At 45.9% G+C, this 144,179-nt stretch overlaps 3 protein-coding genes across 5 annotated transcripts; all 3 read right to left on the reverse strand.

Annotated features, from left to right (window-relative positions):
* Window positions 1-6,763: 6,763 nt before the first annotated feature.
* LOC135273113 (obscurin-like) lies at window positions 6,764-63,015 on the reverse strand. The gene is given in 64 exon segments (XM_064372039.1): window positions 6,764-7,058; window positions 7,312-7,388; window positions 7,808-7,868; window positions 8,529-8,708; window positions 8,710-8,727; window positions 8,802-8,883; window positions 9,107-9,275; window positions 9,477-9,589; window positions 9,870-9,875; window positions 10,055-10,173; window positions 10,529-10,625; window positions 13,697-13,873; window positions 19,128-19,239; window positions 20,961-21,097; window positions 21,360-21,482; window positions 21,868-22,035; window positions 26,077-26,190; window positions 26,712-26,889; window positions 27,043-27,201; window positions 27,371-27,535; window positions 27,622-27,738; window positions 28,075-28,231; window positions 29,015-29,188; window positions 29,652-29,734; window positions 29,931-30,131; window positions 30,666-30,802; window positions 30,923-30,955; window positions 30,958-31,041; window positions 31,795-31,865; window positions 32,195-32,255; window positions 32,755-32,973; window positions 33,136-33,234; window positions 33,476-33,508; window positions 34,217-34,344; window positions 34,346-34,412; window positions 35,563-35,687; window positions 35,931-36,009; window positions 37,730-38,008; window positions 39,114-39,514; window positions 39,516-39,982; window positions 42,433-42,806; window positions 43,514-43,624; window positions 43,627-43,794; window positions 43,932-44,219; window positions 44,762-45,037; window positions 46,263-46,535; window positions 46,820-46,904; window positions 47,016-47,212; window positions 47,937-48,209; window positions 48,772-49,044; window positions 49,135-49,401; window positions 49,666-49,788; window positions 49,791-50,090; window positions 50,192-50,289; window positions 50,872-50,935; window positions 50,938-51,165; window positions 51,270-51,558; window positions 51,874-51,887; window positions 52,507-52,728; window positions 53,189-53,461; window positions 56,071-56,337; window positions 56,554-56,820; window positions 57,606-57,878; window positions 62,922-63,015. Coding segments are annotated over 64 exon segments (10,662 nt in total).
* A 7,235-nt stretch (window positions 63,016-70,250) lies between these two features.
* LOC135273109 (fibrous sheath-interacting protein 2-like) lies at window positions 70,251-118,545 on the reverse strand. 3 transcript variants are annotated; one of them, XR_010340970.1, is made up of 12 exons: window positions 118,442-118,545; window positions 118,206-118,357; window positions 116,616-116,715; window positions 107,436-107,632; window positions 105,899-105,998; window positions 100,955-101,012; window positions 85,927-86,421; window positions 84,631-84,731; window positions 75,178-75,224; window positions 72,853-72,896; window positions 71,637-71,697; window positions 70,251-70,451 (listed from the first exon to the last, which is right to left on the reverse strand). XR_010340970.1 is itself a non-coding variant. In XM_064372035.1 (11 exons), the coding sequence occupies exons 5-11, from the start codon at window positions 105,902-105,904 to the stop codon at window positions 70,423-70,425; spliced, it is 783 nt and encodes a 260-aa protein (XP_064228105.1). In that variant the 5' UTR covers window positions 105,905-105,998; window positions 107,436-107,632; window positions 116,616-116,715; window positions 118,206-118,357; window positions 118,442-118,486; the 3' UTR covers window positions 70,251-70,422. The 3 variants fall into 3 exon arrangements, 1 of the variants encoding a protein (XP_064228105.1); XR_010340971.1 differs by lacking the exon at window positions 71,637-71,697 and having other exon boundaries at window positions 118,442-118,494; XM_064372035.1 differs by lacking the exon at window positions 100,955-101,012 and having other exon boundaries at window positions 118,442-118,486.
* On the reverse strand, window positions 87,659-94,239 carry LOC135273111 (fibrous sheath-interacting protein 2-like). Its single transcript, XM_064372037.1, has 2 exons — window positions 90,480-94,239; window positions 87,659-87,666 (listed from the first exon to the last, which is right to left on the reverse strand). Exons 1-2 carry the CDS (start codon window positions 94,237-94,239, stop codon window positions 87,659-87,661), a joined length of 3,768 nt encoding a protein of 1,255 aa, XP_064228107.1.
* Window positions 118,546-144,179: the final 25,634 nt, after the last annotated feature.

A 144,179-nucleotide genomic window follows, 5' to 3' on the forward strand; every position in this document is an offset into this window, starting at 1 on the left:
CAGCCTGGGCAACTGATACAGTTTGGCTCTGTGTCCTCACCCAAATCTCATCTTGCAGCTCCCATTAATTCCCACACGTTATGGGAGGGACCTGGTGGGAGATGATTGAATCATGGGGGGTGGGTCTTTCCCATGCTGTTCTCAAGATAATGAACGGGTCTCACCAGATCTGATGGTTTTAAAAATGAGAGTTTCCCTGCACAAGCTCTCTTCTCTTGTCTGCCGCCATGTGAGACATGCCTTTCGCCTTCCTTCATGATTGTGAGGCCTCCCTGAACATGTGGAACTGTGAATCCAGTAAAACTCTTGCTTTTGTAAATTGCCAAGTCTCAGGTATGTCTTTATCAGCAATGTGAAAACAGACTAATATTGTTACAACTGAGTGAGTTACAAGGAAAGAGCCACACTCTGAGTTCCAACTGAGGGTCCTTTATTGCCCTGCACTGAGAGTCAGCTCCTGCTCAAAATCTCTTGGCCCCGAGGAAGGGGCTTGATTCCTTTTTATTCCTTGCTTAAGAAAGGGGAGGGGGAGCATAGCTGAAGCAGAATTTACAAAAGCAGAACAAGCAAGTTAGATAAAGAGGCTGGTAACTAGGAGGCAGGAGGTTCCCATGATTGCTGGTTACCAAGGGGGGTATTCAGTACTTGCATAGAATCAATCAAGGGGGTATTCACAATAGCAAGTGGGCTTGCCAAACAGGATATGGTTACAATGGTTATATGTCTCTATAGTTCTAAGCACAGCGTGACTCAGGTATGCACTCAAGGGAGAAATGGTGTGAGCAGTCAGTTGGAGGTTAAGATGGAGTCTGTCTGGCTCTCAACAAGATGGAGTCTGTCAGCCTAACACAGGGTAGGTTAGCACAATATGATGACAGAGTAAGAGCCTGTCTTAAAAATAAAATCATCTGGGCATGGTGGCTTGAGCCTGTAATCCAGCACTTTAGGAGGCTGAGGCAGGTGGATCACCTGAGGCCAGGAGTTCAAGACCAACCTAGCCAACGTGGTGAAACCTCATCTCTACTAAAAATACAAAAGTAGCCAGGTGTGGTGGTGGGTGCCTGTAGCCCCAGATACTCAGGAGGCTGAGGCAGGAGAATCACTTGAACCCAGGAGGCAGAGGTTGCAGTAAGCCCAGATCATACACTGCACTCCAGCCTGGGCAATAGAGTAAGACTCCATCCCAAAAAAATAAAATAAAATAAGATAAAATGAAATAAAATACATCAAAAAGGAGAACACCAAGGGCTGAACCCTCTCCCAGGGAATGTCCCATTCAGGCAACAAGAAGGTGGTGAGAAAACAGCAAAGAACACTGAGGAGACGCCAATGATCGGGGAAGAAAGTCAGGTGGGCTGACGTTCTGGAAGCCAAATGAAGAAAGTGTTTGAAGGGGCCAGGCGCAGTGGCCAATTTTCAATTCTTGTTCTACATCTGCATCTTATTTGATACAGTTGACCATTTACTCTGAGGTGACTTTCCTCAAAATCACCTGAGGCCAGGAATTCAAGACCAGCCTGACCAACCTGACCAACATGGTGAAACCCTGTCTCTACTAAAAATACAAAAAAAAAAAAAAAAAAAAAAAATAGCTGGGTATGGTAGTGCGAGCCTGTAATCCCAGCTACTAGGGAGGCTGAGGCAGGAGAATTGCTTGAACCCAGGAGGCAAAGGTTGCAGTGAGCCGAGAGTGAGCCAGTACACTCCAGCCTGGGCAACAGGAGTGAAACTCTGTCTCAATATATATATTTAAATATTTACATGAAATATATATTATATATATTAAGTGTTTGAAGGAAGAGGAAATGGTCAACTGTGTCAAATAAGATGCAGATGTAAAACAAGAACTGAAAATTGGCCATTCCTCTTGGTGACCTTAAAGTTATTTCTGCATGGGCGTGGTGGCTCCCGCCTGTAATCCCAGCATTTTGGAAGCGTGAGGTGGGCAGATCACCTGAAGTCAGGAGTTCGAGACCAGCCTCACCAACGTGGCAAAACCCCGTCTCTACTAAAAATACAAAAATTAGTCCGGTGTGGTGGTGTGCACCTGTAATCCCAGCTACTCAGGAGGCTGAGGCACAAGAATCGCTTGAATCTGGGAGGCAGAGGTTGCAGTGAGCTGAGATTACACCATTGCACTTCAGGCCGGGCAACAGAGCGAGACTCTGACAGAAAAAAATAATAAACTAAACAAAGAAAGTTATTTCAAAGGATTGTCTGAGAGGTAAAAACCTAACTGCAGTGAGTTCAAGAGAGAATGGGAGGAGAGGGGAGTTGGAGACTGTGAGAAGGCAGCACTTTTGCTGTAAAGGGGAGTAGGGAAGCAGTGAGGGATCTAGAGAGGGTCGGTTTTTGTTTGCCTTTGAGATGGGAGAAATAGCAGTACAGATGATGATGGGATAATGCAGTCATCAGAGGGGAAAGAGATGAAGGGGGGATTACTAAATCTATGTCCTTAAGCAAACAAGAGGTGATGCCACACGGGTGGAGGGGTTGACCTTAGCTAAGGTGCAAAGTATGTGGACTGTGGAACCTCTCTTCCAAACGCAGTGGAACTCAATCCAGGCTGTCTCTGGATTTCCCCAGACCACCTCCAGCTAGTGTTGTTCTGAGCTTGGCCACCAAAAGTTAAGATTACTGAATGTGCATCTGTCTTCCATTAAGCCAGCAGCCCTCGATAGGCTGTGTCAAAGTCGCCTCTAAATTCTTCATTCCTGCAAACTCTGGGCCAGAGTATGGGCTTATTGAATTAGTCCGAAGAGACACAAAGCAGCTGCTGTGCAGCTGGTTTCACAAAGGGGGGCGGTCCTAACCCTGCGTTCTGGGTGTGGTGGCTCACACCTGTAATCCTAGCACTTTGGGAGGCTGGGGCAGGCAGATTACCTGAGGTCAGGAGTTCAAGACCTGGCCAATATAGTGAAACTAATATAGTGACCAGACTGGCCAATATAGTACAGTAGTTTTGTAAAATACAAAAAGTAGCTGAGTGTGATGGCGCACACCTGTAGTCCCTCCCAGCTACTCAGAAGCCTGAGGCATGAGAATCATTTAAACTCAGTAGGCACAGTGAGCTGAGATCACGCCACTGCACTCCAACCTGGGCGACAGAGTGAGACTTCATCTTTTTTTTTTTTTTTTTTTTGAGACAGAGTCTCACTCTGTTGCCAGGCACCAGGCTGGAGTGCAGTGGCACAATCTCGGCTCACTGCAACCTCCACCTCCCGGGTTCAAGCAATTCTCCTGCCTCAGCCTCCTGAGTAGCTGGGACTACAGGCACATACCACCACGCCTAGCTAATTTTTGTATTTTTAGTAGAAACAGGGTTTCAACATGTTGGCCAGGATGGTCTCGATCTCTTGACCTCATAATCCACCCGCCTCGGCCTCTCAAAGTGCTGGAATTACAGGCTTTTTCCTTTTTTTTTTGGAGACAAGGTCTTGCTCTGTTGCCTGGACTGGAGTGCAGTGGCACAATTGCAGCTCACTGCAGTCTTCACCTCCTGGGCTCAAGTGATCCTCAGGCCTCAGCCTCCTGAGGAGCTAGGATTACAGGCATTCATCACCATGCCTGGCTAATTTTTTAAATTTTTTGTAGAGATGGTGTCTCCCTATGTTGCCCAGGCTGGTCTGAAACTCCTGGCCTCAAGTGTCCTCCTACCTCAGCACTCAGATCTAGAGTGCTGGGATCACTGGTGAGCAACCATGCCAGCTTCGAATATTTCTAAGAGAAGTCAGAAACGTGACCTCATATGTAAAACTCTCTAGTTCTCAACACTGGCCACAATTTGAGATAAATAGTAGATGAGTGTTCCCCAAAAAATCAACATAGAGTTACTAATGACCCAGCATTCCCACTCCTAGACAGATTCAGAGAAATGAAAACAAGTGTTTAAGCAAACCCTTGGACAGACACATTCACAACAGCACGATTCACAACCTCCATAAGTGGAAACAGGATGGCTGTGGTGGCTCCCGCTGTAATCCCAGTGCTTTGGGAGGCTGAGGCAGGAGGACTGCTTGAGGACAGAAATTTGAGAACAGCCTAGGCAACATGGAAAAACCCCATCTCTACTAAAAATACAAAAGAATTAGCCAGGTGTGGTGGTGTGTACCTGTAATTCCAGCCTGGAGAGGCTGAAGCACAAGAATCATTTGAACCCGGGAGGTGGAGTTTGCAGTGAGCCAAGATTGCACCACTGCACTCCAGCCTGGCCAACAGAGTAAGACTCTGTCTTGAAAAAAAAAAAAAAGGCCAGGTGTGGTGGCTCACACCTGTAATCCCAGCACTTTGGGAGGCAGAGGTGGGTGGATCACCAGAAGTCAGGAGTTCGAAACCAGCCTGGCCAACATGGTGAAACCCGATCTCCATAAAAATACAACAATCAGCCAGATGTTCTGACGTGCACCTGTAATCCCAGGTACTTGGGAGGCTGAGGCAAGAGAATCACTGGGACCTGGGAGGTGGAGGTTGCAGTGAGCTGAGATTGTGCCATTGCACTCCAGACTGGGCAGCAAGAGCAAGACTCTGTCTCAGGAAAAAAAAAATAATAAATAAATAAAAAGAAAAAAAGAAAGAAAAGAAAACTTATGTAGAGATGGGGTCTCGCTCTGTTGCCCAGGCTGGTTTCGAACTCCTGGGCTCCAGCAATCCTCCCACCTCGGCCTCCCGAAGTGCTGGGATTCCAGGTGTGCACACTCGGCCCTTCACTGTACTTTTCTCTTCCTTCTGAACATATGTGTAACTCCTAAGTATCAAGTTTTTTCCTTTTCATGTGTCATTTTAAAAATAAGAAGCAATAGAGTCATTGTAAAATAAGAAAAAGAAAAAAAATCACTTCCTTAAAATGTGGTGGCCTTGCGTTCTAGGGGCCTCGTCTGCTCACACATCCACAGAGCGCAAAGCGTTGACATAAAGGACACCCTGCAGTGCCACTGCTACACCCCAACCCTGGGGGCCTCGATGTGGGGGCCCTGACCATGTCCAGGGTCAGGTCTGGGGGAGGTGAGCAGAACGCCAAGATACATAACATCTGTCAGTACCGAGCCGGGACCAATCATATTGGAGCTGGAGGCAAAGGTAACATCAGGAATGCGTCCACACCCCCTCTCCCCACCCCCATGCCCCACCCTTTTTTATGAGACCTGATGTTGCTCTGGTAGGATCACAGGTTACTGAGGCCTCAAACTCCTTCCTTTTTTTTTTTCTTTAGAGGAGGGGTCTTGCTATGTTGCTGCCTGCACTGCCTCTGGGTTTTGTTTGTTTTGTTTTTTGAGATGGAGTTTCATTCTGCCCTCAGGCTGGTGGCCCCAATCATGGCTTGCTGCAGAGCCTTGACCTCCCTGGGCTCAGGTGATCCTCCTGCTTCATGCTCCCAAGTAGCTGGAACTACAGATGTGTACCAACAGGGCTGGCCAATTTTTTAAAACATTTTTGTGTAGAGACAGAGTTTCACCATGCTGCCCAGGCTGATCTTGAACTCAGGCTCAAGTGATCCTTCTGCCTCAGCCTTCCAAAGTATTGGGATTACAGGTGTGAGCCACTGGATTCAGCCTGAATTACACTGAAAAAAAAAAAAAAAAGCTGAGTCTGTGGCTCACACCTATAATCCCAACACTTTGGGAGGCCAAGGCAGGAGGATCACTGGAGCCCAGGAGTTTTCTTTATATATAAAAAAAATGGTTTTAAATTTAGCTGGGCATGGTGGTCTGTGCCTGTGGTCCCAGCTATGTGGAAGACTGAGGCAAAAGGATTGCTTGATCCCAGGAGGTGGAAGCTGCAGTGAGCTCTGACTGCACCATTGTACTCCAGCCTGGGTAACAGAGCGAGATACTGTACTTAAAAAGAGAAACAGGCCGGGTACGGTGGCTCATGCCTGTAATCCCAGCACTTTGAGAGGCTGAGGTGGGTGGATCACTTGAGGTCAGGAGTTTGAGACAAGCCTGGTCAACATGGTGAAACCCTGTCTCTACAAAAAATACAAGAATTAGCTGGGTGTGGTAGCAGGAGCCTGTAATCCCAGCTACTGGGGAGGCTGAGGGACAATCACTTGAACCTGGGAGGTGAGGGTTGCAGTTAGCTGAGATTGTGCCACTGTACTCTAGCCTGGATGACAGAGTGAGACTCCATCGAAAAAAATCAAGCAAAAACCCACAAGTGTGTGTATATATATATATATATATATATATATACACACACACACACACACACACATATATGTGAAATTCACATGGCTAGGCACAGTGGCTCACACCAGTAATCCCAGTACTTTGGGAGGTCAAGGCAGTAGATCATGAAGTCAGGAGTTTGAGACCAGCCTGGCCAACATGGCAAAACCCTATCTCTACTAACAACACAAAAATTAAATTAGCCAGGCATAGCAGTGCATGCCTATAATCCCAGCCATTCAGGAGGCAGAGGCAGGAGAATCGCTTGAACCTGGGAAGTGGAGGTTGCGGTGAGCCGAGATCTTGCCATTGAACTACAGCCTGGGCAATAGAGCAAGGCTCCATCTCAAAAAACAAAAAAAGAAATTCACAAACCCTACAATTCTCCCATTTAAAGTGCACAATTCAGTGGCATTTAGTACATTCAGTGTGTGCAGCCACCACTTCCATTTAATTTCAAAACACTTCCATCACCCGAAAAGGAAGCCCTGTCCCCATTAGCAGTTGGCCCTGCAAGACAGAACCACACACTGTCACCCCAGGCCCGCAGCCACACACACAGGGAAGGGGAGCGCCCAGGGCTGGAGGAGGAGACGGGTTCAGGGAGGACCCCCTGGCTGACCAGTAGACTGCCTGCTGCCTCCCCGGGGTGGAGGGGAGGGCCCAGCTGGCCATGGGAACTGGCTTCCCGGAGAAGCTGCAGCCACGCTCCCAACTCACCAGATGTTGGAGGCCTCGCTCACAGGGGTCTGCTGGATGATCTTGGGGGAGACGAACTCAGGGGAGCCATACTGGCTGAACTGTGGCTCTGCTGGGGTGATGCTCTGTGTGAAGCCGAAGTCGCAGATTTTAATGTCTTCCCGGGCAGGATGCAGCATCAGGATGTTGGGGGGCGGCGGGAGAGTTGGGCATGGGTGAGGGCTGTGCCCTAAAGGGGTGACTCCTGGGGCTGCTGGGCCTGGTGGGGACACTCGGAGGCCTGGGGGGCAGGGTGGGGTGCACCCAGCGCAGCCATTTGAGGACAGCCTCTGCTCCACAAGAGCCATGCCCCACTTGAAAGGGCTGCCAGGAGGTGGTGAGCTCCCCATCTGTGGAGACAAGCAAGCCCTCAGTGAGGCTGGGAGTGCAGGGGTGGGGACACACGAGCCTTATGTCCAGGTGGAGGACGCCATGGCTGTGCAGGTAGTGCAGCCCCTCTGCCAGCTGCTGGATGAAGATCTTGACCTGTGACAGATTTTAAAGTCTTCATGTGGGGCTGCTTTTCAGGTGGGAGCCCCGCCCCAGCCTCCCTTTCCACTTCACGCCCAGCTGCCTCCTGGCTTCGGCGGCTGATGTGCAAAGCCTTCCTGGGCCCTGTGTGCCCCTAAGCAAGGGGATCCCTCAAAGGCAGGGAGGATACGGTGGACTCATGACCCTCAGCAGGGGAGGGGAGGGCCGGGCTGGTCAGCTGGCCAGGTGAGGTGGGGTCATGGGGCCCGTTGAGTCCAACCGAGGGGTAAAGAGCCCCGGAGACCCTAGGGAGCCCCAGAAGCCTCTAAGCCGGGGAAGGCTATGGCTGGGGCTGTGTCTGCAAGGACTGCTGTCTGAGCAGGGGCTGGGGCAAGGTGTGTGGCTGGGGCAGTGGTGGGTGGCTGCCCAGTCACCTCGGCTTCTGTCACCATGCCCTTCCTGAACAGGTGGTCCAGCAGCTCCTCGGATGAGCACCTGGGATCCCGTCAAGGAAAAGCACACCTGTGGGGCTGAAACCTGCCTGCCCCTGGACACCCACACTCACAATGAGGAGGCCAAGACTGCGGGCACGTCTGATCTCTGGGGGCAGTGTGGTGATACTCAGGGTTGAGGAGGGTGTGGCAGGACCCCTCTGAGCACCAGATGACACCCAGTCCTGAGGAGGGGGGGCTGCAGGCTGACCCTGGGGACAGAGGCCACTCACTACAGTGGCACGGTGGAGGGGACATCCTGTCTATTCTGCACAGAGCCCATCAGCACCCTCTCCCCTTGAAGAGGATGCCAACTCGGGGCAGGGGGGATGTGTCTAGCTGACAGCCTGTCAAGAGCACCAGAGGTGACCCCAAGACCAGGCTCCGTGGGTGGCAGGGTGAACCCCAGAGTGGCCTAGACAGGTGGCTCCTTTCTCTGTAAGAGGCCATCTGCAGAGTGGGAGAGAGCCCCCGGCATCCCTGCTGGGGGTGTCATGTTATCAGGGCCAGATGCCACCAGCACCCCCAGGGGACTTCAGTCACTGCCCCATGGAACAGAAGACTCCCCCCAAATTCCCAGCCAGGCAGGGGATGCCGTGCACATGGCTCCTCCGAGCCCCGGCCTGCCCTGCTCAAGCCCTCCCAGGGGCTGAGGGCAGGATACAGCTCCAGAACGAGGATGAGGGTCTTGTGGGTCTCAAACTGGTCCAGCAGCCCTGTGACCAGAGGGTGGCTCAGCATGGCCAGGATGTCTCGCTCCCTGTACACCTGGGCCTGAGTTCTGCTCCGCAGGGGGATGAACTTGGCAGCACAGGAGACCTTGTTTCCTTTGTGCTGCACTCTTCATGAAGCCAAACATGCCCCTAGGAAGGAGGGAGTGAGGGAACCCAGCGGCCCAGGCCATCAGCAGTCCAGGGGAAAGGGGGCCGGGCACTACCTTCCGACCTCCTCCTTGACCTCATAGAAGGAGTGCAGCCTCCTCCGCAGGCTTTGCTTCTCTCAGTCCGGCTTACTGTCCCCTAAGGAGTGAGAAGTGGCTGGGATGGGCAAAGATGACCACCCGGATCCCCATGGAGCCCAGTGCTGTGGTGTTGATGGGAGGGGCTCCCTGGGCCCAAGACTGTGGGACCACCCCCACCCAGGAACCACCCATGGGAAGGGAGGTTGCCCTGTGGAGCAGAGTCCTGTACCTGGCCAGCCCAGCTACAAAGCTTGGGGTGCGGGAGGGGTCGGCCAACTCACCCCTGAGCACCAACAGCTCTGCCTTGCAGAGCACCTGGCCGCTGGTGTTTTGGGCCAGGCACGTGTAGATGCCAGCGTCCTTCGAGGCCACATCCCTCAGCACCAGGGAGTATATGGTGCCTCCCTGCTGCTGGCTAAGCCAGGTGCTGTCCACCAGCTGGACACTGTCCTGGAGGCACAGGACCGGCAGGGCTGCCATCAGCCCAACCTGGGGGACACCGCCCCCCACTCTTCACTGAGAATGCTTCCAATGCATGTCCACTCTGGACGGGATGTCGGGGAAGTGCACAGTGTGGACTGCAATCCCTCCCACGGGCTCTCCAGCTCCCAGGACCATCCCCAAATCTCACCCACCCGGAGCTGCTCTTACCTTGTACCAGATCACTGTGGGCTGTGGGTCGCCCTCAATGACAGCCTGGAATTGGGCCATGCTGCCTATCTGCACCTGCACATCCTCAATGGTCACCTGCATGGATGGGGGCCCTGGAAGGGCAGGGAGGGAACCGTGGAGACCCCTGGGTGCCAGCCACAGCTCACCATGCCTGGGTGGTCAGTGGCCCTGAGATACACTGTGGGCAGCAGCACCCCATTCTGACCGCCCAGGCTTCTGACAGTCAGGGTGCTGCTTCCATGGAACCACTGCCTCTCCCACTCCGGCCTCGGTGAGCCAGGTGATCAGGAGGAGCTGGCAGGGCCGGCAGAGCTCACTGACTCTGCTGCATGCTCAGGGACAGGGGCCTAAGGACACCAAGTTCACCACCACTTGCCTCTCCCTGGCAGAGGGTCCCGGCCCCTCTGAGGGAACACAGTGAGGTGGAATGTGGGGCTCCCAGGCTGGGGCAGGCCAGGACATGCTGGGTGGCCTCCATAGATGTGCAAATGCCCCCAGCACTGGGCAGAGTCACAGGAATCACACTCATAACCCTCTGGGCCCGACCCCATACGTGCAGTGCGTGTCCATGGCCCGGTACGTGTAGGTCCTCTGCATGGTCTCTGTGACCACATGGCTGTGGACATCCCAGAGCAGCTCCCCTGTGCCTGCCCCGGGCCAGGCTGCGCCCTCCATCCTGGGGTTAGGAAATGGAGTGAGGCTCTGCCAGGCCCTCACCTGTTCTGAGCAGCCAGGCCTTCCGATGGGATGGGGGTTTCCCTGCTCACCACCAACACTCGGAGGGGCTGCAGCAGAGCCTCTCTGGGATGAGACATACAGACGGGGGCCCAGCCCCCACACCTCTCACCTCTTGTTCCCAGCATGGCCTCTCCTCCTTGCCCTGCCCTGCATGGTGTGGCTGCTGGCAGGGAGTGTGGTGAGGGCCGGGAGGCCACTCCGGTACCTCATGCTCACGTGCCCACCCTGCCTGCCCTAGGATGTCCCCTGGGGGTTGGCCCCTGCTGCAGGACCCAGCACTCTGGGGAGGTTACTGAATGGGCACAGTCTGCTCCTGGGCTCTGGCTCGGGCCTCCAGCTCCTGCTCTGGGGCTTCATGGAGGAGGAGCTGTGGCATCCTCAGGGGCCCGGCTGCTGGGAGACAAGGCCTCATGAGAGGGAGCCCGGGTGGTGCCTGTAGCAGCTCCTCACGATCCCAGGCTCAGTGAGCCCAGGCAGAGGGTTGGGCTCCAGGAGCCCTGAGCCCCAACCCCAGTCCCCAGCCCACAGCTCAAGCACATGCAGTTGCCACCCTGCAGAGCCCACGTGCCAGGCACCCTCCACTTCTGGGCTGGCACCACCAGCCCCAAGGCCCCTGCCCACCCACCGGGCTGACAGCCGGATGCCGTGGTCTCTGTCCTCCAGAACACTCCCTGACAGCCAGGCAGGGCAGGCGGCTGTCTCTCAGCACCATGGGTGCAGGGGCATTCAACAGTTCCTAGTGAACAAGAGATGGTGGGCAGGACCCAGAGGGTCAGGGCATCGCCCCATGGGGCTGCCCAGAGGCCACAGGTAGGGCCCTCAATGCCACTCCACCCAGCCACCAGGGAGAGGTCAGGAGGCCCCCAGGGCAGACTGGGTAGAGGACTGGGGCTGGGGATAGCCCCGGGCGGTGGCGCAGGCAGAGCAGGAGGCTATAGGAGTTGGGTACACGTGAGCTTTGAGCAGGCCGGCAAGTGGGAAGGGTGCCTGCCATGGGCAGGGCAGGTGGGGTTGTGGGTGGAGCAGGCCAACTCATGCCGACTCTTCAGTGGCATTGGGCAGAGTGAACGAGCGGCAGGCCTGGGAGGGAGCCTGCAATCTGCTGGAACAGTCCAAGCAGCACCCGGGTGGGGTTGTCTGCTCAGCCCCTGTGCCCCTGGCACCCAAGCAGCAGAGGGAGAGTGAGGACCAGAGCCGGTCCTCCCAGACCCCCTCCCCAGCCTTGGCCTGCCTGTCTCTCCCCTGCAGACACCAGCCCTCAGTCTTTGTCGGGGGAAGGATGACAGGCCAGGAGAATGAGAAGTGACCACTTCCCAGGGTGAGAGGGATGCCATGCCCCTTCTCCTGGGCCAGGCCCTGCGTCTGGCCAGGCCCTGTGTCCATCCAGCCCCATGATGAGCACACTGAGCAAATGTTCACCAAGGTGGGACCTAGCAGGACACCCCGCAGTGCCCAGGCAGCTGGAGGGAGGGGCCTGTGCCTGCTGAATGCCTGGGGGCTTCCGTGCCTGCTGGGGGGAAGCAGACCCAAGGGGCCGGCCCTCTCATCTCACTGGGGGAAGGTGGCCTGCTTGCACCAAACCCTGTGCCCCTGGCCCTGGGGAGGTCACAGTGGCAGCGTGTGGACTGTGAGACTGTTGGAAGCGCTGAGTGGAGTGTGCTCAGGGCATGAAGCATGAGACCATGGCAGGGGCTGCCCCGTGCAGTCCTGGGGGAGGGCACTGCACCCTGGAGGTGTCACCCTGCTTGGCTCTAGCCAGATGGCCTTTCTCCAAGGTGATGGGACCAGGTAGGTTTGGCCAGGGAGGGTGCATGAGGTAAGGCCCTGCAAGATGGGTGGGGTGACCAGAGCGGGTGGGACACGGTACACAGGGCTGGGATGGTCCTTTGTGTGAAGGTGACCAAGGCAGGGGCTGGACCAGATGGGGAGGAGAAGGGTATGGACCGAGAAGCACACACAGGCAGGATGCAGAGACGCTGGATGGGGTGGGGTTGGGGAGGAGCCTAACCACCATCCTGCCTCTGGCCTCATGGCTCCCTGCCTGGCTGCGCCCATGCTGGCACAGACCTCCAGCTGGGAGAGCTGGGTGCTCCTGTAGGCAGGGTTGGAACACCTGGCTCCACTTGCAGTGAGCAGCAGGGCCTGGGATGAGCTCCCACAACCCAGGCCTCAGTTTCCCCAGATGCATCATCTGTCCCTTTAAGAAAAGGTCCTTGATCGGGGACCCAAGGACCAGGCTGGAGCGAGGCCAGGGCTGGGCCAGGCTCACACCTGTAATCCCAGTACTTTGGGAAGCTGAGGAGGAGAATGGCTTGAGCCCAGGAGTTTGAGAGCAGCCTGGGCAACACAGCAAGACCCCATCTCTACCCCAAAATAAAAAAACTAGCCAGGCATGGGGGCACACACTTGTCGTCCCAGCTACTTGGGAGGCTGAGGTGACAGAATCACTTAAACCCAGGAGGTTGAAGCTGCAGTGAGCTGTGGTCGCAACCCTGCACACTGCACTCCAGCCTGGGTGACAGAACGAGACTCCATCCCAAAGACAAAAAAAAGCAGCAGCCATTAAAGTGCTCCATAACAGAGACCTGAGACACCTGGGGGAAGGGGCGTGGGTGATAACAGAGACCCCAGATACCTGGGGGAAGGGGCGTGGGTGATAACAGACTCCAGACACCTGGGGGAAGGGGCGTGGGTGATAAGAGACCCCAGACACCTGGGGGAAGGGGCGTGGGTGATAAGAGACCCCAGACACCTGGGGGAAGGGGCGTGGGTGATAACAGAGACCCCAGACAGCTGGGGGAAGGGGTGTGGGTGATAACAGAGACCCCAGACAGCTGGGGAAAGGGGCGTGGGTGATAAGAGACCCCAGACAGCTGGGGAAAGGGGTGTGGGTGATAACAGAGACCCCAGACACCTGGGGGAAGGGGCGAGGGTGATAACAGGCTCCAGACACCTGGGGGAAATGGCTTGGGTGACACACAGAGCAGGCTCTCTAGCAGCCAGTCTGGTCTGGTCTGTCTGGGGCACTGGCTGCTTCTGACACCCCTCCTCCATCTGCTCCTTTGACCCTCTGTTCCACCCTCCTCTCCCTCTTACTTCTCCCCTCTCTCCTCCTCTCCTTTCTCATACCCCTCCCCCTCCTCCTGTCCACTGAGGAGCCCGGGGCACCTGAATTGGCTACCACAGGCCAACCATGGGAAGCCTCTGGCTTCTGGAACAGACTAAGAGCAGGAGGAACCTTCCAGAACCGATTCTGTGCATTGATTCAGATGGGTAAACTGAGGCCAAGCAAGAAGTAGGCTTTTCCCAGGAACCCCCAGTGCATGGAGCCACTGGGGTTCCAAGTCGGGGTCACTGGGGCCTGGCAACTCATGCCCATGGGATGGGCAGCCCTTGTGGTGTAGTCAGGGTTGGGGTCAGCCCCTGGGGGTCTTTGCGGTTGGCATCCATCTGGGCCTCACCGGGTGCCTCTGAAGTTCCGGTGACTGGGGGCTGGGAGCCAGCTTCCTGGAGTGCAGGTGCCATCCCGGGGCAGGTGCTGGGGCCAGTGAGGTCCCCTGTGGAAGGCCCTGGCACCTTGGAGCCCAGCAGTCTCTCCAGGATGGATGTGACCTGGTCCACATTCTCCAGGGTGGTGTCTGTAGAAGTGGCAGATGAGTGCAGAGGGGCTGAGGCCCAGGGGTCCGGGATGGCTGTAGCCTGCAGAGGGGGCTCCAGGAGCCTCATCCCCATCCTCAAGACTGCCCAGCTGGACCGACACTGGACTCCACCCCCAACCCACACCCCTCAGGAGGCTCCTGGAGGTGGAGGCCTGGGACAGACAGGGGAAGGAACTGCAGACCCACACTGCAGCAGGTACTTCCTCTTCCTAGAGCTCCTGCAAGCTCAGGCCCATCCTCCCCAGGTGCCTTCGGGAGAGTGTCACCACCTCCGGGAAGTCACCGGGCCTGGATACTTGCCCCCGGCCCTGGCTCTGCCACTGATCACAACTCCCCGACCAGAGCTGGCCTCTCCTTGAACCTGGGCACAGTCTGATGCCAAGCCGAGACTAGAGGAAGCTTGGGTTCGGTGGGTGTCCCGGCAGCATGGCACAGCCCTCTCTCTGGGGATGGTCCCTCCCTCCCAGGGCAGCCTCTGCCAGCACTCACCTGTCAGACAGCTTTCTGTCCTCCACCTGTCACCCAAATCTGCCCTCCTCTCTGCCTACCACCCTGCCCCGGCCACCCAACCTGGCCCCTTGCTGGCAGCCAGAGAGTCCTCCGGAGCCCTGCTGGGCATGACCCCACTGGCAGCTCCCCCTCAGCAGCCTCCCCCGACCTGACCTGGCCACCAGCCCCCAGGCACCTTGCACGTGGGTCCAGCAGGTAACCTGCCCAAACCCTCCCTCCTCATTTGTGTACTCAAGCCCCTGCTGCACCCCCAGTCAACAGCCTGGAGAGGAGACGTGGGCTGCTTTCTACAGGACCAGGGCACCCTCCTCCCCACCCTCCCCACTCCAAGGCGGTCGGCAGGACCCCTTGGCCAGCCCCAGGGCTGGAGGGCTTGGGGTCGTCCTCTATTCGTGCTGGAATTGTCCAGCCAGAGACAACGAAGTTGACCCCTGATGCTGAGAGCCCAAATCCCATGGGGTCACCGCATCCCTGTGTCTGCCATGACAACTGCCCTGGCTGCCCAGGCCTGGGGAAGGCCTGCCTGGTGCCCAGCATGCCAGGAAGGACTGTGATTAGCTGTTCTGACCATGCCTCATGTCCCTGTGGGTGGCTGCATGGCCCCTGATGGGAAGCAGCTGCCGCAGGTCCACTTGGGGACCCTAGAATGGGCGGGGACCCCACAGGCAGTGGCCAGCCAGGGACCTTACAGTCAAGGGCTGGTGAGGGTAGGGGCTCCCTCTAGGGCTGCAAGTGGAGGGGACTCAGGACCGTGCAGTGGAGAGGCAAGGAGAGTCGGAGAGGTATGCAGGAAGCCGCTTTATTCTTGCCAAGAGACAAGGGCTGCTGCCCACACACAGACCCCGTGTCCACCCTGCAGAGAAGGCCAGGAGGCCCACAGAGCTGGAAGGTGCCCACCCAAGGGTCTCAGTGGCCAAGACTGCAGGAGAGGTGGGACCATGGAGGGCGCTAAGGGCCTGGGAAAGGCGGTGAAGTGTGGAGTGTCTGTGGGTACCTGAACGGTGCTGGCATAGGGTGCTGAGGGCCTGAGGACAGGGCGGTGATGTGTGGAGTGTCTGTGGGTACCTGGACGGTGCTGGCAGAGGGTGCTGAGGGCCTGGGGAGACGGCAGTGATGTGTGGAGTGACTGTGGATACCTGCACGGTGCTGGTAGTCAGAGGGTGAGGACCACAGAGGGCGCTGAGGGCCTGGGGAGAGGGTGGTGATGTGTGGAGTGACTGTGGATACCTGCACGGTGCTGGCAGTCAGAGGGTGAGGACCACAGAGGGCGCTGAGGGCCTGGGGACAGGGCGGTGATGTGTGGAGTGTCTGTGGGTACCTGCACGGTGCTGGCAGTCAGAGGATGAATGTTATGTGAGCAAGCAGGCGGCAAGCAGGTGGCTGGGCCACACGGGCATGACGCAGGCAGGTCAGTGGCATGCAGGAGGCATAGCGGTCAGGAAGGCTAGAAACATGCCTTCACTTACATGATGACGGTTTTCTTGGGGACTTTAGTCTCTTGCTCAGTGACTATAAAGAAGGCAGTCGGAATGGCGAGGGTTACAGACCAGCCAGGGCTGGGGGCTGAGCTATCTGAGTGGCACAACAGTGGAGTCACCGGCTAAGCTGTCCCTGGCCAGGCTGTCTGCTCAGAGCCCCAGTTCCCTGGTCTCTGATGTGGAGGTGACAATGCCTGCTCTGAGTGGCTGCAGAATGAGGACTGAGGACAGTGCCTCCCCTCATGAAGGCAGGACTCTCTGTCCCTCATGAGGGTTTTGCAGGGGCTGTGGGGAGAATGAGGGCCCTACCTATGCTCCCTGCACAGAAATCCCAGCTTCTCCTTCGACCCATGTCCCGAGGTAGCCCTGTGAAATTGTCAGACCTACAATCCCACTTCTCAGACATAGAAGCTGAGTCCTGGAAGGGAAAGCAATGGCCTGTGGCTGCACAGGGAGCCAGCAGCCACACTGAGGCTGAGACATTCAGGGCCTCTGTTACAAAAAATCCTCAGGGGGAGGGACTCTGGAGTCTTGAAAGTGGCACATCTGAGCTCTGTGGCACGAGGCCACACAAGTCCTGCCAAGAACAGCCCCAGGAATGCTGCACAGAGTCCTGAGCTCCAAGTGGGCGGGCAGCCCAATCTCCCTACAGGAGCAACCTTGCTCCACACACCCCAGTCTCTCCTGCTTTTCCTGGCTGCTTCCCTCCCCAGAGCCAGCAGGATGGGGCTTGCGGTTCCGGTGATGGGATGGGACCCATCTGGGATCAGGCAGCTCCTCCTCCCAGTCACCTCAAAAACTCTTCCCCTGCAGCTCCCGGGCAGAATCATCTGGGCACAAAGATGGCACCTCCCAGCCCTGGCCAGCTGGCTAGTGGGCAGGCCATGGGCCACCACCAGCCTTGCATCTCCGTGACCCTCCTCACCACCCCTAGCAGGAGGCCCAGAAAAGTCAAGTGACGTGGCCTGGAGCTCACAGCCTCACAGCTCTGGGGCAGGGTGGGGCACTGTATGCTTTGCTAGACTGCCATGCGGAGAAAGGCTTTACGCCCATCTCAGAGGAGGGGCACATGTATGCCAGGGACTACCCACATCTGGTGGGAGCCACAGGTGCTGTGCATTTCTGTGTGTGCGTGCACGTGTATACATATGTGTAGGTGTGTATTTCACAGGAAGAGAAAGCGCTCATGGGAGGAGAGAATGCGATCCAACCAAAACGATGCGTGTGGTTTTTTTTGAGACGGAGTCTCACTCTTGTCACCCAGGCTGGAGTGTAATGATATGATCTCGGCTCACTGTAACCTCCGCCTGCCGAGTTCAAGAGATTCTCCTGCCTCAGCCTCCTGAGTAGGTGGGATCACAGGCGTGCACCACCACACCTGGCTAATTTTTGTATTTTTAGTAGAGACGGGGTTTCACCATGTCGTCAGGCTGGTATCAAACTCCCGACCTTGTGATCTGCTCGCCCTGGTCTCCCAAAGTGCTGGGATTACAGGCGTGAGCCCCTGTGCTTAGCCAAGGCTCTGTGTGCCTGGACTAACCTGACCCCAGAGAAAGCTGGTGTGTCCGCCACCTGCTGGCCAGTGATGGGAACTGCACAGAGTGATGGAAAACCCAGGGCCTCCCCCATCATCCTCCCTGCACTTGGGGCTGAAGCCTGGCGCTTCTGGGCCCATACACTCCGGGCACCATCACTCATGGACCTAAACTGCCACCTGATCGGCTGTGGACCTGGGTATTTGCAACTATGGGAGGGGTGCAGCTGTGCGCAGCGTGGTTCATGAGCGAGGGGGCAGCGCCCGCCCCACAGGCCTGGCAGGGCCCGTTCAGGCTGCAGAGCTGCCAGGTTAAAAAGGAAGCAGCAGGCAGGGGTTAGAAGCGGGGAGGCATTGGCACCAGCTCCAGGTTCTTCGCGCTGAGGTGCCGCCGCTCTGTCCAGCACGGGTGGCCTCTCTCCCTGCCACCCCTTCTCCAGACCCAGAGAGAGACTTGTTACGACTGCAAAGGACACTCCTGTCACCAGCAAGAGGCAGCCCCACACGTCCCTGCTGGCACTTCCGTGGCCGCAAGACACGGGACTTGTGAGAGGCTGGAGTGCGGTGGCTGCAGAAGCGGTTCTGTGAGGTGCTGTGGCCGCCAGGTTGTGGGGCTGATGGAGGTCACAGGGCCCCAGAGACACGTCAGACGTGGGGCACTCGCAGTGGGGGCTGAGGAACAAGGACCCCTGCCCGGCAAGGGAGGGTCTCCCTGAGGGTCATGGAGGGTATCAAAGATGGCCAAACTCTGTGGGACCCAGATGGGCACCTGGCTTTCAGACACTGTGCCCTGAGAGACAGTTGAGCTGGGATGGAGTAGTCAGTGTTTACGACTTGGAGGACACGCGTTGCAACCCATCCACAGTGGGAGCTGTGGCTCTGCCAGGTGTCCCCCCGCTTGCATTTCCCCAGGGATGGGAGGCTCATCACCTGTCTAGAGGGGCAGCTCCAACTGGGAGCCCATGACAGATGCCCAATGACCCCCTTCCCACCCTGGCTGCCCCTGCCCTGAACAAAGCATCCGGGAGGAGTGAAGTGAAGCGCCCCACCTCTCCCCCCCACTCCATCCCTGCTGATCCCCCACACCTTCCATCCCTCACCTTCCATCCCTGGTGAGGTCATTCTGCAGCCCAAGGCCCTCCCAGGACCCTGGAGCAGCCCCAGACCAGGCCAGGTGCCTCCACAGCCAGCCCTACCCTGAGCTGGAGGGGTCAGGCCCCTGATACCTGCCCCTTCTCCTGGGAGCCAAGCTGGGGCCCAGCTGCCCGGCCTCCACAGAGACGTCCTTCCTACTGTTCCTGCTGCAATCTGCCCACTGCTGGTGAGCTGCCCTGGGTGTAGGCCTGGCCTCCATGCACACGCTTCCCCTCCCCAGGATGGCAGCAGGGCTTTGGGAATGACGTCCACCCAGAGTGGCCTGTCTACCTCCACCAGGGCTCTGGGCTCAGGACCCACCCTCCAACAGCCCACAGGTGCTGCCTCCAGCCAGAGGCTGGGACCTGGGACCTGCACCTGGCCCACAGCAGCCTCCTCATCTCCCATCTGTGGCTCTCCCTACCCCAAGATGCCAGCCCAGCTCCTCCTCCAGAGTCCTCCAGGTAGCAGATCCTGACTGGGAAGGGTGAGAATCTCATGCCCCAGGACACGGCCTGGCCCGTGAGGGTCCAGCCTGGCTCTGAGCCATGGTAGTGAAGGCAGGGGTGGGACTTACCTTCCACAGCAGCCACGAGCTGCTCCCGGTGGTGCTGCTCCCTGGCCTACAGTGCAGGGCTCTGAATGCTCAGCTCCGCCCTGGCCCTTGCAGAGCCCAGCTGGTTTACCAGCTGCAAGGACAGAGGGCCGGCTCAGAGCCCAGGGCTCCCCACGGGCAGGGCCCTCTCCCTGGGGCCATGCTGGGAGCATGGGCAGCCCCCACCCTGGTGTGTCTCCCCCAAGGGGAAGGGCCCTGGCCAGCCACAGCATCCCTGGGGGACTCACATGTCCCCAGGGCCTCTGCAGTGATGAGGATGCTCTCCGTCTGCCCTGGGATGCAGACTGGGGCACAGACTCTTTAACTTAATTCTATGCAGTTTTTAGAGATGGGTCTCGTTCTGTGGCCTAGGCTGGAGTGCAGTGGGATGATGTCAGCTCCCTGCAGCCTTCATCTCCTGGGCTCAAGGGATCCTCCCACCTCAACTTCCGAGTAGCTGGGACCACAGGTGTGCACCACTGTGCTTGGCTCATTTTTTAATGTTTTTTTTTTTTTAAGAGACAGGGTTTCAATATGTTGCCCAGGCTGGTCTCAAACTCCTGGGCTCAAGTGATTCTCCTGCCTTGGCCGCCCAAATTGTTGGGATTGCTGGCGTGAGCCACAGCACCCAGCTTTGGATTTAACTTGAGCTGATTTAAATTTAAATGTAAATCCCCATATATGGCCAGTAGTGATGGTACTAGGCAGTGCAAGTCAAGAGCCAGGTCTCTGCTTCAAGAGCGAGAGCACCACACGGGAGGGTGGTGGCCAGACAAGTGCTCCGGGAAGAGTCTGGAGCCCAGGGCACCCGCAGTTGGCACACAGCCACCCTGACCACCACAGGCCTTGACGGACTGGAGGACTGGGCCCTGCAGAAACAGGGGCTGGAGCAGAAGGCAGCTCTGTCCACCCACAGGCTGGACGTCTCCACAGGGAAAAGGCACCTAAGCAGGGCCAGGCTGCATGGGATTACTGACACTCCATTTGACACGAACGACAAAATTCATGAGGCCACACCAGGCCCCCTAAAGGCAAAAACCAAGTGGCATACTTGAAATGGCCAGGGAAGCAGGGAACAAGGCATCCAGATTGACATGGGAGCAGAGGAGAGGCTTCAGGGCAGAGGAAGAATAAGGCCAGGGCATGGAGCAGTGGTGTGGCCAGGGATGACAGTGACAGTGGCCTGGTGGCCCCCAGACTGTGATGGGGTGACAGTGGCCTGGTGACCTCTGGCCTGTGATGGGGGGTGACAGTGGCCTGGTGGTCTCTGGCCCGTGATGGAAGGTGACAGTGGCCTGGTGGTCTCTGGCCTGTGATGGGGGGTGACAGTGGCCTGGTTGCCCTCTGCTTGTGATGGTGGTGACAGTGGTCTAGTAGCCTCTGCTTGTGATGGGGTGACAGTGGCCTGGTGGCTTTCTACCTGTGATGGGTGACAGTGGCCTGGTGGCCTCTGGCCTGTGATGGGGGTTGATAGTGGCCTGGTGGCCTCTGGCCTGTGATGTGGAGTGACAGTGGTCTGGTGGTCTCTGGCCTATGACTGGGGGATGACAGTGGCCTGGTGGCCAGCAGCCTGTGATGGTGCTGACAGTGGCCTCATGGCCTCCCACCTGTGATAAGGGGATGACAAAGGGCCTGGTGGCCTCTGGCCTATCATCAGTGTGTAGCAGTGGATATGGTGTTCCGTGGCCTCTGCTGAGAGGCCCTCACCTTAAGGACAGTTCCTGGGTTCTTCAGCCCCTCCACGATGAGGCCCCAGAGGATGGCCGGAAAGGAGAGCCTGGGCCCCAGGGCAGGGCCCCTTGCTGCACCACTCACCTCACACTCATAGAGCCCCAGGTCCTCCTCGCTGGCTGCCCGGATCACCAGCACCAGCAGGCTGCTGCGGGGATCACTGAGCATCTGGATCTTGCTGCCAGGGGTCAGCTGGGCCCCGTCCTTGTACCACCTGGAATCTGCCCAGAGGGCACATGAGGCAGGGCTCCGGTCACCCTCTGCCTATGTCCTGTCTGAAGGCCACCCCCGGCTGTGCTCCCTGTGCTCAGGACCACACTGTGCTGCCCCCAGACCCCCAGGGTCCTTAGCCCACCCTTCCAGAAGCCAAGACCCAGCCTGGCCATGTCCTCCTGGCTGAGGGGCCCACATCCAGAATGATCCAGAGTCCCCAAAGACCATTCTCAGCTGAAGACTGGTGGCCATGTCCAGCCCACCCCTGACCTGGGAACACAATGTCCATGCCCCATGCCCCAGGCAGCACGCCTTCAATGGTGCAGGTGAACTGGGCGTCCTCTCCCTCCACAAAGGGTGAGGCCCGGACCTTGTTCATGAACCATGGTGGGACTGTGGGGTTATGGAGGGGAGAGACAGAGACAGAAAGACATACAGAGAGACAGAGAGAGAGGTGGAGAAACAGACACAGAGATAAAGATACAGAGATGGAGAGACAGAGAAATACAGAGATAGAGACAGATAAAGACAGAGATGGAGAAACAGAAAATGACGTACAGACACAGAGATCAAAGGACAGAGACACACAGACAGGGAGATACAGACACAGTCACACACAGAGAGCTGCCCTGATGACACTGAGGGTGATGCCAGCAAAAGGCTGCAGGTCCCCACCTGCCAATACCCTCTATGAGCCCCCGGCAATCCTCGCTGCAGCAGGGCCTGCCATGGTGGGCAGTCAGTGCGGCTCCTCCCCTGGGCAGGCCTCCGGGCTCACCCTGCACCAGGATCTTGCCCAGGCTACTGCCGGTGCCAGCGGCACTGGCCGCGAAGCACATGTACTGGCTGGAGTCCACACCAGTCAAGCTGTCCAGGATGAGGGCACATGAGCCATCGGGGTCCTCAGTGAGGATGTGGTGGGGGTCCACCTCCACTGGCTTCCCATCTCAGAAGGATGAGCAGGAGCCATCACCCAGGTGGGGACCCCGAGGACCCCATCAGGGCCAAGACGCTGGGCCTGGCCTGGGGGCTGCAATCATGGGTGGGGAGGGGATGGTGGACCCACAGCTGTGTCTCAGGGCCAGGCTTCTGGCCAGGTCCAGCCTCCAGGCTGACCTGCAATCCCGGATGCAGAGGCTGACTCGAGCTCCCCTTAGCACTGCGTTTCTGTCTCAATTTTTCTTTGTGTCTCCATCTCGGGCTCAACCTCTCTTTGCCTCTGTCTCTATTCCTACTTTCTGTCTGTCTCCTTGTTCTGTCTCCCTTTCTCTCTTTCTGTCTGTGCATTTTGCCTTTCTGTCTCTGTCTCTTACTCTCTCTTTCTGTCCACCTTGGCCACTAGCTCAAGGCAGGGGCCAGGCTGAGGGACCTGAGCACCACAGAGGCCATCCCTTAGGGGCAGCTGAGCCCTTGGTCACCCCAGCTCATGCACTTGACCCCTCTTCACTCCTTCCTGCCCAGCCTAGGGGCTTCAGCCCCTTCTCAGAATAACTGCCCACACCCCCTCCACGCTTCCTCTCCCTGCACCTGCCCCTGCAGGGAACACAGTGGCCCACAGTCTCCCCAGGGCAGCAGGGGCCTAAGCCTCACACCCACTCCACTAGCCTCATCCTTGTGCCTCCAAGTGCATGGCCTTCTAATACAAATATCTGAAGAATGTGAGGTAAATCACCCTGCTGTGAACACGCACTGACCACACCTCTCCGGCCAACGCATGCTTCCTTCCCGGGCGAGGGACGGGAAGGCAAGGCCTCTCAGTGCGGAGAACTCCTTCCCACATGTAATGTCCAAATAGATAAAACGGCATCAATTCACATTCCAATAGGGCCGGGTGTGTGCCACAGATTGCTTAAATCACAAAGGGCATGACCAGCACTGACTTCTGATTTGTAGAGAACTTTAACATATATGTTCTTAGAGATGGGGTCTTGCTCTGTTGTCCAGGCTGGAGTGCAGTGGGGCAATCATGGCTCACTGCAGCCTCAGGTGCACTGCCACGCCCGGCTAAGTTTTTAATGTTTTTTAGAGACAGGGTCTCACTATGCTGTCCATGCTGATCTTAAACTGGGCTAAGTGGTCATCCGACCTCAGCCTCCTACATAGCTGGGACTACAGGCGTGAGCCACACTGCCTGGCTCAGAAATAACTTTAATTTTTTTTCAAAAACCCTGTAGCCACCACCTCAGATCTCCACACCCCTTGATGGCAACTCCAGGAAGCAGCTGTGCTGACCGCCCTCAGCGCATCTCGTCCCATCCCCGCTGAGCCCATCCCACGGGCCGAGCCCATCCCATGGGCTCCACTGGCAGCTCTGTCCTCATCTTGCTTCAAGAAAACACTTCTGCCTGGAATTCAGATTGCACATTCAACCTCTGAGCAAACGCACAGCCAGGTTTAGAATGGAGCACAACGCCAACAGTGGAGGGGAAAGAGGAAGGAGCGTGGAGCTGGAGATGCCTGGCTCCCTGGCTGCCTTGCAGCGCACAGGGCAACAGAGGGAAAGCCTTCCACTCCTTTCCCAGGAGACGTCGTTTCTGCATCCCAGGTAGGAAGTCTTCTGCTGTCTCCAGAGCACAGCATGGGCTGACGTACCAGCAGCCCCATCAAAAGTGCTCTGTGCCTCCTAAGAGTCAGGGTTTCTCTCCCATGGGGCACCCCCTGCATGTGGCTAACACCCAGCTCCAACACCTCCTCATGGAAACCGGGGTGTGGGTAATGATGTGAGACCCTAAGGCAGTGCTGGTAACAAGTCTTGGTCCCCCCAGCCAGCCAGGTTTGAGTGGGCTGAGAGCAGACAGGCTGCAGCACACGCTCTGCCTTCGGGCTCCACACCACGACTCCCACGCACTCTGAGTTTCTGAGAGTCGCCATTCTGCCCACTGGGGTCTCTGGCAATGGGAGGCACCCCTTGGGGTTTTGGACTTGTTCTGTCCCCAACATGGCCACCAGACACACCATTTTTAAAAATCAGCCCTCAGCATGCCACAGGACTTTGGTGGAAACCACACACCTGACCCTGCAAGGGCTGGTGACTATTTTGGGGTGGGCCAAGTGTATAGTGTTTATGAACATGCATGTGTGTTATGGTGTGTGGCTGTGTACATATGTATATGCGTGCACTATCCATGTGTGCACAGATGTGGTCTCTAATATGTATACTTATATGTGTGCAGTGTGTGTACATGTGTAGCTGTGTGTGAAGTGTGTACATATGTAATGTACTTGTGTGTAGTGTGCCTGTAGCCATGTATGTGCACAGTGATGTTTGCATGTATCTATGTATATATCTGTTGTGTAGGTGCAGGTAGTGTGCACCATACATGATGCACGTGTACATGGCATGTACATATGTGTACCTGCATACATATTCATGTGTGTGGTATTTGCATATATGTATTATATACCATGCATGTATGTGTAGTATCTGTGTGATGTGTATCTATGTATAGTACATGTATAGTGTTAATATACATGCATGTGTAATGTGTGTGGCATGTATGTACATATGCATGAGATGTACCATGTGTCTCTGTGTGTCTCTAAGTGTGTGCACAAGTGTGTGTAATGTGTACATGTGTAAATCGTGACAGGCCAACCTGCACATGCATGAGGGGTAGAATGGGAGATTCCACAGTTCCAGGGACCCCGGCAGCCCTGGGCACCCCTACCCACTCCCTGGCTGGCTTCCTGGGCCCCCACCTCCCTGGCCGCTCCTCTCCCTGGGCTCGCCTCTTCTCGCCTCTGCAGACTCAAGTGGGAGCTCTCAAGCCTGGGTGCTAGGGCCTCACCCCTCCACACGCACTCTGCATCAGCTGGCAGGTCAGATGATCTGCGAGTCTGACCATTTGTGGTCTCCAGCCACACCCTCTCCAGCCACACCCTCTCCTGAGCCTTACTTGCACTTCTCCAACTGCCCTTCGGCCCCTCCGCCTGCATCCCCACAGGCATTGACTCTGCAGGGTCCTCCCAGACCTGGCGCTTCCTCCTCCCACCCAGCCCGTCTGCATGCCACCCTTTGTCAATGGAACCCCCACACCGGCAGATGTCTGGACTCAACGGTGCGCACATCTGGACACCAAGCTCTCTCCACATGGCCAGCCACCCCATCGACAAATGGGCCATCTCGGCCTTCAACACACCCCTAGAGTCCACAGCCACCCCTGAGCCCAGTCCCCCAGCTCCCAGGGCGGCTCCCAGGCTGGCATCCCAGGTCCCCTCTCGGCCCTCCCCAGCAGGTTCCTGACATTACAGCCAAGGTGATAGATAACAGAGCCAAACTGTGTCCCTCCGCTGCTCAAACCCGACACAGCTCCAGCCCAGGGGAGGATGGATGCTGCCCAGAGAGAGGCCCCCACTCCTGGGAGGTAACCTCGGGCTCTTGGGATGTCCTGGCTGGTAAAAACGGCTGTTCCCACATGGGACCATCTATGCTGACCATGGATTTCTGAGATTCCCGGGGTCCCTGGCCCATGCAGCACTAGCTTGGCCTCCCAAAGGGTTGGAGCCCAAGGCCCGCTACAGAGCAGGGAGCCACGATTCCATGGCTGAGTCTGCAAAACCCTGGACACCAGGGCTGGGGAAACCACTGGTTGGCTCCACCCCATGTGTGTCATGTGCTGTCGCTGAGAGAGATGACGCCCTTGGAAGGGACACCCCGAAGCCCATGTGTAGTGCCTCCCGGATCTTTCCCAGCCGCTACTTTAATTGGGCCCTCTGGCCACAGTCAGACCTGACCGTGCGACTAACAGCTTTGCAGAGCCGAGTCCTCCTCGAGGTCCCCTGACTCCCTCCTCTCCATGCCTCTGCATCTCTGGGTCCCTGCCATGCTGGAAAGTGGGTGGCAAGTGGATGTATGAGGCCTGTCCTTCATGCCCCAGACACCTGGCCAAACCCCACACTGGGCCCCTAGCCCTCACAGCCCATTTCTTTCGGCTGGCAGGGCCAGCATCTGGGACAGGAAGGCTGTGGCCCCCGGCTCTGGGTTTACCTTTGTACCAGCTGACGATGGGCTTGGGTGTGCCTGTGACGCTGCAGGCCAGCTTGACCGTCTCGCCCAGCTCGGCGGTGCAGTCGGCCAGCTCCTCTTCAAAGTCTGGGGGCCCTGAGGGCACACACAGCCCTCAGTGCTCTGTGGGGGGATGTAGGGCTGTGGCACCCCCAGGTGCACCTGGCAGGTCACCTGCCCTGTGCCACAAGCCCCACATCCAACAGTGTGGCCACTATGGGAACGGTCCCTTGTCATCCCTCATCCAAGGTCCCCATCTGGAGTCAGGTGCATGAGGCAGGTGTGTGTTTAACAGAGACTAGGGCGGGCCTGGGGAAAAATTCTGTTCACACCCTGGCTGCCAGACCCTTCACGGCCCCTGACACAATCTGGGTGGGTGTCCTGTGCTTGGGGCTCCCAGTGTCCCCCACCTCGGGTCAGGGCCGACTCAACACCCAGCCCCAGGGCTCCCTGTGAGGCTGTAGCTGTTACACGCCACAAACTGGCTGAGCTGTCTGTCCGGGGACCGAGCCCACCCCTCACACCCACCTGGGCAAGGACCTGTGTGGCTGCAGGAACAGGCTCGGGTGCCTCATCCCAGCTAAGTCCCCCGCCCCCCCAGGGACGTGCATGCTCACACTGCACAGGCAGGGCCAGACGCTGCTGGATGCCACAGATCTCCTTCACCCACGAGTTCTTGATAATGGCCGTCCGGGCCTGCAGCAGGTACTTGGGCACGGAGTCCTCCCGCTCCTGCCACACCTCGAAGGCGCAGTCATCCCCCTCCACCTGGTCGTTCAGGTCGATGCTGCTCAGCTGCGGGTTGGGGAGGGCATCAGCACACGGAGGGGACATGGCTGGACAGTCCCCGACAGATGTGGGCCCTGGCAAGGAAACACTCAAGCCACCCCAGACCAGTGGTGTCACCGCAGAGCCGAGGGATGGGGACCCCACCCGGCACCTGGAGACCTTCATCATGTTCCAGAACACATAGCTGAGGGTGTCGGTGCGGGAGTCCCGCCGGGGCTTGCAGATCACCAGGTGGTTGCGGAAGAGGAACACGTGGCAGTTGTGGCCCTTCCAGGGCATGCGCCCCCCCGGCGCACCCTCCCACACAATGAAGTGGCCCTGGGGAGGGTGTGGGCTGCGGTCAGCCTGTGGCCAGCCAGGACACCCAGCGTGCAGACCCCACAGCCACCCAAGGGCCCAGTGCCCTGCCCGACTCATGCACGTGCCCCCACCTCCTGGCAGCACCCCACACCCACCAACATCGCCTGCGCCCCAGCCCCTCCCCGACCTGGCAGACGGGCTCGCCCAGGGCCTCCAGGGTGCCGGGGTAGTTCTCCATGAGGGACACGTGCAGCTTGTGCTTGGCGCGCTGCGGCAAGGCGGACACCACGGCGTAGGCCTGCTCCAACAGCGCACGGTTCTGTCTGTTTCGCGCCTTGCTTCGGATCAGCTCCTGGGGCTGGGACGGAGGTCGGGGCTCAGGCTGCCCCACAGCTGGACCTCAAGAGACCCAGCCTGGGCAGGGGAGGCGGGGCCCACCTTCAGCAAGGCCTGGTAGCACTGCACGAGTTCCACCAGCTGCTCCAGGTAGTGCTGCAGGGGCGGCGGCGGGGGCCGAGAGGGGTCTCCTGCCGACAGGGTCTCCTCTGCATATTTCTGTGGGAATCGGGAATGGGATTTTAGGGCAGGAATGGGAGGCTCCCTGATGGCTGAGTCCCTGAGAGCTGGAGGGTGGGTCATAGCCCTGCACCCTGAGTGACAGCTGTCATCACCTCTTGACAGGTGACAAGCACAGGACGCCGCTGCTGAAGCGGCCTGCCCAGGAGCACAGGGCTGCAGATGCAGCTCTGCCCCCATTTCAGAACGGAGGCCCAAGGGGGCCACAGGGAGGCTGTGGGCAGAGGCTCTGATGCACGCAGGCCAGGATGAGCCTTGGAGGATGGCTGGGCTTACTGAGCCTTCAGAGGGAGCCCATGAGCTCAGGCAGGGCACCTTGTAGAACTCCTGGATGGCTGTGCTGACGACCACCGACTCAGCCTGCATGCGCCCTACCAGGAACTCCAGGTACTGCTCAAAGGCTGCCTGGTTCTTAATGAAGCACATGGCCACGTCGTCGTCCGTGTCGCACTGCCACAGCTCCTGCAGGAAGCTGCCGTGGAGGGGGATGGCATCAGGACTCAGCCCGTGCCCCATTGCCCAGCCCTGAGCCCTCACCTCTGGGACGAAGCTGGCCCCTGCACAAGGGCTGTGGCCCTGTGGCTCCTGGGACCTGAGAGTGTGTGTGCAGACAGGTGTGGGCATGCAAGGAAGTGCTTGTGTGCCATGTACAAAAGCACACATGAATATCATATGCACACATTTGTGGAGGCATGCACATGTGTATGAACATGCATGTGGCTGCACACACAGGCAGGTGGTGGGGGAAGGAGGCACTGTGTGCTTTGTGCATGTATACACAAGTGTGCAGATGAAAGGGTGTGCAAAAGTGCATGTGCATAGGTGTGCATAAAGCATGGAGATGTACACAAGTCCATGTGTATAATGTACACAGGCATGCCCGTGTGCACATAGGTGATGTGCACGTGTATGTGGTTGTGTGCATGTGTGTGCATCTACAGATATGCATGTGTCATGCACATGGGTGTGTGCTCTTAAAGACGGTACATGTACACATGTATGTGTTCATGTGTGTACACGTGTGAGGGTATGCATGCACATATCAGCAGTGGGTAAGCCACAGGCCTTCCCATGAGTAAGCCAGGTACACACGTCTGGCTTTCGAGGGAAGGTGCGCCAAGGGGTAAATCAAGTCAGCACAGGTTCTCTCCCTCTTTGGCTCCAACCCACCTGCAGGAGGCCTGGCCCCAAAGAGCATCTGCGCATGGACGCTGTGTGTCTGTGTGTGTCTGTGTGTCTGTGTGCCCCCACCCACCTGCTGTGGAAGCGGCTGATGTCCTGTACGTTGCAGAAGATGACTGCTTTCTGGCTGGCCACAGCCGTGGGCACATGGGGGTGGCACTCCAGGTGCTACAGGTGGTGACTCTGCAGGAACTGAAGCTCCTCCACAAAGGCCTGTTCGGAGCTCAGCAGCTCCTGGATCACAGAGCTGGGCGGGAGGGGGCCACTGTGAGGGACCCTGGAGCTCCTGCCTCCTGCACAGGGACTGCGGGCCATGAGGCCCGGCTCCCTCAGCTGCTAGATTGGAGCGCCTCCTGCCACCCGCAGTCTGTCGCCTGCTCGCAGAAAGTGGGAGAGCAGGTGCAGAGAGGCTCCCTCTCTAACAAGGCAGGCCCCAACACCAGGAAGCCACTCAGCTGGGTGCCACCAGCGAGAGGCCGGGAGGGCAGCTGTGGGAACCCAGGCAGCTCTGGGCCTGCTCCACTGTCCTCAGCCCCCACCCATCCCCAACAGGCTCACACAGGAGCAGTGTTTCAGAGGCCCCCGCAGAGGAATCAGCGTGACCATGACCCCGAGACCTCCAGTGCTGGGGCCTGAACCAGAGCTGCTTTGGGAGATGGTCCAGCTGGTGGGAAGCCAGCGCCGCCGCCTCGGGCCCGGCAGCCGCTCACCTCAGCCTCGTCTTGTACTCGCCTTCAGACACTGCCTCCCCAGGGAACTTGGGGGCCTCGGTGGCCCCCGACTCAGGCAACAGCTGGTAAGGGAGAGGAGTTTGTGGTTGGGGTGCTGAGCTCTGGCCTTGCCTTGTGGGGACTGGCTCTTGCCTCTCAAATTGGGATGACCCTCCCAGGGCCTCCGGGACCCCCGAGGACCCTCCTGCCTGGGCATTTGGACGACCCTCCCAGGACCCCCGAGACCCCTGAGGACCCTTCTGCCTGGGCATCCAGTACCTTGAGCCTCTTATCCAGGTAGGCTGGTGACACCCAGCCCTGCCGCAAGGGGCTGGACTTGGTGGGCTTGGTGCAGACCAGCCAGCGCAGCGGGTGGGTGGCATCCAGGACCTCCACATACTGGCCTTCCCGCAGCACAGTGGCATCCTGCTTGGCCCCCAGGGGCAGGTAGTCATCAGTGACCATGTAGATATCAAAGATCTGAGGGGAGTGGGGGTGCTGAGGTGGTAGGACCCCAGAAGTGCCAGCCAGGCCTGCCAAGATCCCCAGCCCCAGGGCCAGGCTCCCCAGAGTCACTGTGCACAAGCAGAACAGCAGGGGTGTGGGAGGCCTCCCCTGTCTGACCCCGACCCCACAGGTCACCACAGCCCCGGGGGCTCCATGCCTGGGCTGCCTACATTCCATTACCTGTTCACCATCTCCCCACTCTCAGCCCATCCCTAGCCCTAACAGAATGCCTGGGACACTGGAGGCCTGACACACACTCTCCACTGAAGGAATGAAGGAGAGAATGAATGAACCAAACAAACAACCCTCCCAGAAGGCAAGTCTCTGCTGGGGCCTGTGCAGAGAAGGCCCTGTTCTTACCAGTTCCTGCCTCCTGTGCACCCTGTGGGTCCCCCTCCCTGGAGTCTGATGGGAGTCCTGCCTCCTGAGCACCCTCCACCCTGCACCTCTCTTCAGGAGGGTCAGAACCTCTCCCTGCCCTGCTCCCAAAGGGTTCCAGCCACCTACCTCACCTCAGGCATCCCCGTCCTCTGACTCCGAGGAAGACCCCTGGACGCCTGAGGACGGCCATGATCGGCCGTGCCGGGGGAACGTAGATGGCATCTTGGACTCGTCGCTGTCACCTCTGGGCACCTGTAGCTTGGCTGGGGGTGCAAGGATTATGTCATCCTGGCCTGCTTCTGGGTCTCCAGGGCTCAGGGGCAGGCCAAACACCCACCATGGACACACCCCAGAGACCTGGCACGCGGGCCGCTGCCCCTCACCCTGCGTGATCTTGGCTGATACCATCTTGGTGGGGAGATCTGTTTCTGCAGGAACTCCTCTGTGCCCACCTTGGTGAGGGAGAGGTGGCCCAGGGCCTCCTTGGCAACCAGAGGCTCTTCTGGGGGTAAAAATGCTCTGCTCAGGCGGCTGCATGCCCCTCAGATGTGCAACAAGGCACCCCATGCTGCAGGCCGGTCCTGGGCCCTGGGAGCCAATGGTGAACAAAGGACCGAGGCCTCCCTGGCATGGTGCTGATGTCCAGCAGGGAGATGATGAGATTGTGGCTGGCAGGGCAGGGGCCGGTGGGAACCCACCAGGATGAGGAGTCACTCTGGCTCATGAGCATCAAGCCAAGGCATGACCAAGGGGCTGACAACGTCCAGAGACAGGGCACAGCAGGAAACACCAGGGGACAGTGGATGAGGGGTGCCGGGGACAGAGCTGGCAGAGGCTAGACCGGCGCATGAGGCTGCAGGAGGAGCTGTGGGGCCAAAGCGGGGCTGTGCTGCTCTGTTCTCAGTGCCTGGCACCCATGTGTCTATACAACCCTCTGGATGTGAGCTCGTGTCCAGGGCTGGCCCAGGGACCCCACAGGCTCCCGGATCCACAGGGATCAGACGTGGCTCCAACACTAACCACGCCTCAAGTCTAGGCCACAAGAACATGGGTCGGTCGTGGCTAAATGAGCAGGTGTCCTGGAGCTACACCGCCCAGGAGGGGCCTCTGAGGCCAGGAGCCACCCCCATGCAGCCTCCTCCCTGCCCCTCAGCATGAGGGGCTCAGCCACCCCTGGGCAGCCTCCTCCCTGTCCCTAGCATCAGGGGCTCAGCCACCCTGGCCCCTCGCAGGCACGCACCCACCCTGATCATACCTTTCCTCTGCCCCGCAAGGTCAGCCAAACCCGCAGGTTCCAACCCCTGTGCTGAGATGGCTTGTGTGGTCCTAAATGGGTGAAAGGAGTGTCCTGAGGGGCCTGAGCTGGACCCCACCACCCTCCGTCCTTTGAGCTCCTGACAAAAAGAGGGTCTGGAGGCTGCAGGGAAAGGGGCTCCATGCCAGAGAGTCCCCAGGGAAGCCCTCATTTTGCAAGGGAGAAACTGAGGCACAGAGAAGGAAGAGCACTAGCCAAGCCACATGGCCTGCATGGAGCAGAGCCAGGACATGCTTGGGGACAGGTGGTCTCCCCAGGGACAGCGCTGTCCTGTCCCCCACTCCTACAGTGGCCTCCCTGACCCAGACTGGACTAGCCTCCAGGGACAGCCCTCACTCACCCCTGCAGGAAAGTGGAAATCAGCGCTTCCTTCACTTTCTCCTGCTCCTCTGCCTTAGGCACTGTCAGGAGGACCGGGTGAGCCATCGGGATGGGGCTTCTGACCCCAGCACCTCTGATTCTGGGTTTGAACTGGGTCCCTCCAAAGCCCTGAGCAGGGGCTGTGCCCGAGCCCACCTCCCCAACCCACCTCCCCAACCCACTCTTGGCCTGAGGTCACCCCAACAGTGAATGGGAGGGGAATGGGTTCTCCTGTCCTCCGAGGGGCTGAGCAAGGAACAGGACACGGGGGCTTCAGGAAAAGTCCCTGAACCTGGTGGTGCGGAACCCACAGGGGCCTGGGCCCAGAGAGGACTCTGAGGCTGAAACCCACCAGCACCACCAGGGCTTGACCCATCTTAGGGTCTCTGTGGTGCTATAGGAGAATGAGAAGAGGAAAAAGGGGGTCCCACAGGGTCCTGGCCCAGATGGTGGTGATGAGCCATGTGCCCGAGGAGACCCCAAAGCCACCCAGGGCCTTCCTCCCATGCCCCAGCCCTCCGCCCCCCACTCCCCACTCATGACCAGAGATGTGCAGGCTGGTGGAGCAGACGGCCTGGCCGGCAGCATTGCTGGCAATGCACATGTAGGTGCCCTGGTGCTCCCGGCCCATGTCCAGCAGGACCAGGCTGTGCTGCTGTGCCGAGCTGGCCACGGTGTAACCCAGAGTGTTGGGAACGATCCACAGCATGCCCCTCTCAGCTGCTTCCCTGAGCCAGTGCACGGTGGGTGCCGGGCATCCTGAGGGCGGGTGAAAGGGTGGGAGGTGTACCCCATCAGGAGCGGGGCCTCTGGAGGTGGAGCCCTTCCTGTGGCCCCCTGGGGGAGATGTGAGTGGAAGGGGGCACTTCTGTCCCATCCCAGGGGTGATCTTCCCACGGCCGAGGGTGGGAAGTGCCCTACCTTCTACCTTCACAGAGAACGTGATGCTGGAGCCTTTCTTTACTTTCTTGAGGGTGAACCTCTCCAGGATTTGGGGTGACACCAGCTGCTCACACACATCTGGAGGGCACAGGGCAGCTGCTGGAGACTTGGCACAGCCCCCACCGCCTGCCTCCTGGCCCCCAACAGTGCCTGCAGGCCCCCAGGTGGCTCTCCACAGACAGCACCTGGACAGCACCATGCTGCTCTCTCCCTGAGCCAGCCCGTGGTCACTCACATCTCCATTTCAGCCAGCACTGGGCTCAGGCCCTCAGCACCCACAGCCACCTGGATGCTCCCTGCCTGCCTGGGGCTGCCTTACCTGATGCAGGCTTCTCTTCTGGTTCATTGGGGCCTGAAAGAGACACTGGAGTCAGACACCCGGCACCCAGGGGCCCCACCGTGGCTCCTACCCAGCACTGTGTGGATGCCCAGCAGTTGCACCCACCGTGGTGAGGGAATGTGAGGGCAACACTGCCCCCAGGCAAACATCTTAACCCCCGCCTGAATGCCAGGCCATGGAGCTCTGGAACCCCACGCTCAGGTGACAAAGGCAACAAGCCATGTGGACCACCACCCACCCTCACCCTGCCATGGACTCTGGCCCCACGCCGCACCCAGCACACAACAGAATGCCACTGCTCAGAGCAGCAGGGGACTCCCACCTGGGGCCACAGGGGAAAGACACAGCAATGGCAGGACGGGTTTGGGTGAACCTTGGAATGATCTCTCAGTGCTTACAACTTTTTGAACGATAAGGAAGTAGGGATCTCTAGTCCCACGCTACCACTGGCTCTGGCTGTGTGCGGGTCTACCTAGAGCCACAGGGCTGACTCACTTTTCTGGGTCAGTTTCAACCTCCAGCCTGCCCATCGGTCAGGACAGAGGGCTGCACACCCGCTCCTTGCAGGGCCGACTTGTGGCCACCCATGCCACTCTGTACGAAGGGGTGATGGCCACTGACCCCCACTGAGGGCCTGAGGTGGCAGGGTTGCAGGGTGTCAGCCCTGGCCAGGATGCTGGCCAGTGCCCAAGGCTCTGCCTGGGACCCAGGAGCACCCACATTGGACCAGCAGCCATGCAGACGAGTAGGTGGCACCCGTGGCATTGCCGATGTAGGCTGCGTACTGGCCAACATCCTTCCAGGTGACCGAGATGACCTCCAGGGTGTGCAGAGTCTTCTTGTCAGTCGTGGATGTGGTCGGATGCTGTCAGGGGCTGGCCGTCTTTGAACCAGTATAACCTGGGAGCTGGGTAGCCTGGGCCACTGGAGGGGGAGTGGTCAGCCTGGGCTACCACCCATGGGCACTGTGCCCTCCAGATGGGAGACAGACCCAACACCAGTGACGCAGCATTGGCCTCCCGCACCCAGGCAGCATGTGGTGGGGGGGACCCTGCAAGTACCATCGTAAAGGTCTGAAGTCACAGCCTGTTCCCAAATAAATATTAATTTAGAAATGTAGGCACACAGTTATTCCTTTACATAATCATATATAATTTTATAGTTACTTATAAAGATATATACTCAATATAACCTTTAATTTTACTAATGACTATCGGGTTACGAGGCATGGAACTGAGGTGACATTGTGAACAAAGTGACCCTTAGGCAAGGTGCTCTAAGCCGTCTGTCATGCCCTCATAAGGGCTGCTGGAGGGTGCCTCGGCTGTACGGCAGTGCCAGCACTGGGAAAGCGTCTGCTGTTTAGTCAGCTAGGGGAGGAGATGTCCAAATGGCCAAGACGTCTCCTTCCTGGGGAAGTGAGGAGAAAACTCCGCTCCTCCATGCTCTTGTGGCAAGGGCTGGTGACTGTCAGGAGCCCACAGACCTCCAGGGGCTCAACTGTCTCTATGTGAGGCTGTGCTTCAGCAGTCACGTTCCCTGTCCACTCTCACGCCCCACTTCTGCACCTGGTTTCTCTTTTTCTCAGAAGACAAGGATTAATGTCGTTGACATTTCTGACAAATATGTGAAGAGCGCTGACGCATGAGGTTTTCTCGCCTTGGCTACGTGAAAGTCCTGGGCCCCCCATCTCCAAGACACGTGATTTACCTGACCCCATCACCGACCACCATTACCTCACACTGCCTATCTGCCCCCTGCTTTGTACTCAATAAAAGAGCATCCAGACACTCGGGGCCACTGCAGGTCTCTGTGCTTTGGTTGGCAGTGGACCCTGGGCCCAAACTGCCTTTATCTCTGTGTCTGTGTCTTTTATTTCCACAGTTTCTTGTCTCTGCACCAACAGGGAGGAGCTCACAGAACCCTCCAGGGCTGGACCCTATACAGCAGGGATGAGTGACCGCCTGACCCCACTGCCCGTGTCTCCTTTCACTTGTGGCTGACGGGGGACAGCTCCTTGACCTTCATCCCGCCATGGCCGTGTCCCCACTGCCTTTCCCTCTCACCATTCACCTTGAGCTGGAACTTGGCCAGGCGTGTGCCAGGGGCCACCCGGAGGTCTCTCAGCTCCTCTAGCACCTGGGGCAGCTGGCCTTTGTCACTGGTGGACTCTGTCCCCTCCTGCTCCCGGCTGGCATGAGGACAGAAAAGGCGGCAGCCGTGAAGCAGGGCAGGAGGGGAGTGGAGGAGATCCGGCATGGATGACATTGGAAGCCCTTGTTTGCTGACTCAGTGGACAGAGACCACCGGGGCGTGGAGGAAGGCTCCAGGTGTGCATCCTATCAGCCCAAGCCCGGCCCTCACCCAGCACCGTCACTCCCTGAGAGGCCCTGCAAGGTCAGTCTGGGGCACAGCCCACCTCTGCAGCCCCTACCTGGACAGGTAGCCCTGGGCACTGAAGTAGGACGAGGTCTCCGTGGCATCCACTGCAGTTTTGTAGTCTGTGCTTGTCACTGGAGGAGGAAAGGGGCTAGAGCAGCGCCTGCCACCCCACCTGCCCCAGCACGAGCTCTGGCACCAGGACAGCGTCAGCCCTCAGAGGTCCTGACTACACAGCCCTGCCTGGGAGCCACTTAGACTTGGGAGCTAGGAAGTCACGGGGGGAACAGCGGCATTGCTGCCTCTCCACCCCGGGCTGTTACCAGCCACATTCCTCAAGGCCTCTAACCAACTACAAGCCTCTTTGACACAGCAAACTAAATACTGGATGATCCAGAGGCCTCAGAAGAAACAGTGATAGTGGTAGAACCTTCCAGTTCCATCCTACTAGGGAACAAGGGGATGAAGAGATACAGGCCTCAAACCATTCTCAGCAAACTAACACAGGAACGGAAAACCAAACCCCACATGTGGGAGCTGAACAATGAGAACACATGGACGGACACAGGGAGGGGAACATCACACACCAGGGCCTGTCGGGGGTGGGGGCTAGAGGGGACAGACCATTAGGAGAAATACCTAATGTAGGTGATGGGTCGATGGGTGCAGTAAACCACCATGGCACGTGTATACCTATGTAACAAACCTGCATGTTCTGCACGTGTACCCCAGAACTTATAATAAAAGAGACACAGTCCTCAAAATCAGCAGCTGGGACTTGTGTTTCTAGTCAAGATGGAGTGACTGGGGCTGGACTTACCCTCACTTATGGAATAAATGTTTGGGTAGCCCCCAAAGACCATATGCTGAAATATCAGCCCCCCGTGGATGAAGAGGTGGGCCCTTGGGAGGTGGATAGGGGTGGGGAGCCCATCAGTGGGGTTACTGCTCTTATAGAAGGGACCCCAGAGAGCGCCTGCTCCCACCTTCCCTCATGTCCTTGCATGATATAGTTTTTCTTCTATAATAAATTTCTAATCTTCTTCTCTAACCTGCTATGAATCCTATCCATTGGAAATTCTATCATCTCTAGAGAAAAACCAAGTTCTACTTGGGTTTTTAAAATATATTCTATGTCTCAACGTCACTAATCATCAGGGAAATGCAAAGCAAAATCACAATGTGATACCACCTCACTCCTGCAAGGATGGCCATCATCAAAAACCAGTGATGTCGGTATGGATCAGTGATCAGGGAACACGTCTGCACTGCTGGTGGGAATGTAAACCGGTGCAGCCACTATGGAACGGTGTGGAGATTCCTTAAAGAACTAAAGGTAGAACTACGATTTGTTCCAGCAATCCCACTACTGAGAATCTACCCAGAGGAACACCAGTCATTACTCAAAAAAGTTACCTGCACACGAACGTTTATAGCAGCACAGTTCACAACTGCAAAATTGTGGAACCAGCCCAAATGTCCATCAAGCAACGAGTGGATAAAGAAACTGTGGTGTGTATCCACACGATGGAATACTACACAACCATACCAAGGAAGGAATGAACAGCATTTGCAGTGACCTGGATGAGACTGACAACTATTATTCCAAGTGAGGTAACCCAGGAATGGAAAAACCAACATCGCATATTGTCATTCATATGTGGGAGCTCAGCTATGCGGAGGCAAAGGCATAATGATGCCTGAGCTCCCAGAGAGCTTTCCAACAGCCACAAGACACTGAGGCCCCAAATCCTGCCTGGCCTGAGATGAATGCTCTCTCAACCATCCTCAAGCCGAACTCAGGAGCCCCTACACCACCAACCTGGAGACACCAAATCAGACAGTAGCACTCACAGTCCACACAGAGCTCGGCCTTGGTGGAGGAGACCCCCACGCTGTTCTCAGCCAGGCAGCGGTAGACGCCCACGTCTGCTGGCACCACAGCTGTGATGATGAGCTGAGGGCCACCCTGTTGGTCTTCATTAATCGTGTAGTGGTCATTCTCCTCCAACAACTTCCCATCCTTGAACCAGTGCACACTGGGCATGGGTTGACCTGTCACCATGCAGTCAAAGCTCACAGGATACCCATCCTGCACTTCTTGGTTCTGCAACTTGGTCAGGAACACTGGGGCTGGGAAAGATGGGTGAGTTAGCCCCAGGGAACAATGATCATGTCCGGCTGCCACATACAAGTGAGTCACCACCAGAGGAAAGGTTTGACACACAGGACGTACAGAGCAATCATTCACACGGGAGCATTTGAAGACCCTGACAGCTAAACAGAATGGTGTCTTTGCCTGCTCAGCCTCTCTCTCTTCCTTGTTCTCTAAGAATTCTGTTTGCCAGCTTGCTTCCCAAGTTACTTTGAGGCAAAAGGGAGAAGGGGCTGGAAACAGGGAGGAAAAGGGAGGTAAAGCAAAGATAAAGACTGTGTGGTCTGTAAGTCCAGGAGGAGCAGGTGAGGAATTCAAAGCAAGGGGGAGGCTCAAAATTGGAGAGAAGTTTCAAGAAATAACACTGTGGGATATTCATCATACCCTCTTTAACATTCCTAGAGAGATACAAGTAAATAGGGAAATGGCTTTTCAATTACTCCTAGATGCTTGAATGGGAAATGGTATGCAGACTGGAGCATGAGGAATGCAGCATTTTATACAGGTTACATTTCAGTCTCATTTAAAAAATAAAATTCTAGAGTGAGTACACATGACCTTTGAACAACAGGCCCTTGAACTGCTTGGGTCCACTTATATATGGATTTTTTTCAACCAAATGTGGATTAAAAAATACAGCACTTTTGGGATGCAAAACCCTGTAAAGGGAGGGCTGATTTTCATGTATACAGGTTCTGCAGGGCTCATCTGGGGACTCGAATATGTGTGGATTTGGGTACCCATGAGGGTTCTGAAATCCATCCTCTGTGTATACCAAGGAACAACTGTCATTTCACACATGTGAAAGCTGAGGCACAGAGATGCTAAGCAGCTTCTCCCAAAGCACACAGCTAATAAGAGACGGGGTTGGAGTTCAAATAGATTTTAACCTCTATTTAACCTCAAAGTCAGAGCTGTTCACACCCCAGTGAGCTGCACCTGCAAAGAGCCCAATGGTGGGCACAGGTAACCCCTTGAGCTTGCAGCAGACTCTGCCACGACTAGCCTGGCTCCTTCTCCCCTGCCTCCCCCTGCCTCCTCACCCTGGCTCTGGACCCCAGACTGAAGCTCGTGCAGACTCACCGGCATCAGAAGTCAGCAGGCTGGGTGATGGCTCTGGAGGCACCCCAGGTGCAGGGGCCTCTTTGCTGATGTGCATCTCCACCCTCCGGGGCCTCTGCTCCACAAGGTTGATCTCCACTCTGATGCCCAGCATGGCAAACATCTCCTGAAAGCACGTTACCACCTGGCAGGCCTCGGTGAGTACCTAAAAACGGATGCGGATGAAATGCTCATCTTTGTGGTATGTCTGCCGGTCTGCAGGCTCCTCTGGCTCTGCAAGGCCCTTGTCTGCACTCAGGAAGAGCTCCTCATCTGAAACCTTGGCCGAGCTCTTGGCGCGGAAGAGCCGGTGCAGCCGCCGGGCAGCCCGGCAGAAGTTATTGTCCAGCTCACCCCCAGAGGAGCTCTCGGCCTCACTCTGTCCCACTGACGGCCACGCAGGCACTGTGGGCTACCTGGCCAAACTTGTTGCTCACCTGGCAGGTGTAGTGGCCAGCATCATCACGGCCTAGGCCAGTAATCAGCAGAGAGCAGGTACCATCCCCAAACTGGTGGATGTGATGGTGCCGCCCATCAGTCAGCTCCACGCCGTCCTTCAGCCAGCGGGCTCGCACATCTGCCTTGCTGGCCATGACACACTCCAGCCGCAGGGCATCCCCCACCTGTGCCTCAGTGTCCCCAGATGTGTGGGAGAACACGGGCCCTTCCTGCTGCTTCATCTCTTGCCAAACCTTGTAGCCCTTAAAGGTGGCCTGGATCTTCACAGCTGCCTTGTCCATTGAGGGATCACCCAGATCTTTGGTGCTCAGGTCTCCCAGTGGTGGGCGCACAGCAGCCAGTGGTTCCTGCTGCTCCTGTAGCTTCGCAGAGGGGGCTCCTGGGGCCCTGACCTGTGGGCACAGAGCCTGATGTCATGGATAGGGAAACTGAGGCCAGAAACAGGGCAGGACTAGCACGAGACACATGGTGGGGACAGCTCCAGTTCTCGCTCCAGTATGCCCTTTTTCCTCCTACCAACTGGACCCACACTAGCTTCGACTGACATAGATGTCCAACAGCACCACCCAAAAGGCCAACCCACTTCCTGGAAATCGCTTTACACAGTCACCCAGACGGAGATGAACAGGGTTGTGAAGATCACCATGAAGAGGCCAGTTCCAACTCTTCAGGCAAAAATTTTAACAGTCAGGTGGGTATATGGCTGGGTGGGTGCTGGGTGGATGGAGAGATACACCGATGAACAGAGGGTTGAATGGGAGAACAGGTATGTGCATAGATGGGTGAGTAGGTGGCTGGCGGATGAGTGAATGGTTAGACAGATGGTGGTATGGGTGGATGGGTGGATAAACGGGCTGGCAGATAAACAGACAAGCAGGTGAACAAGTACAGGAATAGATCATGGATGAACAGCGGATGGATAATAAACTGCAAATGAATGCAGTTGCATGGTTGTATGGGTGGGTAAACAGGCTGACAGATAAATCAATAAACAGGTGAACAGGCACAGGAGTGGCACATGGATAGCAGATGGATGGATGAATGGAAGTATGCTGGGTGGATACATGAATGGATAGTGGGTAGACAGATGCAAGTCAGAGAGAACGATGCGTGAATAGATGAAAAGAAGGAAGGATGGATGCATACAAGGATGGACAAATGGAAGGATGGTAGATGGATGATGAATGGATACATGCATGGATGAACACATGGAAGGATGATGGACAGATGATGAAGGGACAGACAGTAGGACGATGAATACATGATGGATGGATGAGTACATAGATGGCAGATGGGTGGATGGATGACTAGATGGAAGGAAGAATGTGTGCATGGACGGATAGATGGTGAATGGATAGATGGAAGAAAGGAAAGATGAACATATGGATGAACAGATGGCAGGTGAATGAATAGATGAAAGTAAAGGGAGATGGACACATAAATAGATGGGTGGATGAAAGGAAAAAAGAATGAATGCATGAATGAATGAATAAAAGGAAGAATGGAAACATAAATGGATAAATGAAAGGAAAAATAGATGCATGGATTGAAGGATGGATGGTGGATGGACAGAAGAGAATAAATGCATGCATTGATGGATGGCTCACGTATGGGTGGATGGAAGGATGGATGGATGATTAATAGATGAAAGGAAGAAAAGACAGAAGCATGAATGGATTGGTGGCAGATGGATGATTGGATGAATGGATGGATGTAGATGGATAATGAATAAACAGATGAAAGGAAAGAAAGACAAATGTATGATTGGATGGATGGTAGAAGGATGGAAGGATGGGCAGATGAATGCATGAATGGATGGATGGCAGATGGATGGATGCACAGATAATGAATAGTGGATGGGTGGATGGAAGGATGGATGGATGCAGAAATAAGTGGATGAATGGTAGGTGGATGGATGGATGACGAATAGATGAAAGGAAGCAAAGACAGAAGCATGAATGGATCGGTGGTGGAAGGGTGGATGGAAGGATGGATGAATGGATGGATGATGGTAGATGGATGATAAATAAACAGATGAAAGGAAAGAAGAACAGATGTATGAATGGATGGATGGTAGAAGGAGGAAAGGATGGAAAGATGGATGCATGAACGGATGGATGGCAGACGGATAAATGGAAGGATGGATGGATGCATAGATGGATGAATGGTAGATGGTGGGTGGAAGGAAGAATGGATGGATGCACAGATAGGTGAATGAATGGTAGATGGATGCACGAATGGATGGATGGATGGTTGATGGGCAGATGCATGGATGGGTACATGGAAGGAAGGAAGGAAAGATGGATAAATGGGTACATGGATAGATGGATGAATGGTAGATGGTGGGTGGAAGGAAGAATGGATGGATGCACAGATAGGTGAATGAATGGCAGATGGATGCATGAATGGATGGATGGATGGTGGATGGACAGATGCATGGATGGGTACATGGAAGGAAGGAAGGAAAGATGGACAAATGGGTGCATGGATAGATGGATGAATGGCAGATGGATGCATGAATGGATGGATGGCAGATGGATGAATGGAAGGATGGATGGATGGATGAATGAATGGATTGACACATGGATGGATGGTGGATGGACAGATGCATGGATGACTACATGGAAAGAAGGAAGGAAAGATGGATAAATAGGTGCATGGATAGATGGATGAATGGTAGATGAGTGGATGAATAGAAGAAAAAATGATAGATGAACAGATGCATATATGGGTGGATGAATTATGGCTGGATGAATAGCGCATGCATGGATGGATGGATGGAAGGATGGAAGGATGGTGAAGGTCTCAGACCTCTCCTTGCAGGCCAAGTTGGGGTGCTCACCTTGCTGACCAGTGGTGATGTGCCTAGCCTCCCAGCTTTCTTGAGGTAGGTGACCAGGGAAGGGGTGCCTGCCTGGGACTCATCATCAGAGCTGGTGTGTGAGAGGTCAGCTTCTCCGGTGCATGCCAGCTCATCGGCCATGGAGTAGCCTTTGGAGAAGTCAGGTGCCACCTCCTCTGCCTCCTGTGGCAGGCGCTGTGAGTGGCCATCCTCCTCAGGCAGGTCGCTGATGGAGTCCAGCGTGGGCTCACGGTTCATGCGACGCTTTCGAGCCAGGGCCTCCCACAGCAGGTGCAGGTCGCCCTCCTGAGCTGCCTCGGTGGGCAGGCTGGGCTGCAGGTGGGCCTCATCCACAGAGGCTGGGCTCAGCACCACTGAGGAAGGCAGGAGACGGGTCAGTGGGCTAGGACACAGCTAACACCCCAGACCCACCTCAGCTGCTAATCAGTATGTGGCTGGGCTGTGGCCTTGCTAGGCCTCTCTCCCCACCTGGCACTGGCTACTTCAGATGGCACAATCTTTACAAGTCTCAGAGCCCCTGAGCCTCAGCTCTCCTACCTGGAGTGGGGCCTCAGTCTACCTCCCTGTACAGGACATGTGATGCCTGGAACAGAAAAGGACTCTGCAAAGGCAAATTGGGCTGACTTGAGCCCTTCTGATCCTGCTTCTGGGATAGAGCACCTAGACTCATGGGAGTGCTGGCTGCCAGGCAGGGGGGCCCAGGCTCAGAGTGCAGGGGATGGCCCTCAGAGTGTGGGGTGGCTTGGAGCATTGGGAGTTGCAGGGAGTTCAGAATACAGGGGATGTTTGTGTACAGGGCCCAGAAGTTTAAAGGGACCAGAATAGAACCAAGTGTTGCACCAGCCAGGACCTGCTCAGGGACAGGCAGGCTGTCCTTGGCAGTCAAGGCTCTGCACGTGGGGTTTGCCGCATCTCCCTACTGAGCCTTGGTCTCTCCCATGTGGCGGGGTCCTCAAGAGGACCCTCAGCCCTTCCCTGAGAGAGCCTGTGAGAAGGCGGGCAAGCTGCACCCCCACCCAGAGCTCCCCACCCTGGAACTGGGAGGACAGGGCCAATGCACCCTGGAAGGTGGCAGCCTCGGAGCAGGCAGAGCCCTGGGCCAGACCACAGTGGTGCTCACCCTTGTCTTCTGCTGTGAAGCCCTTGATCACCAGCATCTGTCGCCAACCTAGGAGACCACTTTGAAGCGCCCTCTGGGTTGGATGCGCTCCATCCCTTTGTGCCAGAAGACCTTGCCAGCCTCAGCGGCCACCTCAAGCTCCAGACAGACATCCTCACCAACTGCCACCTGCCAGCTCTCGAGAGTTGAGGGCTGGGGAGGCACGGGTTTTGGTGGCTCTGCTGGGAACAGCATCCATGGAGGAGGACAGGCCCCATCGGCAAAGATGCACCCAGAGCACAGGCCCCACCCCGAGGCCCCCCTCCCTCCTCCAGCTTGTGGAGGCTGTGAACTCCCAGGTCCCAGTGCAGCAACTCACCAAGCGGCACAGCCTGGCGCAGGTGCATTGGCTCCCCGGCGCCCGCAGGGCCCACGGCTGCCACACAGAAGCGGTAGGTCTCCCCGGGGGCAAGGCCATCCACCACACACTCGGGTCCAGGTACCAGATCTTGGCAGAGCCACCACTGGCCTGTGGCCCCCTTCTTCATCTCCACGCAGTAGTCACAGAGACCATTGCCTCCATCGCTCGTGGGAGCCGCCCAAGATAGTGTCACAGCATGGCCACTGCAAGCCACCACCTCAGCATCCTCTGGGGGCTCAGGGAGGCCTGGGGAAAAGGGAGACCGGTCAGGGGGCAGCTCCCTGTTGGCATGAACAGCCCCTCTGGAGGCCACTGAGCTCTGTACTGCCTGCAGGTGGCCGCACCCTGAGGCTCCGTGCTGCTGTGCCAGTGGCCCATCTGTCTCAGGGAGTGCAGGCTGCTGCCCAGGCCCCATGGCGGCACACCTGCATATCACATGGAGACTGTGCCCGGAGCCACCCAGAGTGGAGAGTCCCCAGCAGTCTCTGGGGCCAGAGCACCTCCTACCTCCGGTCTGCCCAGAGCTGGGCTCAGATGTGCACTGGGGGTGGGGAGAGGTGAGGATATGGGGCAGGATGAGGGAACCTTGGCCTCAGGAACCCACAGGGGGGTGGGCTCATGCATGCTTATGCCTGGCCAAGGGCAGCCTCCCAAACTCCCACGGTCAGGCCCCTATCTGCAGGCAGCCAACCAGAGGGTGTGGAGTGGGCAGATACTGCAGAACCCAGCCTGGGACTCCCCCAGACTGACCTGCAAGGGAGGGAGCAGGGAGCTCACCCACCACCCACCCAGTACAGTGAGCCACGCAGAGGTCACGGCGTCGCAGCAAGCGAAGGTGACCTCCCCAGCATGGTGGGGCTGGGCGTTGTGCAGCAGCAGGGTGTGGTGACTGCCGTCGGCGGTGACCATCCAGTTGGCATCATCTGGCTGCACCGCCACATCGCTGATGTACCAGGACACCTCTCCCACCAGCACCGCCTCGTTGAGTGTACAGGTGAAGCGGGCCTGCGTGCCGGCCGGGACCGCCGCGTCCTTCGGCAGCTCCAGAATCTCCAGGCACCAGCCTGCAGCTGTGCAGGGGAAGGGGTGTGAGGGCGAGGACCTGAGCAGGGGGCCAGTGCCTGGGCTTCAGAGCCTCGCCTCCTCACGCCTGCGTGGGTGGGAGGGGTCCACGAAACCGAAGCTCCCTACCTGCGATCCCACGAGCCCCTCTAGTGAGGGCAGCCCAGCCTTCCACGGGGACACCCCTGCTTGGCCCTCAGCCCTGCCACATCCTTCCTGCCTTCAACCCTGCCACATCCTTCCTGCGTTCAACCCAGCCTCCCGTGTGTCCCAGAGACCAACACGTCCCCTCCCAGCTCCGGGGTGCCTCTGGTCTTGCCGCAGGACGCACGCACCGTGCCACCCGTCCTGGGCCCTGGTCCCAGGGCTCCTACCTGTAAGGTTTGTTCTTGCCTAGTTTAAAATCAAGAAACTGAGGCCAGCACAAAAAGATCCAATGTGAAGTGTTTATTCAGGCTCCCGAGTGAGTCTCTGCGGTCCTACAAGAGAGGCCGGAGAAGTCGCACGGATTTCTCGCAGATGTGGGTTTTATATGGAGTGGAGGCGTTTGATTGGTTGTGCCCAAGGTGAGTGGGGCCCCAATGGGACAAAATACTAGGCGGGGAGTGGGGCCCAGAGGGGACAAAATGGTAGGCGGGGAGTGGGGCCTGGAGGGGACAAAATGGTAGGCGTGGAGTGGGGCCTGGAGGGGACAAAATGATAGGCGGGGAGTGGGGCCCTGATGGGACAAAATGGTATCGGGTAGATCCTGGCGGGGCTTTTTTCAGGGCTGCCGGTGAGTGGGGGCTGTGTCCGTGCTCCTGGTGAGGGAAGGGGGTGTGTCCGAGTTCCCTGTGAGGGAAGGGGGGATGTCCGAGCTCCCGGCGACGGAAGGGGGTTGTGTCCGGGTTCCCGGCGATGGATGGGGGTGTGTCCTAGCTCTCAGAGAGGGAGGGGTGTGTGTCTGAGCTCCTGGCAAGGGAGGGGGTGGTGTGCGTCTGTGCTCCCAGCGAGGCAACAGGCCTTACACTACCCACTGCGGAGTGGGTGGTTCCGGGCCTCAGGTGGAAGGGGCCAGCCCCTGGTGAACCCCGCCCCTCGTGTCCCTCCCCACAGCCCCAGGGCCTCCGCCCCTGACACCCCTCTGCAGCTGCAGCCCCCAGCCCCAGCCCTCTGCAGCCCTGCCCACCCACCGCAGCCTCTAGTGGGAGGCATCCGGCTGGCCCCGCACTGGCACAGCACAGTCACCTCGGACTGTGAGGAACGCAGAGGTCAACATGTCCCCGGCCAGGAAGGTCATCCGGCGGCTGTCCTGGGGCCGCAAGTTTTTGAGAAGCAGCAGGTGGCGCAGGCCATTCTCGAAGTAGACCACCTCGGCATTCTCCGAGGTGCGCACAGGTTCGTCCTCCAGCAGCCAGGTGTGGGCGGCCACCTCGGGCTGGGACAGCTGGCACTCAAACAGCGCCTCACTGCCCTCCAGCACCTCCATGTTTTCCAGCCCCTGCAACACCGTGTTCTTGGCTGCGGGGAGAGGGAGTCTCAGACCAGTCTGCACTTCCAGGGTCCCCACATCCCCGGGGAGAGCCCTGAAAACTACAAAAAGCCAAACAAAATGCCCCTCCCCAGAGGCTACGTGGAGGGGGGCACTCACTTGGAAAATTGCCAGCCCCAAGACAAGATCATTTTTGCAAGTCTTAGATTTCTGCCCCCCGACCCGCGGACAGCGCCAATGGGTAGGATATTCTGGTGCCCAGGAAGCTGGGCATCCACAGGCAGAGTGACCGGTGTGGATGGGCACTGCCCACCTGTGACTTTCAGCTGGGCCTCGGAGCTACACATGCCCACGTGGAAGATGACAGTTCCAGGAGGAGCCCAGCCATCTTGCCAGACCTCAATGACAGGGGCTCATCACCTCCCCAACACACCCGCCTGGTGGAAGACCTTCCCAAATGGAGTGGGAAGCATCCCCATCCTGGTACGAGCAGGTCCCAGGGGCCCCGCCTTGTGCAGGGTGAGCAGGTGGAGTGTGCCCTGCTCCACAGCAATGTCGTTCATCTCGTTGGCCTGCAGGGGCACGCTTCCTAAAGCCCAGAGGGCTTCCTGGCCTGAGGCTCTGGACAGCTGGCACTGGAAGCTGGCATCCTGGCCCTCGCTGAGCTGCACGTCCTGCAGGGGCTCCAGGATGGTCACCTCAGGAGCTGTACACAGCGGAGGCATGGGTGTCAGCCTCAGCATCTGAGGTACCCCCTGGATCAGCAGTCTCATCATCCTAGGGAATCCATCCCTGGGTATCCTCCCCAAATGCACAAAGATAAGCACATGGGGGCCTGTTCTCAGCTCCCCACTCCAGCTGCAGAGTCTGCTCTGATGGACGGTGGATGGGTGAATGGATCAATGGAGGAATGAATGGATGGATAATAAGTGGATGGATGGATGGCTGATCAATGGAGAAATAGAAGGATTGTGGATGGATCGATGGATTGGAGGCATGAAGGATGGACAGTAAATGGGTGGATGGATGGGTGAGTGGATAAATGGATGGATGAAAGGATGGATGACAGGTGGGTAAATGGGACCCGGGTGAGAACTAGAGGAGATGGTGCAGATGACTGATGGCTGAGAGTGGGCTACGGTTTGCAGTGGCCCCAGTTTGCAGCAGCCCCGGTTTACAGTGACCCCGGTTTGCAGTGGCCCCCACGAGGGCCAAGACCCAAACTCCAACACTGTCAACGTATGGGAAGCCCACGCCCACCTACCCCACCAGCCTGGCTCAGCCCATTCTCCCCTGACATCCTGGGGCCACCCTGAAGTGCCAGCTCACAGGTCCACCTCCCTGCCAGTCCCCCAGGCTTCAAAGACAGGGACCTTTGCTGTCTGTCTCCATCCCCAGTGCAGTCACTGATGGGGCCTCCCTGCGGCTACCTCTAATAGTGAGCTGGGCGGAGGAAGCGGGGCCACCCACGTGGAAGGAGACAGTGCTGGTGTCCTCACATGTCATGCCCTTCAGCCGCGGGGTGTGGATGCGGCCATCCCGCACGGCCACCTCTGTCACTTCGTTGCTTTGCAGTGGCAGGCCCTGCAGGCACCACTGCACGTCTGTGGCTCCAGTCCAGGACACATCGCAGCTGAACTCAACATCCTCGTTGGCTGGCACCTCCACATCAACCAGCCCCCTCTCAATGGTCACCTCAGGCTCTGAGGGGTGAGGCAAGAGGGTCCCCTTTACCAGCCAAGTAAAAGAGCCCAGGCCAAGCTCCCACGCCCCCTCCTCCAGGAAGCCTTCCTGGGCACCCTCACACTCCTGTGCCACAGCCCATCTGTCCCACATGGTTTCCGTCCCCCAATGTGCTCACAAGCACAGATCCCACCATGACAGCTCTTTGAGTACAGAACCTGGGCCGGGGGTGTAGGCCAAGAGGCAGTTGTTTCTGAGGAATCCTTGGGAAGGGGTCGTGGGCCGTCCACTCGCATACCGCAGCCCCACTCTGGCTAGCACAGCAGGGAGGCGAGGCTTGCGGGAGAAACAGGAGCGGTCAGCAGGACACCCACATGCCAGCCACGGGTGGACTTGAGGGGCTACAGCCTGTTTCCCTGCAGCCCAGCTTCTCTCAGAGAGCCCCGACAGGGACACCGGGAGGTGCGGGAGTGAGGAGGAAGACAGCGTGAGAGAAGGGCTCAGGTGCACCCAGAAGGTCACCATGAGGGGTGGATGGCAGGGAGTGGCTCACCCTCTCCTCCGGGAGGCCCCAAGGCTCACCTGTGACCCTGAGGGAGGCAGTGGTTTTCTGGCCACCTGTCACACAGGCATACTCGCCCATGTCCTTAGACTCCAGTTGGTGGATCAACAGCTCCCGAGTGGCCCCCTGGCTCCTCATCTCATACTTGGGACCCGCCTGTAGCTCCACGCCCTCCTTGAGCCATTGCACTGTGTCCCCCCGCTCTGCTTCGCTCAGCTGACAGCACAGCTGGGCTACGGCACCCGTCTGCTGCTCCAGACTCTGCAGCCAGGTCTTGCACTTGGGCCTGGGGACTGGGGGAAATGCAGGAAGGAACACTTAGTGCCCCTGGCCACTGACCAAGGGTGAAGGGCTGTGGGAGGCAGGGCTGGTGAGCAGCTCGCCATGGACAGAGAGGCTGGCTGTGCTCTGCATGTGACCCGTGTCACACATGTAGTCACCCGTGTCCTCCTGCTCCGCACCGCATACCAGCAACTCTGCAGTGGCCCCCTCCTGCACCATCCAGTACTTGGCACAAGGGAAGAGCTGCAGGGAGCCCTTGCGCCACTCCACACTGGCACCCGCCCGGTTCAGCTTGCAATGCAGGTGTGCCATGTCTCCCTCATCCACCTCCTGGGGCTGCAGCTCTCGCAGGAACCACACAGGTGCCGCTGCAGGGGAGGAACAGGGCGTGAGGGCAGGTCCCTGAAGGGCTATAAGGGGGAATGCACAGCGAGCATGATACAGGGCAGGGTGGGGAAGGGAACTGCAGAGAGCAGCTATTGGGAAGGAGCAGGGCCTTGGGCTGGGTCCGACCTCCACCTTGTGGAGCCGTCTCCTCAATTGGGACCCCCAGGTGGAAAGGCAGCCCCAAGGGTCAGCCTGGAACACTGGAACTGCACTAGATCCTGGGCCAGGCCAGCCTGGAAGCCCACCTGTGACGGTGAGGGTGGCACTGGTGCTCTGGGAGCCGCAGGTGCAGGTGTACTTGCCAGTGTCTTCACAAAGCAGGTCCTGTAACACCACCTCCACCATGCAGCCCTGAAGCCGTGGCTCCAGTGCCCGTCAGCCCGCAGCTCCAGGCCACCCTTGCTCCAGACCACTGTAGCAGTGGGCGCAGATAGCTCACACTGCAGGCTGGCTCTGGAGCCCTCCTCCACCTGCAGACTCTGCAGCGGTTCCTGGAACATGGGGTGTGGGGCTGCAGCAGGCAGGAGGCAGGGGGCAGGGGGCAGGGTCAGCTCCAGATCTGCACCAGGCATCACTCTCCAGGCCAGCAGATGAGGGCCTGGGCTCCCCCCAGCTCCCTGGCCTGGCTTCACAGGCGGTGCTGCCTCAGATGGCAGTGGGGACCACTGGTCTGCGATTCGGGAGTGAGGAGGCAGAGCAGTGGGAAAGCAGGGAGGGGCGAGATCTGCCCAGGGCTTAGGAGGCTGGCCTCTCACCCAGGACCCCACCCACAACCCTGTGGGGCCACAGCCCCCAGGGCCCAGGGCAGGGGTGTGTACTCCTCCCTGGTACACAGGTGGGAGCTGGCTGGAGAGCTGCTGGGTGAGGACCTGTGCCCCAGACCTGAGGGCAGAGCTGAGTCCCCCAGATCCCAGGCCGATGCGAGGGCCTGGGGCTATAGCTTCCGTCTTCCCTCTCCGGGCACAGATATATATTCAGATCACAGAGTGGGGCCGTGGCCCCCAGACTCCAGGGCAGGGACCACGTCACCTTAGGCCCTCAGGTGCCGTGGGGACTGTTTGCCCCACAAGGCTACACAGAACCAGGGCCAGCATGCAGGGTCCAGGGCTCTAGGTCCCGCCTCCCCTTGCTAGGCACCAGAGGCCTCCCTCCAAGGCCATGAGACCCTGTGGCTGAGACTGCAGGACTCAAATGAAGGCTGGCAGAAAGTTGATTGATTAGGGGGTGATGGGAGGCAGGGGGAAGGCAACAAGGCAGGAATTCCTTCCCTACCACGATGACTGGTACCCAAGGTCACGTGGCTGGAGCTCAGTACAGACACCAGGGCACAGGATAACATTGGGACCCATGAGCAGAGGGTACAGAGGAAACTGCGGGAGGCAGAGGAAATAAGCACCTGCAAGGAGGTGTGTGGTGCCTGCGACTGCACACGGAGGAGGCCACACACCCACATCAGTCCACGCAGCCACGTGAGGTCATTACCCTTGACAGTGAGCATGGCTCATGTCCTGTCTGCCCGCACACACACGTGTACTCCCCAGTGTCTGCCACAGACAGGCCACGAATCTGCAGCTCACACTTGGTCCCGTCCCACCTCAGGCTGTATCTGTCCCCATCTTTGAGGGTCTCAGACCCCTTCCTTCACTCCACAGGGGCCGCCTCGCTCAGCTCACACCGCAGCATGGCCGTGGCCCCTTCCGTGGCCTCCTTGTTCCTCAGTTTCCCAATGAACTGAGCAGGCAGAGCTGCAGGAGGGTCAGACAGACACAGAGAGCACCGGCTTTGCTCCCCTGTGTTGGAGGAGGCGGCATCACTGGGCCATATGGGCAGGGTGGACAGAGACACTGACCTGTCACTGTGAGGGTGGCAGAAGTCATCTGGTCCCCAAAGGAGCATGAGTATGGCCCGCTGTCCTGTGGCCACAGGTCCCGGACCACCAGCTGCAGCACGGCGCCCTCCTGGCTTAGGCTGTATTTGTCACCTGGTCTCAGGATGCTGTCCCCACAGCACGACTCCACGGGTGCGGCCACAGATGACAGCATGCAGCGCAGTGTGGCAGCACCACCCTCCAGCACCTCCAGGTCCTTCAGGGCCTCCCAGAACCGCACCGGCTGGGCTGCGGACAGGCATGGGCTCAGCTCACCCTCCCTGCCCTGAAGTCCACGAGGGGTCCCCAGTAGGGGGTGGAGAGCTGGGGACATCGGCTGCAGGGTGCTGGCAGGCCTGCCTCCCCCTTCTCCTGTGGGGCCTGTGGCAGGGACCTCAGGACTTCTGGAAAGGGTCAGCTCTGAAGGTGAGGGGTAGAAAGGGTGAATCAAGCGGGAAAACAGACAGTCAGGTGTCAGGGACCTGTGCCCCCCAAATTCACAGGTGGGAGCCCTAGCCCAAACCTCTGACCATGGCTATGACAAGGGAAGTAAGGTCAAATGAGGTCACGGCGGGCCCTAAGCCACTGTGGCTGCACCTCCTAAAAAGGGAGATTAGGGCTGGGTGTGATGGCTCATGCTTGTAATCCCAGCACTTTGGAAGGCTGAAGTGGGTGGATCACCTGAGGATAGGAGTTCAAGACTAGCCTGCCCAACATGGAGAAACCCTGTCTCTACTTAAAATACAAAAAAAAATAGCTGGGCGTGGTGGCACATGCCTGTAATCCCAGCTACTCAGGAGGCTGAGGCAGGAGAATCGCTTAAACCTGGGAGGCAGAGGTAGCAGTGAACCAAGATCATGCCATTGCACTCCAGCCTGGGCAACAAGAGTGAAACTCTGACTCAAAAATAAAAAGGGAGGTGGGCACACAGGTGTGCAGAGGGATGGCCCTTCAGGAATGCAGAGGTTCTGCAGGGCGGCTCCTGCGGGTGACAGAGGCTAGGGCAGGAGCCAAGCAGGGTGGACCAGGTGCCAGGAAATGCCAGAAAGCACATGGGGACCGGGGGCACCCCACATGGGATGCACGGGAGTCTGGGTCCTCCCGCCTTGGGCTCCCTGTGGGTGCACACACCCTGCCCTGAAGCTGGTGCTGCCTGACAAGAGAGCTGCAGGTGCCTGGCCCGTGGCTGGGCTTCGGGCAGCTGGGGCTCACCATGCACCCTGCATGCATCCACTGTCCTGCAGGGTTGCCCCAGTGATGAGCAGCTGGGCCCGGTGGCCCTCGTGGCTCAGCTGGCACTGGGTGGACGGCCGCAGGGTCTTCCCATCCTTCGTCCAGTGCACAGGGATGTTGCAGGTGCTGGTCTTGCATGGCAGGGTCAAGTCCTCATCCTCTGTGACCGTGGCATCTGTGAGCTCCTGGGAGAAGATGCTTGGCTTCTCTGGGGGGCAGAGAGAGAAGCAGGAGCATGTGGGATGCTGTCACACTGCTGCTGGAGGGGCTGATGGGGAAACCCTGGCTCTCACTGCAGACCAGACACCCTGGCTTGGCACCCGCAGTCACCCCCAGTCACCCTCACACTGGGGCCATGCAACAGGCTGTGCAGAGAGCACGGCAGGCTCTGTGCAATCACCCCATCACCTCCTCACCACAGTGAGGGGGCTCCTGCCCTGTGGGGGGATGCAGCCTTGCCTGAGCCACACTGAGCACAGTTCTGCAAACCACGCAGATGAATTCATTCCGAAGGAGCCCAATTCAGCCTTCCAAACTCCCCTGCCCCACAGAAAGCCAATGGGGCCTTCTCTGTGAGCCCAGGGACACCGGGCACTGGCTGAGCTATGTCCGCCTCTCCACCTGGCTGCAGCCCTGAGCGACGTGGGCAATGCGGGCATGCGACCCACCAGTGACCCTGAGGGCAGCTGAGGCCTGCTGGTCACCCACCTCAAAGTAGATGGTGCTGGAGTCCTTAAGCAACAGCTGCCACAGCATCAGCACATGGTAGCCCCAGGGCTGGGCCTTGATCTCATTGAGTTCATTTGTATGCAGGGGTGTCTTGTCCAGGAACCAGTGCACAGGCTCGTAGTTGGCAGGGGAGATCTGGCAACGGAAGGTGGCCAAGGAGCCCTCCTGCACATCCACGTCCTCCAGGTCCTCGATGATGAGCACCCACCGGCCTGCAAAGGCACAGACTGCTCAGGGGCCCCACACCATCCAGGGCAGGCTCAGCCAGTGGGGCTCCCCAGGACAGTGCTCCCCATGACAGAGCAAGGTGGCTGTGTTTTAACAAGTTTGCAGGGATGGAACTCCAAAAACAGTAAGTGGGTCAGAGCTGAATGGTCCAAAGATAGTTGTTTGAGGGCCACTCAGAGCCCCAAGCCTACCTCTCTGCACCTCGGGAATCCTTCTGCAAGGCTTGCTGGGTGAGTCCACAGCCTGCTGAGAACCACGCCAGTGCAGTCCTGCCATCTTTCCAAGCTGTGCTCCCAGAAGCAGCTGGCTCCCAAACCTGCTAATGCCAGCTGTGTGTGTCATTACAATTGTGCCATGAAATTAACTCTTCTAGTAACAGATGAAACAGGAGTGTGAAAAAAAATATGCCAGGTGCGGTGGCTCACACCTATAATCCCAGCACTTTGGAGGCTGAGGCAGGCGGATCATGAGGTCAGGAGTTTGAGACCATCCTGGCCAACATGGTGAAACCCCGTCTCTACTAAAAATACAAAAAACTTAGCCAGGCATGGTGCCTATAATCCTAGCTACTCAGGAGGCTGAGACAGGAGAATCACTTGAACCCAGGAGGCTGAGGTTGCAGTGAGCAGAAGGCTTGCCATTGCACTCCAGCCTGGGTGACAGAGGAAGACTGTCACACAAAAAAATAAAGCTGCAGTTGTGTTGAAATTTAAATCAAATGATTGGAAGATGGAAAATGTGAATTCCTAGAAATGAGGCTTTTTGGCTGTTGAATTAGGAATGGTAAGAGACAACCGTTTATGAATATTGAGACGGGCCCTGCATTCAGATTCCTTCTGTGTACACAGTGCCCCCCAGGCATGACTCCACAGAAGCCAACCCTGCCCGCGTGACGTGCATGGACAAAAGCTCTCATCAGTGGATGGCACACATGGAAGTGGCTTGGCCTCCCTGACCAGGCCAGCCCGCATCCTCATATGTTAAACCCTTTTTTTTTTTTTTTTAAGATGGAGTCTCACTATGTTGCTCAGGCTGGAGTGCAGTGGTGCAATCCCGGCTCACTGCAACCGCCACCTCCTGGGTTCACACAATTCTCCTGCCTCAGCCTCCCGAGTAGCTGGGATTAGAGGGGCATACCAACACACTCAGCAAATTTTTTGTATTTTTAGTAGAGACGGGGTTCACTATGTTGGCCAGATGGTCTCAAACTCCTAACCTCATGATCTCCCCACCTCGGCCTCCCAAAGTGCTGGGATTACAGACATGAGCCACTGCACCCAGCCACTTTTGATAACTTTTTAAAACATTAACTATGGGTACCAAGTTGAGATCATGGTGCTTTACTGTGGTAACAGAATGCTTTCACCAGGGTCACCAAATCCACTGCACAGGAAAAATCAGTGACGATTCCTGGTTTGTGTTACTTCTGATGATCAAGGCTGGGGCCTTTCACATACAGGACCCTGTGAATGCTCTGTGCTCAGACCTCAGTAGGGACCTCCTGCAAACTCAGGTCTGGACACCAGCCCAGGACTCCAGAGCCAAGTGGAGGCTGTGGTGCAGGGGCTGGGCCTCACCTGCCCTGATGCCAATGTGCCCCATGACCTTGCCCTGGCCATGGACCCACTAAAACTTCAGTTTTCTTATCTACAGCATGGAGAGAAGGACAGTTCTCACTCTGCCTGCCACTCAACCACAGAGGCAAACAGTAAGATCAAAAAGCCACCTGCTAGGATCTCAGTGTCCCCCTGGACACTCATGTTGAAACTTAATCCCAATGTGGCAACATAAAGAGTGGGGCTTTTAAGAAGAGATTGGGTGAGTGGGCTCTGCCCTCAGGAATGGATTAATCCATCCATGGATCAATGGCTTAACGGGTTAAAGCACTGTCATGGGAGTGGTGGCTTTACAAGAAGATAGAGAGAGGCCCAAGCTGGCACCCTCAGCCCCCTCCCCATGGGATGCCCTGTGCCACCTCCTGAGGACTCTGCAGAGAGTCCCTGAAGCAAGAGGACCCTCACCAGATGTGGCCCTTGACCTTGGACGTCCCAGTCTCCAGAGATGTAAGAAGTAAATTACTTTCCTTTATAAATGACCCAGTTCAGGTATTCTGTTATAAGCAACAAGAGAAAGACTAAGATGCCAGTGTAACTCTCAATGACAACACTGATGACCGTCAGTTCTTCCCTGGGGGCACCTGAGGCTGCCTGGCACAGCCGAGTCAGGCTGTCCCTCTGGGACAAGGGTGACAGGCTGTATGTGCAGATACATGCAGAGCTCACACATGGGCCAGGCACCTGCGTGCATGAGAGAAACACACGGTGACCAAATAAACACACGTGGAAGTGAGGGCTGGCAGCTCATTCACAGCCATGCTGGAGCCTCAGCGGCCACCCAGAGAGAAACACACAGTGACTGAATAAACACACGTGGAAGTGAGAGCTGGCAGCTCATTCACAGCCATGCTGGAGCCTCGGTGGCCAGCCAGGGAGCACCCCACTACCCTCGTGATAGGAAACTGAAGCTGGGCCTGTCCACTGCCAAGTCTCCAGTGCCATTCAAAGCCTGGGCCATGCACACTCAGCTGCCTCACCTTTCACTAGGAGCTGGACCTGGGTCTGGGCATGGCTGATGTCGCAGGTGTAGGTGTCGCTGTCTGCCTTCTCCAGGGTGTGGATGGTGAGCCACAGGGTCAGGCCCTCCTGGCTGAGCTGGTGCTTCCCTGAGGCCCAAAGCTCCGCGGAGCCATTGTGCCAGGTCACGGTGGCCGTGGGGTGCTCCATCTTGCACGTGAACACAGCTGTGCCTTTCTCCTCCACCTGCAGGTCGGCCAGCTCCTCTGTGAAGCTGTTTGCTTTTTCTGGACAGGGAGATGGAAGCAGAATATGTGGGGTGTGAGGCCCGCGCAGACCCCATACTGGCCCCATTATCATCCAGGCCTGGCTGCTGAAGCTCTGGGACCTGGGTGAACCCTTCCAGCTGGGACAGAGTAGCCTGGGCTCCAGGGGTGGCCCCCTGCCCTGCCAGGGGAGCGAGGCTGCTCCAGGGCCATGCATGGGGCTCCTGCGGCATTTACCTTCCACTCGGAGTCTGGCTGTGCTCTTGGAAGCCTCCACCTCACATGCATACTCGCCCACGTCCTTGAGCAAGGCTCCACGGACAACCAGTGTGGCCATCATGCCCTCACAGACCACATCGTACTTCTGGCTCTTTTGGATGGCCTTCCCATCCTTCAGCCAGTGCATGCAGGTGCCCACCCATGACAGCTCACAGCGCAGCTACATGTCCTCCCCTGGCGCTGCCCGCTGGTCTTCCAGGGGCTTCGTGATGGCCACTGGCCTCTCTGAAGGGAGCAGGGATAGCTGCCCTTGAGGCCCAGCCAGGGCCATGGTGCCAGCCACAACCCCAGGCACAGACCCAGCCAAAACCTCCCACCTCTGCCAAGACCAGGACTGGGGCAAGGATGAGCGTTTGGGAACACTCGCTCTCTGGTGAATAAGACAACAGAACCTGCAACCCTCAAACTCTGGCACCTCTACCTTCAGGAGCCTCAGAGTCCTGGAATGCCAGTGTCCCCACTGTCACCAGCATGGGACCGGGAGGCAGGAAGATCAACAATCACAGAATTTTATCCATTGGCATCTTTCAGGCCGACGACTCAGTGTGGCCATGGTAGGAGTCCCAGGAGTGAGCCCCGCCCGCTGAGCTGCACCAACCGTGCGCATCAGGGGCGCGAACTCAGGTGCTGGCGGTGACATCAGCGGAGCCCATGGCTGGGGCCTCGGACCGGGCCGGTGCTGCCAGACTGGCCCCGTGAGCCCCAGCTCTGGGGAGCTACTGAGCGCTCAGGGCACTTGGACCACAGATTGGACCAGAATCCAGGCCTTCATCAGAGCTCAGAGTGTGGCCCCGCTGCCACCTCAGAGCTTCCCCCAGTACCCGGCAGGTGCCTCAGGCCCTGAGGCTCCCAGAAGGGGAGCTGGGCCACAATGGGGGGAGGCAGGCCCCAAAAGTGCCCCCAGCAGCTTCTGCAGCCGGGGAGCCCAGCTCCTGGACCCCTGGGGACAGGCCCAGGCTCCCCACCCCCCAGCCGGGGTGACAAGCCCCCATCCAGCAGGCCCCACCCACCTTTGACGATGAGTGAGGCCTTGGAGGTGAGGCCCCGCACATAGAAGACCACCTCCCCAGCATCACTCGGCGTGGCCTTCCGGACCACCAGCATGTATTTTCGGCCCTGCCGTGTGGCCTCGAAGCAGCTGGAGCTGCCCACCTTCTTCCCGCTGACTGTCCACATGGTCAGGTCGCTGGCGCTCTCATGAGACAGGACGCACTTGAAGCTGCAGCTCTCCCCCTCCAGCACCTCCACTGTCTTCAGCCTCTTGGTGATGCCGACGTGCAGATCTGAGGGCCATCGGAGAGACTGTCAGTCCAGCCAAGAGGATGGTACTGCCCTTGGCCAGACCTAGGGAGGGCCAGACCCTGGGAGAGATCAGAGCTCGCAGAGACCAGACCCCAGGAGGAACCGGATCCCCCCAGTCCTTTAGAGGGACCAGACCCTGGGAGAGGCCAGGCCCCGAGTGGGAGGGTGGGACACTGCCTCAGCCAATGAGCAGATGCCTCTCTGCAGGAGCTGGCCACACCCTGGCATCTGTGTAACCAACAGCTCTGAGCTCCAATCAGGGTGGCAGGGAGAGGGAGGACCAGTGGTGGCCACAGGGAGGAGAGGAGGTGCTGGATCCTGGACAAGGGGCTGCCGGGCAGGCTGGACCCAGCTCCAGGACAAACTCACCAGCCTCCTGCCCCTTCCCTATTTTGTTACAAGACTGTCAGGGACCAGTCAGCAGGCCTGTTATGCTGCCTGTCACCCACACCAGGATGCCACTGGGACTGGGATGGGAACTCCCAGTAATGGAGCCAGGACAGTGGGCACACATGGGGGCCAGGTACTGCCCTGCAGTTGAGGGACCTGCCCCTGAGAAGTAGGCAGGCTCCAGGGCATGTGTGCCTCCAAGGCTGCAAGACTGGGTTTGGGGATGGCTCCACCCTGCCAGCCCCATGGCCTTGGGGCCTTGCTGGGGCCCTGTGAAGGACAGAGATGTGGCCTACTCACAGCCCCTGCCTGGCATCTCAGCTTCTGCCTGGTCATCCCCATTGGCGCCCCCACACTGGCCTGGTGGCTTCTGAGCAGACACAGCCCCTGGTTCATGGCAACATCCCTGGCTGTGCCCCTTGGAGCACACTGGGCAGGGAGAGCATAGCCTCCAACCTTGGCTCCAGGACCCATCACCCCCGGATCCACCTGCCTGCACCCGGACCTCACAGGACCATGCCAAGCGATGGTTCCCCTAGGAGGTCCCCCTGGCCTCTCCAGCTCAGCAGAGCAGTCCCTCAATCTTGGAGAATGACGTGAGCCACCCAGGTAGTGGCTGGCCCCACACCCATACCCAGCATGCCCCCTTCCAGGAGCTCCACCGTGCCCACAGCACACACCATGCCCGGTTAAAAGGAAAGCTGCCTGTGGTCACCTGGAAATTAGAGAGGACTAAAAGGGCAAAACTTTTCTTCTTTCAAAAACAAGGATCAAATAAACTGGCTTGATAAACACCTATTAAAGTAGATATTCCATTGGACCCTGACCCTTTATTTGTGGAAGTCATTTTTTTTATACAGTTGGGAAGCTCAAAGATGAAACACAGGTGTACTCAGCCTCATGTGATAGAGCCGTGGTCTGTGCTCCTCAGGTGTGGTCCACTGACCAGAGTCCCAGCATGCCCTGCAAACTGGTTAAACAGTGTAGAATCTCACGCCCCACTCCAGAGACGCTGGGACTGAATCTGCATTTTTGACCAGATTCCCTGGTGATTTGTATGCACATCAAAACTTGAGAATCCTTGTTTAGTGAATATCTGGCTAATTTTGAACCACCCTACCTGATAGTATTGGCTAGGAATGCCAGCTTTTCTGGAGGCACTGCTGAAATGAGGAGGTAGTTCGTTGATGAGCACCTTCAAGAAGCTCAGTTTCCTGTCGCTGACTCATCTAGAACACCAACAAAACAATGGGTGTTTCTCCCCTGCTGGCTGGCAAAAAAAAAAAAAAAAAACCTGAAAACTGGGACATTTAAAAACTGTCCAGGCACAGTGGCTCACACCTGTAATCCCAGCACTCTGGGAGACTGAGGTGGGCAGATCACGAGGTCAAGAAATCGAGACCATCCTGGCCAGTATGGTGAAACCCTGTCTCTACTAAAAATATAAAAATTAGCTAGGCATTGTGGCAGCTTCTGTAATCCCAGCTACTTGGGAGGCCGAGGCAGGAGAACCACTTGAACCCAGGAGGTGGAGGTTGCAGTAAACCAAGATCGTGCCACTGCCCTCCAGCTTGGCAATAGAGCTAGACTCCATCTCAAAAACAAAAAACAAAAAACAAAACCTTCCTACGGCTGGGTGTGGTGGCTCATGCCTGTAATCCCAGCCCTTTGGGAGGCTGAGGCAGGTGCATCACAAGGTCAGGAGATTGAGACCATCCTGGCCAACATGGTGAAATCCTGTCTCTACTAAAAATACAAAAATTAGCTGGTGTGGTGGTGGGTGCCTGTAATTCCAACTACTTAAGAGGCTGAGGCACGAGAATTGCTTGAACTCAAGAGACGGAGGTTGCAGTGAGCTGAGATCGCGCCATTGCACTCCAGAGCAACAGAATGAAACTAAAAAAAAAAAAAAAAAAAAAGAAACCTTATGTCTAAAAAAAAAAACAAAACCTTCCCAGAGTTGAGAACTGCGTTCCAAAATGGTTGGAAGGATATTCACAGTTCATTCATTTTTGAAAATCTTCCTACAGTATTTGTAATTACTAAAGGAAAAAAATATTTCTGATGAGACTTCTGACACCAAATGCATTTTTTTCCTATGCTAACAAATTTTCCAACTCTCTGACACCAACTTTGTATCTTATGATTTAATTCAGTTCTGACACTAACTGCCAGGAGTTCACACAAACCCCACAGGTTAAGTACCCAGTCCCACAAAACTGCCCACTTACAACTTCAGATGCCAATTGCAAGTCGTGGGTCCCCGGGTGACTCACGCTTCTGTCTGACTTGGCTACAAATCAGGCTTCCGTGTCCCGCTTAGGTTTGATAATTCGCCTAGCAGCTCACAGCGAGGAGAGTGAAACTCAGCTGGTGATCATTGAACAAGCCCGGAAGACAAAAACTCCTTATCTGAGGAACTTAGAAGGGAGCAAAGACCACCTGGTGACCATCAAACAGGCAAAACTCCACATCTGGGGGAATTTCGAAGTAATTAAACTTCCTAGTATCTAACGTCAGCTTCTGATTCCAGTCCTTTTTTCAACTTAAAATTTATAAGTAACTAGAATTTCTATGCATCTCCAGAATGCCATGCCGAAACTCACTGTGCAACACTTGCTGACATGAAGGCACCAAAATGTCTACAAATGTCATCATTTATCATGATCTACAAGGCTAATATGGCCCAAATTACCCTTCAGCTCCCGTCTTAAAGTCCATAAATACTTCTAAGAAAAAAAATCCACTGTGGGGTGTGCTCAGTCCTCTTGCTGAGATGCCCCGCTGCACTCTTCTGCAGTGTTCATTCTTTTTAACTTTCTTTTTTCAAACCTATACAGTTGTCGGTAAAGTCTTCTTACCAACCCAGGAGTCAACCACTTCCCAATACCTCGCCAGCACACAAAATTTAGGGAAACACTCTACTATTGCCAGTGTATTACAAAGGATATAGTGAAGAACAAATGAACAGCCAGATGAAGAGGTACCTGGGGGAGGTCATGAAGGATCCTGAATGCAGAAACTTCTATTCCTATAGAGTCTGGGGTGCACCACCCTCCTAGCACATGGATATATTCAACCCGGAAGCTCTCTGAACCCCATCATCCAGAATGGTTATGGAGACTTTGCTACATAGTCATGATTGATTAAATCATTGGCCATTTGTGACTGAACTCAATACCATCCCCTCCTCTTCCCTCCCCAGAGGTCTGGGAGTGGGACTGAAAGTTCCAACCCTCTAATCACATGGTGGGTTCCTCTGGCAACCAGCCCCATCCTCTAAGGTGGACTCAGGTGTGGTGGACCTGAGGCCTACCATTAGGGTGGACTCAGGTGTGGCTGAAATGCTTATCATGAAGAACAAAAGACACTCCTCTCACCCCATCACTTGGAAAATTCCAAGGGTTTTAGAAGCTCTGTGCCAGTACCTGGAGATAGAACAAATACATATTTCTCATTATATCACAGTTACAAAATCCTAGGGGGATTATGTGTTTTTGGTAGTCTATAAAAGTACAATTTTTAAAGTCTTCTCATCATTTATTGAACAAATATTTATTGAGAATCTAGATTCCATTTGAGTCTCACAGTAACCCATAGGTCAGTAGGAGTGGTATTACTAAGTTCGTTGTACAGAAGAGACACCCTGGATTCCACAAAATGAGACAGAAAATTAGGCAGCATCTGCTGAGAAAATTTCTGAAGGCCACCATATAATTATCCTTTGGAAGTCAGGCTGTCAAGGTTCAGAGCTTCCAGATATGGCGCAGTAAGACACAGCCTTGATGTGCCATTTCTCAGCTGATTCTGAATTTTAGCAATAATGCCCAACAAGAAGAGATGGCGGGATCCAGTTGTGATTTTCCTGCTGTAAATGGTTCTATCATTTATAAAATGCTAATTATTTGGAAGACTGTTTCTCTTTGAATATTGTAGACATAGATTTTCAGTATACTTTTGCTACATAATTGTCATTATTTTAGAAATGTTGACATACCTAGCACAGTTTTGGGAAAGGCATTTTTAAAAGATTTTATTTTTTTAAGGCAGTTTTATGTTTACAGCAAAATTGAGTAGAAGGTACAGAGTTTTCCCATATCCCCACCCCTGCCCTGCGTGTGCACTGCCTCCCTCATTATCAACATCCCCCAGAGGGTACATTTGTTGCCTCATTACCCAAAGTCGACAGTTTACCTTAGTCCCAAGTGCTGGGATTATAGGTGTTCACTCTTTGTGGTGTACATTCTATGTGTCTGGACAAATGTATAACAACATAGAACTCATTATATTATAATACAGAGTATTTTCACTGCCTTAAAAATCCTTCATGCTCCACCAATTCATCTCCCTCCTCCCCAACCCCTGGCAACCGCTGATCTTTTGAGAGTCTCCGTCGTTTGGCCTGGGCATGTTTTTAAAGTAATGCAGGATTTCACCACCTAATATTCAAAAAAAATTTTAAAAAGGAAAGAGAGGGTTGCTTATACCAGAGATCGAATTATGGTTGTATGATTGGCATGAATAATTTTTCATTGAAAATAATCACAGTGTTTGTCTAACTCCTAGCTCTCAAAGAAAACAACCAGATCTGGTTTTGAAACCAGGACCGCCCAGTTGGTGATGAGGACGTCAACTGTGCAGCCTCAGTCGCCCTTGGAGGTCCCGGGCTGGCGGCCGAGGTGTTGCTGCCACCTCGTGGATATTACAGGTAGTGCAGCCAGCAGGCATCCTCAGCCACGCCGAGGTAGCAAGCGCACGACAGCCCACTTTTATGGTCTTCAGCTTAGCTCGTGTATTACCTAGGAGGACTAGGGGCCCGTGCAGTTTATTATGGGTTTGTGATGTTTATTAATCCACAGCAGTATTGTTTTTGATAGACAACCTAAGATTAAGGCCAATAAAAGACTCTGCAAATGTGGACTCGATAATTTTGTTGACTTGAGAATAAAGAAAAAAGTCAGTAAATAGTACCTGGATCCTCCAGTAATGACTCCATCTTATAAGTTACTGTTTTCTCTTATTCCAGCCCACATTCTGTCATTCTAGAAAGTATGATATATTAATTTTTAGCTAAGCAGTATCCACAGGGAGCAATCAGAGTTGGCACTGTACAGGTGTTTTTCCAATGAAAGGTTACTGTTGGAATTATTTATAAGCAGCAGCAGAACACTAAATATTAACAAAGTGAGTTTCACCTGCTTAGTATCAGGAGCTAGATATGCACCAAATCATCCTGTTCTGACCTTGAAAGGTCATATGTTTATCCAAGAAAGAAGCTCCCCCACCTTCAAGGTGCTGTCAACCTTCCTTTTTGTCCTTTTTCATTTCTTCCCTTTTAAATTGTATTATAATGAAATAGTTAAGACATACACTAAGGTGTAAACCTATGATACCCATCCTCCTTCACTCTACCACCCAGCTTGGGAAATGCATTACTATCCACACAGGTGAAGCCTTTGCTTTGTGACCCCCCACTCCCCACACTGTAGTCCCTTCCTTCCCTTTACAATTTCCACTTCTCTAAATTTGGTGTTCATCATTCCCATTTGTTTTGTTACGCTTTTGTCAATACACATGTATTCCTAAACAGTACAACCTATGGGTTTCATGTTTCTGAAACGCTGTTGAGATGGTGTCCTTGTTTTCTCTAACTTGGATTTTTTTCATCCAGGGTTAGGCTTGTGAGACCCATCCATCATATTAGTTTCCCAGAATTGTTGCAAACATCCTCAAACTGGGTGACTTGATCCAACAAAATTTATTCTTTCAGAGTTCTAGAGGCCAGAACTCAAATCAAGGGGTAGGTGGGGCTGGGCTCCCTCTGGGGCTCTAAGGGAGAATGTGTTCCTTGCTTCTTCCAGCTTCCGGTGGCCCCGGGCATTCCTTGGCTTGTGAATCTCTGCTTCTGTCCTCACATGACCTCCTGCTCTCTGTCATGTCTTCCTCTCTTAAAAGGACACTTGTTGGATTTAGGGCCCACCTGATCCAGAATGATCTCATCTTGAGGTCCTTAATTACATCTGCCAAGCCCTCAGCCAATACTCGGTGGAGGTAGGTATCCAACCCATGTATTTTGACCAACTCCTCCAACTACTGGATGATATCACCTCTAAGCTCAGACAGCTGTGACTTCTGCTTACACAAATAATGCACATTTAATGTGGCACTGGATCTAATACTCAGTTTATATAGGTGAGAACTAACTAGTATTGGGGGGTTACAGGGTGAGGAATTGGGCATCAGCTGGGAAGGTAGGCAATCTGGGTTCTAGAGTGAACCCTCTGTTGATCCCCAAGCTCCAAGAAATAGGATGCCGCTTTGTCCCTGCTCCTCTTCCAAGCCACTTTACCTGATTTAACAGGAAGGGAGGTCCGTGAAAAGACACAACTCGATTTAGACTGGGAATGTACGATAAAAATTTTAAAATATATGCGTTTCCTTGGATTACTGAAGTAAAAATATTACAGAAAATTTGGGTAATGGAAGAAAAAAATCATTCCTCCCTCCATCTAATCCCTCTGTTTCTCTTCTGCACTTATTTACAGGTGTAACCATTTGATTCTGGCATTATAACTGTGGAGACAAACGTGGCTCCCTCTCGGATGCTAACCTGTCAGCCTGACGTCTGATTAGCCCCAGGCCCGTGAATGTCTCCTGATTCCTACTTTATTTGCTGTCCTTAGTGTAAGAACATGTCAACCTTGATGTTAACACACAAATTATAGGATATGACACACAGCCTTCTTGTCTGTTCTGGAGAGTTGCCTTTCATTGTCTTGCTGGAGCAGGTATACCCCTTCCCCATCAGCCTTGGGTCTGGGGAGTAACAGTGCAGAGATCTACCTGTCTTGCTGCTGCCCAAGACCACCCTTCTGTCTGTAAGTTCCCTGATGAAACATCCTTTCCCGACACTGGATTTGTCGGCCACCTTCTTTTGTTCTTCAGCATTTGGGAGCAACTTTGCATATACAGCCATTTCACAGAATGATAGCCTACAATATATTACCATTTTTCTTCTTGCTACGGGGCTTTCAAAACTGATTTTTCTAAAATAAGACAAGTACTGATATGCAACATGGTGACTCTGAGAAAGCCCAAGGGTGCACACTGGGGTGGAGCCTCCTAAAGTTCACTCCGTTTGCAGCGAGGAGGAGCCTGGCCTCTCCTATTCCAGGGTGGAACCTGGAATTCCATCTGCGATGCTGGAAAACCAGCTAGCAGGGCTCTCACTCTGCTGAGAGTTCCTGTCTCCCACCCCTCTACCTTTTTTTCCCTTTTTGCCTAATAAATTCCATTTTTCTCATTCTCCAGATTGTCTGTGAGCCTAATCGCTCATGGCGGTGTGACAAGAACTCGGTTTTCAGCTGATCTAAGGAGAAAGTCCTACAACTCCAGTTAATGATGTGGTATTGTATACTTAAAGCTTGCTGAGAGAAGGGGTGACTTGAGGCTGGTGGCTGGCATCATCTGAAATCTCACTTACCTACAGGTCTGCAGGTTGATGCTGGGGCTCAGCACGGGCTACGACCAGAGCACCTCCACATGACCTTTCCCTGGAGCTCCTTGGCCTCTTCACGCAGTGCTGGCTGGGTTCCAAAGATAAACATCTCCAGAAAGAAGAAGAAGGCAAAAGCTGTGTCCCCGTTGGTGACCTCATTGGAGAAATCACACAGGATCACTTCTGCCATATTCTATTGGTTAAAATTAAGTCAGTGAGGCCAGCCACGATTCAAGGGAAGGGGAATTAGCCCCTACCTTTTGCTGAGAAGAATATCATAGAATTTGTGGACATATTTTAGAACCATCACAATTTACCCACTGGACATACATTACCTGCATTTTCCCCTACAGGCAAAATAGACTCACTCCTCCACCCTAAACCCTTTAAACATTGTATCACTTGTAGCGTCAGGCTTGGGCTCAAGGTTCATGATCTTGACGTGTAAATCAGGCGCAGGAGTGGCTGGGGCTCCTTGGGTGCTGTTCCTGGAGTAGAGCTTCGCAGTACAGTTCCTCTCCACCTGAAGACCCGTGAATCAAGACAAGCTGCCTATCTGCCCGCTGCATCCAACATATTGTACAATAGTGGAACAAGCACAGGATCATCGCTGTAGATGCTTCTGTTCAAAAAGTCGGGAAAGTGAAGCACATACCACTGGCACACAGGGATTCTGATATCCAGCTGTGGATTATGTTGCCAGTTTCTTGATGGGGCTCGGTCCTACACCTGGAAGTTGTCCACCGTGCTTTTGGTTCCAACCACTGGGCTCTCCATCCAACTTTGAGAGCCATTCTTCCTTTTCCATTAAAAGTAGCCCATGTTGCAGATCACCTGAGGTCAGGAGTTCGAGACCAGCCTTATCAACATGGAGAACTCTTGTCTCTACTAAAAATACAAAATTAGCCAACATGGTGGCACATGCCTGTAATCCCAGCTACTTGGGAGGATGAGGCAGAATTGCTTGTACCCAGGACGTGGAGGTTGCAGTGAGCCGAGACGATGCCATTGCACTCCAGCCTGGGCAATAAGAATGAAACTCTGTCTCCAAAAAAAAAAAAAAAAAAAGTAGCCCATGTTTGCAGCTGAGTGACAGTCTTTTTAGACTGCTTCCTGCTGTTAGAAGTCTGGAATCCAAAGGCCTGAATGTCCCTTTCAGTTTAATTCTAATTCTTTTAAATATATATATATAAAATCCTCTTGTTAATCAATTTACAACTAACCCTGTTAAGCAAAATCCATACCAATAAATCTCCTCTAGCCCTTCTCTCTCTCCTCCTAAAGCTGTGGTCCAATGACACCCTTGAGATTTGTAGGCCTTTCAAGCCAGCAATGGTGTGTTGAAAAAAAATAAAGAAGGAAAAAGCAAACAAACAAACAAAATGCCAGGCCTTTTGTCTGCTTGAAAGGGCCTATGAAGCAACACCTTGTAGACTTTCTGAGGTCTCAGCAAAGAGTTTCATAGTCACACCCAAAAATAAACTCACTTTATTTTTGGACCATGTTTTTCTTTTTTTGTTTTGTTTGTTTTTTCTGACATGGAGTCTCACTCAGTCACATAGGCTGGAGTGCAGTGGTGTGACCAAGGTCACTGCAACCTTTGCCTCCTGGGTTCAAGTGATTCTCCTGCCTCAGCCTCCTGAGTAGCTGGGATTATAGGTGCCTGCTGCCATACCCGGCTAATTTTTGTTAGTAGAGATGGAGTTTCACCATGTGGCCAGGCTGGTCTCGAACTCCTGACTTCAGGTGATCTGCACTCCTCGGCCTCCCTAAGTGCTGGGATTACAGGCATGAGCCACTGCACCAGTCTTGCCTTCAGTTCCTTACAAGTGAATGACTAAGCCTGGCCCATGTTTAAAGGGAAGAGAATAAGTTTCCATCTTTTGATGGGAAAGAGTGTCAAAGAATTTGAAGACTTCTTTTCTTTTCTTTTAAAATAGAGACAGGGTTTCACCATGTTGGTCGGGCTGGTCTTGAACCCCTGACCTCAGGTGATCCACCTGCCTCGGCCTCCCAAAGTGCTGGGATTACAGGCGTTAGCCACCATGCCTGGCCTTGAGGACTTATTATTATTATTTTTTAAAATTAATATAAAGACGAGGTTTCACCATGTTGGTGAGGCTGGTCTTGAACTCCTGACCTCAGGTGATCTGCCCGCCTTGGCCTCCAAAGTGCTTGGATTAGAGGACTTATTTTAAAACCACCAATACTAAGGTATTCTTAGCTCCATTTTACAGATGCATAAGCTATAATTTAGAGAACTTGCTGAAGTTCTCCCAACTAGTAAGGGATAAGGCTTGGGACCATAAAGTCATTGTATTTTACATATTTAATTACATTATATGCAATGTACAATCTGTAAGGCATTGTAATGCTATGACATGTTATTTACTGTCTCAGTTGAGAATTCCTAGCTTCTTGACACAAGATAGAGAGTCCATCAGGTATATGGGTTCTGAATCAAGAAACGATTATTTTTTGTATAATAAAACATGAGTTTGTTTTGTTCATAAGTGTTCATTGATGAGCTCAAATTGCCATAATGGCTGGAAACACTGTCAGTCCTGATTTCAGAGCATCTAACGATGCTGATTTCAGTGGCAAGTTCAGCTAATTAAAAAAAAAAAAAATTCTTTTATCACTGCACTAGCTAGCCATCTTATTAAATTTTTCCTATTACTTTTTGTTTTTACAAATGGATCTTGATTTCTATTCCTGTCTAATATTTCTGAGAATGGTTTAATAACTTTATTGACCAATGATTTCATGATTCATATTTTACCCACAAGAGGTACCTTACTTGCAATGATTTATCTTTTTTTTTTTAATCATAGGGGCCATTTTATGCATATATGGAATTATATACAGTTATCACTTACTTTCAAATGCTGCTTTATTTAGAGTTTGATCATTTTGCCTGGGAGACACAAACTAAACTAACTTTCCTTGCAGACGGAAAAAGTTTATCTGGTATAAATTATTTTATTTGAGTATCTAAATATGCCTTTAACAGTAAGCTGATCAGTTACATAGTTTCATTTTCAGCTTGGTTTTCATCTCAATTTAATAACTATCCTGGTAACAACATCCTCTAAAATTTAATAGGAGAAATCAATGTGCATTTCCTGGTGGGTATTGTGAGTTGTCTAGTTTACTAATTAGTCAGTTCCTCTCATGGCACACGGGTAATATTAATTATTAATATTTCTTATACCAAAATGCATATCCAAAGCATTTGTTTAACTGTAGGGCCAGAGCCCCACTGGGTCGTGGGGTGTCCCCATCACTGTGCTGAGGCACATGATCTGAGAAATAAAGAGACAGGGCACAAAAGGACAAAGAAAGTGCAGCTGGGCTCAGGGGGGCCACGCCACCTGTAAGTGGAGACAGGCAAGGCCCCAAACGTCCAGAACTATCTGTATTTATTGGGCATAGGTGAGGGGGCAGGGTAGTGAGTGAGGTCATCTTTAAGGGTAGTGATAGGGTCATGAGCAATAAACAAGGGGTCCACTCCCATTGGGTCACCTAGGTAGGCTAGGAGGTAGGCAGTGCACAGCAAGGAGTCCACTCCTATTAGGTCACCGAGGCAAGGAGGTGGGCCGTGCGCAGTGAAGAGGGTGCAGTGTGCAATATCTCTTATTTATGGGCATGCTGCTTCTAAGACTATAGGAGGATGTTTGAGTCACACAGCAGTGACAGAGCTGACAGGGTCTACCGCCACCTGCTGGCAGCTTCCAATGATTTCTATAGGACGATGCTTTTGAGCTAGCACAGTGACAAGAGCTGATAAAGTTCACAGTCACCAAGGCATGATTATGCTGGAGGGGTTTTAAGCCCTCGGTCGCTCATGGGATTGCCAGTCTGAGGGCAGCATTCCACAAGAACTAGACACAAGGTACTACAACTCCTTTATCAGGAGGAGTGGCTCTCGCCCCAAGCCTGCCATACAGTGGGTATCTTTACGATACTGAACACTGCCACCTGGGCCATGGATTCTTGTCCTGGTATAACTGTTTTTCCCTTAAATCATGCTCTGCATCATGTCTGCTACAGACATTCCTCCGACTATAAGCTGCTTATTCCTTAATTCATGCCCTGTGCCATGTCTGCTCTAGGCGGTTCTCTATGAACTAAGTGAACTAAGATATAATCATATATATATGTATATACACACACATATATATTATATGGAAATGATTGAGTAGTAAGATATTCTTCAGGCACTCATTCTATAAACTAATATATGATTATATATAAAGGATAATATAAAAGGAAATAACTGAGTAGTAACACTATAAACTAAAATATTCTTCAGGCACTAATTGTGCTGGGAATCTGCTTAGCTCTCCTTCCTTGGTGCCTAGATGGGGGGTTACCCACATCAAACCTCTCTTTTACCTGGCCCCTCTTACACTATTTGCTTTTATTTTCAGTAGTACAGGAATCATCTTACAAGACACTGTACTATGCTTTAAAAATCATTTTATTTTTTAAGAGAAGTGACCATACTTATATCAGGTACAAAAGCTTTAGTCCTCATGATGGTGAGTTGGTGAAGAAGATCTGGAAATATTGGGATTATTTCGAGAAAACACCTTCGACAAAGCTGAAGACATTTTTGTCAGCATTTTACATCCTCATTTGGAGATGTTGGGCTTGGGAGTTTCTGTGGACAAAGTAAACAAGAAGAATATCTTTATTTTTGGATGCTGATGTCAAATACCTTGCCTAAGGTTATATGAGTAAACAGTGACCCAGCTGGGAATAGGGTCCAGGCTTTCTGACACTCATGGCATCATTATGCCTACTGTCCTATGAGACATCTTTAGTCAGGTATGCAAAGTCCACTTCTCTTTTCCCAGCAGAACACTCTGAAAATGTCTAATGAGTTAAATGGGAACATAACTTTCAGCTCTATTCAGTGTGGACACCTACTTAAGAATGCTCAAGAGAAGGTAGACGTACATTAAAAATACTATAAATTCTCATCTACTTTGAGTAAATTTTCCATTGATTGATCCCAAGTGGTTCTTTATGTCATATGAGACAGGATTATGTAGGTAATAAAAGAGTTTCTATTTGGATTTTTTTTGCACCATTTATTCAGCATGAGGCTTTAAAAAATATAATCATATTACTTTAACAAAATTGTTATTTTATAGGTAAAGAAATAATCATTTATGTACTTTTCTGATACTTCATAAGTTTTAATAGGGCCACTAAAATTGCATATTTTCTTGATTGTAGTAAATGATACTCAAAGGTTATAAACTTACATATAAAATTTTTATACACAGATTCTTTGGAAAAATTGGAAGAACTGGGAACAATCTAGCATACCAGTGATGGTAGCTGAGTAGCAGCTCCCTCCTGCGAAGGCAGCACGCCATCTCCCATGAGCCTCATGCCCCTGCTCAACCTGCTGCTGTTGTTCATAGTACCTTCCTTACTCTTATGACCATTTGAGTGTGTAGACAATGACGATGCTACATGAGACTGGGATTTGAAACATAGCTCTGCCGATCATTAGCTGGGGGGTAACCTTGGAAACCTATTGTCATTTTTCTCTTTAATGATTCTCATTTTTTTTCTTTAAATAAAATGTGGCTAGCTGGTGCCTGACACATTTTAGTTAAATTATCCATTGTTGCCTTGGTGTACAGATAGAGAACTACGTAATTTACTGCAAATTGGCATTTGTACAAACAGTAAGAATATTCTTTCAATCCCATTTTGGTAATATGCAAGGGGAGAGCCACTCATTTCCAGGATAGTAATCACAAATCCTAAATTCAAAATCACACAATTGAGAGCTTAATTATACCAGTTGCTAAAATAGTTCATTTTGTACCTGAAATATTTGAAGAATTTGCATTGTCAACATCCTTGGATCTTTCAAAGAGGGTGATAAACTGCCAAAGTAAATCGAAATACAAACTGAGTCTTTCACTGGACACTAAACACTAGATATACCAATAAATCCTCAAATCCACTAGATATACCTATATATATCACTATAGCACCTTCCATAAAATATATCTGTGCTCTGCAATCTCAAATAATTGCTCACCGAGACTGAGGCTCATAGTTTTTGTGAAGTAAGATGACTAAGATTGACCCTTGTTATGAATGCAGGCCTTGGCTAACACGAAATGAAGGTCAGTGGTTCAACCATATTAACTCATGAAAAATCTCAGCTCTGTCTTCCCCCTCTATCCTTTGATTGAATTAACAAAAGTTAAAAACCCTTTTCTGAAAAATGATGTAATGATAAGGGGAGAGAAATGATGATCACTTTGTAACCCCAAATTTTATTTTATTGAAGTCTTAGCCACTGCAAAGTTGGTAGCAATAAAGTGGCTCTGTGGACCTGACAGTGCTGGGATTGTGTCTCCAATATTAGCTTTACTCTGTAGACCCTTATCAGTTTTAAGTACAGGAGCAGCAATTGTCCCAGAGAGGCATAAAATAGCCTGGGGCAGGTGATTGAAAAAATGTCATCTGCTAAAAATCAATAAAATAAGGCTTAAATACATGAAATATAAAAGGAATGTGCAGTGTCTATATCAGGTAAAGAGCAGCAGATATTACTACAAGAGTTTTACCATAGTTCTTCCAAGAAGACTTAAGTGTGCTCATGTATTAAGTTATTGTAAACAAGATACTTGAGGAATCAAATGGGGCAGAGACCATGTAAAGTATTGATTCTCAACTTAGGCTATATAATCACATTATCTGTGAAAACGTTTTTCTTCTAGGCTCTTTCTAGAGACTGTTGCAACAGAGCTAATAAACGAAATTGTACTTAGAAGCTAGGAAAAACCAGTGTATTATTTGGTGCACTTAAACAAGGAATGCTGACTTAACCCAAAGATTTTGTTAGGATATTTTAATATACCAGGGACAGGCCTCAGCTAGGGAGAGAGAACAGGGTGTAAGAAATTGTGAACAGGAGAATGCTTCCTGATATACTACAAATCACACCACACAGTCCCTGGCTATGAAAACCGAATTGTGCTTAACTAGGTCCCAATACATTCCAATTAAGGATAATTTAAAATACTTACCTCAACACTGCTTCTATTCTCTGGCTTTTGTTCCTGAGAACTTTCTGTAGAGATTTAAAAAAAAAAAAGTAAAATAGTCTCTTTCTGAGGCATATATATTTGTTGACACAAATCTGATCATATTACTATTTTTCACCAAACAATCATATAATTTAGGCAGATGGAAGAAGTTGTTATTTTAAATGTACTGAGAACAACAGTGAAATGGGTGAGTGCCCTAGAATTCTGGGGCATGTCTTATCCCTTCAGTTAGAAATTATGAAAGATGAGACCGGGAGTGGTGGCTTCACTTTAGGCCACCACTTTGGGAGGCCCAAGTAGGTGGATCACCTGAGGTCAGAAGTTCGAGACCACCTGGCCAACGTGGTGAAACCCCGTCTCTACTAAAAAAAAAATACAAAAATTAACTGGGCATGGTGGTGGGCACCTGTAATCCCAGAGGCAGGAGAATCACTTGAACCAAGAATACAGAGGTTGCAGTGAGCCAAGATTGTGCCATTGCACTCCCACCTGGACAAAAAGAGCAAAAATCTGTCTCAAGAAGAAAGAAAGAAAAGAGAGAAAGAAAGAGACAAAGAAAGAGAAAGAAGAAAGAAAGAGACAAAGAAAGAAAGAAAGAGGAAAGAAAGAAAGAAAGAAGAAATGTAACATAGTGGGAGAGGCAAGCTCTATAACTTAGCAGTTATATATCTATGCACAACCATTCAATCCCTATAAGCCTCTTTGTTTCCCTGTAAAATGAGAGATTATAGACGATTCTTAAGAGCGCTTCCAGCTCTACCACTTTCTGTACATACTTAAAAGCAGATCATTACAATAAAGAGGAGAGTACTGATATTATTAAATTGTAACTTTTGGGACAATCAGGAGAGCTTTGAGGCAATGCCTGGAGGAAATTTGGTGGAATCTACAGGACCAAAAGTTGCCTGAGTAGGTCAATATATCAGTGAAAGAAATTCAGTCAAGGAGCTAGAAATGACACTGAGAGAAGCTTCATAACAACCCACTGCTAGGGAAGCAGCTAACCTGCTAAGACAGAAAACCTGTATTTGAATCTTTGCTTCGTTGCTTAGAGCTTTGTGAACATTGAACATCTAACTTCTCTGACTCTGTTTTCTCATACATATATGGGAATGAGACTGTCTTCCGTGGCTATCTCACAAGCAGCCACTGAGATATCATATAAGAAAACACTATGCATTTTATATAGCTACACTCATCAAAAGCCAACAAAAGGAATATGCAGATAAAGGAATAACTATCTAAAATACTCTTTGGGCCAATATGGGTTCCAAAAAAAAGTAATAGTAAAATATCCATCAGCTCAAATATGAGAAGTGATTAAATTATGTGATAAAATTGGCAAGATTTCCCTGTTGCTTGATAATCTTCCTAAAAAATGTTTGTATCTATATTGCACATAATTGAACAAACTTTGTTTTACATGATTGAGGACATTTGGGTTTGCTACAAGGGCCATGATTCCAAACATATGTTTTTAAGTTTCTAGGGTATACAGGCATCCAACTCCCCAGGAAAACTATGAAGTTATTTCGATGAAGCAGCAGAGAAATATTCCTGATATTTGTGGGACCCAGATGTTCAGATTTAAGTTATTTGAGATTTTATTGTATATTCTATGAATTAGGAATGCATATATCTGGCCTTGATCTTTCCACTGAATTTCAGACTTAAATACACAATTGCTTACGTAACATCTCAACTTAAAGGTCTAAAGGATATCTCAAACTCACATAACCAAAAAAGAAATCGTGTGCTCCTCCTTCACCTTTGGTTCCTCCCATAGTCTCTCCTATCTCATTAAATGCCTGTATCTACTATAAACCATGGACTGTGTTAAGCTCTTGGTGATACAGCTGTGAACAGACAGAAATCTCCACCTTTATGAGGCTTACATTCTGGAGAGATAGTCAAAAAACAATTAAAATACACAATAAACAGAAAGTGCTATGCAGTAAAGCAAAGAACTGGGATAGGTAGCACCATAATCAGAATTAAGTTGCAGTTTCAGAGTGTGATCAGAGAAGACCTCACTGAGAAAGTGACATTTGAGCCAAGATCTGATATGCAGATCCAGGTGAGAGAGTACTACAGGAGGCTCAGCAAATCCAAGGGCCGTTAATGTAGAAAATGTCTGAGGAACAGCAAGGAGGTTAGGGTAATTGGAATGGATTGAGCCAGAAATAAACAGAGGAGGACCTTAGATAGGGAATAGTTTTTAGTTTGATGACTAAAAAAAATTATCAAAGTAGTAAACAACATTTCCTTTTGAACACTCTCTAATTTCAGAAAAAAGAATCCAACCTTCTAATATTTCAGCACTTGACTCTGAGTAACAATCTTCATCCTCTCTAAAACAAAAGAAAAAAGAGCATCACTTTAGGTATATTTAATAAATGAAGAACTTACTGGTTAAGCTAAAGAACAGTTACTCTTCATATGGAAAGAAACCTGAAATAGTATATTATTCACTGAGATTCCAAATCAAATCAAAATGATTTCTGACTGACTTTTCCCCCTACTTTTACAATTGTGGTTATACATACATTAAATTTACAATTTTAACCATTTTAAGTGTATAGTTCTGTAGCATTAAGTACATTTACAGTGCTGTGCAACCATTATCATCATCCAGCTCCAGAACTTTTTCATCTTTCTTAACTGAAACTCTATGCCGATTAAACATTAAAACCTAATTTCCCTCTTTCCTCCTCCCCTGGAAACCACTTTTCTACTTTCTGTCTCTATGCTTTTTGACTGTGCTATTGATGCATCTGGTAGTGTGCATCATAATATCCTTCCTTTAAAGCTGAATATTTATAACATTGAATATTTATAACCCATTTATTTACTCATCTATCAGTGGACATTGGGATTTGTCTATGGTGAAAAATGGTGTACAAATATCTGTTTCAGTCCTTGCTTTTAATTATTATGAGTATGTACAAAAAAGTAGAATTGCTTGATCATAGGGTAAGTCTATGTTTAATTTTTAAGAACCCCTCAATACTGTTTTCCACAGTGTCTGCACTATTGAAATTCCCACCATCGATGTACAAGAGTTTCAATTCTTTACACCCTTACCAGTGCTTATTTTCTTTTCCCTCCCTTTCCTTCCTTCCTTCTCTCCTTCCCTCCTTCCTTACTCACTCCTCCCTCCTTCCCCACTCACCCCTCCCTCCTTCCCTCTCTTACTTCCTTCTTTAGTTATCTTAATGTGTTGAAAGTGGTATCTTGTTATTTTGATTTGTATTTCTTTAATGATTAGGGAAATGACTGAAAATCCTTATATTGCCTATGTTCAAGTCTATTCAAGTCCTTTGGACATTTTTGTTTTTAATCCTTAGCATACAGGTTTATTAGAAATTTTGTAGGTTATTGAATTCTTTTTCTTTTAAATTGCATTTTAGGTTTTGGGGTACATGTGAAGAACATGCAAGATTGTTGCATAGGTACACACGTGGCAGTGTGATGTGCTGCCTTCCTCCCCTTCACCTATATTTGGCATTTCTCCCCATGCTATCTCTCCCCAACTCCCCACCCACCACTGTCCCTCCCCTATTTCCCCCAACAGACCCCAGTGTGTAGTGCTTCCCTCCCTGTGTCCTTGTGTTCTCATTGTTCAACACCTGCCTGTGAGTGAGAACACGTGGTGTTTGATTTTGTGTTCTTGTGTCAGTTTGCTGAGAATGATAACTTCCAGGTTCATCCATGTCCCTACAAAGGACGCAGACTCATCATTTTTGATGACTGCATAATATTCCATGGTGTAGATATGCCACATTTTCCCTGCCTTTGGACATTTTTAATTGGGTTGTCTCACTGATGTTGAGTCATAGGAATTATTTTCATATTCTGAATATTAATTATTTACTAGATGTACAATTTGCAAATATTTTCCTTCATTCCGTGGGTTGACTTTTCACTTTGTTGATCGTGTCCTTTGAAGCACAAAAGTTTTAATTATAATGAATCACAATATATCTATTATTCTCTTGCCTGTACTTTTAGTATCATAACAACAAAAACAACAACAAACATTGTTAAATCCAATGTCATGAAGTCATTCTCCTATGTCTTCTGACAAAAGTTTTTTTTGTTTTTTTTTTTTGAGACAGAGTTTCGCTCTTGTTACCCACGCTGGAGCACAATGGCGCGATCTCGGCTCACCGCAAACTCCGCCTCCTGGGTTCAGGCAATTCTCTTGCCTCAGCCTCCTGAGTAGCTGGGATTACAGGCACGCGCCACCATGCCCAGCTAATTTTTTGTATTTTTAGTAGAGACGGGGTTTCACCATGTTGACCAGGATGGTTTCGATCTGTTGACCTCGTGATTCACTCGCCTCGGCCTCCCAAAGTGCTGGGATTGCAGGCGTGACCCACCGTGCCTGACCTGACAAAGGTTTTTTTAAGTTCTTATACATTTTTTTTTTTTTTTTTTTGAGATAGACTTTCACTCTTGTTACCCAGGCTGGAGTGCAATGGCGTGATCTCAGCTCATGGCAACCTCTGCCTCCTGGGTTCAGGCAATTCTCCTGCCTCAGCCTCCTGAGTAGCTGGGATTACAGGCACGCACCACCATGCCCAGCTAATTTTATTTTGTATTTTAAGTAGAGACGGGGTTTCACCATGTTGACCAGGTTGGTCTCGATCTCTTGACCTCGTGATCCACCCGCCTCGGCCTCCCAAAGTGCTAGGATTACAGCCGTGAGACACTGCGCCCGGCTTAAGTTCTTATACTTAAATCTAAGATTCATTTTGAGTTTATTTTTGTATATGGTTTAAGGTAAGGGTTCACCTTCATTTCGTTTGCTTGTTTTTTGCATGTGAGTATCTAATTTTCCCATCACCACTTGTGGAAAAGGACATCCCATCCTCACTAAATGGTCTAGGTTCTCTTGGCAAAAATCATTTGATCATATATGGAAGGGTTTATTTCTCGGCTCTTTATTCCATGTCCTTGCTCTGTAAGTCTATCTTTATGTCAGTATCACACTGTTTATGATAGCTTTGTAGTAAGATTTGAAATCAGAAAATGAAACATCTGCATCTTTGTTCTATTTTAAGGTTGTTTTCCTATTAAAGGTCCTTTGAGGCACTAGTGAACTTTAGGATAAATTTTCTATTTCTACAAAAAAATCTTGGTATTTTGATAAAGATTCCATTGATTCTATGGATTACTTTGAGTAGAATGAACATTTCAACAATATTAAACCTTGCAATCCATAAGCATGAAATATCTTTCTGCTTATTTTGTAGTTGACAAAGTCACATTTTTCAATTCCTTGGTTAAATATATTCTTTTTATTCTGCTTGTTATTAATATAAATAGATTTTTCTCCTTAATTGTCTTTAGGTCGTTCATTGTAAGGATATAGAATGCAGCTAATTTTTCTGTTTTGATTTTATATCTGGCAACTTTGCTGAATTAGCTGAATTAATTTATTAAATATAATAGATTTTTTGTGTGTATTCTTTAGAGGTTTCTACATTGTGGCCATGTCATCTATAAACAATAACTTTTCTACTCTTCCAATTTGAATGCCTATCCCTCTTTTTCTTGCCCAATATTTCTGGCTAGCACTTCTACTACTATGTTAAATATAAGCGGCAAAAGTAGTCATTGTTTTTTGTTTGTCCTTGATCTCAGAGGAAATATTTCATTTCCTTACCCTGAGGACAATGTTAGCTGTAGATGTTTCATATGTGATCTTAACAATGCTGAGGTAGTGTCCTTCTCTTTCTGGTTTGCTGAGTCTTTTTATCCATGTAGAAGTGTGAACTTTTGTCAAGTAGTTTTCCTGCATCATTTGAGATGGGTGTGCGTGTGTGTGGGGGTGTGTGTGTGTGTATGTATGTATGTGTATGTTTCCCTTTCATTCTGTTAATGTGATGTATTATATTGATTTTTTTTTTCTTTTTTGATAGGGTCCCATTCTGTCACCCAGGTTGGAGCAAAGTGGTGTGATCACAGCTCACTGCAGTCTCAACTTCCTGTGCTCAATAAATTCACCTGGCCAAGCCTCTTTAGTAGCTGGGACCACAGGTGCACACCGCCACCCCTGGCTATTTTTTGTATATATTTTTTTGAAGAGATGGGGTTTCGCCATGTTGCCCAGCCTGGTCTCAAATACTCAGGCTTGAGCAGTCTGCCTGTCTTAACCTCTCAAAGTGCTGGGGTTATATGCATGAGTAACTGCGCCTGGCCTATTATTGGTTTTTGTATATTGAAATTTGCTTGCATTCCTGGGATAAATCTAACTTGGTCGTGATCTATAAACCTTTTAATGTACTGCTGAATTTGGTTGGCTAATATCTTGTTGAAGATTTTTGTATCAATATCCACCAGTAATATTGGTCTGTAGTGTTTTCTTGCAGTCTTTGGTCTTGGTAATAAGCTAATGATGGCATCATGACTTTGGAAGTACTTCCTCTTTTCAATTTTTTGGAAAAGTCTGAGGGGGATTAGTGTTAATTCTTTAAAGTTTGTGACATCCATGAGTGAAACTATCTGGTCATGAGCTTTTCTTTGTTAGGAGGTTTTTCAGTTATTGTTCCAATTTCTTTACTATTTCTAAATTTGTTCAATATAATTTAGCATAATTCGGTCTTGACAGATTGTGTATTTCTAGGAATTTATCCATTTCATCTGGAATATCCAACTTGTTGGACACACAGTTATTCATAGTACCCTCATATAATCCTTTTTATTTCTGTAAACTCAGTTGCAATTTTACCTCTTTCGTTTATGATTTTGGCCGTCTTTCTTTCCTTAGGCAATCTAGCTAAAGACTTGTCAATTTTGTTGATTTTTTTTTTAATGAACCAACTCTTGGTTTTATTGATTTTCTCTACTGTGTTTTTATTCTTTATTTTATTGCTGTTCTAATCTTTATTATTTTCTTTCACTTAATACCTTTTAGTTTGTTCTTTTTCTAGTTTCTTAAAGTGTAAAGTTAGGTTGTTGGTATAAGATCTTTCTTATTTATTAATGAAGAATTCAGAAGTATAAATTTTCCTCTTAACATTGCTTTTGTTCTATTCCTTAAGTTTGGTAAGTTTGGTAAGTTTCCTTATCATTTCTTTTTTGGTCCATTAGTAGATAAGTATATTGTATGTTGTTTAATTTTCACATATTTTAAGCTGTTTTGGCTTTCTTCTGCTGTTGACTTCTAGTTTTGTCTCCTTGTAATTTAAAAATATATTTTGTATAAATTCAAACTTTTAAAATCTATGAAGACTCATTTTGGGGCCTAAGATACAGTTTATCTATGTGTGCTATGTACATTTGAGTAAATGGTGTATTTTGTTATTGTTTTATATAAACATATCTGATAGATTCAATGAATCTATAGTGTTATTCACGTCTGTATTAGTCTGTTCTCATTCTGCTATAAAGGTCTGCCTGACACTGGATAATTTATAAAGGAAAGAGGTTTAATTGACTCACAGTTTCACACGGCTGGAGAGTCCTCAGGCAACTTACAATCATGGTGAAAGGGGAAGCAAACACCTCCTTCTTTACCTGGTGGCAGGAAGGAGAAGTGCCAAGCAAAAGGGGGAAAATCCCCTTATAAAACCATCAGATCTCAGGAGAACTCATTCACCATCATGAGAAAAGCAGCATGGGGGTAATTACCCCCATGGCTCAATTACCTTCAACCTGGTCCCTCCCACGACATGTTGGAATTATGGGAACAACAATTCAAGATGAGATTTAGATGGGGACACAGCCAAACTATATCAACATCCTCTATTTTCTTATTTTGTTTAGTTGTCTCTCCATGATTGAAAATGGCCTATTAAAGTCCTTTACTATTATTGTAGAGCTGTTTATTTCCTGTTCAATTCTATATCTTTTGATTAAAGTGTTTAACCCAGTTATACTTCAAGTAATTAGAATAGAGAAAGATGTTCTTTTGCCATTTTGTTGTTTTTTGCATCTTACAGTTTGTCCTTCATTTCTTCCATTACTGTCTTCCTTTGTATTTAGTTGAGCTTTTTAGTGACACATTTTGATTCAGTTCTAATTTCTTTTTATGTACATTTTATGGATATTTTCTTTGTGGTTACTACAAGGATTATGTATAACATCCTAAAGTTAAGATTCTGTTTTTTAATTGATACCAAATTAACTTAATTGCATACAAAAACTCTACTCTTTAACACATTTACTCCATAATCAGTTTATGTTATTGAGGTCCCAAATTGTATCTTTTCATATTCTGTACCTATTTGCATAAGTTTATAATCTGTTTTATGCATTTGTCTTTTAAATCCCTTAGAAATTAAAAGGTGGATGTATGAGCTAAATTATAATTTTTTTTTATATTTGTTCATGTATTTATATTTGTTAAAAATTACGTAGTCTCATATGTGTCTGAGATACTGTTTGGTATAATTTCATTTTTCTTTTTAACTTGAAGAACTTTCTTTGGTATTTCTTTTCAGGTAGGTCTAGTATTAATGTATTCCCACAGCTCTTTTTCTTGTCTTGGAATATCTTAATTTCTCCTCATTTTTCAAGAACATTTTCTTCTGGATGTAGAGTTCTTGTTTGACCGTATATTTTTTTCTTTCACTATCCAACTGCCTCTTGGCTTATAACTAATGGGAAAACCACTAGAAATATTATGAGAGTTGTTTGTACATGATGTATCACTTTCCTTTTTCTACTTTAAAGATTCTCTTTGTCTTCTGAATGTTTAATATGTGTCTCGATGTGGTATTTTTGTGTTTGTTCTGCTTGAAGCTTTTTAAGCTTCTAGAATTTGTGTATGTATATAATTCTTCAAATTTAGTAAGTTTCAGCCATTTTTTTTCTTAAAATAAACCCTCTGTTTCTTTCTCAAACTCTTCTTCTGGAATTTACATAATGTGTATATTGTTCTGCTTGATGGTGTTTTCACAATCCCTTAGGCATTGCTCACTTTTCTTCCAGTGGTTTCTTCTTTTGGTCTTTAGACTTGACAACTTCAAATGACTTGCATTCAAGTTCACTGATGATTTCTTCTGTCTGTCCAAGTTTGCTGTTAAACATCTCTAATAAATTTTTTAATTCAGTTATTATATTTTTCTGCTCCAGAATTAATTTTTAATTTTTATTAGCATACAATACTTGTACATGTTTATGGGGTATATGTGATGTTTTAATACAGGTATACAATGTGCAATGATCAAGTCAGGGTAATTGGGGTATCCATTACCTCAAGCATATATTGTGTCTTGTGTTATGTGTTAAGAATAGTCCAATCCAACTCTTTTAGTTATTTTAGAATATATAATAAAGTATTATTAACTCTAGTTGCCCTAATGTGCTACCACAACCAGAATTTCTGTTTGGTTCTTTTTTATAAATACTCTTAATATTTTAATTTTGTTCATATATATATTTCCTAATTTCCTTAGTTCTTTGTCTACCTACATTCTTCAACATATTTAAGATGGTTGTCTTAAAGTTTTTGCCATGTAGGTCCAACTGATATGCTTCTTCAGAAACATTTTCTGGGTATTTTATTCTTTCAAATGAGCTAAATTTCCCCGTTTTTTTTGTATGCTTCGTGGTCTTTTGTTAAATATGAGTATTTGAAATAATAAAGAAGCCACTTCTTCTAGTGTCTGCTGATTGATGTGGAAAATCTTTACTAATTAGTGGGACTTTGAACCTTGGAGACAGTCCAAAGTGAAGACAGACTTTTTCAGATCTTTGCTGTGTATGCAGCTTTCAAGCCTATGTTTGTGCTTCCCCAAACCCAATTTTTCTGAGCTGCTTTTAAATGATTTAATTTCACAAAGAGTCACTCTTTGCTCCTTCTCAGGAACTTAGATGTTCTACAGCATCTCTCTCTTCTCATAATTTCTTGCCCAAGATGTTTATGGTTCTGCAGTCCCCCTGTAGTTTTCATGAATTGCGGCAGCTATCCACTACTTTCTGTAGTTTTCAGGCTTAAAACCAAACGATGACACCATTGCCTATTTGAGTTACTAGTCAGGTGAAACAAAAATAATTTCCTAAGAAAGCCCATAGATAGGTCAGAACAAGATGTATTCTGTTTTTTCGACCAAAGGGAGGACACTGTAAATTGGGCTCCTTTCTCTTGAATATGTTATACCACGCTGGGAGGAAGTTGAGTCTAAGAACAAGCTAAACTACACTTTTTTTTTTTACTCTTTTGAACGTGTTTCTACCTTTCTCTCTTTCTTCCTCCTTCCCTTTCTTCACACCTCTCTCCCTCCCTTCCTTCCCTTCCTTTTCTATTTTATTTCCTCCTTCCTTTCTCTTTCTCTCATACTTTTTTCTCTCTTTTCTTACTTCCTCTTTCACCTTCCTTCCTTCCTTTCTCTGTCTCTTTTTCTTTCTCTTTTTTTTTTCCTCTCTCTCTCTCTCTCTGAGTATCACTCTGTTGTCTAGGCTAAAGTGCAGTGTAAAATTATAGCTCACTGTAACTTCAAACTCCTGAGCTCAAGCAATCCTGTCACCTCAGCCTCCTGAGTAGCTAGCACTAGGTGCACATGACCATTCCAGCTAATTTTGTATAACTTTATTTTATTAGAGTTAGGGTCTTAGCTATGTTGCCCAAGCTAAGTTCAAACTCCTTGCCTCAAGCAATCCTCATGCCTCGGCCTCCCAAAGAGGTGGAGTTACAAGCATGATGCACTATGCCCAGCCAGCTTTTTCTTGATTCACTATTTATTTGGTTGCCACAGACTGTTTTCCAGAGCTGTTATAAAGTTTTGTTAGTCAGTTTGTAGTTACTTATATTTTGTTTCCATGGGAAAATCAGAACCTTGAGCTTCCTGGTATTATCTTGCTTTAACATTATTTTTATTTAATATTGTTTATGCCTGCTTTTTACTTCACTGATATAACCAATAGAGAGGTTCCAACATTATTAGTTATGTATGTTACAATAACATGTTATGTAGGAGGAAAGAGACAATGGTGAGCCAAAATAGGGTTATGTCAAAAAACAAAAACAAAAAACAAAAAACAATTCCAGCATGCTGAGTGAAAAAATAAATTACTAGGTAGATTTTTCTGTGTATATCATCAGTACTTCTTACCAGATAAAAAATGTTATCTTTTCTAAGTTATGTATAATTTTATAAATTTAAGCACAATTTTAGATATTTTCACTATTCTTGATAGAGTTATTAATCAGATTACAAGTCTACAGGGCACTTTGTTCCTCCTTGTCCCCTATAACTGTTAAGGTCCATATTTTGCTGCTAGTGTCATCCACATTTGGATTGTCTTTCACTTGCGTAAGTTCTATCCATTCTTAAAGAGTCACGTCAAACTCCATTGCTTTCTATGATTTATCTCTGAATGTTCCAACTTACATTTCTCGCTCATTCCTTTGGATTCTTCTTATAGGCAATGAACACTAGCTTTGTGAAGACAGCTAAGCATGGCCCCTTTTGTACTGATACTACATACTCTATTTCTGGGCCATTACCTCTCTCATATTAGAAAATAACCTAATACGTTAACAAACACTGTAATAAGACTACAAAGAAGATACACTAGAAAGTGGTTTCAAAACTGGGACCTATAGGCTGGGTATCTAAAAATGCATGAGCAAATAGCCAGATGTGGCTTTGGAATTTTCCACAGTAGGGTTCCAATGAAAGGAAGAAGTGAGGGAAGGTCTGAAGCTAAATACTTGCTCAGTTACAGTTTTGCCAGGGGTCCCTTTCTACCCATAAGCTCTGGTTTATCAGACTTCTATATTTGGACTGCTTTAATTTCATGTACCTAGTAGATGAAATGAGATCTTCTTGGTCGCATGAAGATGAACTCATAATTCTGTGTATGAAGTAATGTGGTGGTTCATTAAGAAGATTCTTCTCTTCTTTCTGGAAAAGGACAAATCAGCTATTACTCTAAATGGAGTTTGAGATATAGTTTCTTACCTTATGGCATTTTTTTGCCATATAATCTACATTTTAACAGGACAAAGTTTTAGAAATTACTTAAAAGATGGATGAACCCTATAATTCTAATTAAAAAGTGTCTTTGAATATAATTAATTTGAAATAGTTCAGTGAAGATTACCCAAATTGTGATACTGGATTTTGAACAAATTTTAAACATAAATCTAGAACAATGTTGTTGAAATCTACCTCTAAACTTTAAAAACATTTAAAATCATATATTATGGGGTTCAAAAAGAGGAAGAACACAGATACAACTCTGATCAATTAGGTATCTTGCCAGATCAATCACCTTAACACATATTTTGATCTATTTGTTGCAAAGTCATGTGTACTTCTGAATTGAGCAGTTATATTTCTGTTATTTTCTGTAGTTCATCTAAGCTTTTGTTTTACCTTAGAATCACATCAAATGGATAATCAAGAGAATGGCCTCATCAGAATATTAAAAATAATATATTCTCCAAAAACATGTTATGGTATAGATTTTTGGACAGGACTAAACTCAAAAGGTCATTGAGACCCAGACCATCATTTGAGGGTTTGGAGCCAGCAACAAGAGATGTTAACCATGCTGATAGCAGGGATTATGGGCTAATTGTAAGGGTGATATTTAAAATATATAAATTATCTTGTTAAGGTGGGGTAAGTTGGTTATATAGCTTACCAAAAGGTCACCTAGCTACTAAGAGTCAGGATTCAAACCTAAGCAGTCTGAATCTCTGCGGATCTTTTTTTCTTCCTCCTACTCAGAGCCAATCTTCTGCTGCTGTTCTAGTGGCATTAGGCTCGCCACACCAAATGTTCAATGAGTACTTACCAGCAAAAATACAAAAGGGTAGAAACCAATTGTTTTTAATAATTAGTTTACATGTTTCTTAACGGTTTCATTGTCTCTTTTCTTTGAGATTCTAATTAATCTAGTTTTTCCCCTATTATTTGCTTTCCTACAGTTGAGATTCACAGCTGTGCCTGGTAATTATTTCCCTTATTCTGTAAATATCACCAGGCTTGAGACTGAATTCATTCTTTTCTGACCAACTAAGATACATTATTGGGCCATATTTGTAAATCTATCTCCCCTTTCTTGTCACTAACTGTCATGCTTCTCACTTACCTTACACAGTGGCTTTTCCTCCCAAGATGAAGAGGCTGTTTCAGGCATGGCTTTTTTTATGGCCATGTCAAGCTCAGCAACAGCTCTTTTAACATGTGTCTCCTTAGATTCTATTACCTGATTTGAGGTTGCTTCAGTACTTTCAATATTTACACTGGCTGTGGTCTGACAACAGTTAAATAGTGACAAAAGCTTTTTCAGTCTGCTAGTGCTTCGTGTTGACTTAGGAGAAACTTTGTTTTCTTCTGGCTTCTTGACTTCTTTTACTTGATCTTTAAATACTTTGAAGTCTTCTTCTGCCACAGTCTCTCTTAAAACAACTTCATCTTCGTCACAATTGAGTTCTTCATTTATGTCATTTTTCAAATCCACTCGATCAATATCATGAGCCACTAATCGAAAAATAAGATCATTTTTGCTTTGCACATCTTTTAAGAGCTCCACCCTTGTAATATCAGGCTTTCTTGTATTCTCAAATGAATTTCTGCCAACAGCCTGAAAAAAAAGGTATAGCAAATATTAAAAACAAATGTCTAAGTCACTTTTCCTGTAGTTTGATTATACTGTAGCTATTTTTTTGTGATTTCTAGTTTTGATTTAAGTAATATCTTCAATTATCACTTAATTGTATATTAGCAATATTTTTAAAAGAAATAAAGTCAAATAAAAAAATATTTGTTGGCATGCATCACTTTTTTACATTTATATACATCAATCTAATCTAACTTACTCCAAAAGTCAGAGCAAGATCTAACATAATTAAATGACTTCTTCTTTGTCATTTATCGTGAACGTTTTGTGACAGATGGAGACAGGATAACCTATTTTCCAAAAATCCTAGGTAAGGAATTATAGAAAAATCTAAATATACATACTTTCTTTTCTTTGTTTCTTTCTTTCTTTCTTTTTTTTTTTTAGATAGAGTCTCTCCCTGTTACCCAGGTTGGAGTGCAGTGATGTGATCTCGGCTCACTGCAACCTCCGACTCCCAGGTTCCAGTGATTCTCCTATCTTAGCCTCCTGAGTAGCTAGGACTACAGGAGTGCCACTATGTCTGGCTGATTTTTGTACTTTTTTGTAGAGACAAGGTTTCATCATATTGGCCAGGCTGGTCTTTCTTTCTCTTCTCTGCTGTGCCCTTTGTTGAAGATAGATAATATTGGTAGACAGACTGGGGCAAATAACATGCCTTAACTGAGTTGCCCGTGTCTGCTGCTTTATTCTTTTGTTTTTAGGATGGCTTTTCCTTCCTTGAACAGGACAGTGGTATTTGTTTTAGTTTAAATATTCCTTTCTTGCACTCTGTGGTTATAAATGACTCAAGTAAAGAAAGCTTGTAACTAAGAGTAAGATTTGTGGCAGATAATTCTATAGATAATTAACTGAGTTTAGTTAATGTTATTTTATAGTCTGTTCACTTAATTTTTTTCCCAGGCAATAATTTATATATGAATGAAGACTACCAAGTATATGCTAATATAATGATGAGAACCCAGATTAAAAATAAAATTTCAGAGTTGGAAGAGACCATCATTTCTTCCAAAAAAGCAAGAGTAAAGAAGATTAAAGAAGTTTTAAACCATGATAAACTAAGAATTTTGGTGTGTGTTAGGTCACTCTTGCACTGCTACAATTAACTGAGACTGGGTAATTTATTAGAAAAGACATTTAATTGTCTCTCAGTTCTGCAGATTTTACAGAAAACATAGTGGCATCAGCTTCTAAGAAAGCCTCAGGAAGCTTCCAGTCATGGCAGAAGGCAAAGGGGGAGCAGGCATATCACATGGAGATAGCAGGGGCAAGAGAGAGATGGGGGCAGTTGCTACACAATTTTAAATGACCAAGTAGCATGAGAACTCACTCACTATCATGAAGACAGCATTAAACCATGAGAGATCCATCCCCCTGACCCAAACATCTCCCACCAGGAAGGAAATCACAGAAGAACCATGTCTCACTATCCACTCATTTTCCTGCCATTACTTTTGCACTTACCTCTAAGGGTTTTACATCCAGTCTTCCAGTCTTATCTAATGAGGCATGTCTTTCTCTCTTTCTATTCTCTAAATTAGGTGATTCTGAGGAGTAATTTCTCCCACTTATTGATGCTCTTCTCAGTTCTGCTGTGCTAAGTCCAGTTCTTTTCAAACACTCCTGCTTAAGTTCCTTAAGAGGTTGAGTTTTTGTAGAAGTAACTGCTAAGTGTTCAGAAATAATTCTTGGATCTATTTTGACTGGTTTTTTCCCAACATACGGAACTATTTTAATAGGATATTCCTCTTCAGATGAAACTTGATCTAACTGTTCTTCCTCCAATTCAGGAATCACATTAATAGCATGTTCTTGTGCCTTTTGAACAATTCTGTTAATGTCTAGCTCTCCAGAGAGATCAGCATTTGAAATTGTTGAGCCAATTGTGTCTAATGGAAAACTTGAAACTCCATCAATAATTAAACTAGCCACTTTAGGAAAGACTGTGTTTGTATCTTCTATATCATAATAAAATTCTTTGTTGGTTCCTGATTGTTGTAGTATGTTATTATAAACAGAATTAACAACCTGATCAACACTTTCTATATTTTCTGGATTTAAACAGTGTTTTTCAGGATCAGAAGCTATTAGACTAATGCTACTTCTGGAAATTTCAGCTGTTACAGATTTTGTCAGTTGAGATGCAATTTTATGTAACTCAGGCTTTGATAAGTTTTTTTCATCTTTGCTTGAGGAACTTGGAAACCTTACTAGTTTAGCCAAGAACAAGGCCAACACCTCTTCTAAAAGTTTGGCATCTAATATCAAACCTTTTCTGGATGAAGACTTTTCCTTAGACTTCAGCTCATCAATAATTTTGGTCACTTTTTCCATAATTTTGACAGCTTCCAGAACTAATTCTGAATTTGATACTTCTTCCTCTACTTGAGGTTGAAATTCAGAATTGGAAATTGCATTCACTAATAAAAAGCCTATTATATCTGAGAGGACACTACCTTTAGCCATTAAATATTCAAATATAGAAGTAAAAGAACCAAAGTGCTTTAAAACACTGGTAAAAACAGAATTAACTATGTTTTCAATAGTTGCATTATCAGCTGCAGGTACAGTAGGTGATTCCTTGGTGGGTGCTACAAGTTTAACCGTACTTTTGAAGATAAATTCTTGGACTGAATTTAATACTTTTGAAGTTATTTTTAGCATTTCAGTCTCTAAGGATTTGGTTCTTTCTTTATGCACGTTTGGAAATACAGATAAAAGCTTTGATAAAAATTTCACAGCAATTTCTTCTATTATGTTATAAGACAGCTTATGAGCATGTGATGGTTTAGGTAAGGGCACATCAGTAGTTTGGAAAACATCTTTAAGGATATTTTCAATGATGTTTTCAACTTCCACACACTGATGTGGAGTCAGCCCTCCACAAAAATAGCTCTGCAACTGATTGCCAGCCACTTCTCGTAGAACCAAGTCAACTATGGTTTCTGAAAGGATTTTGCATCCACTGGTGACACAATTTTGTATGATTTCTTGTGATCCAAACTGTGGCAAGAGCTTGTTATAAACAGACTGAACCACTAACTCAGTAATTTCATGATCATCAGATTGTAAGGATTCTACATACTGTATAATCATATGTTTATTTTGGGAGATCTCTGTTGCAACTGCACTTACTAACTTCATTTGAAAGAAATCCAGTTCTGTGAACAAATTGTCCTCAAGTTTTCTTGTTTCTGTGCTAGATATTGTTGAGAAAATTTTAGATAAAAGAGCAGAAATCACATTCTCTAAAAATTTATGAGGTAATATTATTGTATACGGTGATGAAGTTTGACATTCTTTGCTGGCTGTTTGGGCCAACTTTTGGACCTTTTTAACAAGCTTCTTAGATTCCAGAGGGAAACATGCTGAAACTGAAACCTTATCACAAAATACCAAGTTAAGCTGATGTTGAAAAATTTCATTTATCACTGCACTAGTTAGTCTTCTTGCTAAATTTTCTCCATTACTGTTTATATTCTTACAAATGGAGTCTTGAGATCCATATTCATTTAAAATATTACAAACAGAAGAGTGAACAACTTTATTGACTAATGTTTTGTCAGTTGATGGTATCTTAACTGATGAAGGTTTTTTAGTCACTTTATCGACAGGTGGCATTTTATCTGCAGATTTTATCTTAACGCTGGATGGTGCTTCATCTGTTGTTGGCTCTTTTCCCACAGGTGGGAAAAACTGATTCCCCGTGTCTGGTCTGAAAACCTTAATTTGAGCATCTGAAAACTCCTTTAGCAGTAAATCGATGAGTTTCATAGCAGTGTCATAGAGTTTAGCTTGATTTTTCTCATCATGGACATTTTGACCTCTATCTTGTATTTGTGTTTCTGGTATGGAAGAAAAGATCAATTTTTTAACAATCTCGGTAATAATATCTTCTAAAAATTTAGCGGGAAAAATTCCAGGCTTATTTTTTGGTTGATACTGTGAATCTGTGGAGCTGCTTGCTTTCCCAAACAGCTTTTGTGAGATACTGCCTTTGAAACATTCTTGTTTAGCAATACTTTGAGAAATCCCAATGTTGTCAGTTAAGAAATGATTTTCTTTTTCTTTATCTAATTCATGTTTAATTTCTTGTAAAGTTTTTCTAGCCACTTGTTGTGCATAAGTATTTAATTTAGACAAACACAGTTGGCACACGTTGGTCTCTCCTGACTTAGTATGATCTACTGAGCAATAGGAAAATTGCTCATCAGAATATGGATCTTTGGCTGATAATGCTTTGCTCAGTGTACTCTGATCTTGTTGAATAGGTAAGGCCATTGGGACTGTAAAGTTGACTCGGGAACAAAAGACGGATTTTACTTTGGAAGTAGCAAACGTTTCCAAATTTGTTAATATTGCCTGTACAATATCTTCAACTACATTTACCTTTGCCTCTTTGTCAGGAACACTGAATCTAGACTGAGAAGTACATGGATTTTTATCCAAGACAGAGGACTTTCCTTCATAGCTGTGTTCATGAAAAGAAACATTAGCTGAAAAATTGATAGTTTCATACCTATTTTTCCTTACATTTCTTTCTGTCATGGCAGCTGAATAAAGTTTGTGAAATACAGCGTTAACAATGTTTTCTGTTACTATAGCTATATCTGCTTCGGAAATTAAAGAATCTATCATTTTATCCATACACTGAACAGATGTTTGGGCAATTGGCTCATCAACATTGTGAGGCATGCCATGAAAATGAGAGTGGGAGAGAGAAAGCACATTTAATTGATTGATTAAAGTACTTTGAAAAATTTCATTCAAAATATTTCTTATGATGGGAGCAATCGGAGATACATTCGGTTCTTTGAGTTTTACTTCAATTTTCCTTAAGGTTTTTTCTAGAGCCCATTGTTTAAGAGAATGTGTTTTCATTTCTTCTTTTTGTAGTGATCTATCATCAATAATTTTCTTCTCTGAATATGCATCATCTTCTAGAAATGAATCGGATTCAGCTTCTCCAGGAAGACTTCCATATGTTGGCCTGTATCGATAAGTTTCAATGCCTCCCTCTTCATATTCAGTTTGATTAAACATATCTGAAGATACTGCATCTAAAATTAATTTGACTACATCCATAAGAATCTGAGTCTCACGTGGTGGGGTTTTTACACTTGTCTTCAAGTCTGATGAGGTCACGTTTAATTCTGTTTGAATAGCCTTCATGATAGCACTTGATACCTTCTTTGCAGGCATGTATAAAGCAGACAGAAATGATTCTTCATGTGTCTCTCTGGAAATATTGGTGCTTTCACATTCCCAGCCCATCTTATTGCTTTTCTTATTTTCATCATTAATAGCATCCAGAATTTCTAAATATCCATTGGCAAACTCTTTCAGTTTAGCAAAAACTATATTAAGAATGTCTGAAGCTACAGTTCTCAGTTTATTTGGATGCATTTCTTTTGTGCTCTCTGCTTTGGAAGACACAGGAGCAACAGGTTTTGCTTTGCTTTGAGTCCCCTCTTTATTGCCCTCCTGAACCATTCTGGAAACTATGCTGGACATTATTTTGGTGGATTTGGCCATTTTCTCAAGAATTGAAGCAAATGATGGGTTGTCAATGCCAAGAGTCTCTGAGATGGCTTTTAATCCACAACTTGCAAAACTGGTATCCATGTCAACACCAGATAATTTTGCAAGGATATAATCAAAAATTGCTTTGGAAATTAACTGAATATTAGACTGCAATGCAGCAGCCATTTTCTGATTCTTATTGGTAGTCTCTTGGCTTCCTAGGAGCTTGCTTAACATTTCATGTAGTGTTTCCTCAATTCTATCTAACACTTCCAATTTTGCATTATTTTGAATGTCTTTTTCATCATCGCCACTGTGGAGAGCACAAGGAGTAGCCATATATTTGTGAAAAGATTTTTTATCCTGCCTATTTGGCAAAATGCTTTGTTCATCAACGCTGTCATTTGCAGACTTTGGCATACATGAAGAAAGTGAAATGTTTCTTTGATCTGCATTTTTGCTGGATAACACATCATAAATACATGTTAATAATGGACTTGCCAAAATGTCATCATCAATACTTGTGACAAGAGATTCTAATTTTTTATTAGTATTAGCTGTAAGGGATTTGGTATGGTCAATCTCCATAAGATTTAGGTTTTTCTTATGGAGTTCCACTTCATTCTGGATAGCACATAAAACAATGTTCACTATTTTAGCTGTGTACCTACTAAGTTGAGATTGTAGTGAAGATTTGAAGCCCATATGCAATTTTGGACAAATAAATGACTTCAGTCTTTTAAAAATTATATGAATGATCTTATCATTAATGTCATCTACAGGTTTAAGTTCACTTTCTCCAGATTTTAACCAGGAAAGCTTTCTAGAATCAAAATGGAATGAAGATAAAGATTGCATTTTCTTTTCACTGACAAGCCATGTTTTTAATGAGCATTTATTTGGTGCTTCTTTGACTCTGTGTGCAGCATCAGAACTATCTAAGGAAGTCTGATGAACTGATGATGAAATGTAACTATTAGTGGTATTGGAAATGTAGTTTGGTGCCTTATGAAGTATGTTTAACACAGAGTCTCTTATTTCTTGAGCCACTGTATTGATTTCTGAAACAGAAAACAGCTGGTCTATCCATTCTTGATGTGACAGTCCTTGAGGCTTTTGTGAAAAAAGAACTGAAGCTTCATCACCAGTTTTGCTGTCTAAGTGACCAGGAGGAACAAAAGATATGTCCTTGAGCATTTCTTTGAAAACACTTGTGACTATGTTTTCTGAAGCCTTTTGTATTTGAGGCTTTTGGTCTTGGCTGAAGGTTGAAATAACTTTATTCAAACAAAGTTTTTTCTTTAAAGTATCTTTATGATTAAGAGATGGTGGCTCAGTCTTTAATTCCCAATCAGGAAATGTAACTTGGCTTCTAGAAACAGGCTTTGTAGGTGGTTCGATATCTCTTTGGTATTTAAAACAAGTGTTTCCCTTTGTAAACGAATCATTAGGAATCTGTTCTTGTGATTTTACTTTTTCATCTTTGAAAGCTGAATCAGGCACATTTTTTACAATATTGTCTGTCTCCTCATCTTCAGAATAAAGAACCATGCCTGGAAGATTTATAGGTGGAAATGGTCTCCCAGACCTAGGACTATTAGATAATCTAGTGCCAGCGAGTCTGCACTTTTCTTCGGTGTCAGAACGACTACTTATTCTAGGTTGTCTACTTTTTTGAAAATTTTCCTTTGCTGGTTCTTGACGGAGCTGAACAAGGATATCATCAAGTAGCTGAAGGAGTACTACTGTTTCTTCAGATGCAATACTTCTCTCATTATTTAGTTCCGTTTTCATATAACCTAGTATAGCACTAATTGCTTCCCCTATATAACCAACCAAAGAGGATTGGGAAAAAATATTTGATAGTACATTTTGTATTTCTTCATTGACAATTAAACTAGCTGTGTCAGATTCAAGACTAGATTTATTTTTGCCAGCTCTCTGAAGGAACATGCATACTGGGTCTGTCTTATGTTGCTGGCAGGAAAGCTTAGTTGAATCTTTAGGATGAAGATATTCATTTTGCTTAGAAGAAGTAAGAGACATCGGCTTTTCTAAAATGGTGTGCACCATGTCCTCTGCAATATCATACATTGGGTCTAAAGTATGAGGCATTGAATCCGTCAAAGGTTTTTTATTTGATGATGGGAGATGTTCATCACTGGCTGTTAAGCTTGGTTTAATGTTGACTGGTACATCTTCTTGTGAAAACATCTCAACGCATTTTTTCTCCACTGCAGACTCTAACTTCTCAAGCATATTTTCCACAGTCTCAGAAGCAACTGAGCAAACATCAACATTGGAGGGCAAGTCTTCTTTTTCACTATCTGTTTGAGTAGTAGCATCCTTACACTTTGTTGTGCTTGTTTCAAATGATGCTAAAAGATCACTGTCTGATTTACAACTTCTGAGCTTAGGGTATGAACATAGCACGTTGGTTTTATTATATTTAAGTGTAGAGGTTATAGATTGTCCTTTTGCATGACAGGTTTTCCCCACAACAGTTCTTTCCTTATGTGCAGGAGAAAGTTGTATCGGTGTGGTTGATCTCCTTCCTGACAGGTCAACTGGAAATGCACAGGGTCCTGCCTGAAATGTTTCAGTTGTTGAAGATTTGTACGTTCTATATGTAAAGTCTTCATTGCATGTGCTACAGAAACCTGTACTATCTGAAGAGAGGATGGAGTTATCAGATGCTGGGTATGTATTATTTCTCAATCTTTCTTCATACTTTGTGATGGCTTGGTACAATATGCTAGTCACTTTAGGAACAACACAGGTCACTATATCCTGAATTATAATATTTGGTTCTTCACAAGTTGCCTAGAAATGAAGTAAGCAGGGATGAAAACAAAGTCATGTAACAACTTACTCTATGTTTTGAAGACAGCAGGTAACATCGAATTTTTATATCAAGCAATGTATAGGTGGAATACCAATATGGTTTATGGAAGAAAATAGTAAAAAAAAAAAAAAAAAAAAAAAAAGATTAGAAATTTAGAATTTCAGATGAATTTCTAGTTTGTTTATTCTGCACTACACTGAAGTATTTTTTTGTGAGTGTTTAAGATTTATTTTATTCACAGTCTCTCAGAAGTTTCTTTTTCTCTTGGCATTTATTATCAGGATAAATGATTTTTTGTTTAAAAAAATTACCAAATTGTTGTATAGGCACATAGCGTGCAAATATTTTGGAAAGAAAATGTATAATCTTTATGATCCAGATGATTTTTAAGATCATTAAATATTTGTAATAAAATATTTCTCGGGGCCGGGCGCGGTGGCTCACGCCTGTAATCCCAGCACTTTGGGAGGCCGAGGCGGGTGGATCACGAGGTCGAGAGATCGAGACCATCCTGGTCAACATTGTGAAACCCCGTCTCTACTAATACAAAAAAATTAGCTGGGCACGGTGGCGTGTGCCTGTAATCCCAGCTACTCAGGAGGCTGAGGCAGGAGAATTGCCTGAACCCAGGAGGCGGAGGTTGCGGTGAGCCGAGATCGCGCCATTGCACTCCAGCCTGGGTAACAAGAGCGAGGCTCCGTCTCAAAAAAAAAAAAAAAAAAAAAAAAAAAAATATTTCTCAAAACAGATGCAGCCAAAATATTTGGTTGCTTTCAGAAGCATCTGTCTAACTGAGATATGGGGAAGGAGCACAAATCATTCTCTCTTCCAGTCCCTGCTGAAAGGGTGAGCCTGTAGTCTATATATATATAGAAATGACTAAAGTTAATTATTAAGAATTATTTGATAGGTAAAAATAAAAGCTCATGCTTTATATAGATTGATGAGTTTTTTACCTAACAAACAAGTGTAAATACAAATTGCCTTAGATAGGAAAGCTGAGAACAGATAATAAAGTAAGGTAACATATTAATTTAGATAGAACATAAAAGCCAAGCTAGATTTGGGAATCAAAGAGTAGGGAGGGCTGAGCCAGATTAAGAAAGTTAGACTATTACTGAGCTGGAACTAAGAACCAGGTTTGAATAACCATTTCCTTAGTGACCAATGGTGCTGTCATAGATTTGTACTGGACCATGGATAGAAACAAATGCATCTGTAGAGTTCTATAAACCTCTACTTACCAACTGCAAATGTATTTTGTGCTTACAAAACTCTTACTTATAATAAAGTAGTACTCTGTTTTTAAATTGTTAAAACTCTTAAAGCATACAGGCTGTAAACACAAGTAATTGGCAGCAAAGCTTAGAAGGCTGACATGTAAATCTTTGTGTAAATAAGATTCCTGTAACTAGGCTGCTCACACCCAAAATATTGTCTAAATTAGTCTGAAGTGATTCATATTTCAGAGAAATATTCAAAGAAAAGTTAACATGTATAGGCCACACTCCCTCACGGCTCATTTCAAAGCATTTGAGGAGCATCTGAGGAAAGGCCATTTTATTCAGCTGTAATCCCCAAATATACCCCCAATATTTTTAACTTATTGTATAAGCAATGGGTTAGTGGTTATGACACATATTTTAAGATGACAGTCAGTTATAAAATACTTGTCTTAAATAAATACACTCTAAATCAAATATTTAAGAATAAAACCTAAATATTTACAGAGAAGATAATTATTCTAAATCAACTACAACACATATAAATTATAAACTAAGACATTCAATATATGTTATTTTTCTTATTACAAGAGATGATAAACAATAACCTACATTATTACTCTTAGGCTAGTTGTGGCAAAGCGATTCCAACCTTAATATATAAAAGAGGCATCTATTTCTAAAGTTTTCTTTGTAGTGAAATATGACAGATGAAATCCCAGTTTTCACTTTCTTTCTGTTACAACATTAAACTGAAAAATATTCCCTTGGGTCAAAGCCTTTGTATTTGCTGCATATTCTATGAATTGAGCAAGTGGCCATGTTAAATAGTGTGCCAGAATATGTATTGTTCCACAAGTGCTTTCTCTTTCCTGTGTGTTCAGTCTAGATCCAAATTAGGTCTCATAAAAATATACTACCTTATCTTTGCCTGTTCCAAGTCTCAGCTGATAGGTGATGAGGTCCCTTTTCACAAAACTGCTAAAGACAGATCCAAGCATCTCAACTCATCTACTACTGAGTTCACCAACAAGATCTGGAAGGGCATATCGATATAGCTTCCCATGATAGAATAGGCTTGTGGTATTTCATTCTCTTCCTGTGATGGCCAGATCCCTTAATATTTTACCATTCTATACTCATGAGACCTCATCTTGAAGGCCTAATATTATTTTTGATAACAACTTTGGACCACAGAAAAGTATAAGAATTAACTGAAAAGGAACTTCAAAGAAGAAAAAAGAACGAAGAAGAAGACCAACCAATATCAATGGATGACTCCTAGTTTTCTAGTTAACACAATATATTCTATTATGATGTATCAGAAAGTAAGACTAATATGTTGTTTTGTCAGTGGATTTTATGATACATACTTTTTCTTGAAAGGAATTTTGTGGTGAGTTCTTTTTCCTGTAGAGAAAGGTTGATCATTTGTTTATTATAGAGTCAAGAATTTATAAAACTTTTTTTCTAAAATTTCTGATCATTGAATCATTTTGTTGTATCTAAGAGTTTTTCTATAGAAATTTAAAATGAAGAATATACCACTTTTTCCAATCCTTCTATTTTACTTTTTCCCTAGATTGGCCTCTAGTCTTGGAAATGTACTTTATTACTCATGGGAACAGACTTATAACTACAGCATAAACAATGTGCCTCTCTGATCTTTGTTCTTTTAACACACCTTAGCCATGCCCACTTTGGTTTCTCTGAAAAAGGATATAGGATTTGCAGGGAGGGGGCAGTTGAGTTTCTTCTGACTGTTAAAAGGTCTGATAGAGCAGCAAGGCATCTGACCAGAACTTTCTGATTGTCATTTATTTACTCTTTGAAATGCTATAATTCGACCATTCCCTCCCCATATTCCATGGCAGGAAGAAAATAGTGAATGATTATTCAATAACTATGGGTTAAAATCATGGATATCTAGCTATATTTAATACCAGTTTAGATGCATTCCTTTTCTGTTTATGACAATATTCTATTATGTGTTATTACATTTACCATCACACACTAATGAAATAAAAATATTCTGAATTCCAAAAAAAAGTATAGCTCAATCATAAACATAATGGAAAATAAAATAAATATTTATTAAAACAAGTTCTAAAACTGAAGTCTGATTTATTTTCTTATATTTTTGCTGATTTGAACTGTTTCTTTTTTCTTTCTACTTTCTTAAGTACACTCCTTTTAGGCCTGTACTCCACATGATTAAATTTACATTTTCCCCAAGGTTTATAATTCAATTTTAAGAAATAGGCAGACTGAAAACTACGCCCTATATTTTGGCAGGAAAAAAAATCTTCACTGGGTCCAGTTCATAAAATGGGTTTTGTGACAACAGTCTATCCTTAGACTAGTACCTTTTTGCAGTATGCAACTAGGAGCATGGAAGCTGATGTCAGTGATATGTTCTCTATCATTTGCCCTCATTTGTTTTTCTAGGATCTGGTTTCTTAGGCCAACCCAAGTTTCCACAGGTTTTTCTCTTAGATATTCTGCAACCTAATGCATTCAGATTTATTTTTCTGTTTTCTTCATGTTATATCGTTGGCATAAAACATAACTCAAGGAGTTCTATGTATTCATTGATACCAGTTCCCAATAGACTTTCTGCTCCAAAAGCATGCAACACAGACCCAAAGTACAAAGGCCTACATGTAAATTTAATCTGAAAACTGAAAAAGCTTTATTAATGACTATTAGAAAACAATTTTATTAACCGGATAAAGCATGGCATCAGCAGAAATGGCAGAGTAAGTATCGCAGATATTCATTCCTCCAAAAAAAATAATGAGTAAACTGGCAAAAGAAAAATGACCAGAATTATAGTTTCTGGAACTCTAGAGAATTAATCAAAGACTTGCAGTGTTCCAGAGAGCACTTATTTAGGAAAAACAGTGAGCCTAGGTAATAGCAATAGGTTTTGGTGTTTTAATTTGTCTTATTTTTATCCCCTCGCTTCAGCTTCATAATATCCTTCAAAGATAATACCCTGAAATCATAGAAACATGGTTTTATCTTGGTACCTGCCTAAGATCTAGCATTATAGTTTGAACATAGTAGGTTCTCAATAAACGTTTGATAAATAAATCCCCATCTAAAGTCTTTTGGATTGTGCCTACTTCTCTCTAATGGCAAATGAAGGCTTTGTGCATGCCACTAATGGACTTTGATAACTGATTCTGAGTTTCTTTCTTTCAATCTTTCCTATATATCATTGTCAAAGTTACTCATTATGTATGCTAATTTGACCATTATACTTGCACTAAAAACCATCAGACTATTAGCCAATAAATAAACTACAAGTTTTAACCACAGTCTTCAGGATAATAGATTTATTGCTTTCTTCACTCTGTTACTCCTTATACCTTCCCTGTAATACACGCTTACTCATCACCTAAGTGCAATGCTGAATTATTGCAACTTTACTCCCACTGCTGTTATATTTTCTTTATTTTCATTCCTTTGGTACTGAATTTTCATCTCTATTTTATAAATCTTTTGTAACATTAAACAACTGAACAGAAACAAGAAAACTAAGCAATAAGTGAGAGAAGAGAAAGAAATGATGGAATAGATGTGAGACTTGCACAGCAAACTCCTATAAAACTCGGAGTTAAACCTGAACAAGAGGAGTGTGACATATGTGTCTTTACTCTTTATTTGGATCTCTGTGTATGCTTTTGGAGAAGTGGTAAGAAGCTCCAGGTAAGATAAAGAGTTTTTTATTTTTCACCAAGCTAAGATTTATAAGGAAAGAATATCCAAAACGCTTGCTATGGAATATTCAAGTGATTTTTGTAGTTCTACATTCTTGTGTTGAAGAAGATAAAAATGCACTTTTTACAACTATATTATGAGCCTCTTATAACCTTTTCTGTAAAGAGGTATGTATTTATATTTCCAGTAAATAAAAATGTATGCATCCAATAAATAAAATAAGCAATGTTATTTTACATGTAGTCTACATACGGTCATCAAGTTTTATTGCTTTGAACTAGACAAGTCAGTTTCCTTCCTTCTGCATCTCTTACTGTGTTATGTATCACATGAATACTCAATAAGTCGAACAAACTGGTATTTATCTGTCTTAAGGTAAAAATAATTATTTCAAGAAGGCTGGTCTGAACATGTCAAGATCATTTGCCATCACTCACAACTTATTTTACTCAATCATCTTCATGGGAATTTGGGGTTTGTAAAGTCTTTCCTAGACTTCATTTGTCTTGCTGATTTTTTAAAAATATTGTGGCATGGGTGTAAAATAACTCATTGCTATTACTTAGATTCATGTTTTCCTCTCTCTCTTTTCTTGAGTTGAGAAAAACAGATATAAACATCAACAAAATAGGTGGTCACTAAGGTTTGAGGAGTGAAAAGTCCCTGGGCTTAACAAATATCTCTTCTACTATTCTACTATTAGAGATTATTATTTTGTATTAATCTGCAAAATACCCTTTAGGGTGGGGGATAACTGATTAAGTCATTAATACTATAGAGTAAACTATATTACCAGTATTAGAAAGCCAATAGTCTCAAAAAGAATAAGGAATGGTAGCTATTTCAAAGAAAAGAAAGGCAAAGAAATAAATACAGATTATGAGAAATTACCTGAAGAAACCTATGATGAAGATACACTTCAAAGTGGCATGGAGGCCCTGACAATAGGTGGATTATAGAACTACAGAGGAGATATGGAGATAAAGAAAGGGAAGGACAAAGATTCAGTTTGTCTACAACTTAAGCTAGTGCTGAAAGTCTGCAAAATACTAAATTTCACTAAATCCAAGTAGAACTACAAAAATTGAGGATTCCATGTAATCATTTGCTTATGAGCAGCACTCTTATGTAATCATTAAAATTTTTATTTATGATTACACATAATTCCTTAGATACTTACATATTGGTGTTAACCGGAGAAGAAACTATTCCCAGGTCTGTAGCCTGAGCCTGAGGTCCTATTTATTAGAAAAAGAAAATTATATAGTTTGTATCCGTCCTCAGCAACTTGCTAATGTTAATCCTCTAGTAGGCATTTATTTTCTGTTGTTACTGCCTTGTTTATAAGCTTTCAGAGACTCTCCACAGTGAAGTCCAAAATTCTTAGCAAGAACCTGTACTATAAGATCTGATGTCCTTTTCTACCTCTCTAGTGTCTTCTCTGACTAGTCTTTCATATATATGCTATGGTCCAGAGACAGAATATATCACCGTTCCCTAAATATATCATGTTTCTCATGCCTCTCTGGCCTATGGTTTTGCAATTTCTTTTGTCTAGAATGCCCTGTGCTGTCTTTAAACTTCTCATCTTTTAGTTCTCATTCAGCTTATGTCAACTCTTGAAAGCCTTCCTTGAAAACTACCTGAATAAATACCTTTCCCAGTGCTCTCAAAGCACTCTAAACATGTTTATATTATAAAACTCATCATGCTATGGATTCATTATATTAATTCTTGTGTACACCTGATTATTATATAAAATAAAATTGATGTGTGATCAATTTTATTTTATTTTATTTTTTAAATGTTTTCAATATACTTTAAGTTCTGGGGTACATGTGAAGCTTGTGCAGGTTTGTTACATAGGTATACACATGCCATGTTGGTGATTTGCTACATCCATTGCCCCATCATCTACATTAGGTATTTCTCCTAATGCTATACCTCCCCAATTCTCCAACCCCCTGCTATTCCTCCCTTAGCCCCCCACTCCCAAGACCCTGGTCTGTGATGTTCCCCTTCCTGTGCCTATGTGTTCTCATTGTTCAACACCCACTTATGTGTGAGAACATGCAGTGTTTGGTTTTCTGTTCTTGTGTCAGTTTGCTGAGAATGATGGTTTCTGGTTTCATCCATGTCCCTACAAAGGACATGAACTCATCAATTTTAGAGAGAAATGAACTGAGATTAAGAGTGTACATATCTGAAAGTTAAATGTGAAGATAAAACTATTTTTAATACAAAAAAGCTCTTCTGTGGTTTCCAGCAATATGCTAAACAAGTGTCTTTCATTTTGCCTAGAATTCAGTATAGAGCATTAAAGTCATACTGTTAAAAAATAGCTAAACTTTCAAAGAGATAGTAGTACTTTCTGAAGGTAAAACAATTGTGAGAACACAAATCTATAGTGATAAACAAATGCTGAAGCTGATACCTGCTCTAGGGACATTGGCCACATCTGGAAATGTATTGTCTGGTCAGAGCATTTAAAACAAGACTTTGGGCCCCCAAAAGATGGGGAATTAAAACTAACAGCTCCTAAAAACATGCAGATGTTTCTTGACTTAAAATGGGGTTGACATCACAATAAACGTTAACATCATAAGTTAAAAATATGTTAAGCTGGAAATGCATTGAATACACCTAATCTGCTGAACATAACAGCTTAGGTTAGCCTACTTTAAATTTGTTCTGAACACTTACATTAGCTTACAGTTGGACAAAATCAGCTAACACAAAGCCTACATTATAATAAAGTGTTGAATATCTTATGTAATTTATTGAATGCTATACTGAAAGGGGAAAAACAGAATGGTTGTATGGGTACTTAAAATACAGTGTCTATTGCATGTTTATTGCTTTCACACATCCTAACATTGAAAAATCATAAGTCTAACCACTGTAAGTCAGGGACCATCTGTATAGGATTCCAAAGAGCTACATTGTCAATTAGTCATCTACAAGAAAAAAAAAAAATCATACCAGAGAGGAAGCAGGCAAATTATGCCTTCGCTCGTGGCTATGGATGGAGAAGGAGGAGGAGAAGATAAAAACATTTCCTAAGAACTCATAATCACAGATACTGTTTTCTATACCCTCGAGTTTCAAATCCACAGAAACTATTGCCCTTCAAACTGCATATGAGAATTTAAGAGCCCTGTAGCAAAGAAATTAAGTAGGAAGTTTAAACTTTTCCACAAAAAAGCTCCAGACTCAAGAGACTTCTCCTCTGAATTGTGCTAAATATTTAAGCAAGAAATTATGCTAATTCTACACAACCCTTCCAAAAAATTAAAGAAGAGTGAACATTTTCTATCTCATACATTTACATCAGAATCACTTGATACAAAATATCATTACAGATATTATAATAAATTACAAATGTTTCCAATTCCCCCATGAACAAATATGCAAGAATAATAAAACAAATTATAAATATCATGTATAATATGTAATATAATATTATACTGACCATTACATTAATAATATAGTAATCATCATATAATTAAAAATAATATAATAAATACAATATGGTATTCTAATGAATATGTATCACATTTCCTTATGTTTTGCAACAATATTAAGAGGTACACAATCACCAATGCTGCTCAACATTGTACTGAAGGTCCTAGACAGAGAGAAATAAATGCAAAGTGAATCCCAACTAAATAGCAGCAAGCTATTTTGTAGAAATTGACAAGTTTTTAAAATTTGTATAGAAAGCAAAGGCTCTAGAATAATGAAGTCAACTTGGCATAACAACAAACATTGGATAACTCAAACCACTGAATTTTAAAACTTATTTTAAAGCCACAATAATAAAGAAAATGAAGTATTTGCATAAATACAGATAAATGCATCAATCTGTGATCACTTTATATTTTCAAAGTTGCCAAAGCACCTAGATTCATACAAGATAAGTTAGAATCCTCCTGTTTTCCCAGGTAGCAAGAAGAGCTATCAAACACCACTAGAATCATGCCAGAAATACCACTAGAGCTATAATTAAGGAGATTTCATTGGCCAGAGGTGTTACAACATGAAGACAATGAGAAGACCTTAATGATGATCCACTTTTACTTAACAAACAGTAAATACATTTTCTCTTCCTTATGACTTTCTCAATTTAATAATATTTTTTCTCTAGTTTACTTTATTGTAAGATTATAGTATATAATATATATAACACACATAACATATGTTACTCCACAGTTTATCTTATCAGTAAGGTCAAAGATGAGCTGTTAGTAAGTTTCTGGGCAGCCAAAAATTAAATGTAAGTTTTTTACCATGCAGGAGGTCAGTGTTCCAACTCTCAGCCCTTAATGTTCAAATGACAACTGTACTTCTGGTTGTTCTATACATAATCACCAAAACATGGAAACAACACCAAATTTCAAATTTCTTTCAGTTCAAGGATGAATAAACAAACTCTGATGGATCCATGCAACGGAAAGGAACAAACTATTGACACATGCAATAACTTGGATGAATTTCAGGGGTATTATGCTGAGTAAAAGAAGCCATTTTCATGAAGTCAAATGATGTAAAATTCTATTTACATAACATTCTCCAACAGAAAAATATATCCATGAGAACATAGCGCTATTTGATAATAATCCCAGAGGTAACATAACTAATAATCCCAGAGGTAATTTGGGATTATTAGTTGGGAGAAGGAGGGTGTGACTGCAAATAAACAGGGTGAGGGAGATTTTTGGAATACTGGACTGTTCTATATGTGATTGTGATCGAGGTTACACAAATCTATACATGTGATTGTACACGTAATTGCACAAAATATTCCATTTTGCTTTAGGATGATTTAAAAAAACAAAATAAATGCCTTGAGATATTTTCTGAGAATGAAAAAATACAGAGACAAGATAAGGAGCTGCAGCAGGAAATTCACTTTGAACTCTGCCTGGAGAATCACCAGCTGCAAAAGTGTGTGGGGCAAATTTCTCGTAAGAGTATAGAGGATGTGACACTGTTCTGAGTTCACACTCATGACGCTATGATGAAATGGAAACCAGAAAGACCTGATTATGGTGCATGGGAAATAGGGGCACCTCTAAAAATGTATGACGTGTGATGTCACTATTGTGTATTTCTGAAATTCGCAAGAAGACTACAATGACACATACACCCTTCACTGAGACTGGAGAGTAGCTATACATAACCGCTCACACCCAAGGCTGATATGAATCACATTACTTTACATTTCATCTTTCAATAAAGTTAAAAGTTAGGTAAGTACTGAACTTTAGATGCTGATAAAAGCTTGCTGAAACAGTCAGAGCTTCATTCAATAGGTAATAGTTTTAACGGTGGAGGAAGAAACCATCAGAACAGAGTTTTAAGCATAACAAGCAACAGTACAAAATGGATCTGAGGCAGGTAAAAAAAAGTCAACAAAGGCTAGTTGGTAATCTACTGCAGTGACACAGGAAAGCTCTGACCTCGAAATGGGATTCATGGGATACTATGATGAAGCTGCATGGAAAATAATCAGCTTCTTTCCTGATAATACACAATCAAAGATAGTTAAATCAAGTCTACAGTTCTGCATTCTGGCCGTGAAATTGTAGCTAATATCAGAAGAGAAAAAACCATTGTAATTTCATAATGTTATAAATAAAGGGAACTGGTAGAGACTGGGCATAGCAAAGCCATTTCTCCTTGTAAACTTACTTCATTTTTTCTCTCTTCATTTATTTGTTCCTTCTTTTTTTCCCTAATTCTCTACCTTCACCCTTTCTTACTGGTTGGCAGTATAATAGAACACAATGTTGCTATATAAGAGCAGTTATCTTAGGTACAAGTTTGCATCATTTCAGTAGCTATTTTAAATATAGGGAGGTTGGTTGGAACTACAGTACAGGCAAGCCTGTCCCCTGAGCCAATTGATGAGATTGTTATAATTTGTTATAATTGTTACATATATGCCTACTTTTCAACTTGAACTGTAATACAGAAATGCCTAGAACAGTGTCTGGCACAAAAGGAGTAACAAGTGTAAATACACAGAGGATTACAAAAGGATATTTAGGTAGATAAGCATTTCCTACTTAGCTACATCATCTTTTAATGTTCTCACATTCACCATGTGTTCCATCTTTACCTTCATGCTTCAACGTATTTTTCCCCGTTTTGTTTCTTTCGAAACCAGTATCTTGTGTTTTTTGTAAATAAGCCCCTTTTTTTTTTAGAACGTGTTGTTTCTGCAATATTAAAGAAAATGTATTGGTTAATATTAACTTGCCATTAGAAATGTAAAACAATTTATTTAAAATGTCACAATATATTAAAAATGGATTATCAGTCCTGTCTTGACTTGTAATGTTACAAAAATAAGAGAATAACAAAGGGTAAATTTCCCTTGTGATCAAACACAAAGAATACATTTAATACACAAGCAATTTGCCTTTCTACACATCGTCAGAGGACTAATCCAGTTTCTGATCAGATAGAGTATCGTATCCATGGCTGCCCTGGTGAGCTAAAGTAATTTCTCAATTATCTTCAATTGGAAGATTCCTGAGGGCTTACCCAAATATCACTCAGGTCTACCAGACATAAACATAATATAGTACATTAAATGTGATTACCCTTTGTGAATATCTTGGCTACTGTTGAATGTACTAGAAAGAAGATAAATGCATATAGGAAAAAAAAAAACCCAGAGCCGGGCGCGGTGGCTCACGCCTGTAATCCCAGCACTTTGGGAGGCCGAGGCGTGTGGATCATGAGGTCAAGAGATCGAGACCATCCTGGTCAACATGGGGAAACCCCGTCTCTACTAAAAATAAAAAAAATTAGCTGGGCATGGTGGTGCATGCCTGTAATCCCAGCTACTCAGGAGGCTGAGGCAGGAGAATTGCCTGAACCCAGGAGGCAGAGGATGCGGTGAGCTGAGATCACGCCATTGCACTCCAGCCTGGGTAACAAGAGCGAAACTTTTAGCAAGAAATAGATTAGCACATGTAAAACAACTACCCAAGACTACAGTAAAGACCTTCCTAAAGGACTGGGGAAAACAGTCACTGGAACCTACCTAGGTGTAAAAAATATGCCTATTCCCACTAGAAATATTTCACTGTAAAGCTACACTGGAAAAACTTCATAAGTCATAAGGCTTTGAGTAGAGAACTAAGATGGGTTTTAACTCAGTAGCAGGGAACAACTAGCCCCAGATTAAACGTGGCTCTGGCCCCACCACCAAATCATAAAAGGCAAGACCTGTATAATCAAATTGTTTCCAAATAAATTATCTACATCCAAAAATTCTAAATAATATTTATAAGGACATAAAAATATTCAGTATACAAAGTAAAAGTTATGTCTGGCATCCAATAAAAGAACACTAGGTATAAAGAAGCAGGGGAGTATGACTTATAAAATAAGATCAATACTTCCACTCCAACCAAAGACACAGAAGAATCACACAGTCAGGCAGGGTTCAGGGCCTCCTGAAGTCCTCCCACTTCCCGGGTCACCAGTTCCCCTGGCGTCCCACACCTTCCAGTTGTGGCTGGTACAGTCTGAGTCATTGCCACCAGCCCCAGGCGTGACAAGAGGGCGGCCTCCTGAAGTGGGACAGTTGGGATCCTTGAGACCCTTGCTAGAGTGTTGATCCCTGCCCCCACTCCCCACCATACCTGCAGCCCCTGGAGGAAGATGCCACCTGGCTTGCAGTGAGTCCCGTGTTGGCACTGCTGTCCATCTGCCCTCCGGAGGATGGCATCTGCCTTGGTGATGGTGCCATGGGCAGGCTTGAAGCAGGTGCAGAGGTACAGCTCCAGGGTCGGCAAGGGCCCCATCGCTCTCCTTCTCTTGCCTGTGGTTGCCCCTCTGTCTAGAACCGACCAGATCAGGATATTATGAGAAAAGCAAATTATAACCCAACCTCTCTCAAGAACCTAGATGTTAAAATCCTGAATAAATTGTTAGTAAATTTAATCTACACATGTATCAGAAGAAAAACACATAATAGATAAAATTGATTTAATCAAGGGTGTGTGGTTGTTTTAACAATAAAATATCATAGTCTTAACAGACACATAAAATATATTTTTAAATGTCCACTTTCACCACTAATAAGAAAGTTTTACATGTTAGAAATAGAAAGATGCTTTCTTAACCTGACATTATTATCTACCAAAAGATCACAGTGCCTATCATATCAAATGAGAAATTACTTAAACACATTTTTCATTAAGAAAGAAGAAAGGCCAGGCACAGCGGCTAGTGCCTGTAATCCCTGCACTTTGGGAGGCTGAGGTGGGGAGATCACCAGAGGTCAGGAGTTCGAGACCAGCCTGAGCAACATGGCAAAAACCTGTCTCTACTAAAAATACAGAAATTAGCCAGGCATACTGGAGGGTGCCTGTAATCCCAATTACTCAGGAGGCTGAGGCAGGAGAATTGCTTCAACCTGGAAGGCAGATGTTGCAATGAGCTGAGGAGAATTGCTTCAACCTGGAAGGCAGAAGTTGCAATGAGCTGAGGACCATGCCATTGCACTCCAGCCTGTGTGCCAGAGTGAGGCTGTGTCTCAAAAAAAAAAAAAAAACTTGCATCCCTCAGACAGAAATCAGACTTTTTTTTTTTTTGCATATCCATGAAACACTTAAAAATGTCCTATATCATATCACATACTTAGCTATAAAGAAAATTTAACAACATAAATGAAAAGAGATTTAAAGCCGAGGTTTTTTGATACTAATTCAAATAAATTAAAAATATATAATATAAATGTTACCAAAATCAACAATGTCAATGACTAGAGATTTAATTTTCTGGTACTAATTCAAATAAATTAAAAATAAAACTGTTATCAAAGTTAGAAATGCAAGAAACATGCACCAATGTAACTATTACATTGAAAGGGATTCTTTTTTAATTATACTTTAAATTCCGGGGTACATGTGCAGACCTTGCAGGATTGTTACACAGGTATACATATGCCATGGTGGTTTGCTGCATTCATCCCCTGTCACCTACATTAGGTATTTCTCCTAATGTTATCCCTCCCCAATTCCCCCACCACCTGCTATCCCTCCCCCTAGTACCCCCCAGCCCCACAATAGGTCTCACTGTGTGATGTTCCCCTCCCTGTGTCCCTGTGTCCATGTGTTCTCATTGTTCAACACCCACTTATGAGTGAGAACATGCAGTGTTTGGTTTTCTGTTTCTGTATCAGTTTGCTGAGAATGATGGTTTCCAGCTTCATCCATGTCCCTGCAAAGGACATGAACTTATCCTTTTTTATGGCTGCATAGTATTCCATGGTGTCTATGTGCCACATTTTCTTTATCCAGTCTATCACTGATGGGCATTTGGGTTGGTTCCAAGTCTTCACTATTGTAAACAGTGCTGCAATGAACATACGTGTGCGTGTGTCTTTATAATAGATTGATTTATAATCTTTTGGCTATATACCCAGTAATGGGATTGCTGGGTCAAATATTTCTAGTTCTAGATCCTTGAGGAACTGCCACACTGTCTTCCACAATAGTTGAACTAATTTACACTCCCACCAACAGTGTAAAAGTGTTCCTATTTCTCCACATTCTAGCATCTGTTGTCTCCAGATTTTTTAATGATGGCCATTCTAACTGGCATGAGGTGGTATCTCAATGTGATTTTGATTTGCATTTCTCTAATGACCAGAGATGATGAGTATTTTTTTAATATGTTTGTTGGTTACATAAATGTCTTCTTTTGAGAAGTGTCTGTTCATGTCCTTCACCCACTTTTTGATGGGGTTATTTTTTCTCGTAAATTTGTTTAAGTTCTCTGTAGATTCTGGATATTGGGTCTTTGTCATATGGGTAGATTGCAAAAATTTTTTCCCATTCTGTTGGTGGCCGGTTCAACTCTAAGGATTATTTCTTTTGCTGTGCTCTGCACAGCAAAAGTTTAATTAGATCCCATTTGTCTATTTTGGCTTTTGTTGTCATTGCTTTTAGTGTTTCAGTCATGAAGTCCTTGCCCATGCCTAAATCCAGGATGGATTTAAACATAAGACCTAACACTGTAAAAACTGTGGAAGAAAACATTGACAGGGATTCTAAGAGGGAAAGTAAAAAATACACAGAAACCAATGAAAAGCAGGACAACTAACATCAAAATGTTCAGTGTTGAATTGTACATTCAGAGTAAAATATAGAGCAGGAAGGTTGTTATTATTTTTAAATAATTTTTTATATTTTCTCATTTAATATTTGAGGGGGAGTCTTACTCTGTTGCCCAGGCTGGAGTGCCCTGGCCATGATCATGGTTCACTGCAACCTCTGCCTCCCAAGTTCAAGTGATTTTCCCATCTCAGCCTTTCAAGCAGCTAGGACCAGAGATGTGTGCCACCATGCCTGGTTAAGTTTTTGTATTATTGGTAGAGACGGGGTTTTATCATTTTGCCCAGGTTGGTTTCAAACTGCTGAGCACAAGCAACGCACCTGTGTTGGCCTCCCAATGTTCTAGGTTTACAGGCATGAACCACTGGAGCTGGCACAATAGAATTTTTAAATATAACCATAACCCAGCAAGGTTAGGTGGCCCACACCTGTAATCCCAGGATTTTGGGTGGCTGAGGCAGGCAGATCACCTGAGGTCAGGAGTTCAAGACCAACCTGGCCAACAGCAAAACTCTATCTCTACTAAAAATACAAAAATTAGCTGGGTGTGGTGGCACACACCTATAATCCCAGCTCCTCAGGAGGCTGAGGCAGGAGAATCCCTTGAGCCCAGGAGGTTGCAGTGAGCTGAGATCTTGTCACTGTACTCTAGCCTGGGTGACAGAATGAGACTTTCATCTCAAACAAACTAACTAACTAACTTACTAAAAACCCACAGAAACAAAACACAAAAATTCCACAATTTTGGAAAATATAGTTTACAGATGGTGTGGGTAAAGCAGTATTTCTGGTTCTAGATCCTTGAGGAATCACCACACTGTCTTCCACAATGCTTTAAATGTTTTGATAGAATTTACTCGTGAAGTCTTCTGGTCCTTGGCAATTTTTGTTGTTGTTGTTGTTGTTGTTGTTGTTGTTGTAGTTGTTGAAAACGTTTTGATTACAGATTCAGTCTCCTTTTTCATTATTGAACTGTTCAGAGGGTCTGAACAGTTTTGGTAGGTTTTATGATTCCAGTAATCCATTCAATTCTTTTAGTTTATCCAATTTGTTAGTATATAACTGTTTATAAGAGTTCCTTATTATCCTTCTTATTTTTGAAAGATATATTAATATGTACCTTTTTGTTTGTGATTTATCTTTTTTTCTTAGTCTAGCCAAGGGTTTGCCCATTTTATTTTTTTCAATCAATTCTTAGTTTTGTTATTTTTCTTATTGCTTTCTAAGTTTTCTATTTTATTTATTTATGACAATATTTATTTCTTTTCTTCTTATGACTTCAGACTTACTTTCTTCTTTTTCTAGTTACTTGAGGTGTAAAGTTAGATGAATTGAGATCTTCTTATTTAATGCTATGTGTTTATTGCTATAAGCTACTCTTATAGATCTGCCTTTGTTGCATTCCATAGATTTGGGTATGTTGTGGGTTTTGTTTGTTTTGCCTGGAGACAATTTTAAAATTCCCTTTTGGTTTCCTCTTTGACCTAATGGTTTCTAAAGAATGTGTTGTTTAGTTTTAATTTATTGGTGATTTTAAGTTTTCTGCTTTTCTTCTGTTATTGATTTTAAGTTTAGTTCCATTGTGGTTGGAAAATATAAATGTAATTATTTTGATCTTAATTTTTTTTTTTTTTTTTTTTTTCCGAGACGGAGTTTTGCTCTTGTTACCCAGGCTGGAGTGCAATGGCGCGATCTTGGCTCACTGCAACCTCTGCCTCCTGGGTTCAGGAATTCTCCTGCCTCAGCCTCCCGAGTAGCTGGGATTACAGGCACGTGCCACCAGGCCCAGCTAATTTTTTGTATTTTTAGTAGACACGGGGTTTCACCATGTTGACCAGGATGGTCTCGATCTCTTGACCGCGTGATCCACCTGCCTCAGCCTCCCAAAGTGCTGGGATTACAGGCGTGAGCCACCGCGCCCGGCCTGATCTTAAATTTTTTGGGATTTTTTTTGTAACCCAGCATATGATCTCTTCCACAGAGTGTTTCATGTATGTTTGAGCAGAATGTGTGGCATTCTTCAGTTAAGTGCTAATTTCTGTGCATGTCTGTTAGATCAATTTGGTGTACAGAAGTAAAATTATTTCTATTTGCAGATGACATAATCACATACATAGAAAACCTAAAGACTCAGTTAAAAAAAAGTTAGAATGAATGAGTTCAGTAAAGTGGCAGGATACAAAATCACCACTAAAAAATCAATTGATTTTCAGTGACCAAACTACCCAAAGACAAAACTAAGAAAGAAATACCAGCCCACTTACAAAAACAATAAAATACTTAGAAATAAACTTAATTAAAGGGATATAAGACTTGTACAGCAAAAATTAGAACCCATTGGTGACTGAAGTTTTAAAAGACAGATAAATGGAAAAACATCTCAGGTTCATGAATTAGAAAAATTACATTGTTAAAATTTTTATACTACACAAAGTGACCTACAAATTCATTGCAATCCTAATAATATTCTTGATAACATTCTTTACAAAAATATTTTTTAAATCCTAAATTCATACAGAACCACAAAAGATCCTGAAAAGGCAAAACAATCTTGAGCAAGAACAAAGGTATGCAATTAGGCATAACATTATCTGATTCAAAATAGTGTATGCTACAAAACCACAATGACTAAAACAGTATGATACTGACATGAAAACAGACCTATAGTCCAACAAAATAGAATATAAAACCCAGAAATAAATTTACATATCTGTGGTTAACAGATCTTTGAAAAGGATGCCAAAGAAACCCAATGGGTATTTTAAAATAAATCGTTTCAAATGTTCTCACCACAAAAAATAAATAAATATTTGAGGTGAGATATAGATATAGATACATAGATGCTAATTAGCCTTATTTGATCATTCCACAATATACACATGCAATGAAACATTCCATTATGCCATATAAACATAGAAAGTAACCATTTCTTTCTTTTTTTCCTTTTTTTGGAGATCGAGTCTTGCTCTGTCACCCAAGCTGGAGTGCAGTGGTGTGATCTTGTCTCACTGTAACCTCCTGAGTTCAAGCAATTCTCCTGCCTTAGCCTCTTGAGTAGCTGGGATTAAAAGTGTACACCACCATGCCTGGCTGATTTTTGTCATTTTAGTAAAGATGGGGTTTTACCATGTTGGCCAGGCTGGTCTCAAACTCTTGATTTCAAGTGATCTGCCCATATTAGCCTCCCAAGTGCTAGGATTACAGGCAGGAGCCACTATCCGTCCAGAAAATAACTATTTTTAGCAAACCAAATCCAGCAGCATATCAAAAAACTAATCCACCACAATCAAGTAGGTGTTATTACTGTGATGCAAGATTGGTTTAGCATATACAAATCAATCAATGTTCTTCATCACATAAACAGAACTAAAGACAAAAAAACACATAATCATCTCAATAGACACAGAAAAGACTTTTGGTAAAATTCAACATCCCTTCATATTAAAAACTCCCAAGAAACTAGGTATCAAAGGAATATACATCAAAATAATGAGCCATTTATAATAAACCACAGCCATTATCATACTGAATAGGCAAAAGCTAGAAGCATTCTTCTTGAAAACTGGCACAGTTAAGGTTGGGCCTCTCTTACCACTCGTCTTTAACATCGTATTTGAATTCCTGGCCAGAGCAATCAAGCAATCAAAAATAAATAAATAAATAAATAAATAAATAAATGGCATCCAAATAGGAAAAGAGGAAGCCAAACTATTCCTGTTTGCAGATGACATGATTCCATATCTAGAAAATCCCACAGTCTCAGCTCAAATCTACTTACACTATTAAACAACTTCAGAAAATTTTAGGATACAAAATCAATGTACAAAAATTACTAGCATTCTTAACACCAAAAACAGTCAAGCTGGGAGCCAAATCAGGAATGCAGTGTCATTCACAACAGTCACAAAATGAATGAAATACTTAAGAAATGCCACTAAACAGGGAGATGCAAGATCTGTGCACTGAGAATTACAAAACGCTGCTTAAAGAAATCAGAGATGACATAAACACATAGAAAAAGATTGTATGATCATAGATAGGACAAATCAATATTGCTAAAATGACTATGCTGCCCAAAGCAATTTACAGATAAAATGCCATTCCTATCAAACCACCAATAGCATTCTTCACAGAACAAGGTAACATTGTTTTAAATTTTATATGGAACCAAAAAAAGAACCTGAATAGCCAAGGCAATCCTAAACAAAAAGAACAAAGCAAGAGGCATCAAGCTACCTGACTTCAAGCTATACTGTAGGTCTGAGGTAACCAAAATAGCATGGTACTAGCATAAAAATAGACACACAGGCCTACAATCATCTGATCTTTGACAAAGCTGACAAAAACAAGCAATGGGGAAAGGATAACCTATTCGATAAATAGTTCTAGAATAACTGGCTAGCCATATGCAGAAGATTGAAACTGTATCCCTCCTTATACCATATATAAAAATCAACACAAGATGGATTAAAAACTGAAATGTAAAACCCAAACTATAAAAACCTTGGAAGACAACATACGTAATACCATTCTGGACATAGGAACTGGCAAAGGTTTCGTGATGAAGATGCCAAAAGCAATTGCAACAAGGGCAAAAATTAACAAATGAGATCTAATTAAAGAGCTTCTGCACAGCAAATGAAACTAGTAACAGAGTAAACAGACAACCTACAAAATAGGAAAAATATTTGCAAACTATGCATCTGACAAGAGTTTAATAGCCAGCATCTGTAAGTAACCTAAACAAATTTACAAGAAAAAAACCACAAACAACCCCATTAAAAAGAAGGCAAAGGATATGAACAGACACTTTTCAAAAGAAGATAAACATCCAGTTAGCAGCATATTTTTCAAAAGCCCAATATTACTGATTATTAGATACATTCAAATCAAAACCACAGTGAGGATACCATCTTGTACCTGTCAGGATGGTTAGTATTAAAATGAAAAAATAATAGATGCTGACAAGTTATCAGAGAAAAGGTAGCACTTATACATTGTTGGTGGGAGTGTAAATCAGTTCAACCACTGTGGAATGTAGTGTGATGATTCCTCAAAGAGCTGAAAACAGAACCACCATTTAACCCAGCAATCCCATTACTGGCTATACAACCAAAGGAACATACGTAATTCTATCAGAAAGACACATGCATGTGTATGTTCACTGCAGCACATTACTGACAATAGCAAAGACATGGAATCAACCTAAATAGCCATAAATGGTAGACTAGGTTTTTAAAAATAGGGTGCATATTTTAAAACACCATGGAATACTATGCAGCCATGGAAAAGAATTAGATCATGTCCTTTGCATGAACATGGATGGAGCTGGAGGCCATTGTCCTTAGCAAACTAACACAGGAACAGAAATCCCAATCCTCATCTTCTCACTTATAAGTGGGAGTTGAATGATGAGAACACCATGGACACAAAGAGGGGAACAACAACACTGAGGCTAACCTGGGGGTAGAGGGTGGGAGGAGGGAGAGGATCAGAAAAAATGATGATTGGGTACTAGTACTAGGCTTAGTACCAGGGTGATGAAATACAAACCCTCAAGACATAAGTTTATCTGTTAAACAAACCTGCACATGTGTCACTGAACCTAAAATAAAATAAAAATTTCTTAATAAAGAAAATAACTATTTTCCAATTAATAATAACACAAAAAAGAAACAATAGGGAAAGATAATCTTTCCATAAATGTTGTTGGGAAAACCGTATGTCCACAGGCAGAAGAATTAAATCGGATCCTTACTTCACATCATATATAAAAAAAGCAACAAAAAATGAATTAAAGATATAAATGTAAGGCCTTAAGGCATAAAACTGTAAGAGAAAACATACAAAGCTTCTTGATGTTGATCTAGGCAATATGTTTGGATGTGGCACTAAAAGCACAGGCAATAAAAGCAAAAATAGAAAAATGAGATTGTGTTTAAAAGTTTTGCATTGCTGTAAAACAATCCACAGAGTGAGAAAGCAACCTACAGAATTGTGTAAAATATTTATAAACCATATGTCTAATAAGGTGTTGTTATCCAAAGTAAGAAACTGAAACAACTCAATGGTGAAAAAACAACAACAGGGCCGGACGCGGTGGCTCATGCCTGTAATCCCAGCACTTTGGGAGGCCTAGGTGGGTGGATCACGAGGTCAAGAGATCGAGACCATCCTTGTCAACATGGTGAAACCACGTCTCTACCAAAAGTACAAAAAATTAGCTGGGCATGGTGGCGTGTGCCTGTAATCCCAGCTACTCAGGTGGCTGAGGCAGGAGAATTGCCTGAACCCAGGAGGCGGAGGTTACGGTGAGCCAAGATCACGCCATTGCACTCCAGCCTGGGCAACAAGAGCAAAACTCCATCTCAAAAAAAAAACAAAAACAAACAAACAAATAAACAAAAAACCAAAAAAACAAACGATATTACAAATAATGAGCAAAATACATGAACAGACCTAAATAAATTTATCAAACAAAGGCATGCAAATAACAAAAAAGTATATGAAAGAATGCTCAACATGACTAATCTCAGGGAAATACAATCAAAACCACAATAAAATACCACTTCACACCTCTTAGAATGCCTAAGAGTGTAAATACACAGAGGATTACAAAAGGATATTTAGGTAGATAAGCATTTCCTACTTAGCTACATCATCTTTTAATGTTCTCACATTCACCATGTGTTCCATCTTTACCTTCATGCTTCAACGTATTTTTCCCCGTTTTGTTTCTTTCGAAACCAGTATCTTGTGTTTTTTGTAAATAAGCCCCTTTTTTTTTTAGAACGTGTTGTTTCTGCAATATTAAAGAAAATGTATTGGTTAATATTAACTTGTCATTAGAAATGTAAAACAATTTATTTAAAATGTCACAATATATTAAAAATGGATTATCAGTCCTGTCTTGACTTGTAATGTTACAAAAATAAGAGAATAACAAAGGGTAAATTTCCCTTGTGATCAAACACAAAGAATACATTTAATACACAAGCAATTTGTCTTTCTACACATCGTCAGAGGACTAATCCAGTTTCTGATCAGATAGAGTATCGTATCCATGGCTGCCCTGGTGAGCTAAAGTAATTTCTCAATCATCTTCAATTGGAAGATTCCTGAGGGCTTACCCAAATATCACTCAGGTCTACCAGACATAAACATAATATAGTACATTAAATGTGATTACCCTTTGTGAATATCTTGGCTACTGTTGAATGTACTAGAAAGAAGATAAATGCATATAGGAAAAAAAAAACCCAGAGCCGGGCGCGGTGGCTCACGCCTGTAATCCCAGCACTTTGGGAGGCCGAGGCGTGTGGATCACGAGGTCAAGAGATCGAGACCATCCTGGTCAACATGGGGAAACCCCGTCTCTACTAAAAATACAAAAAATTAGCTGGGCATGGTGGTGTGTGCCTGTAATCCCAGCTACTCAGGAATCTGAGGCAGGAGAATTGCCTGAACCCAGGAGGCGGAGGTTGTGGTGAGCTGAGATCACGCCATTGCACTCCAGCCTGGGTAACAAGAGTGAAACTTTTAGCAAGAAATAGATTAGCACATGTAAAACAACTACCCAAGACTACAGTAAAGACCTTCCTAAAGGACTGGGGAAAACAGTCACTGGAACCTACCTAGGTGTAAAAAATATGCCTATTCCCACTAGAAATATTTCACTGTAAAGCTACACTGGAAAAACTTCATAAGTCATAAGGCTTTGAGTAGAGAACTAAGATGGGTTTTAACTCAGTAGCAGGGAACAACTAGCCCCAGATTAAACGTGGCTCTGGCCCCACCACCAAATCATAAAAGGCAAGACCTGTATAACCAAATTGTTTCCAAATAAATTATCTACATCCAAAAATTCTAAATAATATTTATAAGGACATAAAAATATTCAGTATACAAAGTAAAAGTTATGTCTGGCATCCAATAAAAGAACACTAGGTATAAAGAAGCAGGGGAGTATGACTTATAAAATAAGATCAATACTTCCACTCCAACCAAAGACACAGAAGAATCACACAGTCAGGCAGGGTTCAGGGCCTCCTGAAGTCCTCCCGCTTCCCGGGCCACCAGTTCCCCTGGCGTCCCGCACCTGCCAGTTGCGGCCGGTACAGTCTGAGTCACCGCCACTGCCCCCGGGTGCCACAACAGGGCAGCCTCCTGAAGCGGGACAGTTGGGAGCATCGCGACCCTCGCGACCCTTGCTTGAGTGGCAATCCCTGCCCCCGTTCCCCACCATGCCTGTGGCCACCAGAGAAAAATGCCGCCTGGCTTGCGGCCACTCACGTCTTTGCACTCGCACTGCTGTTTGTGCTCCATGGTCGGCACAAGCCCCTCCACTCTCCTTCTCTCGCACGCGATTGCCCCTCTGTCTGGACCCAACCAGGAACAGCCAGGGCCTCAGGATGGACTGCAGCCTCCACCCCCAGCGTCAATATCTGAAATAAATATTCAGTATACTCCTTGACTTATTGTTATTATTTCCCTTCCAGAAAAGATCTCGGCTTCATTTGTGAACTCACTGAATTAAGGCTTTCTCCTATAGAAGTCCTTTCGAGCTCCTCCACTCTCCGTCTCTCGCGCGTGGTTGCCCCTCTATCTGGACCCAACCAGGTACAGCCAGGGCCTCACGACTGACTGCAGCCTCTACCCCCAGCAGTCCACAAAGGCAGCGGCGTCACAAAAGCAGCGGCCTCACAAAGGCAGTGGCCTCCTGAGGGGAGGGGCGTGGCCGCCTGAGGGGGAGGGGCGTGGCTCACGCTGGGCTGTGTCTAGACTCCTAAGATGCAAAAACTGTGAGATCCTAAATGTTTGTGGTTTGGGTGGCTAGGTTTTAGAACGCCATGACGGTCGCTTCCACGCCCACTCCAGCCACCGCCGACTTCGCAGCCGCCCGGCCCACCGCTCCGCCCCAGTAGCCTCGGCCTTTGCCCTGGACCGGCGGGTTGGCGGCCAGCTGCACTGAGGAGACAGGACAGGGGGCGGTGCCGCCTCCAGGGCCCCCGCCGCCGCCCCGCCCTCCGCCGCCGCCCCGCCCTCCGCGGCCACCGCCAAGCCCTCTTCATCCGCCGCCCCGGGCCGCCCGCCGCCGCCGCCGCCGCCGCTCCGCGCCGCCCGCCGCCGCCGCCCGCCGCCGCCCGCCGCCGCCCGCCGCCCGCCGCCGCCCGCCGCCGCCCGCCGCCGCCCGCCGCCCGCCGCCGCCCGCCGCCCCGCCCGCCGCCGCCGCCCCGCCCGCCGCCCCGCCCGCCGCCGCCGCCCCGCCCGCCGCCCCGCCCGCCGCCGCCGCCCCGCCCGCCGCCGCCGCCCCGGCCCGGCCCGCCCAGCCCAGCCCAGCCCTTCGCCGCCGCCGCCCCCGCCCTCCGCCGCTGCCGCCCTGGGCCGCCCCGCCCTCCGCCGCTGCCGCCCTGGGCCGCCCGCCGCCGCCGCCGCCGCCGCCGCCCCGCCCCGCCCTCCGCCGCCGCCGCCCCGCCCCGCCCTCCGCCGCCGCCGCCCCGCCCTCCGCCGCCTTCGCCGCCCCGCCCAGCCCTTCGCCGCCCCGCCCCGCCCTTCGCCGCCGCCGCCCCGCCCTCCGCCCCGCCCTCCGCCGCCGCCGCCCCGCCCAGCCCTTCCCCTGCGCCGGGAAAAAGGCCTTGTGTGGCTGTACTAAAAAAAAACAAAAAATCTTCTGGTTCCTGGGTTATGTATTTTGAGTTACTCTACAATGGCAAAATTGAGTTGGCCATGCATGCATAGTGTTGTTCGATTATGTCTTGTGCGACCACATTCATTTCTGAGGAAACTAACTGGAACTAGGGAGTTTTTTTTCTCTTTTTTTTGTGACTGTTGAATATTCCTCCCACCGTCAACCCATCAACTCTGTGGACAACTGACTGTCCTGTAAGGGAATACCATTTATAACCCTGATTTCATCAATAATATTCTCTAACTAAATTTGTGCTTGCCTGGAAGTGCCCGTGTAACTGCAACCCCAAGGTTATTTTTTGTTTCCTGACAAAAATTGTACATAACATTTAAATATGCAGTGACGTCTATGGCATTTTTTTTTCTCTATTTCATTTGGGAGCCCATTTTAAAAAGCTTAAAAAATTAATAAGACATAGTACAAAAGTTGGAAAATAAAAATTAACCAAAAGAAAAAAAGATGATCACCTGAAATCCCATCTCTTGAAGTTAGCAACAGTTAATATTTTTAGGTCTTATTCTTGCTCCAGTCACTTGGGAGTTCTTAGCCCTTTTTGCTATGTAGCTACAAAGACAGACCCATTACCTGATTTTTTTTTTTATAAATAAGACTTATAATGACTTATACTTGCACATAGTTATAATTTTTAAAAGGAGCTTTTTTTTTTTCCTTTTCCCTTTTTTTTTTTTCTGCTTGAGACAGGCTCTTGTTCTGTCACCAGGCTAGAGTACAGTGGTGTAGTTATAGCTTACTGCAGCCTGAAACTTCTGAGCTAAAGTGATCCTTCTGCCTTGGCCTCCCAAAGTGCTGAGATTACAGGTGTGAGGCACTGTGCCTGGCTAATAATGTTTTTATTTTTAACTTTTTGTGGAGATGAGGTCTAGCTATGTTACCCAGGCTGGTCTTGACCTCCTGGCTTCAAGCAATCTTCCTGTCTCAGTTGAGCTTTTTATTGCAAAGTTTTGCAGTAAGCTTTGAAGGGTGACAGATTTTTCTGTACATCCCTTAACGTCCTTACTTAGCTGTAACTCATAAAAAAAGAAGCTGTTAGGTAAATCAGTCTTGTCCAGAGGTTGCCATTCATTTAACAAAGTTCTTTTATTTAGGTACGACTCTGTGTTCTGCCTTGAACTGCCAGTACCAGTGCCATGAGACACCATATGGAGGAGTGTGTTTTTGTCCCCCAGGTTATACCATTAACCACAATGACAGCCGTACCTGTGTTGGTAAGTGATGGGGGGTGGGGACTTCTTGTCTTTCATTACAGTACACTGAGAGGTCCCTTGATCTCTGACATCAAGAGGTTGCACTTGTGGAGAGTTGTCATGGTCTGTCATAACAAAGAACAACCTGGACCTCACAGAAAACCTGGCAAATAGGGAATTTTAACTCTGAGAAGCTTTGGTGTGGTGTACAAGGCAAAAGAGTGGTTCTATGATGAGCGAGTTGACTAGCTACCTGGAACCTATCCACTACCTGATGAGGGAGGTAGTCCTTTTCTGTTTTTTCAAGTATTTGGCATCAGGATTGGTGCAGCAATATTGGTTATTGAGTACTAAACTACTTACATGAGGTTGGTAGATAGCTGCTGCTTTAGCCCATCAAGCACCCCTACCTTGCTCCCCTGGCATCTTCTCCAAGATGAATGTCCCCAGGATCCCACAGCTAAAGAGTTGTTACCTGACACAGCAGAGGATCACCAGGTCACTGCTCAGGTTTCTGCGGGTCAGTGCCCATGCTATGCTGGCTACTATTTCCACTGATTGTGACATAGTCTTGGGGCTATCATTCAATATGAGCAGATTCTTTATTATGATGCTCCCAGCTGGTGGCTGGCGTTAAACTAGACACCAGTACACCAGCTATTTCCTCACATCTCCTCTCTGACTTCAGACATGATTTCTCCCATTGGGAGATGTTTTATTTTGATGCCAGATTTATAGCTCACCATGATTAGGATGGGGGCTTATGATGGGAGAGTTAGACATGGCCAGCTATCATCAGTTTTTGTTTTCTTAGAATTTGGACTGTGAGTTTTTGGTGCTCTGATCTCTTTTTCCGCCTATCTAACTTTTGATACCTGAACAACAAATATACTAGAAGGAAGTGATCACAGAGGTTAAAAAAAACTGTTTTTACTGCTGTTGGGAAAATGCATCTGAAAGGCAATTGAAACTATTCACTAAAATCTGGTAGTCATCTATGGATATCCAAAATGATTCAGAATTTTCCCAGGATATTTATATTGTTTCAATAGTCCTTAGAAATGTGAGGTATTCTTTAGGGTTTTTGGGATAAAAACAAACATGAGTCGGGCATGGTGGCTCACACCTGTAATCCAAGCACTTTGGAGGCCAAGGCGGGCGGATCACCTGAGGTCAGGAGTTCAAAACCAGCCTGACCAACATGATGAAACCTCATCTTAAAAGATAAAAAAAAAAAAAACAAACCAAAAACAAACAAACAAACATGAAATGTGTAAGAAGTGCTTCTAGAAAGGTATTTCTTCTGAAACAGTTTCTAAAATATTAATATAATTTGGTAAAAAATATCAAATTTGGATAAACTTAATGAAGTTATTCCATTTTTAGACTCAGCTCATGGCTTCCAACATAATTATACTTTGTCAAATATGGCTGATCTTAATAACTACTCATTGCCAGAAAAAAATCTTTCTTTTTTCTTTTTTCAGCAGAAGTACTAGCAAACAGAAAAATGTATTGATACCAAAAATAAACTCTGGTTTGCAAATTAAACTTGAAATTCCTGAGATAGTCTGCTCCTCAGTGTTATTGAAAACGATAATCGTTGGACTCACTTACTCATCATATGCCAAGAGAAACTGGATTTTTGTATCCAGTAAAACAATCCAGTTGAGCTTTTCCTTGTGTTCATGGTGGGTAATTGTAGGTTTTTAATCTCAGGACCACATCCCGAAGTTGCCCATCTAATTGCTCCTAAGTAACTTTATTCAACAAGGTACTTTTAAGATCAAGTGACTTAAGTGAACTCTGAATAATTTCAGAAGGCCCCCAAATTTCTACTCATTTCAAAACATTTTATAAATAAAATGTTATGATCTGCAAATATCCTTAAATAAGATTGCAGGACACTTTTTGTGTTTTATTGTTATCATTATCATTATATTGGGGATACATTCAAGTAATTTACAGGTACTTTTCACATGAATGCCCTTATTGGTTAGGTGGTGACCTGAGTCTGGGAGTCCTGCCTGCGTTTCAGACATCCTGGGCAGAAGGGCAGCCTCACTTCTTCTCAGAGTGGGGCTCATCTGTGGGTGTGAGGTTGCTCCTGTGTCTTTGGCAAATGTCAGGCTCCTCTGCACCCCTTCACTGCTACCCAGCTGCCAATCCCATTCCCAGCCTTTTAGTTCTCTAGGCATTTTCCTTTTCTCTTACTAGAAATGAAGTTCCAATAGAAATACCAGAAGCCACATTCTCAGTATTACATCAGCTTTCCTCTCCTTTTCCTTTATCAACTCCCAAAAAGCAGTTGGGGCCGAGCTGTCTTACAGCTGAAACTTGATAGGCCATGAAGTCCTTTCAGGAAAAGTGACTTGTTCTTTTGGAATCCCTAGTTCAGTCTTGTGATGCCCGGCAAGCTGTTCTCAGTTTTTTGTTCCACCCTAGAGCCCGGATAGCACATTCTCTGTTTTCCAACATGTAAGTCTGTGGTGAGCCTTGGGTTGTATTTTCAAATGTCTAGGGTTTCCTAAATGTCAGAGATTCAGGCCACTTCAATTTTCTATAGCCCCTTACAAAGTGAAAGACTGTCCTAACAAGGTTCTTGTTTTATAAAATTTTACATTTAATCTACTAGTGAATGTAAGGCAGAATATTGCAGTATGATGCTATGCACAAGATCATTTCAGGATTGGAGAACATACTCAGTTAATTGCACATTGGAAGTAGTGTGTTCTAATACTGGGGTACTAATTTTAAGTTCCACAACAGACATCTTCTTTCATTCCCTCTAGTGTGTTTCTGGGACTTTAGTACAGACAACCTCATTTGGAGATAATCTCAAAAGTCTACATTTGAGGGCCTTTGTGAATATGAGGCCCCCTGCCACCTGCAGAGACCTTTTCTGTGACCTTCACTGTCCTTCAAGAATGTGTCATTTGCTCCTGAGTTTTGAAGCTGAGTTAACTTTTTTTTCCACATTGGTTTCAAAGAAAACTGTATTTTTCTTTCTTTATAGAGAACTCTATGACATTAGGAAACCAGTTACACTTGTTTCAGCTGAGCTGAATTTTTTTGGGAATTGTTGCTTTGGTTTGCTCTCCCAAGCATTTCATTTCAACAAATACTCTGTGTATGGCTATAACCCTCTGCATGGCTGACACATTACAGAGGCTTCAGGTGTTGGAAACCTATGCAACATTTATTATCTTAGACATGGCTCTCCAGTGAATGCCAGCGTGATAATCAAGAATAACATGGAATAATCCTGACACAAAATCTTGTGTCTTTCTACCATTCATCTGCCCCTGGTAGTCTTGACCTGGCAGTGGAAGCTCTGAGGCATGCTGAAGCAGTTTATGGGCTCATTGTTTCTGATTGACAGGACATGCTATTTGTTGACAGAATGACATCGTGGTGCAGAGTGAGGGCAAGGAGGTCATTCAGCATGGTGGGGTTTCACACAGCCAGATGGATCAGAGGGTGGCTGGGGGGTGTCAGCTAAAAAGGAGTTTTTGAATTATTTTCACAGCAGTATTTGTTGGTGGGAGGAGACAAAGAATAAAAAGAAAAGAAAAATAGATAAAGGTATTGGAGTGAGAGGGGGATTGTAAAGTAGTGTTTCAGTGTTTTGTGTGGTTCTCACTGTCTTTTCTACTCTCATGAAAACCCTCAATTCGACTTTTATTTTTCTTGTCTTCACTCTGGCTGCTGATAGATGTTAATTAACCTTCATATTTCTCTGTAATGATCCAAGGATACAATTGTATTGTCACAAAAGTGACAGTAATTTTCTGCACTCATTCAAATCCTGTTTTTTGAGATAGATCTCACTGTCACCCAGGCTGGAGTGCAGTAGCATGATCATGGCTCACTGCAGCCTCCCACCTCAACCTCCTGAGTAGCTGGGACTACAGGCATGCACCTCTATGCCTGGCTAATTTTAAAAAAATTTTAGTAGGGATAAAGTGTCACTATATTGCCCAGGCTAGTCTCAAACCCTTGGACTCAAGCGACGCTCCCACCTTGCCCTCCCAAAGTGTTGGGATTACAGGCCTGAGCCACTGTGCCTGGCCCACTCATTCAAATCTTTAAACCACTTATAGTGAAGGTGATAGAAAGGGCATTTGTGCCAGAGAATTCCTAGTTATTACTTCTCTACCTTTGGTTTTCTTCTGTTTGACATCAGAACTTCTGCTTAGAGTGACTCCAGATCCTTAGACGTAGTCTCATTGATCTTAGATCTTGCATTCAAAATGAGGTTATGACATTCTGGGGATTTGAGGGAGAATGTCCTATACTTTTTTTCCTGCGGAGGCAAAGCCTTAGGTGGAGCTTTCTCAGGGCTGAGGTGAAGGCACAGAAGGGATTTGTCAATAAGGGCATTTCACACACTCACATGGCCTTTCACTTGGTCACGTCCAGATTGGATTGGGTTTTTTCCTTTGGTTAGACACCATATTGACCAGGATGGTCTCGATCTCTTGACCTTGTGATCCACCTGCCTTGGCCTCCCAAAGTGCTGGGACTACAGGCTTTTGAGCCCCCATGCCCAGCAGCCCATGTGTTTCTTTATAATCGGGTCCTTATCACATCCTGCACAGCCATTGGGTTTTCTCTAGCATCCTTGCCCTTTTTTTTTCTTTTCTTTTACTGTGTCTCAGAAGTTGTATCCTTGCCCTTTTTGAAGGGCAAGGGTGCTTTGCTTATCATTCCAATCTGGTTAATTTTTTTTTCTTCATTAACTGACTTTAAGATTCACCAATCCATATTTATACACATCAACTGTATTTTTTCTTTCAAAGTCTAATTTGATGATGTCACTTTATGGTAAAGACCTACAGCATCCTGATAAGAGTATATGCTCCAAAATCTTTAACCTAGTTTTCAAGTCATTACTCCCCACCTATTTTCACACAAATTTCTTAGTAGTACCATAACTGTTCATACCCTCCACTGCACTTATTCATTACTATTTCTCATCATTACCTCAAACTTCTCCTTAACACATTAAAGATTTTTGACACCAAATTCTAAATACGTACTCAACCCAGGAAATGAAGAAGCCAGTTTTATTTGGTACTTTCCAAATATCCTGCCAATAAGCAACAGGAATTTCTCCCATATCTAGGTATTATTTGATATATCAGTTCCTAACAGCAGAAGTGCTGCACACATGGCATGCAATATCTGTCTAATAATACTACACTGCCCTTGATTTTTAGAAATCTTAGACATTCAGTTCTAGAAGACTAAGTGGTCTTCTCATATATGAAATTTGCAAATCTGGCCAAGTGCGGTGGTTCATGCCTATAATCCCAGCACTTCTGGGAGGCTGAGGTGGGTGTATCGCTTGAGCTCAGGAGTCTGATACCAGCTTGGCCAACATGGCAAAACCCCATCTCTACAAAAAGATACAAAAATTAGCCAGTATGGTGGTGTATGCCTGTAGTCCTGGCTACTTGGGAAGGCTGAGGTGGGAGGACTGGTTGAACCCGGGAGGCAGAGGTTGCAGTGGGATGAGACTGCACCACTACACTCCAGCCTGGACAACAGGCTGTTTCAACAACAACAAAAAAAAAAAAAAAAAAAAGAGAGAGAGAAAAAGAAAAAAATATTATTCTCCAAACTCGAATTCACTAAAAGGATGAAGTGTCACAAATTAATCTCACCCAGGGCAGGATACTTTCTGTTCTCTTAAAAATTAATTAAATAAATGTGTAAAACACAATTTATAACATATACTAGACATTTTAAATTTGGTTGTCTAAATATTGGAAGCAGGTCATCTAAAATGTCTGGAGATTGAGGGACATTCTACAAAACAGGCCTACACTCTTCAGAAATGTCAAGGTGATAAAAAACAGAAACAGTTCAAGATTAAAGAAGTGATGAGAGTAATCTATGATCCTCAATTTGACAATGGGCTCCCAAATCAATTTCCTTTTTTCTTTCTTATAAAGGTAATCAGTGAGATAAGTAGCAAAGTTTGAATAAAGCTGGCTTCTTTGATTAGTGGTTTATCAGTGTTAATTTCCTGACTTTAATAATTGTGGTTATATGAAAACCTATCCTTATTGTCAAAGAACATATAATGACGTATTTTTTTTTTTCTCCTTGAGACCGAGTTTCACTCTTATTACCCAGGCTGGAGTGCAATGGCGCGATCTCGGCTCACCGCAACTTCCGCCTCCCAGGTTCAGGCAATTCTCCTGCCTCAGCCTCCAGAGTAGCTGGGATTACAGGCACGCGCCACCATGCCCAGCTAATTTTTTGTATTTTTAGTAGAGACGGGGTTTCACCATGTTGACCAGGATGGTCTCGATCTCTTGACCTCGTGATCCACCCGCCTCGGCCTCCCAAAGTGCTGGGATTACAGGCGTGAGCCACTGCACCCGGCACATAATGATGTATTTTTAAGTAAGAGACATCATGCCTGCAACTTTCTTTTTTCTTTTTTTTGGTTGAGACAGGGTCTCACTCTATCACCCAGGATGGAGTGCAGTAATCTTGGCTCACTACAACCTTCCCTTTCAGGGTTCAAGCAATTCTCCTGCCTCAGCCTCCCAAGTAGCTGGGATTACAGGCATGCACTACCACACCCAGCTAATTTTTGTATTTTTTTTTTTTTTTTGAAATGGAGTTTCACTCTTGTTACCCAGGCTGGAGTGCAATGGCGCGATCTCGGCTCACCGCAACCTCTGCCTCCTAGGTTCAGGCAATTCTCCTGTCTCAGCCTCCTGAGTAGCTGGGATTACAGGCACATGCCACCATGCCCAGCTAATTTTTATATTTTTAGTAGAGACAGGGCTTTACCATGTTGGCCAGGCTGGTCTCCTGACCACAAGTGATGTGCCTGCCTTGGCCTCCCAAAGTGCTGAGACTACAGAGGTGAGCCACTATACTGGCCCACTTGCAACTTCCTTTCAAAAGAAAACCCACATTGTGTTGTGAGTGAGGGAAAGAGAGAGAAAGACAATCATGCGGCCAGTGTGATGAAAGTATTAACATCTGGAAAAATGTGGGTGAAGGGTATAGTTTTGCAATTTTCCCATTAGTTTCAAATTATCCCAGAATTAGTTAAAAACAAACACACAAACAGATCATCCATATTCATACTTCTGCTGCTGGCAGTCTAAAAGCAGCTATGTTCTACACCGAAGGTATATAAGGTCTTTTTATGTCATCATTCAGTCCCCACTACTATTCATGAGTGCTTAATCACTATCTGCCTAAGAGTGCATACAGGACATGGAGATCAGTACTGTAATTGCACAGAAGAGATCACTATGATCCAAAAGGTATGGGACATGCAGCTAGTCAGCCAGGACCCTTAGGCCAGAGCCTATCTCATACAATAGTGTGCCAATCTTCTGTGCTATTTACATCTTTCATGTTCATTCATGAGAACTTTAAAGGCAAACACTATTTTATTAGTAGACATAACATGATTTTACAGGTTTTCATAATTTCTCTGAGAAGTCTGTTTTAGAATCCTTCCCTATTAAGTATCAGAAGTCAAAAAGATTATTAAAAAATATAATCATCTTTCAGTACACATGAAGGATTGGTTCCATGACCCACACAAGATACCAAAAATCTGTGGAAGCTGAACTCCAGCGGTGTGGCCCCATGTAACCAACAGCTATGGAAGGCAGGACCTCCATATCTACAGGTTCTGCATCCTAAGCCTCCTATCCAAGGAGGCAGAATTTGTGGAGATAAGGCAAGGCCTTTTGCAGGGGGTGGGGTAGGGGGAGAGAGGCAATGTAAGTGAAACAGCCACAAAATAAATAAATCTGACTGGCCTTTACTTTTCATTACTTTCTACCTTCTGGGATTGGAATGATAACTACTCAATCTATCAGACCTGTATATTCTTTTAAGAATACAGATTCCTGACCTTTACTTAAAACATACTGAATTATTCCTTCTGGAAATATTAAAAAAAAAAAAAAATCTACCTGAAGGATATTCTGATAGAAGAGTATGGGGACTAATTAGAATCAAAATAAGGTAATGCTTCATTTTACAACAAATTTTCAACTACTAACTGCAAAATAAAAATGAAAATAAATATGCCCCACACAGCTCAGGCCTGTCATCCCAGCACTTCGGGAGGCTGAGGTGGGCAGATCACTTGAGGTTAGGAGTTCAAGACAAGCCTGACAAATATGGCGAAACCCTGTCTTCACTAAAAATATTTAAAAATAAATTAGCTGGGCCTGGTGGTGTGCTCCTGTAGTCTCAGCTACTCGGGAGGCTGAGACAACTGCTTGAACCCAGGAGGCAGAAGTTATAGTGAGCAGAGATTGCGCCACTGTACTCCAGCTTGGGTGAAAGAGCAAGACCCTGTCTCAAAAAAAAGAAAAAAAAAAGAAAGAAAAAAAAAGAAAAAAAAAATAAGTAGGTTTGGGGTCCTGAAAAGTATACAACTACACACAGGCTACTAGGTCAGTGTCTGTTTCAGAAGCCAAGGCTCTGGAAATCACAATAAATGGAAAGATGATAGCTGCAGTAGGCAAATAATCCAAGATACAGAAGGAGTCACTGGGAACGTCTAAAATGAGGGCAGAGTGTTTTGCAGCATTTAACTACTTCTACTCCATAAAGAGTTGTCAACTTAATACTTTTAGTTCAGTATTTTCTGATTACTTTTCCCAAGTATCTGCATGTTGCTTGGCTTTAGTGGGAAAACCTAAAGTTGAGAAAGTGGGGGAAAAGACAGAGCAGTGTTTCTCAATAAGCACACGAATCACCTTGGGATCTTGATTACATGTTTCTAAATTCTCATAGTCGATACTATTTGTTAGTCCTCGAGGGTCCATGGCATAATAGTAATTTGTTATTTTGCTGAAAAAGAAAAAGGCAACTATCTGTGAGCCTAGCTCACCTTATTATCTGCACATTAATATGGTCATGCATACAACAACTTTTTAAAAGGTAGCTACCATTTGTTGGAGATTTTGTGTTGGATACTGTAATATGCAAATTTTGCATGAAATGCTGTACTGTATTGTGGTCTCCAAAATCAGTTTTTATAAATGCTGTAAGCCATCCAATTGAGGAAAAAACTTGTTCTATTAGGTGGCTCAAAGTTCTTCCAGCCTCTACCCCATTACTCAACTGGCTAAGACTTTGGATTCAGAGATGGGAAATCAGAGAGCAAATGGGATGACGATCTCCCACTAACGATATGTTCAAGTTTTAACTCCCTGTACCTGTGAATGTGATCTTCTTTGGGAAAAGGTATTTGTAAATATAAGCATGTTAAAATTGGATCAGATGTACAGCCTTTAGAACTGAATGGAAAAAATTTTTATTGTTTGAAGCCATCTAGTTGTAGTAATTTGTTACAGCAGTCCTAGAAAATGAATACAAACGTCACCCTGTTTTTTTAATTCAAGAAAATCAATAATATATTAGCTGGAATACTTAATGTCATATACATTTAATATAGTTCATCCACACAGAGTGAATGGTGAAATAAAAATATTTAACAGAAGTTGCAAGAAGACAGTATTTCTTTCCAGATTAATATATAAATGGCTCAAATGTGTGGGGCATTTTCATTTTTTTCCCTCAGAACTTATTTTTTTTTGTATGTCTACTGCATTTAAATTATGAATCTTTTTTTATGCTTCTGAAATGTGGCAGGTGCTTACACTATTATTTTATGACATATCATCTGTAACACTGCTGTATAAGAATGCCATCCTCTTAGTAGTCTATGAGGCAGATATTTCTCCATTTTACTTTTGAGACAACAGCTTAGAGAAGCTAAATAACTTATCCAAGAAAGCACAGCTAATAATTAGGCTGAATTTTTGTTTTTACCATTATATCTAAAAAATTCATGTAAATTTGCCAGTCATACTCTCCTGTGCTTCCTAGAGAAAGTTTAATCCCACATGCCATTCTTAAGTCTGCAAACTGACTGAAGCTACATGAAGTATAAACTGAATAAAACTTTAATAATAATTATTAACTATACACTTGCCATATAAAGACACAAAAATTTTATTGGAGGAAAGACTAAGGTTACCATGAGTTTAAAAAAATAATGTGGGCATATTTAAAAGTATCTTTCCACATCATTTTAATAGGTTAATATAAAAACATAAACATGTCAAATGTACTACCTTAAAATTGTTAATTTTATAACAATAAGCAAACAAATATTAGATGCAAATGACAAGCGAAGTGTTCTAAAATACAAAATAAAAATCTGTTGTTTCCGTTTCTATTGCATGTGATTCTTTTCTACAAGCAATTTTTTAAACTCTTACCTTTTATTATAGTCTCTATTGGTTAAACTCAAAAAAATAAAGGTAAAGGCAGACTATCACCACAGAAGGTATTTAATAAACTTCCCTCATTCATCAAGGAGCATTTAAACAGACTTAAGTGTTAGCATACAAAGCACAGTCTTCAGACTAGTTATAACATCATTTCCATCAATAATGCATTGTCAATTTCCATTACACTATCAAAAGGGGGTAACGTAGAGTTTCAAAAATTGCCTTAATTTTTTATCTTTAGTGAGAACCACCTCCTCTTGTGATGGATGGACATGAAAGCATTTTTAAAAAACTTACCCCTAACCCTGCAAAAGACTACATAGTAATAGGGTGAGTCTGAGTAGCCTAATAGGAACCTGTTCACTTTTCTCTGCATATGTCAAACAACCCTGTCAGATTTGACCTAAATTCTTTCCTTTGGTTAACACATTTGGTAATAAGTTAATAAACGAGCAAGCCGTATCTGAATTTCCTTTTAAATATTCCAGCTGAGATTTCATGGCCAGTTGCCTTTCTGATTAGAGTGAAGAAAAACTATAGAAACTGGGTTTTTTTTTTTCCTTAAGGCATAATTACTAAGAATTTATGCAATCTTAAAGCTTGCTTCATAAGTTATGAATACTGGGATAAATTCTGATCCTATGCAAACATTATGGGCAGATATGTTCTCTCTCTTGATGAGGTCATTGTGGTGGTGGGAAGAGGGCTGAAGAACTGGGAAAGTAAAAAACAGAAAATGCACACACACAAAACAACAACTCCACAACTGACTGTCAAAACTTTGTTTTCATAGAGCAATATTCTAAAGGTATGATCCTGACACACTGAACAAAGAAAACACTGATAGAGAACAGCCAAATAATGCTTTAAAGTACTAATCTATGTAGAATACAAAGTATTTTTTAAAAAGGAAGTGTCCTTACTCAATTCATTGATAAAGAAACAAAACCACTCAAATTCAATTACCCAAACATTCAATTAAATCTGAGTATTTTTAGTTGTGGAAAAAGGCCTGGGCTTTCTTGTTTCTAATCTAGTGGATAAACTAAACTTAGACACAATTCTATTATAATCCAATCTGTGCCAACTTTGCTTCAAAAAACCCATAAAGGAAAGTAATTCCAATGGAATCACTATGTTTCTATAGACTAGGATTATTCAATAAAGTGAAATAAGACAAGAACATAATCATTATGTTGTAACTGCTGTTTTTGTCTGTATTTACCATATAACTACAAACTTGAGGACAATGAATAAGGATGGTGATTTTTTCTCCTAGTCAAGCAGAGGCTGGCTTCAGTATTGTATTGAACATAGGTATTTAATACTGAATTAGTAAGTAAAATTTTTAATCACACAAAAATTCTAAAAAGGAGGCTCATAAAAGTATAGAAAAATAGCAATTACTTTCAGTAATTAGAAATCAAAATAAAACATGCTATTTATATCCTATTAACAATATTTTAAATATTACAAATAAGATTTTTTTTTTTTTTTTGAGACAGGGTCTTGCTCTGTCACACAGGCTAGAATGCAGTGACATGATGTCGGTTTACCGCAACCTCCGTCTCCTGGGCTCAAGTGATCCTCCTGCTTCAGCTGCTCAAGTAGCTGGGACTCCAAGCACATGCCACTCCACCTGGCTAATTTTTGTACTTTTAATACAGACAGGGTTTCACCACATTGAGCAGGCTGGTCTCTAACTCCTGAGCTCAAGCAATCCTCCTGCCTAAGCCTCCCAAAGTGCTGGGATTACAGGTGTGAGCCACTGTGCCTAAGATTCTTACCTGATCAGCTTTAACTTAAAATTAGTAATGAAATATTTAAAAGACCCTTAAAGTAAACAGCATTTAATTTGGATTAAAGGTCAATTGTTAGCAAGTAAAAAACCACAAAGAAGCCAATATACTGACATTCAAACTCACTTTTTCCACAAAGTCACAATGGTTAAATTATATTTTACTTACAATTTTGTAAAAAGTTTACAAAGATTTAAAACATAGGAAACATGGTCCTTTTAATTTATTCAGATAGGTATTGGAAATAAAACATCCTGGCCAGGTGTGGTGGCTCACGCCTGTTATCCCAACACTTTGAGAGACCATGGCAGGTGGATCACCTGAGGTCACGGGTTCGAGACCAGCCTGACCAGGTTTCATAGCCTGGTGAAACCTTATCTCTACTAAAAATACAAGAATTTACTAGGTGTTGTGGCAGGCACCTGTAATCCCTGCTAGTCAGAAGGCTAAGGCAGGAGAATAGCTTGAACCTAGGAGGTGGAGGTGGAGGTTGCAGTGAGCCAAAATTGTGCTACTGCACTACAGCCTGGACGACAGAGCAAGACTCCGTCTCAAAAATAAATAAATAAATAAATAAATAAATAAATAAATAAATAAATAAGCAAGCATCCTTTGAGAAGCAGTACAACATCTGGAATAAGCCTGATAAACAAGGGCTCAAAATTTTGGTTCTGCCTGTTACTAACTTCCTAAGTGTAAGTCATGTAATTTTTTTGAGAATAAAGCATGTTTGTGTGCATATGTACGTGTGGCGTGAAACAGAAGTCATCAAAGTTCATTCCCCCTCATTTGGATATTCAAATACTCCAGCCCAAGTCACTGAAACAACCATTCTTCTCATATACACTAGAGTGGCAACTTGGTCATTAGGGATCTAAATGAGTAGGTCTATTTCTGGATGCACTACTCTGTTCCACTGTTCTATTTATCTATACTTGTGCCAATACCACAGTTTTAGTTATTGTAGCTTTTTAAGATCTGATATCTGGCAGTATTAAGTTTTCTAACTTTGTTTTTCAAAACTGTCCACTAGTTTGGATTCTGCTTTTTCATTTTCATTTATCCATCAGCTTATCAATTTCTTTTTAAAACTTTAACTAATTTTATTGATAGCATTCAATCTTTAGACCAACTAGAAGAAAGCTGGTATCTTTATAATAAGGAGTCTTTCAACCTAAAATACAGTGTGTCTTTTTCATTTATTTAAGTCATCTTTAATTTCTATCAGCATTTTATAGTTTAAAATGTAAAAGATCCTGCCCTTCTTCCATTGGATCTATTCCTAAGTATATCACAACAAAACCAACTCCAGTGAAAATATTCCCTACATATAAGATACAATTTTTCAATGCCATCCCAAGAGATATATGCTACTTCAATTTTTATGTTATGTGGCTAACACTGAAAACCTCTCATGAAGCTCATCTGCCTGTATTTTAAAAGCTACATTTTGATCCTTAGGGTACATTATACACATGGTGGGATGATGTAAATTAGAGGTGAATTCTTGGTAGATTAAAAGAATTTTAAAAATAATCTCTACCAGCTTTTAGCCGTAACTAGAAATTATTTCAATTCAGTGTCTCCATGTGGAGGCTACTGAAAATTTCAGTGCGACAAAACTATTTTTGCACCGACTATACAATGTATAACATCTGGCTGCCAGGGATTCACTGCCAATAGAACCCCCACAATCATTGTGACAAGCAAAAACTGTTGCTGCACATTTGCAAACTGTTCAAATCCTTGTGAAGTCTACCAGGCACTTTAAACAAGTGCCCCGAGTGATCCTGATGCTAAAACACAGGATCAGATCAAGTATTTTCTAGTCTTAAGTTTGTGATTATCTTCTAAGTAAATTAACTGGTGAACACCTTCTCAGACATTAGAACCACGGTGTTACTGATGTTATTAAAGGATAACAAATAAAACATTAGTGACTCAAAACAAGTACAATCAAGATCAAGACATTTTTATGCAGAAAACCAAAACATCACAAATTCTTCCATACAACTAGTAATTTCTTCATATTTCCTACTCATCACCAAATAAACTACTTCTAGGTCTACCAAAGGGTTGTAGCTGCTTTTCTTTCTTTCTTTCTTTCTTTCTTTTTTTTTTTTTTTTTGAGACGGAGTTTCGCTCTTGTTACCCAGGCTGGAGTGCAATGGCGTGATCTCGGCTCACCGCAACCTCCGCCTCCTGGGTTCAGGCAATTCTCCTGCCTCAGCCTCCTGAGTAGCTGGGATTACAGGCACGCGCCACCATGCCCACCTAATTTTTTGTATTTTTAGTAGAGACGGGGTTTCACCATGTTGACCAGGATAGTCTCGATCTCTTGACCTCGTTATCCACCCACCTCGGCCTCCCAAAGTGCTGGGATTACAGGCGTGAGCCACCATGCCCGGCCTGCTTTTCAATTCATATTACCATGAGAACCTGTAAGATTCTGATGAGAGTAGAGTGTGCAGCTCTATACACAGTCTCTAAATTGCCTGCCTAAGATTAACAAATATTCTTATTTTAGGGAATACATAATATAGGCGCTTAGACAAGCATTTTTACCTAAATCTCAAGAATAACTAAACTGAGAAAGGAACCTAAAGAGCTGGTAATCCCATACATACTTTAACCAAAAAAAAAGCATAACTTATACCGTAATGAGGTAATCATTAGATTCTGAGAGTCTAATTAGAATAAGTTATTTATATACTTTGGAAAATTGTTCAGTTCCCTAAAGAATAGCATAATGGAAAAAGGAAGAATAGTATTACCAGTCAGAATTGGATGTTAGCCTTAATTCTGTTATTTACTGGTTTGGGAAAGTCTCTAAATCAACTGATCTTTAATTTCTTCATTTTTAATGAACAAACCACTCTGACAGTCTATGTCAACAATTACGATGAAAGGAAATAATGAATATGAAGGTGCTTTAAAAAAAAACTATCAAATGCTATTCAGTTACAGAGAACTGTAATTGCTAAAGGATAATAGTATTTTCAGTAAACATTTCAAATAATTTATATATTTTTTGCTTTCATTAATGACTACATGTGAAACTCAGAAGAATGGTAAGTGGCCTTACTATCAACTTGGCCATATTAATTTTACTTTTTAAATATTTTATTACAAGAGAAGCACACGACTAAGTCTGCCAAAGGCCAGCAATTTAAACAGAATGATTCTGAAAGTTTATAATACCTTGCTTGTTATTAAAATTTTCTGTAAATGGGAGAAAAGACTGGTTTTGAAATTCTATAATCCACAACAAACTAAAGCACAGTCATTTACTTGCTGAATGCATGACATTAATGAATCTTCAGAATTGACAGTCCCCTTTCAATAAATTTTACCGAGTTCAAAGCTCACATTACACTTTAGCACCCTTTTTCTTAAGAAAAGAAAAAAAGTTTGATATCTGGTAGTGTGATGCCTCCTGCTTTGTTCTTTTTGCTTAGAATTGACTTGGCTATGCGGGCTCTCTTTTGGTTCCATATGAAGTTTAAGGTGGTTTTTTCCAGTTCTGTGAAGAAGGTCATTGGTAGCTTGATGGGGATAGCATTGAATCTGTATATTACTTTGGGCAGTATGGCCATTTTCACGATATTAATTCTTCCTAACCATGAACATGGAATGTTTCTCCATCTGTTTGTGTCCTCTCTTATTTTGTTGAGCAGTGATTTGTAGTTCTCCTTGAAGAGGTCCTTTACATTCCTTGTTAGTTGTATTCCTAGGTATTTTATTCTCTTTGTAGCAATTGTGAATGGCAGTTCGTTCTTGATTTGGCTCTCTTTAAGTCTGTTATTGGTGTATAGGAACGCTTGTGATTTTTGCACATTGATTTTGTATCCTGAGACTTTGCTGAAGTTGCTTATCAGTTTCAGGAGCTTTTGGGCTGAGATGAGGGGGTCTTCTAGATATACAATCATGTCGTCTGCAAATAGAGACAATTTGACTTCCTCCTTTCCTAATTGAATACCCTTTATTTCTTTTTCTTGCCTGATTGCTCTGGCTAGAACTTCCAGTACTATATTGAATAGGAGTGGTGAGAGAGGGCATCCTTGTCTAGTGCCAGATTTCAAAGGGAATGCTTCCAGTTTTTGCCCGTTCAGTATGATATTGGCTGTCGGTTTGTCGTAAATAGCTTTTATTATTTTGAGATACGTTCCATCGATACCTAGTTTATTGAGGGTTTTTAGCATAAAGGGCTGTTGAATTTTGTCGAAGGCCTTCTCTGCATCAATTGCTACTACAAGGCTACAGTAATCAAAACAGCATGGTACTGGTACCAAAACAGAGATATAGACCAATGGAACAGAACAGAGGCATCGGAGGCAACACAACATATCTACAACCACCTGATCTTTGACAAACCTGATAAAAACAAGCAATGGGGAAAGGATTCCCTGTTCAATAAGTGGTGTTGGGAAAACTGGCTAGCCATATGCAGAAAGCAGAAAATGGACCCCTTCCTGACACCTTACACTAAAATTGACTCCAGATGGATTAAAGACTTAAACATAAGACCTAACACCATAAAAACACTAGAAGGAAACCTAGGCAAAACCATTCAGGACATAGGCGTAGGCAAGGACTTCATGACCAAAACACCAAAAGCATTGGCAACAAAAGCCAAAATAGACAAATGGGACCTAATCAAACTCCACAGCTTCTGCACAGCAAAAGAAACAGTCAGTAGAGTGAATCGGCAACCAACAGAATGGGAAAAAATTTTTGCAGCCTACCCATCTGACAAAGGGCTGATATCCAGAATTTACAACGAGCTAAAAAAGATTTACAAGAAAAAAACAAACAAGCCCATTCAAAAGTGGGCGAAGGACATGAACAGATACTTTACAAAAGAAGACATACATGAGGCCAACAAGCATATGAAAAAATGCTCATCATCACTGGCCATTAGAGAAATGCAAATCAAAACTACATTGAGATACCATCTCACACCAGTTAGAATGGCAATCATTAAAAAATCTGGAGACAACAGATGCTGGAGAGGATGTGGAGAAATAGGAACACTTTTACACTGTTGGTGGGAGTGTAAATTAGTTCAACCATTGTGGAAAACAGTGTGGCGATTCCTCAAGGACCTAGAAATAGAAATTCCATTTGACCCAGCAATCCCATTACTGGGCATATATCCAAAGGATTATAAATCGTTCTACTATAAGGACACATGCACACGAATGTTCATTGCAGCACAGTTTACAATAGCAAAGACCTGGAACCAACCCAAATGCCCATCGATGATAGACTGGACAGGAAAAATGTGGCACATATACACCATGGAATATTATGCAGCCATTAAAAACGAGGAGTTCGCGTCCTTTGTAGGGACATGGATGAACCTGGAAAACATCATTCTCAGCAAACTGACACAAGAACACAAAATCAAACACCACATGTTCTCACTCATAGGCGGGTGTTGAACAAGGAGAACACATGGACACAGGGAGGGGAGCACTATACATGGGGGTCTGTTGTGGGGGAGTGGGGGGGACAGCGGGGGGGTGGGGAATTGGGGAGGGATAGCATGGGGAGAAATGCCAGATATGGGTGAAGGGGAGGAAGGCAGCAAATCACACTGCCACGTATGCACCTAAGCAACAACCTTGCATGTTTTTCACATGTACCCCAAAACCTAAAATGCAATAAAAAAATAAATAAATAAATAAATAAATAAATAAATAAATAAAATAAAAAATTTATACAACTGAAAAAAAAAAAAAAAAAAAAAAGAAAAGAAAAAAAAGTTCAAAAATGAGGAAGTACAGGGCAAGAAGTCCCTAGTTTGTCAAAGCCTAAGTTAAATAACAAAAATACAAACACTGCTTTATCCCTAGTAAGCTCCAAATCAATCAGATTACTATGAGCATAAAGACTGGAGTAAAAAATATATATATCAACACCGTATTTTAAAAGTGTCATTAGAAGAAGAAAGGAAACAAGGAAAGAACTAGCCAGCTAGCTCCAGGTAGAAAAATAAGGTAATATTAGAAATATTTAATGTTCTTCACAAGGAGCTGAAGCTGTCAGTCTATAACACAAAACTGCCAGCCCAGTGATAATTATTTCCCACAATTTTTATTAAAAAAAAAAAAAAAGCTGACTTCTATCCTAGACAATGATGTAAAAGAACAACTTGCAGGTACACTGCCCCATCCTATAGATGAATACAATGTGAGAAAATAACTCAATATTTAATATTAAACCACGAGTCACCTTAAAAAGTTGCTAGGGCACCAACGTTGCTCTAGAAAGTAAAGGAAAGAATCATGCATTATTCTGATTCTTATATGAACTATCTTTCAGGGTAACCTCACAACTGATGAAGGATAGTTATTCTTCTTCAAAATTCCAGATAAATGATTAAAGAAAGACACAACGCATCACCATTTTTGCAACCTCTGGGAAAAAAAATTAATCATCAAAGGCTGCTAAAACCATTAGGTGGATCAGGTTGGTCATCTCAAAATGAAGACAACCAGACATGTGTCTCCTGATATGATGTAACAAAAAGTAACGGAACCCCATGTTGTGAAAATCAACCAACCAACCCATAAACTATCTGACGAAGCCTCTAGATCGAATTCCACTTTACAGAAAAGAGCTATAGGAACATTTTAAATACCACTATGGGGAAGCAATCAGTAAAATCAAGTGTGGGAAAATCAACAAAGTTTCTTCATCAAATTTTAAATGAAAAAGGGAAAAGAAGATGAAGAACAAAAAATTACACATTAAAAGACACATCGAACAAATGCAATGTATGAACCTCATTTTGACTGTGATTCAAATGAAACAGTTGTTAAAGACACTTAAGTCAATTAGGGAGATTAGAGTTAATAAGAAATCATTTAAAAATGTATGATATACTGTAGTTGTTTTAGAAATAGAACCTGATATTACACAATAAAAAACAGAAAAATAAAATTATTTTTTCATGCATCTAACTTTAATATATTCGAATAAGCAACAGAGCTGCAAATTTGAAAAAGTATTTCAGATTTTTATTAAAAAAATCAACACCCCAAAACTATGCATTGAAATTCTTACACTTAAATCAAAAAGTGATTTACTAGTCAGTAGGTTAAATGCCTACTACCTTAAAAAATGAAAACTTTTTTTTTTGAAAGATAGCACAGAATCCTGCTGTTAGACATTTTCTGTGAATCTCAAATAGCTAACACTAACAAAGGAACAACTTTGGGAATGCAGATCTCAAGTCTTACAGGTAACTGTAATGGTTTTAACATTCACATCTTAAAATAAAATCTCCCAGCAAAATAACCTGGAATTCATTCTAACCAGTTCTAATGAGAATTGAGAGAACTTATCTCTATCTTATGATTTCATATTCTTGATATGTGAGCTCCGTAAAATTACTTTAAAAATACACAAATTCCATTTCCATAGGTAATCAGCCCTGAGACTTGATTCATAAAGAAATCCACTTCATAGATACATAATTAAAATATTTTTCTTTTTTTTTTTTTTTGATCAGACAGCATGAAAGCCTTGCATCATGATTCATTCACAGGGAAGTGCAGAGTAAACTGTTTCCATGAACAGTATGCAAAGAGAAAATTTATTAAATCATTCATAAGTTATTTTCAACCTGGTATGTATTTGTTGTTAACAATGTTGCCAGTCAAGCTATGGGAAACTGGGGGTCACAAAAAGAAATAACACAGATAATTACTAATTCCAATCAGAGGTGTATTAAAATACCAGATTTCAAGCTGAAGCTATGTTAGTTTGTAACACAGAACTGCTGGCCCAGTGGTGATTATTTCCCACAATTGACCATAATTTCTTCCCTAAGCATCTATTATTAGGCTTGTTTTCTTACCATCTAAAAAAAGGCAGAGAAGCATATCTAGACTGCTGTTTAATCATAGAGACATCTAAAAAGTCTTTTCTATCCAATTTCTAAGCAAGCTATGTAGAACCATATTTACTGCCATTTATACAGGCACTAAAGCACAGCACAGCGGTAAGAATTGAACAAGAATCTGATCTGAAACTTACCCATTAAAAGATGACAGGACATGACAAATAAAATCTTAACAATAAAACAGAAAACTATTATGATAGATCTAATGCTAGGTTTGTTATGTTCCAAATTTTTGAGTCCATTTCATAGGCATGTCTTATGAAAGTAGTGGGGGAGGGGAATGCCTGAGCAGTAATAACAGAAATCAGGAGCTGAGCAGCTCCTGTGACTAAAAATTGATAAATGGAGAAAGGTATTAGGCTGAAGATTAGTATGTCTACACACTTAGTGCTACAAAGTGGATCTTAGGGCTCTATTTGAATAAATTAATTGGTTGTATATATTCAGTATCCCTAAATGAGCAAAGGCCCAGAATTTGGGGTGAAGGATCAGAATCATGAAAAAATAAATCTAACCCACTGTGCAGTAACGTAAATCAGAATGAACATTGCAACAGATACCTTTGTTACATGGACATTTATTGTATTAATGAGTGTTTTTTTTAAAGCTATACCCATATAATTGGAGGGGGCAGTCAAACATAACCACTAACTTTCAGTACATCTGCTTAAAGTAGCATTACTTTTCAAAACGTAAACTGATTTAAATCTTTCCTAACATATAAAAGTTGACAATAGAATCCCTCAGTCTCAGTTGAGTAACTAAAATTATAAAAATTCAAAATAAAGTTTTACAAAAATAATTTCCTTGACAAGATAGGGATTCATACACAGCCTCTGATGTCAAAAACCCTTCAAAACATATTATCTACATGGATAAATACATCCTGGAGAGTGAAACAAGGTAACCATCAATTTAATAATTTGGGAATAGGAACAATTTTAATATACAAATATAAACAAAGTTTTCAATGCTCCAACTTCAGGGGTACAATAAGCCCAAAACATTTTTTTTCTTTAACATATCCAAAAGTAAGAGAAGTATATGGCCCAAGCCCATAAGCTTCCTTAAGTCACAAATATACTAAATTCAAATCCATTGAAATAACTCTCTGGTAAAATGGCCAGGCTTTAAAGACCAAAGCAAAAACCAGTGTACTAACCTAGTTCGGGAGCTATGTAACTAATGTTTTTCTTATGGTGTGCAAATCTTTTGATAGTGAAATTTCTCTTTCACTATCATGTTTAAATAGTTGACTTTTCAGATGCTCTAAAACACACAAATCAAAAGCACAGACAAGAAAAAAACACACCATTATATTTCATAAAAGAAACATAAGAAACAATAGGGGGTCTTTACCTTATTGTACATTAGACCCTCACTTTGAATTTTCAGGAAAGTAGAACTTTTTCAAAAGGCTAATATCTAAAAGCAAAAGCAATTTGGCATGTTTTATCCAACATTAAATATTTTACATATATTATAAACACACACACAAACACACATACATGTATACATACAAATAAAAAGGGTTTTTTTTTTTTGTTTTTGTTGTTTTTGTTTTTACCTAAATGCAAACTGGATGAGGATCCATGTGATGAAAGTGATGGCAGTGGCGTAAGTGAATGTCCTGGAGTTTGGCTTGGCAGAGGCATGCCTATTGGACTTGGAGAGGAGGAAAATCCCAGACTATTGTAAAATGGTTGCCCTATGGGTGCTAGGCTGCTACTAGATCTTTTGTACAAGTCAGAGCTAGTAGATAGAGACTCTCTCCTTGTGGCACTACTACTTGCAGAACTGCCAACTGAAGAAGAAATAAAAAAAAAAAACCCTAATTACATACAGTGTTAACTGAATAAAACCTATCCCAACTCTCGCTGGGCAATAACAGAAGTGATCACAATAATTATTTTTAGAAACATTTTGGAGAAGATAATTACTGTGATAACTATATATGCTAACTTATTAATCATAAAAGGGTATAAATGCACCCCAATAAAGAACCAAATACTTAACAGAGCAGTCATATGTTTCACTATTTCACACATATTTACCACTGACACATATGATTACTGTGCTTTAATACCCTGGTATGATTTATAAACCCTGGAATTGCAAGTTGTCTGCATTAGGACATGCTAGAGATTAAATTTCATTAAGTTTAAAGTCTGGTAGTATCCTAATCTCTGGAACCTGCTTCTTAGACTTTAACTCAATGCCAAGAAAATATTATATGAATAAATGAAATATTAGTACATTTCCTTCACCATTCACATTTAATTTGTCTTCTAGCTGTGTTCAAAACATAGCCCTTTTAAGTCCATATTGGCCCGAATATTAATCAGTTGTGAAATACAGATAGCAGCTAACTCCACAGTATTTTTCACACACATATTCTCCCTTGTTCTCCAACTACATTATAAATAAACTTTCTTTTAGAAAATTAATAGCTCTCAACTGTTATCAAATCAAAGACATGCTTTCAGTTATCCCACAAGACTTCCATTCCGAAGATGCCAATAATGCTTCCTGAGCCCCTTACTCAAGGCTGATCAGGTTTTTGTCATTAGATAATACACAATTTCTCTTACTTCATATCCCTTAATATACTGCATACCAAACTTTTACTTAATGCCAAATTTAACTATTATCCTTCTAATCCTTCTTCCTTTAATAGAGCAGAAAATAAAGGCCATGTAGCTCTTGGTGAGCTATACATGCTCAGAAGAGCTAATCAAGATCTGGCTGTTAATCAACATCTGTCTGGATAATCAAATTCCATAGCATGCATCTATAAAGGGCTGTCCAAAACTCTAGTTCTCAAGTCTCATTTAAAGCCCATATAGACAAGTATGTCTCCTCCCTATTTCTAAGGCATTAGCCTCTTTAGCGGAATAACTTTTACATCTAAGAGAATTTCAAACTACATTTCTTTTTTTTTTGGTTGGGCTTTGGAGGGTTTTTTCTTTTTTTTTTTCAAACTACATTTCTGAACCTGCCAAATAAGTTTTTAAATGACAAGCTCTATATTCGGACCAATATGGCAAAGCTTTTCAAGGAATTTGTAAGTTTCTGTTAAATCTTATTTAATCACAAGTCATACATAAGTAGGTCATAGAGAGTATAAAGAAAAAAATTAAGGAGAGTACATCATAGGTTGACCAAGATAAGAGCATAATACAGACAGAAAACTTAATTACGTTGGTTTTGCCAAATTCAAAATTCTATAAAGGGGTAAAAAAACCAGGCTTATGCTACCACATTAGGCAAAAGATTATATAATGCTATTCAACCTTTTATAATGCTATTCAACAGCCAATGCAGTTTCTGAGACTGGCCATGTTTTGTTGGAAATTTTACATTT

The sequence above is a fragment of the Aotus nancymaae genome, unplaced genomic scaffold (genome assembly GCF_030222135.1).
Source record: "Aotus nancymaae isolate 86718 unplaced genomic scaffold, 86718_ANA_hifiasm-v0.15.2.pri h1tg000265l, whole genome shotgun sequence".
NCBI lineage: Eukaryota > Metazoa > Chordata > Mammalia > Primates > Aotidae > Aotus > Aotus nancymaae.

Excerpts from the sequence above, each read along its gene's own strand:
- LOC135273111 (XM_064372037.1), bottom strand. The coding sequence starts at position 94,239 with ATGCTTGAGAAGTTAGAGTCTGCAGTGGAGAAAAAATGCGTTGAGATG.
- LOC135273109 (XM_064372035.1), bottom strand. Across the intron at positions 84,732-85,926 it reads AGGAAAAGCCACTGTGTAAG|AAAGAAGAGAAGAATCTTCT; the intron begins GTAAGTGAGAAG and ends GTCCTTTTCCAG. Across the intron at positions 75,225-84,630 it reads GATCTCATTTCATCTACTAG|AGAGGATGAAGATTGTTACT; the intron begins GTACATGAAATT and ends CTTTTGTTTTAG.